Here is a 118,301-nt window from a genome sequence, read left to right as displayed (position 1 = left end):
GTCAGTCCAATTCCATATGTGTAGGAAGGTGAGGTAACAGAACAAATTGAGGTGGTGTTGGGGTGTTATATTAAGAATAGAATGGGAATCAGACAGTGGTGAGCTGTCTGCTGCCGCTGCAATAATTAATAAGCTCATTTAGAGAGGCAATCAATCTGGGCCCGAGACGTGCTGCCTGCCTCTCACACACACTTAGGATTCTTTATGGCCTGATTCACAGGTTTAGCTCCATGAATGCCCTAATGAATGACAATTGCAATGAGATAGATGAGATATAGAGTCTTATTAGAGAAATCAGAACTACACGAACAGTGATAGAGTTGCACCTAAAGAGAGAGAAGCCCGTTTTTAGAAAGTAACAGGAGTCAATATATGTGTTTCACACTTTATTCATAGAAAAGCACTGAGATTCCAACACAAATTATATAAAATGGTAGTAGCGTTACATAAATAGTAATAAATTGTTGTTTTATAGACATTAGCTCAAGAGGTTGCACAAACAAACAGTTGATAAACTATACTTCTGTGGCAACAAATACTGGTTAACTTTTTTTTTTATAAATCAGTAGCACAAAGAGGCAACAAACACTTTCCCTTAAATAAAAAAATAATCAAACAGTAGATGAACTAGTGAACAATCTACCAGCGATTATTATTACTTCCTTCTAAATACTAACGACAGGTCAAAACACTGGTACAGTTAACACATTGACACGGAGTATGGGAGAGAGAGAAATTAAAAGCCAGAGGAGTTTCCCCCCACTTTTTTTGAAATGCCGTAGAACCAACTACTTCAGCGACAGAAAATGCTTGTTTGACGTGTGTATATAACAGGCAGGTTTACATTAAACTGCAATCTTGTTTTGTCCACTCGTAACTCACAAATCTCAGATTCAAGTAGTGGTTAATATTTGTGGTAGCTAGTGAATGACAAAACAGAGGAGGCTGCCGTAGGTTGGTTGGGAAAGCAGGTGTTATGTTGTGGCGCATATGACACTGGCAAACGCAGTGCTGCAGTCTTACTGAATCCTGTGACTAACGATTGGGAGGAAGTAAATGCAATATTTTAAAAGACAGAAGGAATAAAGACCAGCGATGGAAGGAAGGATCAGAATAACAACTGCTCCATAGGGGTTTTAGAGAACAGTTAGGAGCATGGCCATGGTCGTTCAGGTGAAGAGAACTGAATAGGCTTAAAAGCATGAAGAAATACAAGGGAGGATGGTAGGAGGACAACACAGACTCCCCCATTCATATTCTCTGCCAGTTCCTTATTTAGCGTGGGGCATGCAGGGTTTTTATTTTCATTTCTTTTGGACCATTGTTCTCCTTAAACTCTCATTACCATGTCAGGCTCTGACAGAGGTACTTTGAGAAGACACTAAAGGCTTAAGTCCAAAGAGAGTAATTGTACATTAAAAATCGGTCAAAGGCAAAGTCTGTCCCAATTTGCAGCATGTGCAGGCTACTTACAAATACAAACATGCTGTGTCTTGCCTCGTCTGTTCTCTTTAGGATATTGGCTAGCCCCCCTCAGACATTCGTCTGGGTGACTCCAGAGAAGGGGACCAAACCACCAAGTGGTTTCTGCATAGTCGGGTTGCTTTCTGTTCATAATGGTATGCCTGCTTTCTAATTTCGAAATAAATTGCTTCCTCTTAGAAAACTTTGCAAAAACAAAACATACAAATAAAAAATTAACTCAAAACTCAGATAATGTACACAGGAGCACCTGAGAAATGTCTTGAAGTATTTTCCTCTAACTGCCCTCACATTCCCAGCCCACAACAAATTCAAGTATCCCACAAAAACATACAGTTATCATAAATAATTATAACTTTACAATTTTCTTAATTGACACTTTCATATTTACAATATCTTAAATGCTTATGCTACTACTTTTTTGTTTTTGTTTCTTGAAGTGATTCCCTGAGAACTGAGTTTAGCATCTCTTTTCTCTTTCGTCATTTTTTCTTTACTGTATTACTTCAAAACATACAGACAGTGTACATCTGTGGCCATAGGCCACCTGGAATGTGGAAGCTGACATGGAACGGTTTTCATAGCCTCAATTTGTCCTCAAACGTTCTTCTGTCTAATATTACTATTTTTTGTATGTTAAATATAATTATGCTGTCTGTATTCCTAGTATTCATTCACACACAGATTATTCTAATGGTCGATAAATAATTGCTCAAGCAGACAGAATGATGTTGAGTACATAAAATGTGTGAAGTGCTTGTATAACAATAGTACTACTGCTAATATAAAACTTTCCCACAGGGTCTGAGAGGTCGATAGACAGTTACAGTTAGGCTTGTATGTGGAATACTAACCCCACCGGCTACACCAAGGCATGTTGTCTAAAAGTACACGTTCATACACGTTTTGCTTTGAAAGATACAAGATGTTTTTCAGCAATGGTATTTCAACATGTTATAAAACCCAAATCCTGACAACACAAGCCACTCCTCACAGTCCAAAACCCACAGTGGCAGTATCACTCTCAGGCCAGTCAATCCATCTCTCCGTGATCTAATCCAAATATCAATCTGACGCAACATGTCTCGCTCTCTGTACATTTGTCTCTTTTTGAAAGGTACCTTCACTAGAAATAATACAAGATACCAGACAAATCGATCAGGCTACACTCAAGAAAGGAGGAGGAGAATATATGTGTGAGAGGCTTGGTCAAGTCAGAGGACTCTGTATGTACCTGATGAGTCTGGTGAATGTATTATTAGGTTCTGGACCTGTGGGACACACATCCAAGTTCAGCATTTCACCTCCTCCATACATGATGCCTTGAAACGAGTCCTTTTAACAGGAAAAGTTTAAAGCTGACCCTTGGAATACGATCGAGGTATGACAGTTATTTAACACTATGTGCGTCAGTGTTTTTGGAATGACAAGTTTTCTTTCCTTCAAAAACCCATAGTATCTCACCGCAGCAGACATCATTCCCTGGCTCAAAATACCCTATACATCATTTGGTTTTCATTATGTGCCACCTCAATGCTTTTTCATCATCATCAATCTTTTTCAACCGATTTTGTATTCAGATTTCCCCTCTCCGCAGTCTTTACCTAGCAGAGTAACATTGCAAACAAACATTGGTTGTCGCTCACAAGAAAAAAACCGGACAAAAAAAACCGGACAAACACAGAATTTGCCACGTAAATGACAAAAAATATGGAAATGAATGAAAACGTGAATAAATGATTAAGTAGAAATAAAAGTAGTTCCCTATATTGCCTGTCCTGTTGGGGGACCCCCGGGGGTCAGCCGAAGCGTTCCCGTACCAACATCATGAGTTTCTTCTTGCCCTTGTAGATCTGTTTGAGGTTGTCTATAAACTGGGCAAACTGGATGTGTCCGTCCTGGGCCAGTAAGAAGGTCTCTCTGGCCTTACTAAGGAACTCTATGAACTCTCCGTAGTGTCTGGGGCTGATGTGTGTGAGCCGGGAGTGGGTAGTGTTGATGTAGGCGCTGATGGTGGCGTCCAGCAGCTGCCGGAGTGGAGCCTTGTCCGTGGACATGAGCTTCCCAGAGTTCCGTCGCCCGGGGATACCGGCTAGGCCTGGGGCCGTCATGGTGCAGCGGCGCAGGATGTCCGAGAGCACGGTGGCGCAGTGCACGCTCTTCACCACCAGGGGGATGATGGCAGCCAGCTCGTTCTTGCCCAGTGAGTGGGACAGGGCGCAGGCCCAGAGCACGTCGTTAATGGCCGGGTGTGTGTCCTGGTTGTAGGCCAGGTTGAGGTGGGTCATGGCCAGCGAGGCCAGCTTGAAGGCTCGGAGCGGGTAGCCACGGTGCTCCATGTAGCGGGCGATGGTGAACAGCTGAGAGTAGGTCATGCCTGTTGATGCTGCATCAATGACGATCTGGTAGGCTGTCTCGAAGGCGATGTGGTCCTTCTCGCAGAGCGTGAGGGCGGAGAGGGCACAGTTCTGGGGGTCCTTCATGGCACACTGCAGGGCCAGGGTCCGGGCGCAGCTAGCCAGCTCCTCTCTCTGGGGATAGTCCAGGCTGAGGCGCAGGATGGTGTTGTGGGACATGACGGTGGCTGCTACGATGCTGGTGGCCTCGGTGGGGGTGAACAGGGTGTACCAGCTCTGGAGGATGCTCACCAGCGCTCGCAGACCCACCTCTGTGGCACAGGTGACCAGCCAGCGCACCATCTCCCTGCGTCTCCAATTCAGAGTGGACAGAGTCATCCTCATCACCTGCGGAGAGAGAGACATGTTGAAACATGTTAGGCAAGGCAGAATGCACAGCATTTCAACACCCACCTACCAGCCCATTTCATCAAACACATCCCCTCACACCCAATACATCGTCACAGTGCTTACTATCCACCTATCCCTCAGTACCTGCAGGCCCAGCTCCAGAGCTACATTGAGCAGGGTGATGTCTGGGGGGTTGTCAGCCGGAGTGGCTATCTTGAAAGCATCCTGGGCCAGTTTGAAGATGAGGGAGGAGGAGTGGATGTTTTTCTGGATGGCCTCCAGCACCGTCCGCAATCTCAGCATGTCTCCTGGAGGTACAAACAATACAGCATTAGATTGAAAAACAACATTTGTCATCCAACAGTTTATATGTGTACTGTTGTGTTCTGTAGTGGTGGACAAGGCCTAGGAGTGTTATCTGATAGTGTTTTGACAGATGGGCTGTGTGTGCATTGTTGTAAGTAGAGCTCAGCTGACCTTTGGCTGCGGTGAGCATGGTGGAGGCCAGCTCACACTGCTGAGACTCCAGGTGGCCCAGGGTAAACCAGCGCGGGTAGCGGCTGGGCACGATGCTGATGCCATGGTGGGGGTGACCCAAGTCTCCCGAGGGCCCAGTCGACTCTAACACAGGGAGCCTAGAGGACACACAGACAGAGAGACAGAGAGAGTGATGAGATTAGTTATTATGATAAGATAAAGTTTCCCATTCAAAATGAAACTGAAAAAGGTTTCCAAGCCTAATACAGCCTATGCATTCCTTATAGCATTATTACACTGGCTCATCCAATTTTAAGTCTGTATAGCTGCATTAGAGTTCTCTGCCCACCCCTGTCTACATATGCACGCATGTGTGTGTGTGCGTGTGTGTACATCCGAGCTTGCACGTGTGTGTGTGCAGTCCTAAGCCCTGTTATCGATTGTGTATTAGCCAGGTCCCTGAGGAGTCTCCGTAGGATAATCACGCTGCAGGACAGACGGGATTATGCAGTCATAGGGATTCATCATTCAGCCTCTCAATATATAGATACAAGTAGAGGGATGGAGCCTCTCCTCTGACCAGGCCCCCAGTGTCCGGTCTGGAGTGTGAAGTCATGAGCTCGGCTGGTCGGCTAATGCGTAGCAACCTTGCAGTGCCAAAAGCCCTGGTCTGCCCTAGAAAGCCTGTGTAAATTTTGACGGCAGTTTTGTGCTCTAAAATATATTATTATCAAGTTTGATCCCCACGGTGAATTCGCTACAAATCAAGATATTTAATTAAATAGTGATCCATTCTGACTACTACATTTGTCGTCACACAGGACCACGTGCTGACACAGACCAATCACGGGCCGACAGGCTACGAGGAGGCTCCCGGTTGACTCCGGCAGGATGAAAACGACTACATCGACCATGATCCTTTGCTAATTACGGTCCCTTTCACCTGATCCTTAGCAATTGTTGGTACCATTTAGCCCCATTCAGTAATATGGCACGCTTCAAATTCAAATAATTCCGGCTTCATGCGCCATCGGGATTTTTCCATAGGAATATGTGGATGACGTCAGCGCTATCACTATCTACTGATTTGAATGTCTATGACTGACACAGTGATGCAGCCAGATAGAAGCATCACATTATGTTGACAGAAAAACATGATATGATTCTAAGTGTTAATAGTAAATTGTAAAATGGTGTTTTCTTTTTGGAATAGATGCTAAATGGTTTTGAATGCCAGAGACACATACAGGTGCTTGAAACTGTGAATAGGGTTGGATATTAATGTAGGTTGGGGGATCTTACCTCATGGCCCGCAGTGCTAGTTTATAGGCCAGGTCTGCGTCATGGGGCAGCAGGGCTGAGAACAGGTACTTGGCAAAGGTGTGCATGGGAACGCTTTCCCTGTGGATGACTTCACCAAGGCCGCTGAACGGGCCTCCTGAACACACACAGACAGAGAGTTGTCACTGTTTGTTGTCACAAAGTATATCAGAATTGTCACTGTCATTCATATCTTGGAGTCCAGCCACACACACATACACAGGAACCGTCCATTTCTGATTTGGCTCTGTTTTTGGTGAATAGTCAAAGTATACCAGTATAAAAAGGCAATGGCTCAAAGTAGAGCAGTGAATAAAAGCAATATTATGTTATACCTCTCCCAACCCGATGGGGGCGACAGAGAGCAGACAGGAAACCATAGACTCACTGCCCATTGGGTATTAACCACATCTCTCCTCCCTAGCAGCGACAGATGTCTGCTCTAGGATTACACAGCTAACATTCCCCCTTATCCCCAGATAGGGGAGGGCTATAGCATAGCTAGCATGGGGACGCAGAAGGAAGGGGGTTAGACATAGTGTTAAAAGGCCAGAGTTGAGATCCATTTTCAGCTGGGTGTTGCGAGGCAGGATCATTGGAGGGCAGCCAGGTGGGAGAGAGGGATGGGATGGGACAGCTAAAGAGATAGGGTGACAGGAAAAGAGATGGAGGCAGGGAGAAACAGAGTGAGGCCGCAAGCAGGGCAGATCGAGAGAGGGATATGGAGGGTGAAAGAATAGAATGGGACATCAAGGGAGGATAACTGAGACAAAGAGTGAGGGAGATTGAAGGCAACAGAGAAGAGATAGACGATGAAAGGAGACAAGCAGAGGACAATAATAAAACTAAAACTGGCCTTCATACCTTCCAGTAGGAGGATAGCCTGTTTCCTCAGCGTCTGGACCAGAAGATCATCCAGCTCCATCTCCTGCAGCTTGGCCACGATCTGCTCCTCATTACGACACACCTTGTCCTGGGCGTAGAGGCCCTCCGGCATCACCCTCTGCTGCCCCATGCCCATCAGCGCCACCTCCAGGGCCAGCGCCAGGTAGGACTCCCCGCCATCCGGGCAACCCCACACGGGCACATGGTGGTACACTGGCGGCTTGGGCTCTCCAGAGTCTGAAGAAGAGACAAAGAGAGGTTTTTAGTTTACATGGATGGTCATGGAAGTGAGACTTCATTCTACTTTACTAAACCTTCATTCAAACTGTTTGGTCAATTAGAACCAATTCTCATTTGCAATGATTATGAAACATTGCTAGATGCTAACACTAATCCAAAATGGCTGCCAAGTTTTGAAAGAAAATCCCTGAAAGGTGCTGGGTGTGGAAGCAGCTGCCACAGACAGGAGCCTCTCGCTAGCTCCACATCTCCCACCCAGGCAGCTGTGGATGCCAGGCAGCACCAGAGAGAGAGGTGTCCCTGAGGTCCAAGAAAAACACTAACATCTGCTGACAGGGACTCAGATCCAACCCACGGGCGGCTTACGCTTAAACCCCCCTGGCAAATTATCCCTTCCTCCCTACGACAATCCTGTTTTTTACGGGGGGAGGGGGGATTTTCTCTTCATGCCGCTGGATCAAAACAACCTCTATTCTCCAATGTAGCGTCCAGGAGCTGTCTTTTCAATAACACGCCGCTTTGTTGTCATACCTCTAGAAATATTTGACCTCTCGTACATTTGACCTCTCTGACCCATTTACACTGTCTATGTACTGTACCCATCGAATATACTGTATGTATCTACTTCAAAAATATACAATATACAAACATGTTTTAGGCAACACTGGATAGATGCTATAGAATTTCTTTGTCTGTAGGTGTTGCTAACTACATGTGAAGGGGGTTTAATATGAGTGGACGTAAGCCTCGGGCTTCTAGGTTTTTTGCCATTTGTTGTGTGAGATCAGTGCCAAGGTGGATTTAACCATGTGGAATCCTGGGCGGCCCGGGTTAGTTCTCATACTGCAACCACAGTAGTTAGCCTCCATGTTTCCCTCCCTCCACTGTTATGGCTCTGGCTCTGCTAGCCAGCTGCTGCTGTTGGGTCTGATGTGTAAAGACTGTGGACAGCTGCTTCCTGATTGGTCCGAATTTCAAGTTAAGTCCTGCCCCCATACCAGATGTTTACAGCTACTCACCAGAACCAAACAAAGGACTGTGATGATGATGGCCCTATAAGTCATAAGCCACACACTCCATCGCTCCCTCTCTTGGTCTCTCTAACACACACACACCCTCTCTCTCTCTCTCTCTCTCTGTCCTTTGCTCACGCCCAAATCACCATACCACTTGCCAGTATTGTTCCAGCACACAATGCCTCCCTGTAGGTTTGTCACAATAGACTGTACCAAATCCCTGCTCTCCGTTTGGCTGGGCTAAAGAATGTATCGATGCAAATGTTGATTGATTTTCCACCACTGTGTGGGCTGGGACAGGATGACCTTTCTGTGGCACAGCCATTCATCTCAGGGCTGTTTACAAGAGGACCCTGAGGGGGTGGAGGGGTTGGATAGACGAGGACTGGATTGAATGGGTGAGTTTACCATCTGATGGTCTTGATTAGTTTTGGGACAACATGAGATAGTTGACTGATACATATATATATAGTCTGGTTTAAGTAGAGTGAAATGGTTGCTGGTTGCCTTTGCCTGGGCCAAATTGTATGGGACTGTACTGTATGGGTGATCAGTTATGGTTACTGGACTGACCCCATTTGCCTGGGCCTGTCCAGATGCGTACCTCCAGTGTCCATAGCGTTGTCATCCTCCACCCGGCAGGTCTCAGTGAGGGTGCAGAACAGACAGCCGATGGGATCCAGGGGGTGTCCTACCCAGCCCTCCAGGTTAGTAGTGCTGGTCACCCCCCTCTGGAGCAGCTCTGGCACACACAGGAACACCAGATCAGACACCGTCATACATACATCTTATCACATGAACAAACTTAGAAGAGTATTCAGGTTATGTAGGGATAGGATATTTTCCTGACCATATAAAAACGCAGGGCCCCAATTATAGGCTACACAACAAGGTTACAACAAGATCAGACACCAACATACCGTACATCGTATTATAAAATCAAATGCATTCATTCTGTTATGTAGGGCCCAGAGGCTCTACTAATGAGAACAGTGAACTGTCTCCAGGCAGACAGGGGGCGCTACCTTTCTTTTGGTGCTTGTAGATGTCCAGCTGGCGGTGCTGCTGCAGCCGGAGGGTGTTGATGATGGCCACGCCTAACCGCAGCGCCTCGCGGGGGTAACCATGGGAACGCAGGGCATCGACCCGCGCACACGCCGTGGGGACGTGATCTATGGCACAAATCACATGACACGGGCTCAGCACAAAGCAACACAACGTCCAGGCAGGCTGGCAGGCAGGATGCAGACTCAGCAGAAAGAAACCCACTACTCTGATACCCAGGCTTAAGTTGTAGAATGTGGACAAATCTTCCCCCAGAACCTGCTTACTCCAGCTCCAGGATTCAGTGGAACTGGAATTAAAGGAGGCTTATAACACTAAACATTGGTGGTGTTTAGAGAGGAAAATTCCATCCCCAAACCCAAGCACTGGGACTGGACAAACTGACCACTATCATGGCAGAGCTTAAACTGCCAGGAGCTGGGCCAGTGTGTGTGTGTATGTGCGTGTGTCTGTGTATATGGTTTAAATACATATACTGAGGTGGCCTTCCGATACCACCTTGAATTTATATAACATTTAACATCTAGCGCTAAGAGTGTGTACTGTGCAGACCAGATAAAATCTGGTTGTGTAATTCTCACCTAGCCATAGAGGCAGGCCCTGGGGGTTGAAGAGCAGACTCTCTCCTTCTCTCTGGTAGGCTGGGGACATGTAGTATTCACAGCTGATGATCCTCTGCAGGTGGCTGTCCTGCCAGTGGAGATTACAGGCCTCCATGGCCCGCTTGAACACTGTCCGTCTGGGCCGGGCCAGGGAGTCTGGAGGGGGGAACACAGGGAGGGAGACAGTTAGAAAAATACTGTCATCTAATTATGTTTATTACAGTCATATTTTGAGTACAGCACAAGCAGGTTGACTACTTTTACTAGAGACAACCAAATCTGAAGACAACAAAAACAGTGCATCAGAACCATGGTTTGGGATAGGTAAGGGATGTAGCTGTAACTCAAGTGGAAGTGTACAGGCCCAGTGTGTGTATGTGTGTGAGTACCCTATGTGTAGGTATACCAGTGTGTGTATGAGTACCCTATGTGTAGGTATGCCAGTGTGTGAGTACCCTATGTGTAGGTATACCAGTGTGTGTATGTGTGTGAGTACCCTATGTGTAGGTATACCAGTGTGTGAGTACCTTATGTGTAGGTATACCAGTGTGTGTATGTGTGTGAGTACCCTATGTGTAGGTATACCAGTGTGTGAGTACCTTATGTGTAGGTATACCAGTGTGTGTATGTGTGTGAGTACCTTATGTGTAGGTATACCAGTGTGTGTATGTGTGTGAGTACCCTATGTGTAGGTATACCAGTGTGTGAGTACCTTATGTGTAGGTATACCAGTGTGTGTATGTGTGTGAGTACCTTATGTGTAGGTATACCAGTGTGTGTATGTGTGTGAGTACCCTATGTGTAGGTATACCAGTGTGTTATAGCTACAGACTGTGACTGACCCTGGGCGAGGTTGCTCTGTGGTAGAGCGTTGGTAATGTTGGGCAACTCACTGCCGTAGTTGCCGTCCTCCAGGGGACAGATGTCCATGTCGCCCCACTTCTTCAGCTGCTTCAGCCAGCCGCTCTTCTCCTCGCTCTTACAGTGCGGGTTCAGCACGATGCACACCCACAGGGCACCTGGAGAAGGACAAAGGTCAGAGGGCAAAGGTCAATGGATGGAATAACCATTGTTTGAATATTTGGGTATGGAGGAGGATCCATAACAGCAGTTATAATATAATAAATAATAATAATATGCCATTTAGCAGACGCTTTTATCCAAAGCGACTTACAGTCATGCGTGCATACATTTTTGTGTATGGGTGGTCCCGGGGATCGAACCCACTACCTTGGCGTTACAAGCGCCGTGCTCTACCAGCTGAACTACAGAGGTCTCCTATGTTAATGTTAATTTGGGTATGGAGGAAGATCCATAACAGCAGTTAGTTCTCCTATGTTAATGTATATTTGGGTATGGAGGAGGATCCACAACAGCAGTTAGTTCTCCTATGTTAATGTATATTTGGGTATGGAGGAGGATCCACAACAGCAGTTAGTTCTCCTATGTTAATGTATATTTGGGTATGGAGGAGGATCCACAACAGCAGTTAGTTCTCCTATGTTAATGTATATTTGGGTATGGAGGAGTGAGGAGTCGAGGACCTATACAATACAGAAAGCATTTTTAATCCGGCATAGAGTCCTAAAGTAATTTGTAACCCAGGTTGGACTGTATTAAAGTCAAATTTTTTCAACAAAGGCACAGGGTATATTGGGAAATTTGGCAGGTCTTTAGTATAGCCTAAGGAATGTGAGGGTTAAACTAGTTCAGTTCCTTTCACTACCCTATCACCAGGTAATAAATGACCAGAATTCACCCCCTTCTGTTTGCTTCCTTTTAAACCCTTGTTTCAGAGCTCTGTTAGGGTGCTCACTCCTGATCACACCGACCGCTTCTGGCACTAACAGCCCATTAGAGTGCAGCACGGTTGCTTTAAACCCTCCAACAACACCACCTTTGATTGGGCACTTTGGTGATCATGCTGACAGCCTGTGGCAGTCCTAGCCAATCAGAGAGCCCTGTCCTGTCGCTCCCCAGTAACTAAACATAACCCCTGAGCCGGGGTTCATCCTGAGGTGGAGAGGCACAGCAAACCTCTCTCTGCTCTGCTGTTGCTCTCCAATTAACCTCCTCGGGTTGTGTAGTGTGCAGTCAGCGACCCCTTTAAATGCTCCAATCAATACCAGGGAGGTTGAAAACCCCATTGAGCCCTTTTTCATGCAATCCCAATCGAGGCGAGTGCTTGGCCATTATGTATGCACTGCTGGACTGCTGCACAGTCACCCACTGACTGACTGATCCACTGATATGGCCGTATGCATGGGGCTTTAACGGGCAGGTCACAGTGTACACACACACACAGCAGAGAGAGATACCTGACATTACGTGTATCACGGTGGCTTTCCAGATAGGTAATAGTTACATAGCTGTGCTGATCGATGTGGTGAGGCCACATTCCGTTTGGAATTGCTCTTTGAGCAGCAAGGATTTCCAGCTGTGTTTCAGTACCTGCTGTGAACCAACTGTGAACGAAACACAGCGCTTTGGACAAGGGTTTAAACTGAAGCAAATCAATAATATCCAAGCAGCAATGAGACAGTTGGTCAGTTACACTCCCTATGAATACCCTCTTCATAATGCATTATGTATGCCTGTATAGCCTTCTGCAATGCATTATAACGCACAACATAGGCACTAATAGCCGCTCATAATCATCTAGAACTGTGTTCTGTGTGAATTGGAGCTCTACACTGTACATTTAAGAAAGTGAGAGGGACTTACCCAATTCATCCCATAGCTGCCGGCACTTGTCTGTCATGCCAGTCCCCTGCTGCCTCCACAGAGAGAGGCGAGGGTCGGCCATGAACTGTTCCGTGATCAGGGTCAACATCCTGGCACCGTTAGAGTCGCGCATCCGCAGCATCTCCCGCACCTACAGAAAACATTCATTAATATACAGTAAGTCATCCGGGATTGATTTTGATACTGAATGTTCATGCAGACAGACAGACAGACAGACAGGCGTACCTTGGCGAACATGGAGTTGAGCTGCTTCCCGGAGCCGTAGTACCCTCCCTGAGACAGGAACAGTTTGACCTGCTCCCTGACCTGCTCCTCGTCCAGGTGCCAGCAGTTGTCGTCATCGATGCTGGCCCCTGCCGTGGGGTCCGGGGCCCCTGGGAACACAAACAGAAAGAGACAATGTCAGACCAAGGACTAATGAAACACATAATAACCAAAAGCTAGGCTCCAAAAGCATGCCTTATATCAATAATCACAAACTGTCAAACACATCTCAAAACTAACCCCATATAAGACATCAAAGCAGGAGTTTGTTCAATATTTTTCTAATTAAGCAAACACCTAAAGAACAGGAACAGAGTGTGACCCCTAGGTGCGTAGGCGTCCTATAGGTAGCCCCAACACCCATTTGATCTGCCTAGAACTACCAACTGAAGTCCTGCCAAGGCACTGTTGCATCCGAATGTTCACATTCCACAATGAAAGCCTCAACTCATAGCATTGTCAAGGGGGCTCCCACTTCAACTCACTGACTCCCCATAGCAACAAAACCTGTAGACTGGGAGATGGACTTCTTTGTTAAGAGGCTGGGGTGGGTAAATATTTAGAGAGTGATGTGGAGAGATAGCAGACTGCAGAGTTCCTCTGTTTTTCAGACTAGGGGGATAACAGGGGGTTTCATGCCGAGCTAGAGTAGTTAGGAATGTTAGAACGTTGGCTCGGTGTCTGACTGACTTTCTTCTTCGTTTGACTCTTTTTCAGACTTTCAGAAATGCAAAGCACCAGCAGGCTGGGAGACGGACATCAAACAGGCTGTTTGAAGCCTCTGAGTCCTCGTTGCTGCTTTGGTACTGCAAATCAGGGCTCTGTCAGACTGGGCACACCTTGCTGTTCAAGCCCACCAGAGGATGGTTGGGGTAGAAACTAAGGAGTGTAAGGGACTAGCAGAGGCTCTGGGTGAAGCACAATATGTGGCCATCTTGTGACTTGTAGGCCCTATAAGCTCTGAAACCCTGTTGTTCTAGGTCTAAACACCTGTGCTAAACGTGAACAAACTGTTCACCAAATTTGAACACAGCGACCTTATGTTATGTCCAACAACTGATGTCTTGGTGGTGTGTGTCTTTCTTACCATGGACCTGGTTGATCTCAGAGTTGGATGACAGGATCTCGTCGGCCAGTTTCTGGGCGGTGGGCAGCACCTCTGTGTGGTGGGCTGTGATGAGGTACTGCACCAGCTTCTGTAGCTGGTCTCTGTTCATCTGGAACAGGGTCTCTGAGATGGGCAGCCGCAGCTTGACCTGCTCCGGCTTCCTGATGCGGTACAGGGACAGCGCTACCACGTGGGCGCAGTAGAAGATGTCGCGGTTGCCACAGCCGCAGGTGACCGAGGTGATCTTGCAGCGGTCGAAGCTGATGGCCACCTTGTGGGTGACCTCAGGCTCCGACTGGGAGGCGGGCTCCATGACCGTGCCACTGAGGTGGAACCCTGGAGAGACAGAGAAGACTGGTGTCAGCAGACTTGATCAACATTTAAATGACTGCTGTGATTTCACATCTTCCCCTTTAGCTCAGATGAAAGATAGTTGTGACTCAGCACCCTAAAAGTCACATGAGCAATGAAGGGGTTATCAAACCTTTCTGGCAACGTACCCACAAACCCATAGAAAGAATCCTGCGTAGTAATATGTGATAGAGTTAACCTTTACAAAGCGAGCACCAACGAAAACAATTCATCTACCATAAAGCACTCTGGGATTGAGGTAGCAGTATAACAAACAGTTCAAGGGAAGGTAGAAGTTCAAGCCACGTAACACAATGGTCTTACAATAATAAAACAGTGAGGGCAGATTACAGTTCATAAAGGGACTCTAAAAGAAACGGTTTGTATTATCTTATCAGTTAACTTAACTAAAAAGGGAGTAGATAAGATAGTGAAGTTGAAAGCTGATACTAGTTAAATGCGTCTGGACCACATGAAAGATTTTCACAGGAAATGCTCCTGACTGCCTGCCTGCCTGCAAGATTGTGACATATTTGAGGCTTGAAGTCAGTCATTCGGTCAGTGAGGGGCAAAGGGAGGGAGAAAGGGAGCGCATGCAGCAGGGGGATGGGAAAGGGAAGTGTGTGTCCGATAGAAAGTCTGGCAACTCACTTTGACTGGTAAATTATTAATGACGGAGGGAGGTCCAGAGAGGGGGCTGGGAGAACAGAGATGGATCACTATAACACAGTATCACACCAAACCATAGCAACCAGGCCTGCTACAGTCACACATAACATACACAGAGGGAGAGAGAGAGGGAGGCAGGTGGAGAGAGACATTTACATAGATTTAGAATGTGAGAAGTGGAGAGAGAGAGAGAGAGAGAGAGAGAGAGAGAGAGAGAGAGAGAGAGAGAGAGAGAGAGAGAGAGAGAGAGAGAGAGAGAGAGAGAGAGAGAGAGAGAGAGAGAGAGAGAGAGAGAGAGAGAGAGAGAGAGAGAGAGAGAGAGAGAGAGAGAGAGAGAGAGAGAGAGAGAGAGAGAGAGAGAGAGAGAGAGAGAGAGAGAGAGAGAGAGAGAGAGAGAGAGAATCAGTACCACAGGTCACTTCCACAAAGCTGTGAACGATCTGAGAGACAAGGCAAGAAGGGCCTTCTATGCCATCAAAAGGAACATTAAATTCAACATACCAATTAGAATCTCGCAAAAAATACTTAAATCAGTTATAGAACCCATTGCCCTTTATGATTGTGGGGTCTGGGGTCCGCTCACCAACCAAGAATTCACAAAATGGGACAAACACCAAATTGAGACTCCGCATGCAGAATTCTGCAAAAATGTACAACGTAAAATGCCAAATAATGCATGCGGAGCAGAATTAGGCCGATACCCGCTAATGATAAAAATCCAGAAAAGAGCCGTGAAATTCTACAACCACCTAAAAGGAAGCGATTCCCAAACCTTCCATAACAAAGCCATCACCTACAGAGAAATGAACCTGGAGAAGAGCCCCCTAAGCAAGCTGGTCCTGAGGCTCTGTTCACAAACACAAACAGACCCCACAGAGCCCCAGGACAGCAACACAATTAGACCCAACCAAAATCATGAGAAAACTAAAAGATAATTACTTGACACATTGGAAAGAATTTACAAAAAAAACAGCAGTTGAATGCTATTTGGCCCTTAACAGAGAGTACACAGTGGCAGAATATCTGACCACTGTGACTGACCCAAAATTAAGGATATCTTTGACTATGTACAGACTCAGTGAGCATAGCCTTGCTATTGAGAAAGGCCGCCGAAGGCAGACCTGGCTCTCAAGAGAAGACAAGCTATGTGCACACTGCCCACAAAATGAGGTGGAAACTGTGCTGCACTTCCTAACTTCCTGCCAAATGTATGACCATATTAGAGACACATATTTCCCTCAGATTACGCAGACCCACAAAGAATTCGAAAACAAATCCAATTTTGATAAACTCCCATATCTATTTGGTGAAATACCAGTGTGCAATCACAGCAGCAAGATGTGTGACCTGTTGCCACAAGAAAACGGCAACCAGTGAAGAACAAACACCATTGTAAATACAACCTATATTTATGTTTATTTATTTTCCCTTTTTTACTTTAACTATTTGCACATCATTACAACACTGTAATGATAAATATGGCGCCCGGAGGGGATGGCTGCCATTTTATGGACTCTTAACCAACCGTGCTATTTTGTTAGTTTTTTCACGTTGTTTGTAACTTATTTTGTAGATAATGTTACTGCTATGACCGAAAAGAGCTTCTGGACATCAGAACAACGATTACTCACCTTGAACTGGACTAATCATTTTTCTTTAATGAGTCGGACGAGAGGGATTTGCTCTAGACACTCGACAGGGCCCTCATCCCAGTCATTCGCAGGATAAAGAGATGGAGATATCACGGAAGGAGATCGGGGTGCTTGATATGGAGGCGGCGACGAGTGGCTAATCTACCCTTGCCATCGGTACTATTGGCCAACGTACAATCGCTGGATAATAAAGTGGACGAACTAAAAGCACATATATCCTACCAACGGCACATTAAAAACTGTAATATTTTATGTTTCACCGAGTCGTGGCTGAACGACGACATGAATAACATACAGCTGGCGGGTTTTACACTGTATCGGCAGGATAGAACAGCAGCCACTGGTAAGACAAGGGGTGGCGGTCTATGTATATTTGTAAACAACAGCTGGTGCACGATATCTAAGGAAGTCTCAAGGTTTTGCTCGCCTGAGGTAGAGTATCTCATGATAAGCTGTAGACCACACTATCTACCAAGAGAGTTTTCATCTATATTCTTCGTAGCTGTCTATTTACCACCACAAACCGATGCTGGCACTAAGACCGCATTCAATGAGCTGTATTCGGCCATAAGCAAACAGGAAAACGCTAATCCAGAGGCGGTGCTCCTAGTGGCCGGGGACTTTTAATGCAGGGAAACTTTAATCTGTTTTACCTCATTTCTACCAGCATGTTAAATGTGCAACCAAAGGGAAAAAAACTCTAGACCACCTTTACTCCACACACAGAGACGTGTACAAAGCTCTCCCTCGCCCTCCATTTGGCAAATCTGACCATAATTCTATCTTCCTGATTCCTGCTTACAAGTAAAAACTAAAGCAGGAAGCACCAGTGACGCGGTCAATAAAAAAAAGTGGTCAGATGAAGCAGATGCTAAGCTACAGGAATGTTTTGCTAGCACAGACTGGAATATGTTCCGGGATTCTTCCGATGGCATTGAGGAGTACACCACAGTCACTGGCTTCATCAATAAGTGCATCGATGACGTCGTCCCCACAGTGACTGTACGTACATACCCCAACCAGAAGCCATGGATTACAGGCAACATCCGCACTGAGCTAAAGGGTAGAGCTGCTGCTTTCAAGGAGCGGGACTCTAACACGGAAGGTTATAAGAAATCCCACTATGCCCTCCGACGAACCATCAAACAGGCAAAGCGTCAATACAGGACTAAGATCGAATCGTACTACACCGGCTCCGACGCTCGTCGGATGTGGCAGGGCTTGCAAACTATTACAGACTACAAAGGGAAGCACAGCCGCGAGCTGCCCAGTGACACGAGCCTACCAGACGAGCTAAATTACTTCTATGCTCGCTTCGAGGCAAGTAACACTGAAACATGCATGAGAGCATCAGCTGTTCCGGACGACTGTGTGATCACGCTCTCCATAGCCGACGTGAGTAAGACCTTTAAACAGGTCAACATTCACAAGGCCGCAGGGCCAGACGGATTACCAGGATTTGTACTCCGAGCATGCGCTGACCAACTGGCAAGTGTCTTCACTGACATTTTCAACCTCACCCTGTCTGAGTCTGTAATACCAACATGTTTCAAGCAGACCACCATAGTCCCTGTGCCCAAGAACACTAAGGTAACCTGCCTAAATGACTACTAACCCGTAGCACTCACGTCTGTAGCCATGAAGTGCTTTGAAAGGCTTGTCATAGCTCACATCAACACCATTATCCCAGAAACCCTAGACCCACTCCAATTTGCATACCGCCCAAACATATCCACAGATGATGCAATTTCTAGTGCACTCCACACTGCCCTTTCACACCTGGACAAAAGGAACACCTACAGTATCTCACAAAAGTGAGTACACCCCTCACATGTTTGTAAATATTTGAGTATATCTTTTCATGTGACAACACTGAAGAAATGACACTTTGCTACAATGTAAAGTAGTGAGTGTACAGCTTGTATAACAGTGTAAATGTGCTGTCCCCTCAAAATAACTCAACACACAGCCATTCATGTCTAAACCGCTGGCAACAAAAGTGAGTACACCCCTAAGTGAAAATGTCCAAATTGGGCCCAATTAGCCATTTTCCCTCCCCGTGTCATGTGACTCGTTAGTGTTACAAGGTCTCAGGTGTGAATGGGGAGCAGGTGTGTTAAATTTGGTGTCATCGCTCTCACACAAAAAATAATTGTTGCTCTACATAAAGATGTCCTGGGCTTTAAGAAGATTGCCAAGACCCTGAAACTGAGCTGCAGCACGGTGGCCAAGACCATACAGTGGTTTAACAGGACAGGTTCCACTCAGAACAGGCCTCGCCATGGTCGACCGAAGAAGTTGAGTGCACGTGCTCAGCGTCATATCCAGAGGTTGTCTTTGGGAAATAGACGTATGAGTGCTGCCAGCATTGCTGCAGAGGTTAAAGGGGTGGGGGGGTCAGCCTGTCAGTGCTCAGACCATACGCCGCACACTGCATCAAATTGGTATGCATGGCTGTCGTCCCAGAAGGAAGCCTCTTCTAAAGATGATGCACAAGAAAGCCCGCAAACAGTTTGCTGATGACAAGCAGACTAAGGACATGGATTACTGGAACTATGTCCTGTGGTCTGATGAGACCAAGATAAACTTATTTGGTTCAGATGGTGTCAAGCGTGTGTGGCAGCAACCAGGTGAGGAGTACAAAGACAAGTGTGTCTTACCTACAGTCAAGCATGGTGGTGGGAGTGTCATGGTCTGGGGCTGCATGAGTGCTGCCGGCACTGGGGAGCTACAGTTCATTGAGGGAACCATGAATGCCAACAGGTACTGTGACATACTGAAGCAGAGCATGATCCCCTCCCTTCGGAGACTGGGCCACAGGGCAGTATTCCAACATGATAACGACCCCAAACACACCTCCAAGACGACCACTGCCTTGCTAAAGAAGCTGAGGGTAAAGGTGATGGACTGGCCAAGCATGTCTCCAGACCTAAACCCTATTGAGCATCTGTGGGGCATCCTCAAATGGAAGGTGGAGGAGTGCAAGGTCTCTAACATCCACCAGCTCCGTGATGGTGTGGAGGAGTGGAAGACGACTCCAGTGGCAACCTGTGAAGTTCTGGTGAACTCCATGCCCAAGAGAGTTAAGGCAGTGCTGGAAAATGATGGTGGCCACACAAAATATTGACACTTTGGGCCCAATTTGGACATTTTCACTTAGGGGTGTACTCACTTTTGTTGCCAGCGGTTTAGACATTAATGGCTGTGTGTTGTGTTATTTTGAGGGGACAGCAAATTTACACTGTTATACAAGCTGTACACTCACTACTTTACATTGTAGCAAAGTGTCATTTCTTCAGTGTTGTCACATGAAAAGATGTACTCAAATATTTACAAAAATATGAGGGGTGTACTCACTTTTGTGAGATACTGTATGTGAGAATGCTATTCATTGACTACAACTCAGCGTTCAACACCATAGTGCCCTCAAAGCTCATCACCAAGCTAAGGACCCTGGGACTAAACATCGCCCTCTGCAACTGGACCCTGGACTTCCTGACGGGCCGCCCCCAGGTGGTAAGGGTAGGTAACAACACATCCGCAACGCTGATCCTCAACACGGGGGCCCCTCAGGGGTGCGTGCGCAGTCCCCTCCTGTACTCGCTGTTCACTCATGACTGCATGGCCAGGCACGACTCCAACACCATCATTAAGTTTGCCGATGACACAACAGTGGTAGGCCTGATCACCGACAAAGATGAGACAGCCTATAGGGAGGAGGCCAGAGACCTGGCCGTGTGGTGCCAGGACAACAACCTCTCCCTCAATGTGATCAAGACAAAGGAGATGATCGTGGACTACAGGTTAAGAGCTTCAAGTTCCTTGGTGTCCACATCAACAACAAACTAACATGGTCCAAGCACACCAAGACAGTCATGAAGAGGGCACGACAAAACCTATTCCCCCTCAGGAGACTGAAAAGATTTGGCATGGGTCCTCAGATCCTCAAAAGGTTCTACAGCTGCACCATCTAGAGCATCCTGACTGGTTGCATCACTGCCTGATCTGGCAACTGCTCGGTCTCCGACCGCAAGGCACTACAGAGAGTAGTGCGTATGGCCCAGTACATCACTGGGGCCAAGCTTCCTGCCATCCAGGACCTCTATACCAGGCGGTGACAGAGGAAGGCCCTAAAAATTGTCAAAGACTCCAACCACCCTACTCATAGACTGTTCGCTCTGCTACCGCACGGCAAGCGGTACCGGAGTCTAGGTCCAAGAGGCTTCTAAACAGCTTCTACCCCAAAGCAATAAGACTCCTGAACATCTAATCAAATGGCTACCCAGACTATTAGCATTTTCTTTGGGGGGTATTCTTTCTTAAAACCGCATTCTTGGTTAAGGGCTTGTAAGTAAGCATTTCACTGTAAGGTCTAAACCTGTTGTATTCTGTGCATGTGACAAATACAATTTGATTTGATATAGACATAATGACACTTGAAATGTCTTTATTTAGGAACTTTTGTGAGTGTAATGTTTACTGTTAATTTTTTATTGTTTATTTCACTTTGCCAATAAAGCCCTTAAATTGAATTCGAGAGAGAGAGAGAGTTTCCTGACCTTAAACACACTCTACTCATTTCATTTCTATGCTCACTGGCTGCATGGCTATGGTAGCATACCTGGCTACCCATAGTACACACAGAACAGAGGGTACACTACACACACTAACACACCATAGATGATTATATTTAAAAAAAATAAAAACTTAGTGAGCTCAGCAAGCCGAGGCTAAGCTAATTATCACCAAATGGGGTCCTGTCTGTCTGGCGGCAGAAGAGCACTGCTACCATAGCAAGTGAACTGTAACAGACCTGGAATGCCTAACACACAAACACACACACACACACAAAATTCATTCTAGGGTTAGAGTAGTGAGACAGGGGTGCCTAATAAGCATGAGTAAAGCCTGTCGTCCTCTTACCAAATCCCACAAAAGGCTTTTCCAGACGAGTTCTTCTGAGAAACTAGCCCCCCTCTTACCCAGTTCTTTTTTTTCCTCTGGGGAAAGAAATCCAACGTCCAATTTACTGCCAAGCCCTTTCAGGCAGAGCCAAAACCACAGGCCCATCTGATTAAGGGGAGTTTATGGTGATGTCTGTTTTCATTTTGATAAAAGAAAAGGAAAGGGGCTACCCCTATGTGTTGCAAATTACTTGCAGCACAATGCAGAGTTCAATGTGAATTTGGTGAAAGACAACGATGCATGGAAACCTTGTGGTGGAGAAAATGGCGGACTTGTGTTTACTGCATACATTTTTCTTCGAGGCATCGGCAATCAAATATTGTACTGTACAAGTATGCTCTTGTCTATTTTCAAGGCAGTGTTGTAAAACTGGTGCTGTATATCAATGTGACAGAAACAAGGGAACAAAGTAGTGAACAAAGTAGTTAACTAGTAAGATGTGGGATACTATTCTTTCTGATAATCTGTGTTTTTCAGCAGATGAGCAGATTCAAATGGAGAATGATAGTTCTCATGTTGTTGTAAGGATTTGAGTTATTTCACAGCAAACCTACAGTACGTATGTATGTCATAACCTTAACCTACCTAATAATATTAGCAACCTATAATTAAACATTCCAACAATCCTAAGGAACCCACCAGAGACAATAAGGTAAAAACGAGTCATCTCTGTTACTAACAGAGTTGACATGTCACCCATTTTACATTTTAGTCATTTAGCAGACGCTCTTATCCAGAGCGACTTACAGTTAGTGAGTGCATACATTATTTTTTTATACTGGCCCCCTGTGGGAATCGAACCCACAACCCTGGCGTTGCAAACGCCATGCTCTACCAACTGAGCTACATCCCTCATGTCAACTCTGTTAATGCTCATCACCATGCTCTATGGCAGTTCAGTTTGATGTAACAGTGAGCCATCAGAGTGAACAACATCGGAGTAGATGACACAGACGAGCGAGAGGGGGTGACTAATGTGTTTTAACTCTCTACTGTTTTACAGCTCTGAAGAGATGGGATCTAGCCTCCAGAGAGCTGATGAGAGGAAAGAACTGCTGCACTGAAAGGTTTTGTTTACAGAACAAACGTGATCTTATGAATTGAAACGCGTACGTAGAATACGGCTGACGCCCATCATTGTCTTTGGCAGTTGCACAAGAAGAGACGTGCATGGGTTTACAATCATATCAAGATGTCTCTTTAACTAGAAAAAACAAGGCCTGACAACTATATGTAGAGTACCACTACAATGTGTCACCTATGCAGGTCTTCTACAGAGTCATTAGTTAGACCCAGGGGCCTCTCTCACCTCTGCGGTCAGTCAGTGTATGCCGAGTGGCTGCAGACTGCAGTAAGGGGCCTGTACTGGGGGTGATGACCAGGAGGCCCCATATCTGTGCTGCAGTGTGTGTCTGAATGTGACAGTTGCTGCAGTGCCACAGCCTGCTGCTGGGGTTATGAGGGGCAGGCAGGGTAGGGTGGCTCCTCATCTCCTTTCACAGTTCTCCCTTCAGTAGAGAGCCAGACATCTGCCGCTGATGGACGTGAAGGGTCCTCCTCGCCTTTCAGCCAGGGGCTCCCGTTTCCCCCTAGCCACCCCAACCCCCGCCCCCTCGGCCCGTCTTTTGTTGGCCGGCCGCGATGCTGAATGTGATCCTGCCGTCCCTTACCGCTGCTCTTTTCTTTTCGGTCTTTCTCTAGAAGCTGAGAGCAATGCAATCCCCCTCTTCTTTGAATCCTCCTTCGTTCTGCACTGTGTGTGTGTGTGTGTGTGTCCTTCCTGTACCTGGCCCAGACCCTGTAAACACTGATGCTCTTCTAGACGAGGTGTGTGTGTGTGTGTGTCCTGAGGAGGAGGGTCTGGGTGTCGTCAGCAAAAGGAGTGGAGGTGTCAGTTCAGTCACAAGGCAAGACGCTGCTGCATTGGTCAGTCGGTCAGTCAGTCAGTCAGGGAGTAGTAATCAACACACTGCCACTGCTAATATGGATCAGACTGTCACTCTGCACACTCTGTGACAACTCTCAATTGTCTCCTAGAAGAGTCCCAAGCAGGATGCCATGGCCAGCCAGGCATAGAGGAGGACAGCTGATTTTGGAGGTTGGGGAGGGATGAGGAGGAAGAAGGTGGAGGAGGAGGGACCATGTGGCATAATGTTTCATGTATACAAGCTTGTGCGGGCCGGACCAAAACAGCAGAGAAGTGGCTATAGAAAAACATGTGAGGCCTCCGTCAGAGACCGGGCCAGGGTCGCCCTAGTCACTGCAGCACTAACTACAGTAAGAGGTCCTTGGAAGCAGCTGAACCTCCCTTTTCTCTTCTCCAGAACAGTACTGGGACAGTGACATCACACCTTAGAGGTCCCTACCCTTCTCACCACACTGGCTTTGTTCATTATGACAGAGATATGCAAAACCATCACAGCAACACAATTCGATATAGAATTTTATTTTTCTTTGTTTTTTTCGGTACTGTTGTAATCGAGGGGCCGGGTGGGTAAAGCCCCTAAATAGATGAATTTCTAACAATGGTGAAATTAATGTATGGTTCTGGGAGCGCTGCCAGCCTCCACAAAGCTGATTTGATCCTCAGCAGAAGCACATGGCTGTATGCCCCTGGGGAAGAGCTGTGCTGTGGGGGAGGAGCTTGGATGGACGCAGCCTACATGGATGCTACATGAACAATATGACTGAGCCAGGGGAGGGAGGGGGTTCCTTTCATTCATCTTACTCTACACTTTATCCCATCCATCCATCTATCCATCCATCCATCCATCCATCCATCTATCCATCTATCCATCCATCTATCCATCCATCCATCCCAAGCCACTTGGTTTACACCTTTATAGGTAAAACGAGTCCTGATATGTCTGAGTAGGATCTAGGCGGAGTTAGGCAGTAAGACATTGAGACGTCTGGGATCAGCTCATTGATCCGTATGCTGCAGTGTCTAATAGTCATAATAATTAATCTGAGGGGGATGCTGCTAATGCAGCTCCCTCAGTCTGTAGCCTGGGCTAGCCTGGGCTTTTAGACTCATTTACTCTGCTGAGCCCACCAACCATCTGTCTACTGCAACGATGGCTGCTCGCTGGATGCAGTGGTGAGGTTGGGGTTAAACGCGTAGGCCTTCCATAGAAGGGAACGAGAGAGAGGAGGATAGAAGATGACAGGAGAGCGAGAGAACCCCCTCAGTTGTATTTGTATTTATTAAGGATCCCCATTACCTACTGCCAAGGCAACTCTTCCTGGGGTCCAAACAAATTAAGGCAAAAACAAAAATACAACAAAACCGTAGATATAACTTTACACCACTATCTAAAATACAACATTTGTAATACCACCATACATACGTGTGTGTAGAGTGTGTGTGCATATGTATGTCCTCCCTCCCCGCTCCACTCACTGGGTCTGCACCATCTGCCACTCTGCCGGCCCGCCCACGCGGGACCCGCCAACCAATCAGAGGGCAGTCCCTCCCTACTCTTAAACCATTAACCTCTAATCAGCCGTGGAGGCTGAGCTAGAGATCTGTATGGCAGGCAGGCAGGGAGATGGGGCAGGGCCAACACAGCACACACAGTACAGCCTAGGACCCCCCTCTCTCTACCCAGCCCAGTCTACCCCAGCCCATCTTCCATCTGTTCCAGCAGCAAGGAGGTTAACACAGCCACCCCTGCCCCCCACCCGTCTATCTCCACACAACATGCATGCATATGTACAGACACACACATTCAGCGTCACACAAGACCCCGGCCCCACTGATCAGATAAAGGCCTGATTGATTCATTTGTGATTTCCCAACAGCACCATCATGGCCCCAGCACTGGGAGCCATTTGTGGGGAATGCTCTAAGTGAAGATTGTGTTCGTTTTTTATGATCATGTTTTGTAATTTAAGTATTTGATTGTGTTTTGTATTGATGTGTGTGTTTGTATTGTGCAGGGCTCATTGAAAAAGACACTTGGTCTCAATATGACACCCTGATAAAAAAAAGGTTAATAATAACATTTGTCATGATCATATTCAATTTATTTCTGATTCACTTGAATTATACTGCATGGAATAAAGGAGGGGAGTTTAATCAACTTCCTTTCACTGGGCGTCCCTTAAACACTGGCATCTATGGAAATCTATGATAAGATGCCTCAGCCAATTTCCAATTACCTTGTGATGTGTACTGAGCTTGTAGACTAGTCGTTGGGTTGGTGGTGTGTGGGGGGAGCATTAGCTAACAACGCAGCACTTGGGAAGATCAAAACAATAATTTAGCACCTGATGCAAACCAGACCTGGCTGAAGTCTCTTTATTCTACTGCTGATCATTCATAGATACAGGCAGGAGAGAAGTCTTAGAGGAAGAGATAAATATGAGAGCAAGAGATAAATATGAGAGCAAGAGAGAAATGTGAGAGCAAGAGAGAAAGGAGAAGATGAATAGTAGCACGTTGGGATGGGCCGTAAGTACATACAGATGTCCTGCTCAAGAAAGTCAGCTCTTCAACGACGAGCCCAACAGAATGGGAGGGGGATATCCCCTCATTGTTATTTTGGTTCAAGGTCTTCATGGCTGCCATACTAAAAGCAGTGTTGAGAAAGCATATATTCAAACCCTTTCCCCAACCAAGTCAAGACGTTGTAGTGGGGCAACAACAGTGAAGGTTCCTTGTGTGTGGAGGGTAAATTGAATTCCCCTTGAATGGCGCTGTGCAATGTGCAGGCAGAGCGCAAACGGGGAAAAAATGCAGTATATCCAATGTTCCTTGCAAACAAACACCTGGGTTATTCCAATCAATACACAGTACAGCTCTTACGGGGCCTTGGTGGTGTGTACATAAACTGGCCAGCCTTCTCCTCCCTCCTCTGTGTGTGAGCAAACCTCTTACCCAAGGCCAAATAAATAAAGGATAGAGATCTGGTGTTTTGCAGCCTTTGTTTGCGTGCCTCACATTGTGCTTTGGCCTTGTGTGTGGAGGGAAGGAGCTGCGGTTAGCGGGTTAGCGGCTAGCTGAGGGGCCAGAAGAGAAGCTGACAGCTCCCAAAGGTCACAAAGCTGCATTTATCCCCCAATTACTGTTAGATCAGGCCAGCTCAGCCCCTCAACACTACCCTGCCACGATGCTCATATCAACCGCCTATAGTCTCTCCAGTCTCTACAGAATGGTCCCTAAAGCACCCATCTAACACTGGATCACTCATCTTTTAAGGCACGTTGGCCTTTTGTCATGTGTGCCCTTAAAATGTAAGGGTTCCTGTTTACTATACAAGCACGCACCAAACCATCTGCCACCGTCTTGTTGTGATTGACAAGGGGCAGTCAGGGCGGCACAATGCCTCTTTTGAGGCGTGTTTCTTCTTGAAGCACGGTCTTTCATATAACTACTCACAAAAGCAAAATGTTGCCCGTCACCAATGTGAAAATGTGCAAAGAATGGCAAGTGACTAAAGACAGAAACAGGCTCTGATGTTAACATTTGCTCTGTTGACAAAGCACAAAGTAAAACATTTGTGTGTACAAAACATTATGAACACCCCCCTTTTGCCCTCAGAACAGCCTCAAATCATCGGGGCATGGACTCTACAAGGTGTTAAAAGCGTTCCACAGGAATGCTGGCCCATGTTGACTCCAATGCTTCCCACACTTTAACCAGTTTCCTCCCCTTCATCTACACTGATTGAAGTGGATTTAACAGCTGACATCAATAAGGGATCAGTTTTCACCTGGTCAATCTTTGTCATGAAAAGAGCATTGTTCCTAATGTTTTGCACACTCAGTATATAATCACAATTTCTAGCATAACTTATTTACCTTCAGTTGTAAACCAGTCTCAGATGGAAACAAACAAAAACAAAGGAAACTTCAAGGAAGGACAAGAAACTTATAAGAAGCTTAGAAAGTCTAAAGATACTGTGAGCTTGTCGGGACTCAAACCTCATCCTCCCCCCACCCCACAAGTCAAACCATTTCTCTCGCACAATAACCGCCATAATGACGCGGCAGCTAAGAGCAAATGTACGGCTGAGGCGAGATGACATCTCCATTGGTCCAATAACAAGCTAGAAATAACCGATCTGCAATTGGGCTTCTGGTCGACTTCATAAAATGCTCATCAAGCCAAGCATAGCATATGGACCAGGACAAAACCAGAGGGCCTGACACAAAGGATGGGGCATGATATGAAGCTTTGTCTTGCATGCATTATGATGCTGCCTGGGACCCTGAAGGTGTGTTGTGTTCTGTAAAGACAGGCTTCAGATCAGCTGAAGCGAAGGCAATGTAATGGCGGCATCTCTAATTACCACTCCTCCCCTTCTCCCCCCTCCTCCCTTCCTCCTCCATTGTCTGCCCCCTTCTCTAGGCCGCCTTCTTTCACCCCTCCCTTTCTTTCAGGGGACTGCCTTGCCTTGTGAGCTGGCATGCACCCTGAAAAAAGCCCAATGATGCGCTCGCTCCCCGCTCCCCTCCACACGCACACAGTGCAGTCTTAATCTCACTATGACCTGCTTTATTCCCCCTGCACCGGCTGCCCACTGGGCCCAGGATTCACAGGGGCCCTTTGTTCTCGCCGGGTCTGTCTAGGCCTCAGGCAGGGGCCTGGCCTGCCATTGTTGCCCACAAAGCCTAAACAGCGGTTAGCAGGCGTCAGCTTGGAAGCAGGGCCTTGGAAACCACTGCTGCTTCCACTGAGATGCTGCATGGCAAAGAAAGAGAAGGAGGAGAACAGAAATAAGATAGGTGCCAAAAGGCATTGATGGCGCTCGGAACACAATCACCCACGGTTACCTAGCACTGCGGTGAAACATTCCAACAATTCAACAGTAATTCACCAGTCACTAAACCGACCTTGCATCTTTGCCGCCAGTTTCAGTAAGTGAAATATCAGTCTCTCTTCGGCAGAAAACAACATGTGGCGTCCATATTATAAAGATTATAACAGGGGATTTGTCTCTGTTGTCAGTTTATTTTAGAACACAAAAACAAGTGAACTCAATAACCTGGGGGATGTGATAAAACTGACACCAGCTCATTCAGGCGCGCACCAAACAATGTCAAGCGTTCACACATGCAGCCAGAATAAAAAGCAAGGCTCAGTAAACAATACCACACAATGCACTTTGGCTCTGCTGTGTTTACAAAGAAAAGGCTCTATCCCTAGACAGCCATGATTCATTCACATGGCCCTGACACTCTGCAAAGAGCAGCTCACCAGTGACAGCCCCTCTAAGGCAAGCGCTGAGGGACACATAAAGCCAGCCCACTCAATGGACCGGCCGGACCAACATTCTAAAGTACCAAATTCCCTCCACACAGAGGGACGGTCATTAGTAGAAACTAGCCTGCATGGAGACAGACAGAGGGACGGTCATTAGTAGAAACTAGCCTGCATGGAGACAGACAGAGGGACGGTCATTAGTAGAAACTAGCCTGCATGGAGACAGACAGAGGGACGGTCATTAGTAGAAACTAGCCTGCATGGAGACAGACAGAGAATTCTCCGTCTACCTTTGTGTCCATCTACAAAGTTCTGTTGAATCTTTCCCTCGATTTCCCTATTTTCATACTGACCCAACATTCAGAAAACATTGTGAACAAAAGTCCATGAGACATGGATGAGGAACCTCACAATACCCACAGAGCATGTGAGCCTGAGCCATGATACGAGTGTTGGGAGGTATGTTGCCTGGGAGGTATGTTCTACTTACTCTTTCCTTCTCTTCCCACATAGACGGCTCTACATTGTAGGCTATATCTATGGGTAAATAGAGGCTTTCCATGGCGCTCCATTCACGGCAGACAGAAGCCATGTCATCGGGGTGGCAGATCAGAGAGTCAGGGGGTGGTATGCATTCAGTGCCCATTAGGCTGCGATGCCTGTATTTATAGGCACACCCCAAAAACAACAGACCAGATAGACCAGTGGAGAAAGCCAACTTCAGACTAAACCAACAACGATGCAAGCTTTACAATTCTGGATGTGTAGACAATGGGTGCCAGTTAAAACAAGCATGGCCAGTGTGGAAATCCAAGAGCTGAGCAGTGTGTGTCATGCTGCAGTGTGGGAGGGAGGGAGGGAGGGAGGGAGAGATCCTGAAGCATCTATCATTAGACAAGCTAGAACTAGTGCTTTATAATTTGAGTAATTAAAATATGCACTTCACTACACACATCCAGCACCTACCGTTCTCTATTCTCTCCACCCATTCTCCAATGTACACAAAAGTATGTGGACACACCTGCAAATTAGTGGATTCGGCCATTTCAGCCACACCCATTGCTGACAGGTTAATAAAATTAAGCACACAGCCATGCAATCTCCATAGACAAATATTGGCAGTAGAATGGCCCGTACTGAAGAGCTCAGTGACTTTCAACGTGGCACTGTCATAGGATGCCACCTTTCCAACAAGTCAGTTCGTCAAATTTCTGCTCTGCTAGAGCTGCCCCGGTCAACTGTAAGTGCTGTTATTGTGAAGTGGAAACGTCTAGGAGCAACAACGGCTCAGCCGCAAAGTGGTAGGCCACACAAGCTCACAGAACGGGACCGCTGAGTGTTGAAGCCCCAAACTGCCTCTGGAAGCAACGTCAGCACAAGAACTGTTCGTTGGGAGCTTCATGAAATGGGTTTCCATGGCCGAGCAGCCGCACACAAGCCTAAGATCACCATGTGCAATGCCAAGTGTCGGCTGGAGTGGTGTAAAGCTGGACTCTGGAGCAGTGGAAACACGTTCTCAGGAGTGATGAATCACACTTCACCATCTTGCAGTCCGATGGACGAATCTGGGTTTGGCGGATGCCAGGAGAACGCTACCTGCCCCAATGCATAGTGCCAACTGTAAAGTTTGGTGGAGGAGGAATAATGGTCTGGGTCTGTTTTTCATGGTTCATGCTAGGCCCCTTAGTTCCAGTGAAGGGAAATCCTAACGCTACAGCATACAATGACATTCTAGGCCATTCTGTGCTTCCAACTTTGTGGCAACAGTTTGGGGAAGGCCCTTTCCTGTTTCAGCATGACAATGCCCCCGTGCACAAAGCGAGGTCCATACAGAAATGTTTTGTTGAGATCGGCGTGGAAGAACTTGACTGGCCTGCACAGAGCCCTGATCTCAACCCCATCGAACACCTTTGGGATGAATTGGAACGCTGACTGCGAGCCAGGCCTAATCACCCAACATCAATGCCCGACCTCACTAATGCTCTTGTGGCTGGATGGAAGCAAGTCCCAGCAGCAATGTTCCAACATCTAGTGGAAATGCTTTCCAGAAGAGTGGAGGCTGTTATAGCAGCAAAAGGGGAAGCAACTCCATATTAATGCCCATGATTTTGGCATGAGATGTTCGACGAGCAGGTGTCCACATACACTACATGACCAAAAGTATCTCATTTAAGCTGAAGAGAAGGGACATTGATACAAGTGCTTTAAAAATGGCCTTTGGCTTCATCCAGCGGGAGCATTTGAGTAGCTTTTGGACCAGCCGTAGCCTTCGCTCACAAAGAGAGCTTGATTAATAAGCATGGCTCCTTTTCCGGAGAGCAACAGAAAGGAAAAAGCCTTCTGAAAGGCACTTAGACAAATTATGTAGATTTAAACACTGCTTTGGTCACAAGGGATGCTGGGGTGAATATTCATAAAGCAGCACTCCAGACTGGTTAAAGTGCCTCACCTACCAGAGGACACCGCACAGAGAGACAGCCAACCAATCAACTCCTCTGAGTTGGCTTGAACCCGCCTCCTCTCCACTGAATAATGAAATAGTTCAACTTTTCTCCTGACATTCTGTCTCTTTAGCATGTAATAACCTTCTGTGCTTAAAGACCCATAGCAATCATACTGCAGTGGATGGAGACGTTTTCCAGCCAGTGTCACACAGACATAAGCTAACTCCAAAGGAAGTGGCATCACAAAGGCTGAGGACTTTCAGGTTATTGAAAGGTTAGGCTATTACTAGTGCTCATCCTCTTTTTTTTAAAATACTTAAGCTGGCTGAGGACTAGTAACTAGTAATAACCTTAACTAGCTTCTGACAGTGGCAAAGTGGTTTCCTTCCGGTGCCTTAAACCACAGTGGCTCATCTCATCAACACGGCTTAGTTACAATACAGGCTGTTCTGTTCACCTCCTCCCAGTCCCTGCTTCCCTCCTCACATCAAGGTCATTGCCATCACAAAAAGACAGTGAATGCTAACAACAAATGTGTGCCAGCTGGACCCGCCTGACTTGGCACACGTCACTGTCCGTCCATGATTGAGTTAGCTGTTAGCTGGGCAATACAGCAACAAATCTCCAGGTACAGAAAAGTTTTCAAGGGTCCTCACTCAAATAAACCTTTTCTTATTTTCCTTCCTTGTGAGAAGTGAGGATGTTTTTCATTATTCGTTTTTTAGGAGGAATAGGCAAAACAAAGGCTCTCGTTTGGGCTCTGGGCTGGCTAGCTGCCCCTTAGTTAAAAATGTACGTTTTTAAACCTCAGACCAGGACCTGGCAGGCTGTTAGACAAACACTGGCCACTCCAGTTACAACAAAACACAGCTAATAGTACTACAACACACTACCAGCACCAGGCAATGAAACACACCACACACACACACTGTGAGTAGAGGACTATGCTCACGAATGTCGTGAATGTAGATTGTGAAACCCCTTTATGCTGTGGGGTAACGAATGCCAGGAAGCTCCATCTTGAACAGATTTTCTGTCTGTTCAGACATATCACCTGGAGAGGAGAGCCAGGGTAGGGTTACTATGTGAAATGAGGGAGAAAAGGTTGATCCCACAACTAGATTAAAAGTCTGGTATTTCTCAAAAACATAATTGACTTATGGATTGTTGAAGAACATTTTGAATTTGTTTAAGGGGGAGGGATGAACTCCCACACCACATGGGGTATGGAGGAGCGTGGTAATGAAAGTGATTGTCCCCCCCCCACAGCCCTCCAGAATATAAAATGATGGGCATGGTCATAGCAGTGGCGGTAGCTGCCTATCAGTTTAGCCTGACTACAGACAGACAGACAGACAGACAGAACAAAAGAGAGGCTCCATTCCTTACTCAGCAGGAGCTGTCTGCAAGGGACCAGTGGAGTCAGGCAGGGGGAAGAGGGGATGCAGGGTGGTGGGACACCCCCCTACCCAGGGCCACGTGCCAAACACAATGACCCACAGAGCTGCCAGGGCACTGGTTGGGTGGGTGGTGGGTGGGTGTCTCCTGGGCTGGGGTGTGTGTGTGTGTGTGTGTGTGTGTGTGTGTGTGTGTGTGTGTGTGTGTGTGTGTGTGTGTGTGTGTGTGTGTGTGTGTGTGTGTGTGTGTGTGTGTGTGTGTGTAGGAATGTGCATGCTTGCATTCCAACGAGGCATGCTGCCTCCCTCGCCACAGCAGCAGCGAGAGGAGAGTTTGGACTTTGGACAGAGCAGGGAGGGAGACGTCAATGGATGAAACTGGGCACTGAGCCAAGATCTGGCATTACAATACAAAGAAGAAAAAGAAGAAAGAGAAATGTTAAGTAGAGAGGGAGGGAGAGAGAGACAAGAGGCAGTGTTCTAGTCTGTCATGTATCAGGGGGTGAGGGCAATTCAATCATCACTAGTCGGAGGTTAAGGAAGGTGAAGGGTTGCTCTCTAGTGGGCTATAGGAGACGGCTGGCAACACAACCCCTCTACACAGAGAACCAATAGGGCCATGACACTGACAGGCCATGACTGGGATAGGAATGAGAGAAACACACCGATACAGGAGGAAATACAACAGAATAACAACGTACAGTGTGCAGTGCACCATTCTAAACTACCTTGCAACACAACACAATGTTTTCAGTATTTTGACCCAAACTCCTTTGTGAAAACACAGTAAAGATAATCTCAGCTCAGCCAATCTCTCCACCAGGCACCATGGCAGACAGTCAGTTAGCCTCATGCTCCAGTAACAAGGTGTTGCTGTAGCTATTAATTGGCTGCTCTTTCCCCGTGCCAGGCATTGGGAGGCATGGAGCAGGCAGCGGTACCCAGACTGGGTTTCATTAGCCTCTGCAGTACCTGACACTTCAGATGTGCTGACATCAAAACCACACAGGGGCTTGCTACAGCTGCCTGCCAGACCTGGCCAGCAGCCCACAGCGCTAGATTAGAGGCAGGTGGGATAGTTGACTACGGAGTGGCTCTATCTGCTGCAATCAGGTCAACCCTGGCTCACACACTTAAGACACAGACCTACACACACGCACATTCTAGGAAACAAACCGAAATCATACCACAGGCCCAACTAAAACCAGTTTAGATGTCCTACACACCTTGTTATCCTACCTCTCCCCCTCTGAACAGACAGACGGACGGAGGGTGAGTAATGGTCAGACCACTGACTCTGACAAGCACTGACATATAGCTTTGGAGGAGGATTATCCTACCTACTGCTGAGCCCTTCAGCACCTCAGCCCATACAATGAGAATCTAAGTAGGCCTTCTTAGAACGGGCCAACGTCTAAGAATAAGCTTTAGCCCTAGAAGTGCAAATCACCCTCCAAAAATAGGTGACATTACACGTCTATTTGGGTTGCATAGTGTTAATTACATTATCAGTCCCCGGTATGTCTACTAGGTAGGCCTATTCTTTGAACTTGTGGCTAACCAGCCACAAGCAGAGACTGACGTACTCTATCCCAAAAGTATGCGTTGGAGCTGGCAAGCACAGAGAGCTAGTATCCAAGCCGTGCAAGGAGGATTGGACTTGGCCCAAAGAGTAAGCTTGTCTCCTCCCACACTCCTAAAGAAAGGAGGAGAGTTTGTGGCAGCACAGGTCCCATCTGGCCTGCACACATACACAGGAGATCCCTCCTTATCTCCTAACACTGGGACTGTGTTCCTGGCCTCATTTAGCAGCTACACACATACGCACGCAAGCCCAATGTCTCAACCATTGTCTGCGGGAGGGAGCTTCACTGTTACAGTGGGAGGAGGGAAGCGCCTCTCTTTACACTGGCTCCCAAATACTAAGACTAATCCTGTTATACACGTCCAAATAATAAGAAATTAATGAAAAGCCAGCTTCATCACAGAAGGGGAGGAGGCAGCGGTGGTGCTGGGCTGGGGCTCAGCTAAGTGGGCCCGGGGGTTTGGGGGGGGGGGTCATCTAGGCTAGTCAGCAACCCAGTATGCTCTAGGTCTACGTCTAATTTGTGCGGGAGTTGTTCCTTTAAAGTGGCCCCGGGGCCTTTGGGAAGGTTCTAATCAGCGTGTGAAGGCAGATCCATCAGATATGCTAATCAGAGATCTTACCTGATCAAATACCCTCAAGAGCAGTTTCATCCATTTTAATTGGTAGAGGGCTCATTAATAATGCAGGCTAGGCAGGCAGGGAGGGGAGGCTGAGGGGTGCTCTGCAGATATTAACAGAGGGATTTGATGAGAGGGGGATTTTTGTTTCTGTCCAATCGTGAAGGATAGAGCACAAATCAGACAACAAAATACAAATTCCTGGGCGCACTTCAGCGTGGCTGTGACCTAGCGGTCTATCTGTTTAAATAAATACTGCCAGTGTGGTTATTTCTGAATTCCACAATATTCATATCCAGAAACCAGAGTAGCCTAAGTCTACAAATGGATACTGGGGTTGAATGATCGTGGGGATGACTACTAGCTGATGGGGGGTGGAAAATAGCCTAGCAGCATCAAAAGGTCAGTTAGTAAATGGACGGCTGGGGTTGAACAGTCACTTAACAGTGCCTTCAGAAAGTTTTATTTTTAATGAAAAGTTGAAATCTCTTGAGTCAATAAGTATTCAACCCCTTTGTTATGGTAAGCCTAAATAAGTTCAGGAGTAAAAATTTGCTTAACAACTCACATAATAAGTTGAATGCACCAATTTGTAAGTCGCTCTGGATAAGAGCGTCTGCTAAATGACTTAAATGTAAATGTAATAAGTTGCATGGACTCGGTGTGCAATAATAGTGTTTAACATGATTTTTGAATTACTACCTCATCTCTGTACCGCACACATACAATTATCTGTAAGGTCCCTCAGTCGAGCAGTGAATTTCAAACATAGATTAAACCACAAAGATCAGGGAGGTTTTCCAATGCCTCGCAAAGAAGGGCACCTATTGGTAGATGGGTCAACAACAACAAAAAGCAGACATTGAATATCCCTTTGAGCATGGTGAAGTTATTAATAACACTTTGGATGGCGTATCAATACACCCAGTCACAACAAAGATACAGGCGTCCTTCCTAACTCAGTTGGCGTAGAGGAAGGAAACCGCTCAGCGATTTCACCATGAGGCCAATGGTGACTTTAAAACAGTTACAGAGTTTAAATGGCTGTGGTAGGAGAAAACTGAGGATGGATCAACAACATTGTAGTTACTCCACAATACTAACCTAATTGACAGAGTGAAAAGAAGGATGCCTTTACAGAATACTTATTTTTACTTTTATTTTTTACTTTTACTGAGTTACAGTTTATATAAGGAAAATCTGTCAATTGAAATAAATTAATTAGGCCCTAATCTATGGAATTCACACGACTGGGAATAAAGATATGCATCTGATGGTCACAGATACCTTAAAAACAAGGTGGGGGCGTGGATCAGAAAACCAGTCAGTATCTGGTGTGACCACCATTTGCCCCATGCAGCGCAACATCTCCTACGCAGAGTCCTCTTCAATGGCTGTGCGAAGTTGCTGGATATTGGCGGAACTGGAACATACGGTCATACACGTCGATCCAGAGCATCCCAAACACGCTCAATGGGTGACATGTCTGGTGAGTATGCAGGCCATGGAAGAACTGGGACATGTTCAGCGTCCAGGAATTGTGTACAGATCCTTGCAACATGGGGCCGTGCATTAGCATGTTGAAACATGAGGTGATGGCGGCGGATAAATGACACAACAATGGACCTCAGGATCTCATCAGGATTGCCATCGATAAAATGCAACTGTGTTTGTTGTCCGTAGCTTATGCCTGCCCAAACCATAACCCCACCGCCACCATGGGGCACTCTGTTCACAATGTTGATATCAGCAAACCGCTTGCCCACACAACGCCATACACTTGGTCTGCGGTTGTGAGGCCTTTTGGATGTACTTCCAAATTCTCTAAAACGATGTTGGAGGCGGCTTATGGTAGAGAAATTATCATAAAATTCTCTGGCAACAGCTCTGGTTGAGACATCTGTGGCATTGTGTTGTGTGACAAAACAGCACACTTTAGAGCGGCCTTTTATTGTCCCCAGCACAAGGTGCACCTGTGTAATGATCATGCTGTTTAAATCAGCTTCTAGATATGCCACACCTGTCAGGTGGATGGATTATCTTGGCAAAGGAGAAATGCTCACTAACAGGGATGTAAACAAATTTGAGCAAAAAAAATTGAGAGAAAAAAGCTGATCAACAACCAATCTGACAGAGCTTGAAGAATTTTGAAAATAATAAAAAATTGGCAAATGTTGCACAATCCAGGTCTGAAAAGCTCTTAGAGACTTACCCAGAAAGACTCACAGCTGTAATCACTACCAAAGGTGCTTCTACAAAGTATTCACTCAGGGGTGTGAATACTTATGTAAAGGAGATCCTTTAGTATTTCATTTGCAATAAATTTGCAAAAACATGTATTCACTTTGTCATTATGGGGTATTGTGTGTAGATGGGTGAGAAACAAAACAATGTAATCCATTTTGAATTCAGGCTGTAACACAACAAAATGTGAAATAAGTCAAGGGGTATGAATACTTTCTGAAGGCACTGTATGTTATAAACCATTGACATTACTGTAATAGGAACCCAGTCTTCCATAACTGGAGTGAAACTATATACTTTGAATTTGGGGTTGGGGTTGGCACAAAGGCTGCATGAAAAAAAAAAGAGGTTTCTCGGTTTTCAAACTGGGGTAAATTGAGAGGCAGGCAACCATTGTAGGAGCTCAATTGACTTCAATGCTCGGGGAGTGTTTATGACACATGTGCGCCATTTGAGGCGGGTTAAACCTCTATGGGAAGTGAGGACCCGAGGGAGAGCAGGGAGACAGGCAGGGAAAACCCCTTTTCCCCAGGCAGACATGATCTGGAAGACTACTAGGAATACGAGAGAGGTTGAGAGATTAACTCACGCATTAGCTTTGTCTTACTTCTATCTCAGATATAGCCTCCTGGACTAATGTCCACCGTCAGACAGTGGTACTGAATGGAGATATGAGCTGGTTGTAGTCGATGTCAAATGCATTCTTCAAGGCTTGAATCACATAGTCAAGGCTAGCAGTAGCAGGACAGCTCTCTTTTCACTAGTAGTGGCCTAGCAAAGGCACCTAGCAACAGACAAAGACTATTATATTTCACTAGGCAGTTTCCAGTAGCTATAACTACATTTGTTCAAGAAAAGGCAAGGTTAGTACCACAATTAGCTATGTGTTTGGCTGGCTGGCCCAATTATGTTGGACTTGACAGAAAGGCAGGGAGGGAGGGAGGAAGGGGCGGGACTGGACAATTGAGCAGGTCAGATGATAGTTCAAGGTTTCCCACAAAGCTTCACTATTGACCCCAGACTGCAGACTGAGTTCCCTGGGGGAGTTCCCAGCATGACTGCTTTTGTTCCAGGAGTGGATAGCATGGCACAACTTAACTTTCAAAGCCTCAGTCATCACAGCTATTTCAGCTGCAATACTGGACCAGCCTAGAGGCACTAGCTTAGTGGTTAAGAGCGTTGTGCCAGTAACCGAAAGGTCGCTGGTTCTAATCCCCGAGCCGACTAGGTGAAAAATCTGTCGATGTGCCCTTGAGCAAGGCACTTAACCCTAATTGCTCCTGTAAGTCGCTCTGGATAAGAGCGTCTGCTAAATGACTAAAATGTAAATGTAACTAGTGCACATCAGTTGCCATGGGAGGATGACTATTCTGACACACAAAAGGACACCACACTAAAATAGGACTGGACCAGCCATAATTAGATGAACAGACGTGTTGTTGTTTTGCTTGTTGTTGAGCGTGTTAATGCAATTTGAATATAATGTAATGAGGAGATAAACAACTCAAAATGGAGCATAAATCGCCTGTTTCCTCAAGTGTATGGGTTTATGTGACAAACAGGACAGAAGTAGACTGGAAACAGATTACGTAAGCACCAGGTGAGACACAGCCACAGAGGAAGTCACACTTCAATATGCATGGCTTCTGTTAATATGGTCAAAATGCCGTTCACAGAAGACAAATCGGAAACCGTTAATTCTGAAAGCAGGAAAGAACTGAAAACAAACCCTAATCAACTCTAACTGCAACCATTCTGCCCAAGGTGAGCTTTATCATCAGCATGCATCCGGAAGTGTATTCCTGCTAACTCTGTCAGAGCTCAGTCGTGATGGACATAATACTGTGGTGACGAGCGGAGGAGAGGACAAAGGGGCTAGGGCAGCGGTGTGTAGGAGAGAGAGAGAGGGCCATTTAGGCATGGGCCTTCCTTCTCATCTCGCTGTTGGGCAGGGCCAGTAATGAGAGCCTGAGTCTCCAATCAAACGGAATTATCCAGGAAAGGCCTCTTGAAAATCACCCACTGATTTACTTGCTGAGGTTTGTTTTTTCCCCTCTTTCTCCTCCTTTCTTTTCACAGCTCCCAGAATCAAGAGATGAAAAATGATGAAAGGTAGCGGTCATGAATATTAGCTAAAAAATATATATATATCCTTCAGTGTGAAAACTCCTCTCCCCAGCCCCATGCAGCCACGATCGGTCGGAGAGGAACATCTGTTTTCAGCCAGGTTTAGTTGTGTGTGTGATGAGCAAGGCCACAGCCATAGCCTTTCATTAGCCAGCCTTTGTGTGGCTCTAGGGTAATCCGCCATTTACTGTTTATGAAAACAAAATGTGTATGGGCTGCTTCAATGCATACCCAGATGGATCACCTCAATGTACTGAATGTACTGCCATGGAAATCTATCATTCTGAAATGTTCTCTGTATAGGTTTCCATGAGGACTAATATCACATTTGATTCAAAGTAATGATTTTTCACTTGGACATAAAGGTAAGAGATTGCAGAACAATTCTAAAACACACACACACGCAAGCACAGTCGCACACACACACACTAGCCCTTCACATTGAAAGTTCTGATCTGGCCTTCACAGCATCAGAGAAACTCAGAGAAAGGGTAAATGATTGGTTCAGACTTAGTGTGTGAATTGACATTTGTGTATTCTCTTGATCACTGCATTACTATTGTATGAAATATGTTCCAGAGCTCAAAACCTGCACGTGTTTTACCTGTCAGAAACTCTCCCCGCTACCGCTCAAGAGGATGTGGAACACCTTATAAGAAGAGGGGGAACTTCAGATCAGAGGTAATCTTATCAGATAATGTTTAATTGCTTCTTTCATCTGTTGTGCTTTAATCCCATTGTTGAAGCAGGCAGTTTCATCCAAGATAACGCACAACACTTTCAACACTGATTTACATTTTCCAGACGCACACTGGCTGCTTCTTTCTGCTGCCACAGCACAAAAAGTGCTTAGCGCGCCACTCCCCCTCTTTTCTGAGGCAAAATTAAACTAGGTAAAAATTTGAATTTAAAATCAAGTGGTGGTGGAGGGATAGAGTTTGGGACTGTATGGGGACTGCATGGAAATAGATGGGGGAGGGGGAAGTCAGATAGGATGCCAAAGAGAAGATATTGCTTCTCTTCTACCCTCAAACCCACCACAGCAACAGTGTCATCAGAACAAATTGGACCACTGTTTTTAGCTAGCTACTTACACGCCCCGAAACATAAACAGGCCGCTCAGTGCTCACATGGCACCATCGATTCAAACGGCCTGCGTAACCTCATTGTTCAAATGTTTCTACAGCCTGATCCTGTTACACCATGACATCTACCAGGATCCCTCCATTCAACCACATACTCACCCGGGTGGGTCGCCCCCCTTCCCCTTCACCTCTGGCCGTCAGCAGCGCTGGGCAGGCATGCCGGGGCTTTTCAAGGTTGTCTACCCCCTTACTCCACATACATGACTTCTGTACAGCGCAGAAACTCTGGAAATGCAGTGTAAAATGTAGGACAGGAAACTAGACACATTGGGAGTTCTCAAGTACCGGTTCGGTATAAATGACAGGGGAATACCAGTACCATTTATAAATGTCCAGAGGAGTCACTACACTTCCTGAGCTCAATTTATACAGCCAACCTTGTGGTTTGGTTTCACAGTATTTGTGGGGGAACAAGAGGTGTACTTAATCTGAAGTGGCTGAACTGAGCCAAGCCGATGGCTGTTTCTGAAATTGCACCCTATTCCCTATTAAAATGCACTACTTTTGACCAGAGCCATAAAGGTCCTGGTCAAAAGTAGTGTATTATGTAGGGAATAGGGTGCCATTTAGACGCATCCAGTGAGTTCCACCTCCGTCTCCTTCCAGTGCAGGGCAGCCAGGCTGCAGTCAGTCAGAGGCCATGTTGGATTCCATTTCCAGACTGCGTCTTCAGCGGCACCACCTTTGTTAGTGAGCCGAGCGACTGGGGAAAGCCGGGAAGTTGGAGGTGCAGCTTGGGGTTAGGGGGCTGTGAAAGAGAGCGTGGGGGCTAGGAGTTTAGACGCAGCCCACAGCCCCGCGGCTGTTGCCCACATTAATCATGTTGCAGGGTGGGGCAGGAGACGGACTGGCTGTTCTGTCCATGTCCCCTCTCTCTCTCTCTGCATGTCTGTCTGCCGCTGCCTCGCTCTCTCGGTCAGGTCTGGGGGAGACTAATGAGGTGTCTCTGATGCCAGCTTCCTTCGCCGGGGCGCCGTAGCTTTTATGTCACCGCTGGTTTAGGAGGTGACAGGTTGCTTATTTACTCTGCCTTTCATATTTACCTTTTAGTTCTTTTTTCCTCCCCCCCTCTCTCCCCACTCCTCCTCTACCGTCCACCCCTTTTTCCTGCAGTCATCTGTTCATTCAGCTGCCTGGCTGTGAGAACCAAGTGCCTAATGGGCCGTATCAGCAGAACCACTGCAGGGAAACGCAGGCCTGTCATTAGCCCATATTGAAAAAGAGAGCCGGTAGGCAGAAGGAGAGAGAGAGAGAGCGCGAGATAGACCAGAGCAATTGGTATTTATATTGTGTTCATTTAATAGACAAGCCTGAGTAATGAGTAGCAGCCCCACAATACAATTATGCACCATTTCTACTTGGCCAGGCTTTAGCTTGAGGAGGCTATCAATATTTAACAGGGAGTACAATTTTTCAATGCAAAAACAGGGACTGGCTTTAACTGCTTTGAATAACTTAGACCTAGATTTTCACTCCCCCGTCTCTGGCGTAGGCCTAATAACTGACAATTGAGCGATGCTGGCGTAGAGTTACTGCGTGTTTTTGTGCGTTCATGGACAGGTGTAGGCATGTTGTGGTGTGTATCGGGTGTTGTGGTTGTGTTGTTATATTGTGTTGCTTCTGTTTCTTTGTGTTTATAAATCGAGTTGCTAGCAGACCCTAATGCTCTGACAATAATAAGCTGTTTTCATCTGTGAAAACACCTCACTTACATGGACACCTATAAACTCAGAGACGACACAGTCGGCTTGGACAAATTACCATTAAACACAAGACGACAGAGGTGAAATCCATAGTGCACATGGTCATTTTATTTCCTCCTCTCGCTTAACTATCAGCAATTGTCATACTGAAGGACCTAATAGACATTTTCTATGACAACTGGAAATGGCTTTACAGAACGTCATGCTAATGTGGTCCTCTGTAGCTCAATTGGTAGAGCATGGCGCTTGTAACGCCAGGGTAGTGGGTTCGATCCCCGGGACCACCCATACGTAAAAATCTATGCACACATGACTGTAAGTCGCTTTGGATAAAAGCGTCTGCTAAATGGCATATTATTATATTATGTACTCCACAATGAGGAGCTATGGGCTGCAGTTTCTGTCTTGTTTATAGTAATAGCATCCCATTGTCAAGGCCTCCAGTGCACCACGTGACCATTGCAATAGTAACTGCCCGTTTTTTTATAAAATGTGAAAGGGAAACTGACTTTCTGACCAAAATCTGTTGAAATTACTACAAATAGCATTACCCATTGGCTTTCAGGTCTGGGGGGAAATAGTTTCATTTCTATGGAAAGGTTGAAGAGTTAGCACTGTAACGGCCTGTGACATTGACATTTGCTGTTCCACACAGAAACACAGAACAAACAATGGTGACCAAACACAGCTCTAATGGACAGAGTTAAAAGGCCAAATCTAATTGGCTCAAAAAATCCTTGATGCTCATCTTGCAATCTCTACCTCATCCCAGGCTGCGCCCCAAATGGCACCCTATTCCCTACATAGTGCACTATGGTCAAAAGTAGTAAACTATAGAGTATAGGGTGCCATTTGGGACGCAGCCTCAGTCTCTAGAGCAGTCAAAGTACAGAGAGGGCGATAGTTTAACATTTATATGGACAGCCATTACACAAGATATCCCAGACAGAAAAATGGGCATCAAGTGGATTCGGAAAAAAACGTGTGCAACTGCGACCTCCACTTTGTGGCCATACCAAGCATGTTATCGCAGAGACGTGCTGTGGTTGAATCGTTTAGTTTAGATCGATATTCAGAGATGTTAAAACAGATGTAGCCCATTCATTCAATGAAACACTGGCAAATATTGGCTGAAGATATTTCTTTATTTTTGTCAATCAAATTAAGAAAGGATCTTAAAGTGCACTGCACCAAAATGATCCCTTGGTAATCAATGCCAGACTGGTCACTTGACCAGCAAGCAAAAAGAAGAGCATGTACCGTATAAGAGAGGATTTTCACATAACTGAAACATCTTAACAACAATCTCTGTCTCCCCATTAGAAATGTGCATATTGTTTCACACATAGCTGACTGCCACAGAGGCCACTCTCTCATTCTCTTTCTCCCTTTGTCCTGTCTTCTACCCTCTGGCAGGATATTTGACCCCTTCAACACATTATCCTTTCCTGCAGTCCAGATGGAGAAAATTAAGTTTCCATGTGAACTGGCCACAAAACTCCCAGCTCACAAAAACTCAGCTGGATAAAAGGCTTGTATGGGAGAGGCTGGTTGCTCTGTGGCTGCACTTCCTCCTCTCACAGTTTTATGTTACATTCCCAGTGCCAATGCCACTCTCTCTAAATTTGAAGACTGGGACAGAAGGGGAGTCAGAGGACTTTTTGCTTGCCTACGCACAATCCTTTAGCAGCCCAGGATATGGGTTGATTGATCTCTCCCTACTCTCTATTCAATTTGTGTATCCCAACCACTTTTTCCATTCCTTTGGCTGATTTGCCTTCCATTTCCATGGCCTTTTTGTTACCCCTGGTGATCTTTTGCATTTCAAATCAAATTAAATTGTATTCGCCACATGCTTGGTAAACAACAGGTGTAGACTAACAGTGAAACGCTTATGGGCCCTTCCCAACCACGCAAAGAGAAAGAAAATAGAGAACTAATATAAAATAAAATGAGTAAGGATAACTTATATACAAGGGGTACCAGTACCGAGTTAATGTGCAGAGGTTTGAGGTAATTGAGGTAGATGTGTACATATAGCTAGGAATAAAGGGACAGCATGATGAGTCAAAAGAAGTTAGTACATGTAAATGCAGATAGTTAAATAGTGAACAAAATAGATACTTGGACTAACTATTTAGCAGTCTTATGGCTTGGGGGTAGAAGCTGTTCAGGGTCCTGTTGGTTCCAGACTTGGTGCATCGGTACCGCTTGACGTGTGGTAGCAGAAATAACAGTCTATGACTTGGGTGGCTGGAGTCTGACAATTTTTAGGGCTTTCCTCTGTCACCGCCTGGTATAGAGGTCCTGGATGGCAGGGAGCTCGGCCCCAGTGATGTACTGGGCCGTTTGCATTACCCTCTGTAGCGCCTTGCGGTCGGATGCCAAGCAGTTGCCATACCAAGAGGTGATGCAGCCAGTCAAAATGCTCTCAATGGTGCGGCTGTATACATTTTCGAGGATCTGAGGGCCCATGACAAATCTCTTCAGAGTCATTCCACCCCGAAAAGCACAAGAAAGATGATTTCGATCCCCACCATCTCAGATTGTTCTGAAATTGTTTCTGTGGTTAGAAACAGATAAGATTAGCATTCCTGCAACATTATTTTGTTGAAATATAATTAGATCTCTTAGAAATTAAGTTAATTGATTGCACCCAAATTGGTCATTTTAATTTATAGGATTCATATAATATTTCTATAAATATAGTACCTAACATCCTATTTGGTCCAAACATTTTTCTAACAATGAGTAAGACACGAAGGAATCCAAAGAAATGGTAAAAGGCCACCCACAGACCTCCCACACCCCACGCCAATCCCACCCCAGCAACCAGTATACAGTATCAGCTCCCTATGTCTGACAAGTAGTATGGAGCTGCGGCTCGGAGTATTGTGTCTTCATCCTATGTAATGTAATCTCAGTGAATTTCCCCCCCGTTCAGAGAAATTAGTAATTTAGTAGTTAGGTTTATGTCCATCCTACATCCTGATATTACCAGGATCTGACCACTAGATGGTGCTGTTCCTGCTGTTAGTTGATTTTCTATTATCTCCCCCCACCCCCACCGTTAAAAAGGGATAGTTCACCCAAATTACAAAATTACATATCAGTTTCCGTTCCCTGTAAGCAGTTTATGGATAAGGTACTGTATGACAGCAACCCATGCTTCAAATACTAATTTCTCTGAACAGGGGAAATAAACATGACCAAATTCACTGAGAATACATTACATAAGATGAAGAAACCATACTCTGAGCTGCAGCGCCATACTACTTGTCAGACATAGAGAGCTGATACTGTATACTTGTTGGTGGGGTGGGATTGGTGTGGGGACGTCTGTGGGTGACTTTTGACAATTTCTTTGGATTCCTCATGTCTTACTCATTATTAAATAAAAGTTTGGTCCAAATCGGATGTTAGGTAATATTTGTATTGAATATTATATTAATCCTATAAATTAAAATGGCCAATTTGAGTGCAATCAATTAGCTTAATTTCTTAGAGATTAAATTATATTCAAACAAAATAATGCTGCAGGAATGCTAATCTTATCTGTTTCTAACTACAGAAATGATTCCAGAACAATCTGAGATGTTTGGTGTCATGGCTTGCTGAAATGACATGGATCGACCCTCCAGTGGGGGAAGAGGTGTTGTCGTGCCCTCTTCACGACTGTGTTGGTGTATTTGGACCATGTTAGATCCTTAGTGATGGGGACACAGAGGAACTTGAAGCTCTCGACCCGCTCCATTACAACCCCATTAATGTGAATGGGGGCGTGCACATCCCCTCCGTTTCTTAAAGTCCACAATCAGATCCTTTGTCTTGCTGGCGTTGAGGGAGAGGTTGTTGTCCTGGCACCACACTGCCAGGTCTCTGACCTCCTTCCTATTGGCTGTCTCATCGTCGATCAGGCCTACCACCTCTGCAAACTTAATGATGGCGTTGGAGTTGTGCACAGCCACGTAGTCGTGATTGAACAGGGAGTACAGGAGGGGATTAAGCACGCACCCCTGAGTGGCCCCTATGTTGAGGATCAGCATGGTGGATGTGTTGTTGCCTATCCTCACCACCTGGGGGCGTCCCATCGGGAAGTCCAGGATGCAGTTGTAGAGGGAGGTGTTCAGCCCCAGGGTCCTTAGCTTGGTGATGAGCTTGGAGGACACTATGGTGTTGAACACTGAGCTGTAGTCAATGAACAGCCTTCTCATGTAGGTGTTCCTTTTGTCCATGTGGGAAAGGGCAGTGTGGAGTGCAATAGAGATTGCGTCATCTGTGTATCTGTTGGAGTGATATGTGAATTGGAGTGGTTCCAGGGTGTCTGGGATGATGGCATTGATGTGAGCCAGGACCAGCCCTTCAAAGCATTTCATGGCTACAGATGTGAGTGCTATGGGGCACTAGTCATTTAGACAGGTTACCTTGGCGTTTTTGTGCACAGGGAGTATGGTGGTCTGCTTGAAATGTGTAGGTATTACAGACTGGGTCAAGGAGAGGTTGAAAATGTCAGTGAAGATACTTGCCGGCTGGTCAGCGCATGCTCTGAGAACGCGTCCTGGTAATCCGTCTGGCCCTGTGGCCTTGTGAATGTTAACCTGTTTAAAAGGTCTTACTCCGATCAGCTACGGAGAGCGCGATCACACAGTCGTCCAGAACATCTGGTGCTCTCACGCATGGTTCAGTGTTGCTTGCCACAGAAGCAAGCATAGCATGTTAGGCAATTACAACCAAATGAGGCCATAATAGGCCTGTCTGGGGGCCTTCTCTTTCAAGTAGCGCAGCTTTCCTCGCTCTGCTCTCTGCTCATCTTACAATGACATATAGATGGGCCGCAGCCAGACGTACAAAACTCCACCTAGAACATTACACATTTGTCTCTGGTCCAGGAACAGATAGAAAGCATATTGGCTCCATATAGATATAGTAAACATGCCCAGCGATTGAGGTTACATGTTGTCCAATAATAATCTCCAAGCTGGTCACAATGAGTCGCATTGCAGCAGCAGCCACCTTGTGATAACAACTGTATAATATATACCTGCTGGTGTGAGGACTAACAGGATAACTCACCACTGAGGCATGATGACTTCAATAGGAACTAACTTTTGCAGTTATTTCCTTGACCCTGTGTTATGTGTTTGAGCAGGGAACAGTGTATGTGTGTGCTACAGCAAGCTGTTAGCTCCAATAAAACACAGATAAAAGGCGGCATGTTTAGTGACTGACGCACATGACACACCAGTAGGTATGTGCATGGGGCCCTCCGCGCCAGCCAGGGAATGGAGAGGAGGAGGAACCTAAACATTGCCCCTGGGCCCAGCCTATCAATGTGGTGGAAGCTAGAGATCAGTGATAGACAGTGGAATGAATAAACCCATTACTCCCTGTAGAACAAGCAGCATATTCTACCACACAAGTCAGTTCTGTAAAGACGTGGGATTTGGGCTGAGCAGTGTGTATTACTGATAAAGTCAATCAGATGGTATTACTGGGCAGGCGGCGGGCATCAAATGCAAAGGGGGCAAAGTCACTTATTGATTTTCAATATTTGAGAATGTACCGAACCCACGGTAAATCATTGTTATGAAACCGCTACAGACAACACATGGTATACGAGAGGGGTGGAATGTGAACGGTGCTGTAGCTGGTTATCATCTTGTTCCAGTGTAAACATGAAAACAAGCAGCAGTAACTGGGGACTGAATCAGAATACATGTGGCACATGAGAGGAAGAAGCATGGCTATACAGTCAGTCAGTCAGCATGGCTGTCCTCAGTGTCAGTCACTAAAGCTTGCATAACACATTCCCACAACTTCACAGCAACATTGTGTAGGCCTAGAAACTATAGAGCCTGTGTGTGTGCGCGTGTTGTGTCTGTGTGTGTGTTCACCTTGCTCTATCAGAAGGAGCATTTTGTACTCTCCCCTGATGAAGGCTTTTGCATTCTTAAGCACCCCCATCCCCACTAACCTCCCCTGACCAAATTAATTTCCCTCCTTTGATAGAGACAGAAAAGGCTTTTAATGGCTGTGCCCTTCAAACCTGAGAGTTCTAATAAGTGTGAAGAGAAGATTTGTTTTACTGATTTTCTTTAAGGCTTGCAGGCATGGAATTAATTGTCTTGATTAAATATTGTCTGTCTGGGCGATGAGAGAGAGCAGAATTAGTGGTCCCTTGTTAAACTTGTATAGGTTCTCAGTAAGATTTGACCCAGAATACAAAGACCATAATGAGAGTTACTACTCTAAAGACAAAGAGCTTCAGAAATATCCACCTAATTTTCGAACGCTTTTATAAACATGTAAGCCAAACAGGGAAACTATGCAACAACTTCCTCCGTGCTCTCCCATTGTCATAATTCATATGCGTGCCACTATAAATCCCTGCATTAGCATGTTCCTGTTAGCCGATAGATCCTGACAAAATAAACCACATTACCGGCCTGCTAATGTGACTGGACCTTGTAGACTAAATTGACTATAAAAAGACCCATAACTGATCCAAATGGTTGTCCAATCAGGCAGGCTAGACGCAGTTATTTCGAAATTAATATGCATTCAAAACGCGGGGCTTTTGAGCGGTTATTCACTGTGATTTACAGCCTAGACTAGAATTTTCTACTCCCTTGAAAACAATAACATTCTTCATTACATTGTGTTGTTGTAGCCTAGGTAGGATACATTTATTGTCCCTAAAAAAGGGAATCAATAGGGTAGCTTTTCGAGCTGCGTGCCCCGGGACTGGGAGCGCACATAGGCTACTTATGATTTCATTATCTGATCACTTTTTTTTTTGACTGGATATATTCTGTTTATAAATTATGGGTTAATATCCATACGCTTCTAACTTAGGTTATACGTCTCAAGCCTGTCTGTCTTCATTGTTCTGTTGCGCAAATACGCACCTGGCCTCTCTGCTGCCTAGGCTATTCCTCTTAAATATTTTGGTCCCAGGAAAAGCCAGACTACAAAAGCTTGTTGGACACTTATTTCGATATATTTTATTTACTGATAGTCTATTGGAGGAGAGATGCACGCTTGCTCTTGCTTGCTGAATGTAAAATAGGCTACAGCATTAAGAACCGGCTGGGTGTTGGAAAGGATAAGGCCATATATTCCTATAGTAGGCTGCCTATCTTAACACTGATAGGCTACATCCTGACAAAATACACCATGAGTGGGCTGCTAATGTACCTTTCTGGACTTTCTAAACGGTCGAGAATAGACCCAAACTGATCCAAATAGTTGCATAATCAGGCCTAGGCTGTAGGCTTTGCAGTTATTTGGGAATGAAACAAAACAGGATGTTTGAGCGGTTATTCAAATTAGCCTACATCACTGCAGTTTACTAGTCTTGCTAACAACAGCCTCACTGTGTAGTCACGTGGGTTGCGAGTCAGCCAGGCTAGCAGTTTACAGCCTATAGACATTAATTGTGTACTCACTTCACAACAATAATAAATTCCTCATTGCACTCTGTTGTTGTAGCCCAGGTAGAAATAATCATTTTCTTGTCTAAAAATGTAGGCCTAGGGCTAATCAATAGTGGACAGAGCCAGCGCCAGAACAAATCAGTTGGATGGGCATTGCAGGCCCGTTTCTTTCACAGGACCACGCTTGCGCGTGCACGAATTATGTTAATGGTGTGCTATAATAAAGACCATAGGCAGCTCGTAAGTTTCAAGTTTGGGGACACTTACAATTTATCCTACCACTTCTACCTATCTGCGTGCCAGTTATGATTATTGTTCTATGCGCATTTTCATTAAACAGTTTCATTTCAATAAGAACTTTTTGTTTCTCAAAATTATTGTCACGTGGTTAATCATACAAATCTTAATTAAAATGATAAAAATCCAAGAGCACCAGCCTTTGCCATATGGACACATTGATACACCGTGATCTATTGGCGGCTAAGTACATTAATGCATAGATGCAGCAGTAGGCCTATAACTTCCATCTTCAACTAAGTAAAATACATAGGCCTAAAACCGACAAATAAAAATGGTAGAAAATATCCTGATGAAAATGCAGGTTCTTTCAATCGCATTAAATATCTCTACTCCGCCTGTGTGCCTCCCTTTCGATCGGTCTTGACAGACGCTCATTGCTCACATCGAACACAAAACAAAAGACAAAATTGACAAAACTCCTAAATGGTGGTTATGAAATAAACCTAAACTTGTTTCTCACAAGTGTAGCAGGTTGTGAACTCTGCAAACAACGTTTCCACTCCGAGAATGAGAACGGCAAATGACTGTAATGCATGCATTAACAGTAATGAATTTAACCAAATGACGGGGATTAACGATACATTTACTAGGCCTACTAGTTACATATGTAATGGGGAATTGATAAAAAATAAACAATCAAAGGGCAAACAATTCACCAAATGAAACAATGAATGTGCAAGAATTGGCGGGAGACAGCGGAGCACATTCTGGAGAGCTGATTGCATGCATTCTGGAGAAAGAAGCCGATTTCTTCACCACACAACCCTCCCCTTCTTCTTGTCTCAACATTTTAAATTATACGCAAGACACATTATTTTCACATATTTTAGATGCTTTCGCTGACAGCCGCAACTCAATAATCAGCTAGGCCTAATACCACGCACGCTGCCCAAATTGCTGGCTTGACAAATAGGCATAGGCCTATGCACTTGTGATTTGAAACAATCCATAGCTATTTAAAAAAAAAAAAATCTGCTAATGGTCCTCTGTGGCCAAGTCAAGCTCTGTGGTAAAGTATTTTGATTTATTTTATTTAGACAGAAGTAATTTATTTAGACAGTAGTAAATTATATAATTTTGGCAAAACATCAATTTACTTTAGGGGAAGCCAGCATCCGAACACTGCAAGGGGAAGCCAGCATCCGAACAGTGCACCCGCCAACTTTCCTTTGTAATTCGCAAGTGGCTGAAACCAGAGATCTATATATAATGACGAGATGATCATGTCTCCGCCCTAACAATGTGAGTCTGCAGGCGACAAGCTTAGGTCTGCATATTATGCCCATAGAAACGCATTGGGCTTATTCAGGACAGACTTTGGCGAGAGTGGGCTCTCTTCGCCTCTTCCTCTCTGCTGAAACTGGAGAGCAAAACAGCGCCCCTCTGTCTGTCTTCCTATATGTAGCCCATGTATCTGATTCTGTCTGGCCAGAAATAGTATGACATGCCATACTCCTTTTGTCCAGACAGCATCAGATACAATACATGGTCTACACCAGTGGAGGCTGAGGAGGGGTGGACAGCTCATAATAATGGCTGGAACAGAGCGAATGGAATGGCATCAATTGTTACCATTCCACTTATACCACTCCAACCATTTCCACGAGCCGGTGCTCCCCAATTAAGGTGCCACCAACCTCCTGTGGTCTACACATACTGAGACAGAAGGGCACTGTTTCGCTCGCTCGGATGCTTTATCTGAGATTGATGAGTCTTTGTCGGCGTGCGTCTCGGTAAAATAAATGATCAACATTTCAATATTTTATTTGGACGGGCAAGGAGGTACAGTAGGGCGGGCCAGGCCCCGTAGGGCCCGTCCATAATGCTGGCCCCGATAGTGGAGCTTTGCGTGCTCTGGGACCACAAAGCGCAGCTGGAGGAACGAACAGATCTGCCATTTCTTAATCTGTAAAAAAGAATGTATTGCACTTTGACAGGCCTAAATATTTAGCCTATAGCCCTAATATTTAGCTAATGAATGGCCTAATATTTCGCTTCTTACTTGGGTTACACATCACTAGCCTCTCTGTTCCTGTGCGCAATAGGCTATAGGCTACAAAAGCTATAGGACATTTCTTTATATTAGGCCTAATAGCCTCGTCAGGGAAAGAAGCAGACTTGCTCTTGCTGATTGCTGCATGTAAAACAGGCCTACAGCAAATTAACTGTCAGGGAAAATTCAGGATTCAGCCAAGAAACAACCTCCAAACTCACTTTGGGAAAACATACAGTAAGGGCACAAAAATAAATAGAAGGGGTCTGCATCAAAAACAAATAATTGATAGCTTAAGTAATAAGTCCATTAGTACATGCACAGATTTACTAACTTTTTATAATGTAGACTATGGGTTAGTCATGAGTAAATGGGTCGTTTTAATTTTGTAGTAGGGAAGTAGAAGAGGCAACATGTAACAGAATGGGAGGAGAGAAACAGACAATTAAACAGCTGTCTACCCGCAGCATTAACATGGCATCAGCTAGTTTAAACACTACTTATTTTGTCATGTGTCATTTCTAAAGAAACCACAAAACACCCAAAAATGCCTTCCACAATGCAGGCATTACAAATGAGATGCCAAGATGGAAAAACTAAAAAGGCATGATCGTACTAGGCCGCACCCTGCCACACAAAAATCCAAGAGGTGGGTGACTCCTGTACGGCTGAGGTGAATCATCGATGACTAGGAATGAACCTGGCTAAGCTCAACCACTTCCTTTTTACATTTGAGTCATTTAGTGACTTTAGTGACAGTAGCAATTAGGGTTACGTGCCTTACTCAAGGGCACAGACAGATTTTTTCACCTAGTCGGCTCGGGGATTCGAACCCAACAGGCCCAACAGTCTATCTACCACCCTTAAACCCTCTCTTCAGAGCAGAAGCCACACATGACTAGAAACCCCCCCAAACATTGTCGCAGGAATCTCAAGAGCTAAATTGTTGAAGCATAATCCAGCATAAACGTTGCTTCGTCTCTAGTGGAAGTCAGTGAAGCTTCAAAGAGGGGGACCTATTACGGCTTTATGAAACAACGTGGTGAGGTTCACCCCCCACCACACACACAGACCCTCCTCCTCCCCCTTCTGTGAACAAGGGCTTTTTCTACAGCTGGGTAACAAAGCATGACCCAATAATCCTGAAGCCTGACTCAAAGCTGGAACCTCCTCTCTGAGGACTTGATAAGATTCTGCCTGGCGTGGGGGGCTGCTAGGCATGTGTGGGGGATGGGGGGATTACACACACACAACTACAACTAGCTTTGATTATTCTAATTATGACTAAAGCCCTGATTATGAGCACAGGCCAATATGTGCAATATGATGAGCTCACGTGCAATAAGGGACTTTACCGTTAAGCATACCAGACAAAGGCATGTATCTGGATCAAACTGGTATTCTTGTCATCAACTGATTACACACCTATACTAATTAATTTCAAAAATCCAAAACACTGGTAATTTATTTATGAGCCACTGCATGCAAACTGTCCTGACTGCAGATGAGTTTGCACCCATTGACACAAATAAAAAGCGCTGAGTAAGGACTTTTGTGCTTACTGTTGCAGCATGTGAATTACAATTCTGGTGAAAATAAGTGGTGGGCCCATCCAGACATGAGGCAACGGAGAGAGAGCTAGCAACAGGTCTGCTCCTGTCCTGTTCTGACAGTTGGCTAAACGTCTCAAGGCAGGTAACAAGGTTTTGGATGACTAGGAGTGGCATGTTCTGTCTGAACTATCAAACAAGCAAGGAAGAAGTCAGAAGAAGTGCCAGTCGTCAAATCTAGACTCACCGAGGATACCAAAAGGTAGAACAGAAATGGGCTGCATTCCCAAAGATGACATGTTTCTGGGTTTCTCCACAGCTTCATATAAGCGGTTAGTTTATAAACATCCCATCTGCTTCGCAGGCTGAGGCTGGCCTGGAGCACCAGGCAGAACCCTCTAAATAAAAAAAATCACATGCCACGAGTCCCACAGCATGGTTAGGATACAGGGAGCTGGTTGGTTCTGGCAGTCACAGAGAGTAAGTAGAAAACTATCCTAAATATTGAAGGCACAAGCAACCCTCATCTGTAGCTGGTTTATACCATGGGAATGCATGCACATTGTAGAAAGAATTGGTAGTGTAAACAAAGTTAATGTACCCCAAATCGTTGGGGTATTAGTTGTTAGACAAGTATATCATGTCGAAGAGACAAGATGCACCAAAAAACAAGGACAGCAAACTTTCATTTCTACTTTATAGAAATCTCAGGGACCCATCGGTGAACATTTACCTGCTTTCTATTTTGCTCATAAAAAGGTAAACACAGGCCTGTATTGACCCGGAGGTTTTATATGGCTAACTTTGGTAAGCATCTCTTTTGAGGCACATTATAGCCTATTTCAAGGGACAACTCAGACTCCACTGTGCTGATGTTGGTTGTTTTTTCATACTCAGCCACACATTTCCATAGCGAAATCACTTGAGTTCACAATTTGACTGTCTCTTGTTGGACATACATCTGCATAATTTATGTGGATTTTATATTTCTACAGGCTCATATTTCCTTATGCCTTAATTAACATTATGATTTATTATGTTTTAGAATGGAAATATGAATATGGTGTGCTTTTTATTATTTTCAAGTAATATTGTAGAGAAACAATATGAAATCAAAGCATTTCCAAATAGGCCAATAGCCCAATATTTGCTGTAACCTATAAAAACGTGTTCTAGGCCTATTCCGTTTCCAGTTGTTGTGATGCGTAAACCCACGTTGATATGGCTCCTAGGCCTAGCCCCTAACAAAAGTTTAAATCAAACCCTCCATTGGTTTAGATAATAATGAGGATTTGATAAGTCTAACATTTTATGGAGGCAGATGCATGAATAAAACAATATTTCGTTGGAGAGAGGGGCCTCTGAAGTGTCCCTTTGTCTAAAATCACCCTCAGTGGTGGCTATTTTGCAGTGATCGCCTTGGAAATGCGAGACGGATATTGATAATCTCAACTGGAAAGCTATTGTGTAGCAGAGGGGCTACCCTGAGATACATTTTCCCAGCACTAATATGATTTTGTAAAATTTAAAGCATCAGGATCTATTTTAATACTTCCAAACTTGCGTCCGATGCTTGGTTTAAATTGCAAAAACATTTCCATACTAGATTTGATACGAGTCCTTTGTCTTGTCCAACTACCAAATAAACAAAATATATAGGATTTGGATCAAAGCGGCTTATGTTGGCTTGATTATAGTAAGATACTTAATAACCGCCTTTGTCTAACACATAAACTACCCTTTATCAAAAATACATAGAATCGAGTTGTAACAGAATAAAATGTAAAACGGACTAATGGTGATCTATTTTATCCGCGTATGTTAGATCCCCTCCGTGGCCAGCCCCGCGCACGGAAAGGGTAGCCTTCCATACAATAGCCCTCGACGACGAAAAAAGTGCTGAATGTTGCCAACACATAGCTGGGTCGGCTCAATCGACTCAACAACGTAATGTGAAGTGAGTCAGTGCTATATCGAGGCTACGGAAATGATACTTTGTCTCAATTCGTGTGAATAAAACCACATGAATCGTCACAATTTAACGAGCAGGTACAATAAAGGCTCCTCAACTGACAGCCCTTTCATTTATTAACAGCTAAACTGATACAGATCAACGTATCCTGCTTCCCACTGAAACAGAGTAGCCTAGCCAGACATCTGAATTTGCAAATAGAATGTAGATCATTCTGCTCACTTAATTCGATCCGAACCAAATTAATATCGGTTTATGCTAAAATTGCTTCAACATAGACCAGGTTTTCAATACTTTTGTTCGTATGGAAAAACTTATGTAATTCCTAGAAGCCACCCTACCCTTCCTTGATCGAGTTAGCTGGAACATTTTAATATGAAAAGCCGTGTAAGCGGAGAAGAGGGACAAGGGCAAAGTGCTGCGTTTGTTCCACTTACCGACTTGTAAGACATTTTCCACACAACCAGTCTCCAAAAGTCGGATACCCCGGCGGAAAGGCAGTCCATCTCCAGTGCCCGCTGCCCCGGCGGCGCCCGTAGTACTGGTAATCCCTCCAGGGACAGACCCGGATCCAGCGGGAGCCACCGTGCCCACCGCCGGAACCTCTTCGCCGGCGACGCGGCACTGAAACGACGAATACATACATATTTCCCTTTCGTTCCTCGGAAAGGACCAGTACACTATACGGCGCTGTACTGGCTCTGGGATCCGCTCGAAGCGCTCCTCCACCCTCTCAAAGGCCCATTTCTCTGCTACAGCCTTCGCGGCACAGTCTAACAGAGATTCCGGGCAGCGAAACCGAGAGTTCGGAAAACCTGGACCAGGCCCCGGACCAGGCCCTCGGGGAGCCGGGCGCAAGCACGGTCGCTTGCTGGCCGGGGGTAAAGATAGATGAAGCGGCGGCTGAGGCGGTAGCTCTCCACGTCCCTCCGCCATGACGTCCAGATAAACACTGAGAACAGACGACCAGCTTCAGAATTGCACAAATGAGCCACTGCACACCGGGAGAGGAGGGAGTGGGGTTGAGGGGGTTTATACGTCACCATCAATAACAAACACTCCCCAATTGCAATACTGCACTGACAACGCATCACCGCTACCGACCTCTTAGTGTGTGTGTGTGTGTGTGTGTGCGTGTGTGTGTAGTGGTGATAAAGTTTAGCTGTTTTAAAGCTAATTTCATGCATTTCATTCTACACATTTTGCCATGACTTATGCCATGTTCATATGATATCTGTGTGAGAGTGACTAACAAAATCAATGGGGGCCCCCTGGAGGTCAGGGCCCCTGAGCACATGTGAACCCCGGTCGGTAATTTGGTAATGATTAGGCCTACTACAAGATTTAGATAGCTGGCTAGACTACCTTACCTAGCAATCTAAAATAATTAGCTGACACGGGCTAATTGAGTGACTAACATAACAAGTGGACAACTGCTGATGCACTAGCAAATTTCGAAATTGCACCCTGTGTATTTATACTTTTCTAACTCTCAAGAGTAAACTGAGACGCTGACTGAGTTCATAAACCAGACGCAGCGCGTAGTCTGCGGTTGGTTGGGTCGGTGTATAGGAAGAGGCGGCACTGTGTGTGTGTGGTCTGCAACAAGACAGACATATCATGCTCACCTCAACTTCAACCTTAGCCTATATATTGAAATTATGAATGACAACCAAAATAACCACATTAGTGTCCAATAAATCATAAAGAATGTTCTGAAATAAACATTACATTATGGAAATAAAATGAACACATCTAAGTAGTGAAAACTCTTCCCTCCAGTAATCCCTGCCAATGCTGTATAGGCCTATTTTACTAATAGGGATCTTTGACTGAGATGAATTACAAGTACTGACTTGCAAATTAAATTTACACCATTTACCATTTACATGTCAATGTTTCTAATGCAACAAATACATATCCTCAGAATACTCATTCAGTGTCAGATCTGGTGAGTTGACAGACCATATTCACAAACATTTACAGATATGCCAGGACTGAGTACAGGACATATATTCAAACATTTGAGTTTATTAAATAATATCAATAATAATATTCACCAAGATACAGTGCATTCGGAAAGTATTCAGACCCCTTGACTTTTTTCACATTTTGTTACGTTACAGCCTTATTCTAAAATTGATTGAATAGTTTTTCCCCCCTCATCAATCTACACACAATGCCCCATAATGACAAAGCAAAAACAGCTTATAAAAAATGAATAAACGGATATATAAGTATTCAGACCCTTTACTCAGTCCTTTGTTGAGCACCTTTGGCAGTGATTACAGCCTCAAGTCTTCTCGGGTATGACGCTACAAGCTTGGCACACATGTATTTGGGGAGTTTCTCCCATTCTTCTCTGCAGATCCTCTCAAGCACTGCACAGCTATTTTCAGGTCTCTCCAGAGATGTTCGATCGGGTTCAAGTCCAGGCTCTGGCTGGGCCACTCAAGGACATTCAGAGACTTGTCCCGAAGCCACTCCTGCGTTGTCTTGGCTGTGTGCTTAGGGTCGTTGTCCTGTTGGAAGGTGAACCTTCGCTCCAGTCTGAGGTCCTGAGTGCTCTGGAGCAGGTTTTCATCAAGGATCGCTCTGTACTTTGCTCCGTTCATCTTTCCCTCGATCCTGACTAGTGTTCCCAGTCCCTGCCGCTGAAAAACATCCCCACAACATGATGCTGCCACCACAATGCATCACCGTAGGGATGGTGCCAGGTTTCCTCCAGACGTGATGCTTGGCATTCAGGCCAAAGAGTTCAATCTTGGTTTCATCAGACCAGAGAATCTTGTTTCTCATGATCTGAGAGTCCTTTAGAGTCCTTTTGGCAAACTCCCAAGCGGGCTGTCATGTGCCTTTTACTGAGGAGTGGCTTCCGTCTGGCCACTCTACCATAAAGGCCAGATTGGTGGAGTGCTGCAGAGAAGGTTGTCCTTCTCGAAGGTTCTCCCATCTCCACAGAGGAACTCTGGAGCTCTGTCAGAGTGACCATTGTGTTCTTGATCACCTCCCTGACCAAAGCCCTTCTCCCCCGATTGCTCAGTTTGGCCTTGCGGCCAGCTCTAGGAAGAGTCTTGGTGGTTCCAAACTTCTTCCATTTAAGAATGACGCAGGCCAACGTGTTCTTGGGGACCTTCAATGCTGCAGAATTGTTTTGGTACCCTTCCCCAGATCTGTGCCTTGACACAATCCTGTCTCGGAGCTCTATGGACAATTCCTTCGACCTCATGGCTTGATTTTTGCTCTGGCATGCACTGTCAACTGTGGGACCTTATATAGACAGGTGTGTGCCTTTCCAAATCATGTCCAATCAATTGAATTTACCACAGGTGGACTCCAATCAAGTTGTAGAAACATCTCAAGGATTATCAATGGAAACAGGATGCACCTGAGCTCAATTTGAGGTCTCATAGCAAAGCGTCTGAATACTTATGTATAAGGTATTTCTGTTTTTATTTTTTGTATACATTTGCACAAAATAAAACTGTTTTCGCTTTGTCATTATGGGGTATTGTGTGTAGATTGATGAGGGAAAACATTTTTTAAAATCAATTTTAGAAAAAGGCTGTAACATAACAAAATGTGGAAAAAAGTGAAGGGGTACTTTCCGAATACACTGTATGTAAAATACTCATTTTGTATATACAACTGGCACATTATAGTCAATACCGTGTGTGGCGTGAGTAACTACCAATGTAAAAAATAACCTAACTAATACATGGATCATTTAGGACTACCTCTTGTGCACTAATTTCTTTGAGAACTGGTATATAATTAGAAGCCCTGAATAAGCACACACATTATCTCCAGTATTGAAGTTTAAATCAGCCAGTGTCTCTGATCAATAGAGACAGTGACAAACATTGTCAATGCTCGATTACACCCAGACTGACTGACTGAGTGGTATTTGCTCCAATTAACATTGTTATGAATAATTAATACGAGGGGAATTCACAAACTGTACACACAAAATGAGGCAGTGTGTGTTTGAGAGATTCATAAGCTTGGCTTGTCACAATGATATACTTTTTTCTTTACAGTCGTCATTTTAGTCACCCAGGACTAACTAGGTGAATAGGGAATAGGGAATCATGAATTTACAGTTGGTTTATGTTTGATCAACCACCTATTTTGTCATTCTGTGTACCTGAAAAATAGTCACTCTAATACTATTCTGGATTTTCACCCATAAAAATGTTCTGCCAGCCTTTCCCATAAATATTTTACATAAAACTGTGAAAGTCGAGTTATTATTCTTCATCAATGTCAGTGATGAAAAGCATAGATGTCCTTGGGATCCTTTCCAGACCTTGAAAAATATAAATAAGGGTGAGAGGGATCAGAATCAGACAGGCCTCTCTGTGAAGAGAGAGGTTAGACTTTTACAACAGCAACAAAAAAATAGGAGATTGGCATTAGGAGGACTCTGTTAGCTAGCAACTCAATGTCTGTCGTCAGGCGATAGCAGCTCCTCTCCTCCCCCTGACTGGTTGTGATGAAATATAATAACGTTTCTGAAACGTTTTCACTAGTTCACAATGTCACACACACACAAAAGGCAGAAGATGCAATTGTGTGTGTGTGTGTTTTGAGGCCCCGGCCCCTCACCTTATTCCCCTGCAGGGACAGGGACACTCCTGGAGGCTGCTGTTGTCCCTTCTCTCTCTTTTCTCTCTCCCTTTTCTCTCTCCTCTCTTTTCTTTGAGGAGGTTGTGTCTCTTTGAGGCTCCCAGCCAAGGAGCTGTTTTGTCAGTCAGTGGAGATGAGATTGCCTGGCCTCATTGTCCTTCAAAGCTCACAGGGATCTATAAAAGCCTTTCTATCTTAAAGACTGCCAGTTCTGGAGTCCAGCTGAGAGCTGTGTGAAGGGTGTGAAAAGGGAATCAGAAAGCTTCTCCCATCATGGGTGGCCCCCAGCAGTCCTTCCAGCCTGCTGCAACTCTCACCAGCTCGCTGACTGGCGCACTGGTGTTGCTCCTTGCTTGTTTCACAAGGGCAAACACCCACAGATACTACATATGGGGCATCCTTGTATAGGGAAGATAATGTTTTAGCACAGGCTTACCTGGATGGATCGTGATAGTTCATGAGGGAGATCAGATATTTTGTGGCGTTTGAATGGGGAAAACGATGACAGCTCTTTCCACAGCAATGATAATTGAGGTGACAGTGATACAGGAGGATGTTTTGGGTAAACACAGTGTAGCTCAGTTGGTAGAGCATGGCACTTGCAACGCCAGGGTTGTGGGTTCGTTTCCCACGGGGGGCCAGTATGAAAATGTATGCACTCACTAACTGTAAGTCGCTCTGGATAAGAGCGTCTACTAAATGACTAAAATGTAAATGTGTGTTTGTTGGTGTGCTCTTAGACAGAGCAAACAGCAGGTATGAGACTAAGTAATGACAGGACTCCCAGCATGCCTGTGGTCCAGTCGAGTGCATAGAGGGAACGATGACAGGATGACAGCCCACCACAGAGACAGGACACCAGCCATCTAATGCTCTGTTTGTGTGTGTGTGTGCCCGCTTGCACAGCTCTTCCATAATCCTCCCTTCATCTTTGTTCTGTCAGGACACTATTCCTTGCAGTGTTCGATTGTGATATTGATACAATTGAATGACAAAAAAACAGATGTTTTGTCCGTGTACTCCATTTCTACCTAAACATTGTTAGAACAAGTACTTGGAACCTCCTCAGCCTCTATCGCCCTCCACCACATCCCTGCTCTCTTTGTATACTTCTGTGTCCCCTGTCTCGAAGAATCCCCTTTTGGCGCATAATTACATAGAACAATGGACCAAACCCAATGGTGGATGCAACCAGTTACCAAGGCAACGATTATGATACATTTAGGGGAGACAAGACAAGTAATTGGAAAAAGATTGATAGGGGACAAGGAAGTGGAAAAAGCCTATCAAAGGATATCTCAGAGAGAATTACAATTGCATAATGATGGGGCTTCTCTTCTTCCAAGCCGATAGGCCCTCGTTCGTCTGCCACAAGATAAAGGCCAGAACTGCTCTCTTTGTCATCCTCCTGATATATTGACATCCACAGATATAGGCTTAGTGTTGTTTGATGACTCAATGGCAAACAAGGAATATTCAAATCATGGTTTGAGATACAAGTGATCTCTCAGGCAGGTGGATGTGTTATTATGGTGTGGTTAGTGTGTAATGCACTAACCACAGCATTGTGTTGTATTCTACAGATGTATCGACAATACATGACATCTGTATTGATGTATAGTCTTATTCAATCCCCTTTTTTGTAATTCCATTCTTTTTTTCAGACCACTATTTCCTCTTTCATACTTGCAAGATAAAGAGAGAGAGAGAAATGCAGATATAGTTTCCTCCTCCTCTTGGTAGGTTCAGTTTAGATTTGGCCTCCTGATTCACACAGTCCCCTCTGAACAGTTGATGTTGAGATGTGTCTGTGACTTGAACTCTGTGAAGCATTTATTTGGGCTGCATTTTCTGAGGCTGGTAACTCTAATGAACTTATCCTCTGCAGCAGAGGTGACTCTGGGTCTTCCATTCCTGTGGCGGTCCTCATGAGAGCCAGTTTCATCATAGCGCTTGATGGTTTTTGCGACTGCACTTGAAGAAACTTTCAAAGTTCTTGAAATGTTCCGTATTGACTGACCTTCATGTCTTGAGGTAATGATGGACTGTCATTTCTCTTTGCTTATTTGAGCTGTTCTTGCCATAATATGGCCTAGCAAAGGGTGGCTATTTCAAGAATCTCAAATATATTTTGATTTGTTTAACACTTTTTTGGTTACTACATTTACATTTTAGTCATTTAGCAGACGCTCTTATCCAGAGCGACTTACAGTTAGTGAATACATATTTTTTTATACTGGCCCCCCGTGGGAATCGAACCCACAACCCTGGCGTTGCAAACGCCATGCTATATCAACTGAGCTACATCCCTGCCGGCCATTCCCTCCCCTAACCTGGACAAATTGTGCGCCGCCCATGAGTCTCCCGGTCGCGGCCGGCTGCGACAGAGCCTGGATTCGAACCAGGATCTCTAGTGGCACAGTTAGCACTGCGATGCAGTGCCTTAGACCACTGCGCCACTCAGGAGCCCGTCTGTAATATATAACTAGAATCCATTCTATTTCTATGGTCTGTACCCTCAGCAAAACCAGGCACAGTAGCTACACCATTTAACTCTAAAATCATCCTAATATTACTACATGATTCCATATGTGTTATTTCAGAGTTTTGATGTCTTCACTATTATTCTACAATGTAAAAAAATGTAAAAATAAAGAAAAACCCTTGAATGAATAGGTGTTTCCAAACTTTTGACTGGTAGTGTATATGGAAAGAAACATCAGAGAATTCCCCTGGGACGTTGGGGTGGAGGACGGTGGGGGCCATACGTATCCCATCTTGATAGCCCCTCGGCCTCTGCCCGGTGACGTCAGCAGTTTGTGGGCAGGTTGTGGCTTTGCACAGCGGCGGTTGGTGTACAGCAAACAATGGCTGTGTTGATAGAGGACCCAGCACTACCTGTAGGGCCTGATTTTTATCCAAAGGCAGCAGAGAGAGGCCCTCCTCAACCCCATCCTCAGGGCCAGAGCTGTCAGCAACCTATCAGGAAGGCCCAGACAGCCATCAATACGACCATGTGAGTCAGAGTTAAGTGGACACTGAGGGGCACAACACAACTACTCACCCGGTGTGAATAGGGAATTACCCATACAACCTTTTGTTTCACAATGCCTCGACTAGAAGGGAAGGTAGCTCTGGAATGGGCTAGTGTTGCCATAAAATATGTTTGTCTATGGGAAGGAACATGTCTTTTTCGTCCTCTACTGTTTATATAAGACATGTTTATTTGATCTGTGTCCGGGTGAGCTCTGGCCCCAGACTAAGCATTTGTTGGCCTGACAGTGTGATGATTAAAGCTGAGGTGTCAATTAGGTGTTTGCGTATTGGCAAGACACAGCCCCATAAAGGCACAAGACATGGAGGTGATTTTTACAACAGATAGCTCTTCTCAAGTGTGCCTCGCTCACCTTGGAGGACTTCCTCCCTTTGCCCCCCCCCAACTAGCCATACTTCCCTAGTCCTGGTTGGTTGATGAGAAGTTAATTAGTGGAAGTAGAAAATAGACTACCCCCTCCTCCATGGCAGTGTGCCCCTCATGTCCCCCTTAACACCAAAGCGGGTAGAAGCTCTTAGCAGCCCTTCAAGAGTCTCCGTCCCCCTGGTCTGCACCCTTACTACTGCAAGCAATGGCTCTGTCCACTTCACTGCAGTGGCTTTGTCCATTTCACTGCAATGGCTCTGTCCACTTCACTGCAATGGCTCTGTCCATTTCACTGCAATGGATCTGTCCACTTCACTGCAGTGGCTCTCCCCTGTCCACTTTTTACTCTGTATTGTACTCTTCCTCTCTCCTAATCCCCACCCCTCAGTCTCTTCTCTGTCCCTCTCTTTTCTCTCTCCCTTTCATTCTCTCTCCTCTCTTTTCTTGAGGCCCTTCTCTATTGTTGCGTCCCAGAGGGTATTTCCAGCAGGACGATGAGAGAGGCCTAAACACAAACACAGGGAGTGATCGGCCACTGATCTGGCTTGAGTGATGGGTGTTATCTAAAGGACACTGGCTTTTATTTTGGGATTCCAGTAAGATGACCGAGAGGCTCTATGGTTACGGCAGCAGAATCCTCAGCAGCAATTTAAGAAAAAGGGGGAAATGTGTACAAATTGAGGCCATTTACTTGAATTCTCTCTCCAGTAATATCTTTCCCTGCAATCCATCTGTTATGAGATGCTCTCAATGTGTCTCTCTGTTCTCTCTCCCTCTCCCTCTGCTCTGAACTGAAGAAGCAGGAAATGACCAGTCCCCCCTCTGTTCTTGTCTAAAATGCAGCATTCCACATCGCATCGGCTGAATTGGACTAAAATTACGTGTTGAAATGGCTGTTGTCTGTCTCAGGCTGATTGGTGGGATGTCTCTAAAGGTGTTAGGAGGTGATTTCACACCCAGCAGGCCTCCGGGCCCCATCAGCTTCCATGCTGGCAAAGTGGCCTATGTGAATAGTGCTGATGTTGGGATGTGGAAAGGGGGGGGGGGAGCCCCCCTTTATGGTGATAGGCAAGATGTGTGTATTTGATCAAGGCTGATGCCCAGATCAAATATTTGCATGTCCAAACAAGATTAAGTATATTGAAATCAACTGAAATAAATACCACCCTTTAAAGTAGACAAATAGACGAGATTAGCAATGTAGATAAGGCATCATCTTGGAGAACATTGCATTGCAATTTAGACTGGTTTCCCCTCCATATTTGGCAGTGCAATGACAGAGAAATAATAGAATGTGTGGCATGTAGCTTAGTGGTTAAGAGCGTTGTGCCAGTAACCGAAAGGTCGCTGGTTCTAATCCCCAAGCTGACTAGGTGAAAAATCTGTCGATGTGCCCTTGAGCAAGGCACTTAACCCTAATTGCTAATGTAAGTCGCTCTGGATAAGAGCGTCTGCTAAATGACTAAAATGTAAAAGGTTTATTTGACCCTTCACCCTCCCATAGGTACTGTGTTTTCACAATTTGACATGATTGCAACCAGTTTGCTTTTATTGCTCATTTTAGTATAATGCTCAGTATTGCTGATGTACTTGCTCCAGTGTTTGCAACGTGTTTGTCCCTCAGTAACCATGCAATAGCCATTGATATGCGTAGACATTACACAAGCAGACTGCAGCCGACCACGGCCCTGGCCACTGTTACCATGTGATGACTAATACACAGGTCATGTTCCATGCCAACTACATTGTAGACGTGGCGTGCATATGCAATGTACTCGGTCTGGAACGTGGCCACAAGTTAGCTTTCTGAGGCCCTTGGTTTATCCTGATGGTGGAGGTGCTGATATGGGAGGCGTGACTGATATGGGTCCACCCACTGGTTAGGGATAGGAAGGACAAGGAGGGTTGGGTTTAAGAGCGCCCCCAAGAGGAGAATGTTTGCTGCAGGGAGACGATTCCCGAAATATGCCTGTTTGACTTGTTCCCACCCACAGCATGACACATCTGTTTGGTGTAGGCAATGCTTTCTATAGTGTTCTATTCGGAATCTTTTTTTTTATAGCATCTGAAAGCGAAAGGCTATTCTTTATCAGATGAATAGGCAACATTTTGAATGTGTACCATAACTTAAATAGGCCCACAGGATTCTGTGTCCTTTTGCTTTTGGTGGCAGTTGCTTTCGAAGTGAATAGCCCTAATTAACCTCCAGAGTCATTAACATTGAACATTAAAAGACATTGATGTTGGTACGAAGTCTCAAAAAACTGTTTTGAAGGAACAAATTTCATGCTCTAGTCTACTGTTTTTTGAGCTCTGTTTAAAGACAATCAAATTAGAAAATAACTTTCACGGAAACCCCCAACAGGTCGGTCAACAGGTAGCTGCAAAGTTCTGTTGGGCAAAACAATTGGATTTCTCCCAGGTATGTATGTGATAACATTTGGACATTTACATGAACTAAATGCAGTTACCATCCTGATGTGGCATTGAAAGTAACCCTCAGTTTACCGTCAAAAGGGTCCCAGAGATAATGGAAAATAAATTGTTAAAAGTGATAAATATACTGTATAGGCCTATGATGCAGACAATGCATGTTTTCGCTTTATCATTATGGGGTATTGTGTTTAGATTGCTGAGGATTTTTATTTATTTAATCCATTTTAAAATAAGGCTGTAATGTAACAAAATGTGGAAAAAGGGGTCTGAATACTTTCCGAAGGCAAGTATATATAAGGTCCCACAGTTGACAGTGCATGTCCGAGCAAAATCCAAGCCATGAGGTTGAAGGAATTGTAACCCATAATGTCAAAGTGGAATTATGTTTTTTGAAATAAATAAAAATTACCCCACACATGAGTTTACTCATCCAGAGCTAAGGTTTAGCAATGTTGCTAGTTATCCATAGGATATAGTGTAATTGTCATTTTAGGGAACTATCGCTGTAACAAATGTGTGATGAACATGAATTAATATACGTATTTGATGATGTGATTAGAAAGTTAGGGTAAACTCTTTATTTAATCATTAAATGTCTGTACATTTTTATTGAAATTGTAATAATTGTAACATTCTGTGTTACAGGAGGGGGTCCTCCGACAACCTTAGGCACCTCCTCACTCACATTCTGAACTAATCATTATCCTATTGGTGTCACCTGTGTCTACCTGTTCACCTGTGTATTTATGCCCTCACTTCCTTGTGTTCCCTTGCTCAGTTTTCTCTGCTAGTTTCTCTATGCCCAGCAGTACTACTCAGTGTCTGATCGGAGACCTATGTACAGGTACTTGAGAAGTGTTCTCCCTGTTTCTTTATTTGTTTCAGTCGTAGGTAGTATTTCGTATTTTGTCTGTCAGCCTGTTTTTTGAGACTTATTTGCTCCGCCTTTCTTTTATTGTGATAAGTCCATTATTTTGTATCCTGGCTTCAGGACCACCAGTAAAGATCCTTGTTTCACCATCTCTGCCTACTGCCTACTGTATATCCTGCACCGCACCTGGGTCACACCTCACACCAACCCTTACAATTCTGTGCCAGATAGAACTTTCTAGCTGCGATTGCACCACCATAACAAAAATTATTTACAAATGTCTTAAGATTTTGATACTCTGCACTTTAGGTACCTTTAAGATGAGGACCTTAATGTGTTATGAAAGAAGAATTCACTACAAAACAGTTCTGAGATCTGGGATGTGAAAACTTTAATGATCAATATCTCAGAACTATGTTTTGCACAGATTTAACCTTACAGTCTCAAGGTCTTGATACTGTATATCATTGATTTAACTTAATAGTCCAGTATACTGTATGATCTTGAGAATTGCTCACTTTCACATTGAAGCACACGTATAATTTTCTCGTGTTGAACAAAAGCTCATGAACAAAAGCTCATTTATCAGATCAAATTGTATTTGTTACATGCGTCGAATACAACAGGTGTAAACCTTCCAGTGAAATGCTTACTTACAAGCCCTTAACCAATAATGCAGTTTATGAAAAATAGGTGTTAAGTAAAATTATAGATAGATACAAATAAAAATAATAATAATTAGAGAGCAGCAGTAAAGTAATAGTAACGAGGCTATATACAGGGGGTACCGGTACAGAGTCAATGTGCGGAGGCACAGGTTAGTCGAGGTTATTCAGGTAATATGAACATGTAGGTAGAGATAAAGTGACTATGCATAGATAATAAACAGAGAGTGGCAGCAGCGTAAAAGAGGTGGTGGGGGGGGACGATGACAATGCAAATTGTCCGGGTAGCCATTTGATTAGCTATTCAGGAGTCTTATGGCTTGGGGGTAGAAGCTGTTAAGAAGCGTTTTGGACCTAAACTTGGTGCTCTGGTACCACTTGCCGTGCGGTAGCAGAGAGAACAGTCTATGACTAGGGTGGCTGGAGTCTTTGACCATTTTTAGGGCCTTTCTCTGACACCGCCTGGTATAGAGGTCCTGGATGGCAGGAAGCTTGGCCCCAGTGATGTACTGGGCCGTACGCACTACCCTCTGTAGTGCCTTGCGGTCGGAGGCTGAGCAGTTGCCATACTAGGCAGTGATGCAACCAGTCAGGATGCTCTCAATGGTGCAGCTGTATAACTTTTTGAGGTTCTGAGGACCCATGCCAAATCTTTTCAGTCTCCTGAGGGGAAATAGGCTTTGTCGTGCCCTCTTCACGACTGTCTTGGTGTGTTTGGAGCATGATAGTTTGTTGGTGATGTGGACACCAAGGAACTTGAAGCTCTCAACCTGATCCACTACAGCCCCGTCAATGAGAATGGGGGCGTGCTCGGTCCTCCTTTTCCTGTAGTCCACAATCATCTCCTTTGTCTTGATCATGTTGAGGAAGAGGTTGTTACTGCCATTTCTGACAATACAAATTATTTCTGGAAATACTGACATGTGAAACCTGTCCTGTTTGGCCCCGTGGAGCTGGTTGGCGGCCATTCTGGAAAACTGATTTTAATAGGGGACAGATCAAAATGTACTGGGGGAGAGGGGTGGTCCAAAATGCTTTGGGGACGGTTGTGTGTTTTTTTGGGGGGGGCACAGGGGAGGGTAGTGCGTTTTTTCCCTGCTTTACATTTGCTCTTCTGCTCGTATTTTCCCTATAAACAATGGCTTGACTTACTTTTGATATTACCCTAATACAGTTTAGAAAGGTTTGTGAAGGTTTGTTATGGTGTGGCTTTTACTAAGCTTTAGCTACTGCAGGCCTATGATATGAAGGCAAATATGCCCCGGCGCTCCCACTAACTCCGACAGTTGAACTTGAGGTGAGGAAGACTGTTTCACACCTACTCATTCAAGTGTTTTTCTTTATTTTTACCATTTCTTACATTGTATAATAATAGTGAAGACATCAAAACTATTTCATAACAAATATGGAATCATGTGGTAACCAAAAAAGTGTTAAACAAATCAAAATATATTTTATATTTGAGATTCTTCAAATAGCCACCCTTTGCCTTGATGACAGCTTTTCACACTCTTGGCATTCTCTCAACCAGCTTCACCTGGAATTCTTTTCCAACAGTCTATTTGGGCTGCAATTTCTGAGGCTGGTAACTTTAATGAACTTATCCTCTGCAGCAGAGGTAACTGTAAGGGATCGGGGGTTGGCTGGGTCTAGACAGAGTCTGACACTTCCCCGATCTACTGAGAGGGGGAGTCATCAGACTCGATCTGGTTCACCTGAGTTCTGAGCACACCTGTCAGTAATTAGTGTAGGATATAAGGTGTGCTCAGAAGCTCAGTCGGTGCGAGGTATTGTTCCATTGTGACTTGCTAAGCGTTTTGTTCCGAGAGAGAGAGAGAGTTTGTTGTTTTTGATTACCCGTGTACCCGACCTGTGCCTTGTTGTTTGACTCCCCGTATTGCTTAATCCTCTGCTTGTTTATCCCAGTGATTACCGTACTCTGACCCTGTGCCTGTGCCCTCGACTACGACTACGCCCGCTCCCTTGGTACCTCTGCCTGTCTCTGCCTGGCCCGGTTTTGACCACAGCCCGCCCGACTACGATTAAGCTATTCCCTTGTCTGTACTCTACTCTAATAAAGCATCGCAACTCTGCGATTGGATCTTACCACTCTGTCCGAGTATTCATTACAGAATACCTCGCCATTACCATGGATCCAGCGGAATTACAGAGGCGATGGGAGATACAGGAGAAACGGATGGATGAACTCCTGCAACTACTCAACGCTGGTGCGGCTGAAGGCACCACCCCGAGCACGGTCAGTCCTCGTCATGCACCTCCGATTTCTCTACCGACAAGGTACGACGGGGAACCTGGCAAATGTCAGGGGTTTCTACTGCAGACGTCCCTGTATATGTCGTATAATCGTACTATGTTTCCCGATGACCGTAGCAGGGTGGATTTAATGATTTCTCTGCTAACGGGAAGAGCACTGGATTGGGCTACTGCGCTTTGGGCAGTTGAGGTCCCCGAGTTGAATGCGGAAGTTCAGTTCAAAAGACTGTTCCAAGAGGTGTTCGACCACCCAGTATCTGGGCGTAGTGTGGGAGACCAACTATGCGAACTTCAGCAGGGCCGTCGCACAGTAGCCTACGCTTTGGAGTTCCGTACTATAGCAGCCGGTAGCGGATGGAGCGAGACTGCTTTGCTCACCGTTTTCCGAAGAGGGCTGCGCAAAGACGTACAGACTGAGTTGGCTTGTCGAGGAGATATCACTGTGCTACATGAGTTTATCAAAATAGCCATCTCTATTGATAATCTGATAGTGCAACATAAGGTATCCACCGTCCGGGAGCCCTCGGTCACTGGTCTTACGCAATCGACAGAGCGGAGGAGAGAATCTGAGGAGGAACCTATGCAACTGGGATGGTCACCCCTACAAGATTCGGTGAGACAACAACGTCGGCAAGACGGACTATGCCTGTATTGTGGTCAGTCGGGTCATTTCGTTCGTCAATGTCCGGTACGCCCAAACCGTAACCCAGGATATCGCCTCGGAACTGCCAAACCGGTTAGTGAGACTCAAGTGTTCAACATTACATTTAAACAAATGTATGTGCCAGTTACCCTTTCTGTCGGAGAGAAAGTGCGCAGATTGGAGGGTCTTATTGATTCCGGAGCGGCTGCCAGTTTTCTGGATATGGGTCTCGCTGAGGAATTGGGAGTTCAACTTATCCCAATTCAACCTCCCCTGCGAGTCAACGCGCGAGACGGTGAGCCCATGGGCACTGGGTTCATTACGCACCGTACAGAGGTAATCAAGTTACAAGTGGGCTCCATACACCATGAGGACATCATTTTGTTCGTCATCTCCGCTCCACGGGAGCCGCTAGTTCTCGGCCACCCCTGGCTCGTCACCCATGATCCGGTCATCTCCTGGAAATCTGCCGATATCACTGCTTGGAGTGAGGTATGTAGGGCAGAGTGCCTCAATTTACCTTGCAAAACGTCTACTGTGGAGGATGCGCAGGGTGCGGTGTCTACTGTTGTTCCAACAGAATACCAGGATTACGCGCAGGTGTTCTCCAAGGAGAGGGCTACCGTATTACCACCTCATCGGGCCTGGGACTGTGCGATTGATCTGCTATCCGGGGCTACACCTCCTCGTGGAAGAATCTACCCGTTGTCACAGCCAGAACGAGAATCGATGAGCAAGTATATTGATGAGGCGCTACAGCAAGGGGCCATTCGCCCATCTACGTCTCCTGCCGCATCCAGTTTTTTCTTCGTGAAGAAAAAGGATGGCGGACTGCGTCCTTGTATAGACTATCGAGGTTTGAACGATATCACCATAAAAAATCGTTACCCTCTTCCTTTGATCCCAGCAGCCCTCGAGCAGGTGGGGCAGGCCTCTATCTACAGTAAACTGGACCTCAGGAGTGCGTACAATCTGGTGCGCATTAGAGAAGGGGATGAATGGAAGACCGCCTTCATCACACATCGAGGACACTATGAATATTGTGTCATGCCCTATGGACTTACCAACGCGCCCTCAGTATTCCAGGCATTCATGAATGACATTTTCAGGGACATGATTGATCGCTTTGTGATAGTGTACATTGATGACATCCTCATCTATTCTAACTCTCTGAGTGAACATGTGTCCCATGTACGACAGGTTCTGGATCGGCTCCTACACCACTCTCTGTTCGTGAAGGCAGAAAAGAGTGAATTCCATGTCACCACGATTTCCTTCCTTGGGGCCATACTCACTCCCGACGGGGTTAAACTGGATGAATCCAAGGTACAAGCGGTACAAGACTGGCCTCAACCCCAGACGGTGAAAGAGCTCCAGAGATTCTTGGGGTTCGCCAATTACTATAGACGGTTCGTGCGTAATTTCAGCACCACCGCAGCTCCCCTGTCGGCGATGACCAGCTACAAGGGTCGCGGTCTGAACTGGACGGAGGGGGCAGTGCGTGCGTTTGAGACGTTGAAGCAACGCTTTACCACCGCTCCTATTTTATGTCAGCCGGACCCTACCTTGCCGTTTATCGTGGAAGTGGACGCCTCGGAGGTTGGAGTGGGAGCCGTGTTATCCCAACGCCAAGGTGAGCCGCCTAAATCACGACCCTGTGCTTTCTTTTCAAGGAAACTGAATTCGGCCGAGCAGAACTACGACGTGGGTAATCGTGAACTACTGGCGGTGAAATTAGCACTGGAGGAGTGGAGACATTGGTTGGAGGGAGCAGAGCATCCGTTCCAAGTGCTCACGGAGTATCTTCACAGTGCTAAACGACTGAACTCCCGACAGGCAAGGTGGTCTTTATTCTTCAACCGTTTCCGATTCACTGTCTCTTATATCCCCGGGTCCAAGAATGGTAAGGCGGACGCGCTTTCCCGACGGTTCGAGCGCGCGGAAAGACCCGTGGAACCAGAACCTATCCTTCCCAGGAGTTGCCGTGCTGGTCCTGTGAGGTGGGCTATCGATGACACTATTCAGGAGAGCCTACAATCGGAACCAGCCCCTCCAGAAACCCCGGAGTCAAAGGTGTTTGTACCAGCTCCGCTTCGACCTCAACTGATGGAATGGTGCCACACGTCGCTAGGATCTGGTCATCCCGGAATCACTCGAACTACACGACTCATCAGTCGAAAATACTGGTGGGATTCCCTCACAGATGACGTCCGAGACTACGTATTATCCTGCCCAGTATGTGCTCAGTCCAAGGCGCCTCGAGCACTACCGGAGGGTAAGCTGATGCCATTGCCAACTCCTCAACGACCCTGGTCGCACATTGCTATGGACTTTGTTACCGACCTACCAGAGTCAGAGGGCCATACTGTAATTCTCGTGGTCATCGATCGATTTTCCAAGATGTGCCGGTTAGTACCCATGACCCGTTTACCTAACGCCACTCAGATGGCTGAGACTATGTTCAACCAGGTGTTCCGGCAGTTTGGTGTTCCGGAGGATATTGTTTCCGACCGGGGACCCCAGTTCGTATCCCGGGTATGGAAGGCCTTCTGCGAACGCTTGGGCATCTCGGTGAGCCTCACCTCCGGATATCATCCCCAGGCCAATGGGCAGACAGAACGGCTCAACCAGGAAATTGGGAAGTATCTACGGCAACAATGTTCGCGGCAGCCGCAAGAGTGGAGCCGATTCCTTCCTTGGGTAGAGTATGCTCAGAACTCACTCATTCACACCTCCCTACGTCTAACGCCCTTCCAGTGTGTTCTAGGGTATCAACCACCCCTGTTCCCGTGGGATACCGCACCCGGGATGGTACCGGCGGTGGACGAGTGGTTCCGTCGGAGTGCGCAGGTCTGGGAGACGGCCCATCAACATCTCAGTCAGGCCTCACAACAGCAAAAGACCTACGCCGACCGACGCCGGAGACCTACTCCCACTTATCAACCCGGGCAACGAGTGTGGCTGTCTCACCCGAGACCTGCGGTTCGGACGGAGCTGCAAGAAGCTCCAACCCAGGTACATCGGGCCGTTCAAGGTACTGAGACGTATTAACCCTGTCACCTACCGTCTGTTACTCCCTCGACACTACAGGATAAACCCTACGTTCCACGTCTCCCTGTTGAAAGCTGTCCACTATAGCCCAATGTACCCCCCAATTGCTCAACAACCTACTACACCACCTTTGGAGGATGAACAGGACACCACCTATACAGTCCACGAGATACTGGAGTCAAGACGGAGACGAGGGGGCATCGAATATCTCGTGGACTGGGAGGGATATGGACCTGAGGAACGGTCCTGGATCCCTGCTAAGGACATACTGGACCCCGCTCTCAAGGCCACCTTCCACGCTGAACACCCAGATCATCCAGGACCCCGACCCAGAGGAAGACCACCCGGTAGAGGTAGAAGGCCGTCAGGAGCCGGCCCTGGGGAGGGGATACTGTAAGGGATCGGGGGTTGGCTGGGTCTAGACAGAGTCTGACACTTCCCGATCTACTGAGAGGGGGAGTCATCAGACTCGATCTGGTTCACCTGAGTTCTGAGCACACCTGTCAGTAATTAGTGTAGGATATAAGGTGTGCTCAGAAGCTCAGTCGGTGCGAGGTATTGTTCCATTGTGACTTGCTAAGCGTTTTGTTCCGAGAGAGAGAGAGAGTTTGTTGTTTTTGATTACCCGTGTACCCGACCTGTGCCTTGTTGTTTGACTCCCCGTATTGCTTAATCCTCTGCTTGTTTATCCCAGTGATTACCGTACTCTGACCCTGTGCCTGTGCCATCGACTACGACTATGCCCGCTCCCTTGGTACCTCTGCCTGTCTCTGCCTGGCCCGGTTTTGACCACAGCCCGCCCGACTACGATTAAGCTATTCCCTTGTCTGTACTCTAATAAAGCATCGCAATTCTGCGATTGGATCTTACCACTCTGTCCGAGTATTCATTACAGTAACTCTGTGTCTTCCATTCCTGTGGCGGTCCTCATGAGAGCCAGTTTCATCATAGCACTTGATGGTTTTTGCGACTGCACTTTAAAAAACTTGATCTTGAAATGTTCGGTATTGACTGACCTTCATGTCTTAAAGTAATGATGGACTGTCATTTCTCTTTGCTTCTTTGAGCTGTTCTTGCCATAATATGGACTTGGTCTTTTACCAAATAGGCCTTCTTCTGTATACCCCACCCCCTACCTTGTCACAACACAACTGATTGGCTCAAACGCATTAAGAAGGAAATACATTCCACAAATTAACCTTTAAGAAGGCACACCTGTTAATTGAAATGCATTCCAGGAGACTACCTCATGAAGCTGGTTGAGAGAATGCCAAGAGTGTGCAAAGCTGTGATGATGGCTATTTAAAGAATCTCAAATATAAAAAATATTTTGATCCCTTAGTTCCAGTGAAGGGAAATCTTAACGCTACAGCATACAATGACATTCTAGATGATTCTGTGCTTCCAACTTTGTGGCAACAGTTTGGGGAAGGCCCTTTCCTGTTTCAGCATGACAATGCCCCCATGCACAAAGCCAGGTCCATACAGAATTGGTTTGTCAAGATCGGTGTGGAAGAACTTGACTGGCCTGCACAGAGCCCTGACCTCAACCCCATCGAATACCTTTAGGATTAATTGGTACGCCGACTGCGAGCCAGGCCTGATCAACCAACAACAGTGCCCGACCTCACTAATGCTCTTGTGGCTGAATGGAAGCAAGTCCCCGCAGCAATGCTCCAACATCTAGTGGAAAGACTTCCCAGAAGAGTGGAGGCTGTTATAGCAGCAAAGAGGGGACCAACTCCCTATTAATGCCCATAAGAATTTCGACGAGCAGGTGTCCACATGCTTTTGGTCATGTAGTGTATGTTAGGAGAAGTACAATATTATCATAAAGAGACATATACTTGGAATACGGAGGAGGAATGGAGGGGGAAAGAGAGCCAGAGGTCGAATAGAGGGAGGAAGAGGGTGAGCTTGAGTCAGTAAAAATGGCGGGAAAAAAGGAGATGGTTCGTCGAAGAAGAATGGTAGAAAGTGTAAGTGAAATGGAAGTGAATCAGGGCAAATTATCGGAGGTGGCATGTGTGGTGAAGTCCTCAGAGCCCGAGGCTGGCACTGATGGTCAGGATAAAGATGAATCTGACAGTAGGAGTGACATTTTTGGAGAAAGTGGACCCCTTCCTTTTGGCTGATCCATTTGTGGTTTCAGGGTGGATGAAAAAGGAGTTGGGTGCTGTGGAATCAGTGAAGGTGAGCCAAAGTGGTCTTGTGATAATTCTTTGTGTTTCTGCTGGTCAGAGGGAGCGGATGCTTCGCACCAAATGAATGGGGACAAGAGATGTGACTTGTTTTGCTCAGACCTGGTGGTGTGAGTGGTGAAACAGAAGAATCATTGTCTGTTTGAGTTTTGATGTTGAGTCTCTGCCCGACAAAGTGATGTTAAGATATTTCAGTTATCCAGTACGAGCTTATGTGCCGAATACATTACGTTGTTACAGGTGTCAAGCTTATGGCCATGTGGCACCAGTGTGTAGGAGGGAGATTCCTAGTTGTGAGAAGAAGTGTGCAGAAGGGCATGATACAAAGGAATGTGTAGCATTGGGGAAAGAAGCGGTATGCGTTAACTGTAGGGGTGCCCATAGGGCTGGGGATCAGAAATGTCCTGTGCTAACAGGTTGAGGTTAGAGTAGAGCAGAGGGTGTCGTATACTGAGGCAGTGAAAAAAGTAGAAGAAGATGGGTCAAGAGGGAGGGATCCTGAGAGGATTCGTTTGCGTAGTAGATCTGTATCAGTACAGAGGGATAGGCCAACGAGTGATATATGCATCAGTAAGATTGGCTTTTTAGCATTCATAGCAATGGTTATCAACTGTGCTGCAGGGATGGAACGTAAGTCGCAGAAAATAGAGGTTGTGGTGGCAGCTGCAGAGAAGTATTTAGGTGTACGAGATTCGACGTCAGAAGAGTTACAGGGTGTGTTGAGTGGTGGCGTCCCGTCCTTTCAGGCTGTTGGCCTGAGGTAGGACTAGATAGGTTTAAATAGTGGAGTAGGATGGTGGGTTTTTAATGATTGTAGGGTTAGATGGTAGGGTATTTGTTGATTAATTTTTTCCTAGCAATGTATAAGGGAGTTATACTCCAGTCTAGTAGGTGGCGGTAATGCAACATTTATTGGATAAGAAGAAGCCCTATTGGATAAGAAGAAGCCTTGAAGCCATGGGTTCTGAAATGGAAAGTGTCCATCCAGAGTCTATTTCCTCTGGGGTTCTATCAACCAAGAGAGGCCGCCGCCTATCAAAAGAATGCCCTCCTGATTCATACATGAGGCCTTTTCGCAAGACAAAGGGCCAGTAGAGGTACTCTGTGATATCTGCTCTGAGAGCAAAGCTGCAATTATCTGTTGTTTCAAAATACCTGCACTGCAGAGACACATTCTGGTGGATGTGACTGGAAACCTGGAGCAGCTCAAAGGACCTTACTTGAGATAAAGAAAGCTAAAATACATGGGGGTTTTCTTTATTGGGGAATGTAGCTACAGTACACCAAGCAGGCAAAATTTGGCACATTATATTTTAATTACGTTTTAATGTCATCATTATACTGTATAACAACATTACAACCAATGATGTATACAAACCCTGGATTGCTGATATAGGCACTCCCCAGTAGGAGCAGTCCTCCATAGGAATTAATGGAATTCTACAGTATTTCAATGTTTCAAGGACAAAATTACATATATTTAAGTATTTTTTGTCGTCGTGGGGAAAGTAACATTAGTCATCTCAAAAAATTATGCTTTAATGAAAATATTTTTATATATATATTTTTTTGTGTTTAGCTCACATAATATAATTAAAAAGTATACATTAAGGCACCATTATACAACCATTATGCAACCTGACCATGACCTCAATAAATACATCATAGCATGCTCGTTAAAGAGTTCAAAAGCAGTTGATGTACCTTGATAAAATCATTTTGGTGGTATGTTCAGCAAAATAAAATACAAAATGTTTTCAAATAAGTGATTAATTCCGACTTTTTTCTCCCTCAAGAGTTTTGATGAAGATCAACACACAACGCTGACCTCAGATGATGGTAGGTGTATGTGCTAACATGGGATAAACTGACTCTAACAAGAGGAGTTAAATAAGATAATACATTTTTTAGATGATGTTTGTTTTCCTATAATTGCTTCTATGAAAATACATATTTCTGTTTGTAATTGTAGTGTCCCTAAAGTCATTTTTTCTTCACCAGTGCTAACTGCTGACATCCAGATCCTGTCTGTGACATCAAACTCTGTGTTTCTGAGCTGGAGTCCTCCTCAGGGGCTGACAGGACCACAGAAGTTCAGAATGACCTGGGAATGTGATGTGTGTATGAATTCAACGTGGGCACAGAGGGAGATGATGGCAACCAAAGCAGACCGGTCTAAGCATGCACAAGTGTGTGTGTTTGGTTTAGTCATGTTTTACTTACTTACCTACTTAGTTGTGGTTTAGAACAGATATTGTTATGGACTCATCTGTCAAAATGAACATCTTAAAACAAATCTAGATTTTTTGTTGCAGTGGTCCCACTCAGAGACTTAAAGATGTATAATTTGGAAAATACCTCCTTCAATCTCAACTGATCCAAGGCTCAAGGAATGGAGACATTCTACTGAGGTCTGACACAAAAAATGCACTGGCTTGAAACCTGGTCCTGAGTACACTGTAAGTCTCTCACCTTTGCTGAACAATGGGGAACAGAGTAAACCTGTCTCTTAAACCATCTGTACAGGTAAGAGATCTCACTCACCTTATGGCAACACATCTCTTTACCGGTGTGACTTCTGTTATGTTCTAGCTTATTTCTTCCCATATCAAAAGCAATTGGAAATAAATGTTAAGCCATGGCTTTATTATACCTTTCCTAATACTGGAGTTAAACTGCAGCACTGACAATAATGTATTTTCCCTTAGTAATCCCTGCACCAGACAAGCTAAATGTTGACTTGGTGGACACCACATCAGCTACTGCGAGCTGGAGCCAGCCAGATGGAATCAAAGAAACTGAACAACATTACCAGATCTCCTACCCCTGTCCAGGGACCGAACCACTGGACAACATCACTACCACATTCTCAAATAGCATCACTCTTTCTGATCTAGAGCCTGCCTCTGAGTACTGTATGACTGTCTGGACTGTGCTGTAAAATGGGTAGAGAAGTCAACCTGTGTCAACAACCTTCAACACAAGTAAGGAAGAACCCTACTATGACTGGTGTCAAGTGTCATTGAACGTGTAGGCCTCCTTGTTTCTTAAACAATTCAATTCATTCTTATTGGCAGACTAAATAGCCTTGGTTTCTCAAATGACTGCCTCGCCTGGTTCACTAACTACTTCTCAGATAGAGTTCAGTGTGTCAAATCGGAGGGCCTGTTGTCTGGACCTATGGCAGTCTCTATGGGGGTGCCACAGGGTTCAATTCTTGGGCCGACACTTTTCTCAGTGTATATCAATGATGTCGCTCTTGCTGCTGGTGACTCTCAGATCCACCTCTACGCAGACGACACCATTTTGTATACATCTGGCCCTTCATTGGACACTGTGTTAACAAACCTCCAAACGAGCTTCAATGCCATACAACAATCCTTCAGTAGCCTCCAACTGCTCTTAAACACTAGTAAAACTAAATGCATGCTTTTCAATCGAACGCTGCTGGCACCCGCCCACCCGACTAGAATCACCACTCTCGATGGGTCTGACCTAGAGTATGTGGACAACTACAAATACCTAGGTGTCTGGTTAGACTGTAAACTCAACTTCCAGACTCACATAAAGAATCTCCAATCCAAAGTTAAATCTAGAATCGGCTTCCTATTTCGCAACAAAGCCTCCTTCACTCATGCTGCCAAACATGCCCTCGTAAAACTGACTATCCTACCGATCCTTGACTTCGGCGATGTCATTTACAAAATAGCCTCCAACACTCTACTCAGCAAATTGGATGTAGTCTATCACAGTGCCATCCGTTTTGTCTCCAAAGCCCCATACACTACCCACCACTGTGACCTGTACGCTCTTGTTGGCTGGTCCTCACTACATGTTCGTCGTCAAACCCACTGGCTCCAGGCCATCTATAAATCACTGCTAGGCAAATCCCCGCCTTATCTTAGCTCATTGGTCACCATAGCAGCACCCACCCGTAGTCTGCGCTCCAGCAGGTATATCTCACTGGTCATTCCCAAAGCCAACACCTCCTTTGGCCGCCATTCCTTCCAGTTCTCTGCTGCCAATGACTGGAACGAATTGCAAAAATCTCTGAAGCTGGAGACTCTTATCTCCCTCAATAACTTTAAGCATCAGTTGTCAAAGCACCTTACCGATCACTGCACCTGTACACAGCCCATCTGAAATTAGCCCACCCAACTACCTCATCCCTATATTGTTATTTATTTTGCTCTTTTTGCACCCCAGTATCTCTATTTGCACATAATCTCTTGCACATCTAGCATTCCAGTGTTAATACTATTGTAATTATTCTGCACTATAGCCTATTTATTGCCTTACCTCCATAACTTGCTACATTTGCACACACTGTATATATATTTTCTGTTGTATTTCTGACTTTATGTTTTTTACCCCATATGTAACTCTGTGTTGTTTTTATTGCACTACTTTGCTTTATCTTGGCCAGGTCGCAGTTGTAAATGAGAACCTGTTCTCAACTGGCTTACCTGGTTAAATAAAGGTGAAATAAAATAAAAAATAAAAATTGATTCATAAAGTCATTGTTAGTTTTCACAGTTTATATTCTACAGACCATAAATGCTAGTCATTGCTGTCAAGAAGCAGTGTGAAACTGAAAATGCATCTTAGTGTATTGCTACGAATGCTGGCACAAGCAAGGGAACCTCTGCCACAACGTTTCAGTTTAATAGTCTTCATTCCACAAAATGAAAGAATGGGCAACACCACTAGCATCAACCACAACAGAACTCTCAGCACTCAAGGATTATCAAGTTCTTACATGGGTAATGGCACCCATTGATCCATTCACTTTGTGGAGGAAAAACTATTTTACTGAAAAGTGCTGTTTGTCAAATGTGCTAAGAGGAATAATGTCAAGGTTATACTTATGTCAAAGGTAACAACAGTGCCCTTGTAATCCAACATAACTCAATGAAAAGGTCCAGATTGTGCTGGTTGGGACAGTTGGAGTTGGGAAGAGTGCAGCAGGAAACTTCATCCTGGGGAGATAAGCTTTTGAGTCGAATGATTTCTCTGAGTTTCAGACATCAGACTGTAGAAATGCAAAAGGGGTAGTGGATGGGCAAAAGGACTTAGTTGTTTAAACTCCAGGTGTGTTTGACTCCAAGCACACCAAAGAGGTACTGGCAGAGATCAAGCAGTGCTTGATCTCCTGGCCCCCATGTGTTCCTGATTGTCATTCCGTTGGGTAGATGCACACAGGAGAAGGAAACAGTGAAGATCCTTAAGACAATTTTAGGTGAACAGGCAAAAAAGTATGCAATTGTGCTCTTTACCTATGGACATCTACTGGGGGAGAAATCAATTGAAGACTATGTGAACGGGGACTTATATCTTCAGAAAATCATGGGATATCATGTCTTCAACAACGATAATCGCTCCCAGGTGATTGAGCTACTTAGGAAGATAGCAAGATGATCATGAAGAATGGAGGAAGCTACTACACCATTAGGATGTTTGAAGAGGCTGAGAGAGAAGGGGGAAAAGGGTGCTGTATACAATGAATATTACTCTACTGCCCGCATGGAAATCTGTGTTTTAATCTGAGTTTTTTTATGAAATTCAATGTATGATGACGCCCATTAGCCTTTGCAGTGGACGGGGACTGAGCTAGAGCGGTGTTTGTGAGGATCCCGAAAATGGTTCTTCAAAAACATAAAAAGCTGAGGCTCTCACGAATATGCATGTTCTTTTTTGCCATGTGTTATTCAATGTGTTTCTATGGGCAAATAGCAGTAAATTAAATGTTTAATCAAATAATTGTAATATTTTTTAAAATACCTACAGGGGTCCTAAAATACAAAATCAAATAGCTAGATGGTCCATTTTATTACTATCTTAAAACAATCCCATATGTTAGGTTAGTAGAGATCATAAAAAACAGCTTAGACCTTTAGTATTCAGAGGGGTTGGAAGACACATTTCAGTTGAATGCATTCAGTTGTACAACTGACTAGGTATCCCCCTTTTCTATTCAGGGCCTTGAGAAATAGATTAATATCTCAATGAGACTCACCTGAATAGATAAAGGATACAAACACATCTAATGAATTATACACTGAGTGTACAAATCATTAGGAACACCTGCTCTTTCCATGACAGACTGAACAGGTGAATCCAGGTGAAAGCTAGGATCCCTTATTGATTTCACTTGTTAAATCCACTTCAATCAGTGTAGATAAAGGGGAGGAAACAGGTTTTAAAAAATGATTTTTAAGCCTTGAGACAATTAAGATATGGATTGTGCAAGTGTGTCATTCAGAGGGTGAATGGACAAGACAAAATATTGAAGTGCCTTTGAATTGGGTATGGTAGTAGGTGCCAGGTGCACCGGTTTGAGTGTGTCAAGAACTTTGAGTGTTTTTCAAGAATGGTCCACCACCCAAAGGACATCCAGCCAACTTGACACAACTGTGGGAAGCATTGGAGTCAACATGGGCCAGCATCCCTGTGGAACGCTTCAGAGAGTCCATGGCCCAACGAATTGAGGCTGTTCTGAGGGCAAAAGGGGGGACAACGCAATATTAGGAAGGTGTTCCTAATGTTTTGTACACTCAGTGTATGTTCTGTGTCCCAGACTCCAATCAAATTACTTTGAACAATAAATGTTTACTTTTTTACTTTTTGTGGAACTACTTTATGGGGAGGTAGTGCTTGGGCTGCATTTACAATAAACAACTGTTAAATATACAATCAATTGTTTTAAAGTATTCTATTGTTTATTGTGTTATTTCTATCAACATTATTGTTTATCATGTATTAATATATAATAATAATATATGCCATTTAGCAGATGCTTTTATCCAAAGCGACTTACAGTCATGCGTGCATACATTTTTACGTATGGGTGGTCCCGGGGATCGAACCCACTACCCTGGCGTTACAAGCGCTCTACCAATTGAGCTACAGAGGACCACATTTATATTATAATCATTGTACCATCTAAATCGCTGTGAAATATATTTTCAATAACAAACAAAAAAGTTTTTACAGCTGTTTGAAGCTGGTGCACCAAAGCTGAAAGTAAAAGGCTCAAACACCCAGTGTCTGCCATGTTATGGGGAAATGGGATGTGGAAATGGGATGCGGAGGAGGGGGTAGTGTATGTGTTTTGATTGCAGCCTGGTGCTGTTGTAATTCACCTAGCTTCCACATAGGGGAGAAATTCTGAGAAATTATTTACAAAACCCCATCATGCTTATTTTAATCTCTTTGATTTTATATGTAATTTTGGAACTCACAAGAGCTGGAATATATTTTTGCTTCTAAGGTATAACTAACATATATTTGATATTTACTCACCAGTTGTTAATCTACTCATTAACCCTAACCCTAACAAAACATATTGCATGGAATTTCTAAACCTGTGATACATTTAAGGGATAGTTAAGTGATTTTACGTATTTCGATTTTACATTCTGCAAACAATTAGCAACATTAGCATTTTGGAATCAGTTCCCCATGTAAGTCAATCTCCATCATTTAGTATGTACAGTATCAACTGTCATGCCAAAATCATCTCTGAAAGTGATTGTGTTACTGATGAATTGGTTGAAAGATGGACAATAAAGTTTGTGGTGTATTGTATCGTACTGTATTGTATGCAGAAATCATCTGCATCCTCTATGACACACACAGGTTAGTAAGGTAGCCTTTGCTTGCTCATAGTTGTCACATGATGCACACCAGTGTTAATTTTGCCAGCTATTTTAGATTTGGTTTTAGTCTTAAAATACCTTTTCATGTTAGTCACATTTTAGTAATTTCATCCGTTAGTTTTAGTTATCAGTCGAATAAAGCTCTGGACAATGTTGGTCTAGATTTAGTCACAGTCATTTTAGTCACATAATAGTCTGTGCATTTTTTTCTATTAAATAATGAATGTTTACCTCCAACTTCCATCATGGGCACATTCAGATAGCCTTGTCCAACTCAGCGTTCTATCCCCTCATATACCTTAGCTGGCAGCATTGCTATTGTGGCAGATTGTAACCAATGCCAGCCATAGTTACCATATAGGCTATAAAGCCTTGGCTACAGGTTAAACAATTTACTGCTTTGATTTTCTACTCATCATAACCGTCAGAGGGAGGTAAATAATACTGACTTCCTTCAAAAGGGAGATAACCTGAGCTTTCCAACAATGCCAGAAGTTTTACTGTACTCTTAATATTCAGCAAATATAATACGTTTTTCCAATCTAAAAAAAAGCAACCACAACTTACATTTGCAGACCGTGAGAGGGGAAAGACAGATGAATAACAGCGCACATGGCTTCTGATGTGATCATGCAAAAATGGCCTGCCTATATGAAAGCAAAGATTATCAAATGCATAGTTGTTTCTAATTCAGGTAAATTACAATTGAAGTGTCCTGGCTGCGTGTCAGTTCAGAAAAGAGACGAGTGACCTCCTGGGAGCTTTGTGTGTGGGCCAGCCGATTTTGCTTAAGCAGCAGACACAACTGTAAGAAGTTATAGGCCAATGAGAGGATTGCATTAAATATTCTTCTAAGCCATGCATGCTTATGATTAGACAAAACAGATGAAAAGGAACTTCATGTCAAATTGAATGTCCATTAGTCTCACATGGAATTCTTAAAGGGCGAAGTGCACCTTTAATAATAGCTTTCCAATATACACTACCGTTCAAAAGTCTGGGGTCACTTGTTTTCTAAAGAAAAGCAATTTCTTTGTCCATTAAAATAACATCAAATTGGTCAGAAATACAGTGTAGATATTGTTAATGTTGTAAATTGCTATTGTAGGTGGAAACAGCAGATTTTTTATGGAATATCTACATAGGCGTACAGAGGCCCATTATCAGCAACCATCAGTCCTGTGTTCCAATGGCACGATGTGTTTGCTAATCCAAGTTTATCATTTTAAAAGGCTAATTGATCATTAGAAAACCCTTTTGCAATTATGTTAGCACAGCTGAAAACTGTTGTAATGATTAAAGAAGCAGTAAAATTGGCCTTCTTGAGACTAGTTGAGTATCTGGAGCATCAGCAATTGTGGGTTCGATTACAGGCTCAAAACGGCCAGAAACAAAGAACTTTCTTCTGAAACTCGTCAGTCTATTCTTGTTCTGAGAAATGAAGGCTATTCCATGCGAGAAATTGCCAAGAAACTGAAGATCTCGTGCAATGCTGTGTACTACTCCATTCACAGAACAGCGCAAACTGTCTCTAACCAGAATAGAAAGAGGAGTGGGAGGCCCCGGTGCACAACTGAGCAAGAGGAAAAATACATTATAGTGTCTAGTTTGAGAAACAGACGCCTCACAGGGCCTCAACTGGCAGCTTCATTAAATAGTACCCGCAAAATACCAGTCTCAATGTCAACTATGAAGAGGCGACTCCGGGATGCTGACTTTCTAGGCAGAGTTGCAAAGAAAAAGCCATATCTCAGACTGCCCATCTTAATCTTTTCTTTTTATTGGCCAGACTGAGATATGGCTTTTTCTTTGCAACTCTGCCTAGAAGGTCAGCATCTCGGAGTCGCCTATTTAATGAAGCTGGCAGTTGAGGACCTGTGAGGCGGCTGTTTCTCAAACTAGACACTATAATGTATTTTTCCTCTGTCTAGTTTGAGAAAAAGACGCCTCACAGGTCCTCAACTGGCAGCTTCATTAAGTAGGCGACTCTGAGATGCTGACCTTCTAGGCAGAGTTGCAAAGAAAAAGCCATATCTCAGTCTGGCCAATAAAAATAAAAGATTGAGACGGGCAGTTTATTTTTATTTTACTGAGTTACATTAATGAAATAAATTAATTAGGCCCTAATCTATGGATTTCACATACCTGGAAATACAGATATGCAACTGTTGATCACAGATATCTTAAGAAAAAGTAGGGGCGTGGATCAGAAAACCAGTCAGTATCTGGTGTGACCACCATTTGCCTCATGCAGTGCAACACATCTCTTTCGCATAGAGTTGATCAGGCTGTTGATTGTGGCCTGTGGAATGTTGTCCCACTCCTCTTCAATGGCTGTGCGAAGTTGCACTGTCATACACGTCGATCCAGAACATCCCAAACATGCTCAATGGGTGACATGTCTGGTGAGTATGCAGGCCATGGAAGAACTGGAACATTTGAAGCTTTATCATGCTGAAACATGAGGTGATGGCGGCAGATGAATGGCACGACAACAGGCCTCAGGATCTCGTCACGGTATCTCAGTGCATTCAAATTGCCATTGATAAAATGCAATTGTATTCATTGTCAGTAGCTTAGGCCTGGCCATACCATAACCCCAACGCCACCATGGGGCACTCTGTTCACAACATTGACATCAGCAAACCGCTCGCCCACACAACGCCATACACACTGTCTACCATCTGCCCGGTACAGTTGAAACTGAGATTCATCCGTGAAGAGCACACTTCTCCAGCGTGCCAGTGGCTATTGTAGGTGAGCATTTGCCCACTGAAGTCGGTTACCATGCTGAACTGCAGTCAGGTCAAGACCCTGGTGAGGACGACATGCACGCAGATTACCTTCCCTGAGACGGTTTCTGACAGTTTGTGCAGAAATTCTTCGGTTTGCAAACCCACAGTTTCATCAGCTGTCCGGGTAGCCGGTCTCAGATGATCCCGCAGGTGAAGAAGCCGGATTTGAAGGTCCTGGGCTGGCGTGGTTACACGTGGTCTGCGGTTGTGAGGCCGGTTGGACATACTGCCAAATTCTCTAAAATGAAGTTGGAGGCGGCTTACGGTAGAGAAATTAACGTTAAATTATTTGGCAACAGCTCTGGTGGACATTCCTGCAGTCAGCATGCCAATTGCATGCTCCCTCAAAACTCAAAAAATCTGTGGCATTGTGTCCTGTGACATAACTGCACATTTTAGAGTGGTCTTTTATTGTCCCAAGCACAAGGTGCACCTGTGTAATCATCATGCTGTTTAATCAGCTTCTTGATATGCCACACCTGCCAGGTGGATGGATTATCTTGGCAAAGGAGAAATGCTCACTAACAGGGATGTAAACACATTTGAGCACAACATTTGATAGAAATAAGCTTTTTGTGCGTATGGAAAGTTTCTGGGATCTTTTATTTCAGCTCATGAAACATGGGACGAAAACTTTACATGTTGAGTTTATATTTTTGTTCAGTATAGTTAAAGTGTTGCAACAGGCATGGAAGCTGATTGGCAGTTAGAAGCAGCTGGTGCTTGTTGAGTTAGTAGGGAGCTGCGTTCAAGGCAACTAGTTAAGTGTTGCATTCAAGTCTGGTCCTCTCTCCTGAATATTTGTTAATTCTTAACACCATATATTAAATCCTAAGAGCAAACCAATCTTGGTAGGGGCTCTGTATAGACCTCCAGGCCAGAGTGACTTTTATGAAATCCTTGAAAATGTGTGTTCTGCCTACTGTGACTTTCTAAACTCTGAAGTGTTTCTACTGGGTGATGTAAATATTGATGTACTGAACATGAGCTGCCCCCTGTATAAGGGCTTGTCTAGCTTTTGCAAAACCTTATGTTTGAATCAGTTGATAAATGAGCTCACATGAATCTGTGACACCAGTCAGACTGCCATTGATCTCATTAGGGTATTAGATAATCACAAGATATCCCACAGTTTTGTAATTGCATAGGGAATTAGTGACCATTTCTTAATAAACTGCACTAGGAAAGTGAGAAAAAAAACAGGTAAATTGTCACAATACCATCAGATCCCTCAAAAACTATAACAAAGACCAATTTAATGAACTGTTAGGACAGGTAGACTGGTCTGATGTAATGGAAAGTGAGGATGTTGATAAAGTAAACATTGGACAAGCTGGCACCCCTAAAATTGATAAGGATCAAACAAAGGACAGAACCCTGGATCAGTTGGGAAATCCTTAATTCCATCACCATGAGAAACAATGCTCTAAAAGACTTTGAGGTCAAAATTGCCAGATTCATTCAATCAATAAAAACATCAAATTAATAGTTCAAAGGCTAGTTGATGAAGTGAAATGGTCCTTCTATAACAACCTAGTCTCAGAGCATTTCATATTATTCTGTACGAGACACTCAATTTAGTATGATATGTTACGTTTCGTATGGTATGTATTAATCTTTGGATGTCCATCACCCATTTCGTATGATATGTTACAATGCCTGTGTATAGTATATAGTTCACCACCATAACAGTGTAGGACTATGCTTTCTTTCCATTCAAAGAAAGCATAGTCCTACAAAATAAACGTAATGAAGCCTCTGTAAAGAAAAGCACAACAAACAAGAAAACACTTAGTCAGCACTGTGAAATTGCATTTCCAAGCAAATACAAGCTGAAGGGTATTCCTGACTGGTGTGGTGTAACTGCCACAGCCAGACAGGGCATTAGGGGTGAGGGGCAACACACGGCATGCTGGCATGGCCCCTCCTGCCGCCTACCGTCCTTGCCTTTACCATGGAGGACGAGGCTGGGGGCTGGGTGCTGGAGGCCTGGAGGCTGGGGGCTGGAGGGCCCAGATTCACAAAACGTTCTTAAGATGAAATGTCTTCTTAACTGCCATTTCTTCCTTAACTATAGACTTATGAAGAAAGTTAAGCAAAGTTGCTATCCCACAAAAAGGTTATTTGAAATGTTCTTGCACTATTTCTTATGTTTCTCCTTAAGCAAAAAGTTAAGAAGAAATTTGTTTTTAATTCCAAGATAGCTAAACCCTTGTCTTACACTCTTGGCAGTGAGAGAATAAGCTCATGAAAGCAATTGAACATGTTTAATTCACTCACAAACTTAATCTGAAAGTTTCAGTATTGATTATTTTAAACCCAAGAACATGTTTTAGAACAGTAATCTCAGAATTAAATATGCTAACATGATTCATTGCTAGCTAGATAACTAGCTAAATTGGTTGCCTAGCAACAAACATCTTAAGAAGATTCGTAAGAAGATATTTGAGAAGTTCGTAAGAAAATCATTAAATCTTAAGAAATTGTTGAGGAATTACGAACTATCATATCAACTTCTTATTTTTTTTCTTAAGAAGCTTCTTAAGTTTTTACGTAAGAAGTGTTTTGTGAATCTGGGCTCTGGAGGCTGGGCTTGAGAGGTGGTGATAGCTAAAGGGAGGAGAAGTCATAGCCTACGTCAGGTCTCTCCGGCGATCTATTGACCCTCTGAGCTACACCAGGGACACTTAACATCATGCACTTGGAAGTGCAGTAAATTAATTATCATAAATCATACACAATTCATGAGAGGCTCACTAGTATGTCCTGCCCCATACCTCATTCCTACATCTCCCCTCTCTCCCCTCCCCCTCCCGTGTTAATGGAGAGTAACAGTAGCATGGTCCTGGAGGGGGCTGGAGGGGCTAGAGTTGCCTGGTCCTGTCAATGACCAGTGGTGGGGGGTTACTGACTGAACACAGTGTTCTGGACCACTGCACCCAGTGAAGGTACTCCCCCTCAGACCCCCTCAGCCGTTTCATATGAGACCATTGTTTGTTGAATACACCACCAGATGGTTTGCACCAGATCGGCAGAGGTATCAATTTGACACTAAGGCAACCTATGTGGGAGGTAGCGTAGGCCCAGCTAGCAGAATGCAACTGGAGAGTAGTAACACATCCAGAGAAACAGGATAGTAGTGCTGTATTCTATCATTGTTGATTTCAGTATTGGGGATTATTCTCTGAGCGCCCTTATTTAGCCATGCATCCACCCCAGATATGGGGTGTAATATTAGCGGGTGAGAAGGAGAAAATGAGATGTGTATCGGGAGAGAGGCAATCCACTGTAGCACAGGGTCACAACCTCTCATAATCTGCTGCACTCTCACTAATGACTGATAACACAAGTCGACCAAGGTGTGTCAGCCTTCATCACTCTTTTTAATTAGAGATTGCGTACACTCATTATCTTTCCCTTGGGCCTGCCTTATTTTTTTCTCTCCACCCTGCTACACACACCCCGAGTCAGCCAATCACTCAGCAGCATCACTCAGCCTGCTATTCAGCTCGACGAGGACCCTCCCCCCTCTCCTCTCATATGTCATGGAGAACACACACACATACACACACACACACACACACACACGCACGCACAAATACAGTTTATATGTAACTTATACAACCTGAGCTATTAGATCTGTGTTCTCAATCCCAGCAGCAGGGCCTCTGTATGGCTCATCCATAGCCCAGGTTGGAACATATGGGATAGGCAACATGAAAGCTTTAGCTGGTAGATAAAAACAGACACATTAAGGTAGTGGTCTCAGCTCTTACTATTTTCTTTCACAGGCCCACCAGTTCCTGAACTCTATTACCTCTGACCTACAAACCAGATGACCTGTCACTGTGTATCCAAATCACTGATTAGGCCTACATTGCATGTGTGTCGGCTACAGCACTACAGCCAAGGCCTCACTACTGCTTACATTCACTGACACACACACAGTCTCTTACACACAGTCTCACACACACACGGATAATTCATGGCTGATATGGAAGTATTTCCTTTAAGCTAGTCCCTAGTGGCATAACATAGGGAATCAGAATATATGGGAGGGGGTAGTGCATCATTGGGTCAAAACCCAAGTCAACCAGTGGCAGGGGTAGTGCCAGGTCTTAAAGTGAGCCTGTATAATGTAGTGTTTCTAGTGATGTGTAACTATTGTCATAAACAAAACCAGATAACCTGACATTGAAACCTGGCATCCTTTTCTGTGGGTAGTATCTTGAAAAAATAAATCACTCTGATTGAGACAGAGAGAGAGAGAGAGAGAGAGAGAGAGAGAGAGAGAGAGAGAGGAAGGCCAGGAGGGCACAGTTATGCAGTTCTGTGGGTTGATAATATTGATACAAACCACAATCCCACCACCATAACAGGCTGAGCGAGACAGAGAGACAGAGACCAGAGAGACAGAGGACTGGCTTTGGCCAGCTGTCTCATGGCACGGTCTTCACGACCTGCTCTCTGTTGAGATTCCTCTGGTAACAAACGTAAACCAAGTGCCTGGCTGAAAAATGTTGCTGGGCTTGAACAATAAACAGCCACCTCGGCTGGGAGAGAGGGAGAGAGGTCCACATCCATCAGCTGTGATGAAACAAAGTATTCTGGCACGGCAGTCAGAGGACTGTGAATAGGGCTGTGGTGATAAACATGATCACCTCTGACCTGCTGAAATATCAATGTTACTGAGACATTTGGCATTTGTCTGGAGAGGGGAGAGACTAGTATGTGTTTCCATGATAGTTTTGTCTATGGAGTAATGTAGCTTTGACATTATTTGTGCAAGGCCTTTAGTTAGCTGGTGGGGATGGAAGAGTTGGAAAGTTCAAATTAGTTGGAATTTCAACTTAGTAGCAATCATCACTCCTCGAACCTCTGCACTTCTACTGTGCAGCATGTGAAACTCACTTTAGAATGATTTAATTAAGTATAACCCATTGCTGTGTAAATAGACTCAATCCATTTTGGGAAGATACGACCAACGGTTTGCTGAAAATCATAGGCCTGCTACATGGAATGAGAGCTGACATTCTCCACATACCTCATCAAATTGTGTTGTGTAGACGGTGGGTAATTTCATGGTACTCAAGATATTAAAGTCGAAATTGTTTTGTTTACAAAACAGAGGATGAAAATGATCATGGCCGCAGTGCCCAATCATAGATAATTATGAAAGCCTTTGCTCTTCCATAGTCCATATTAAAACGAGTGGAGAGCCTTTTTCCACAGAGATTCAGAAGAGGGCTTTTTTTAGCGAGGCAAATTTGGATTTCTCCCCTTAATGTCTTTCACAGTTTGTTTGTTAGTTGGCCAGCCATGCGGAATGCTCAGTAATGACACCACTGTGAGTGGAGACTGCAGGGATGATTAGCTAACTGGAGCACCAGCGACACCACACTCTGCATGGACCGCTGTGGCATATACAACACACAGAAAGACACACAAAGTCACGCACTCGCAGACGCACACACGCATGCACGTAGATCACCCATGTAACCCTGCTCAAATAAACTTTACAAAGAAGTTCCTCTGAAGTCACAGGCACGGCTTCCTCTCTCCCTTTCTACACAACTTCCCAAAAGCTAACATGTCACCATCCTTTACCTCTCCATCCATTGAGTTCTGCAATGGGGGAAGTGCTTGTCTACATGGAGAGTGTAATCGAGCAAATTATTCAGGCACATTTGCAAGGGGGTAATTATTTCTGTGCTTGTCAATGGACAGAGAATTATTTGCACACAAAGCGGCCTCTCTCTCTCTCTCTCTCTCTCTGACAGCGCTGGTACGCACACTGCACTCCCTGCACTCAATGCCATCTCTGCTACCCACACTGCACTCCCTGCACCCTCTACACCAGTGGTATTCAAAACCCATTTTTTTCGGCAGAATTTCTGGGGACCTCATTTTTTTTATTAGTCTTAAAAACGGTAATTCAACAAATAACCTTAAATTCATTACATTTAATCTCTTATCAAAATGAAAAGAAACCAATAAATACATTTACTCAATAAAATTGTATTTTTAAAATGATCTTTCTCAAAAACATTTGCATATTGTCCCATACAATAATCTGTTCTCTTAATTTTTGGACCCCACTGCAGTTCCCCCTCGACCCCAGTAGGAGTTGTGACCCCTACTTTGAATACCACTGCTCTAGACTATGCCATATCTGCTACACATACTGCAGTGAACTCCCTGCACTGCCTCCCATCTCCAATGGAGATGAGGGGGAGGTTGTTTACCCTTCAATTTGGGGTAGGAAGAGAGAGCCTTCTTTGCTGTGGTGGGTGACATGTTCAGAGTCTCGTTGACATGTTCAGAGTTTGCTGTGCCAAGTGCCCTGTTACTTTGTCTCTAAGACAGCACGTAACACAATGATGTCACCTAACAGATGTACAATAAATTGGCAGGAGGCCATAGCAGGTGCCATTGGGACAAGCTGTCACTGTAGAGGACACAGGACAAGAAAAATTGGATGCTATTTGCCAAATAAAGCGACATCAATTCATATGCTGCTAGCCCAATAGCAACGACAATGGTTTGTTACAGAGGCACTGTATTATGTAAAAGTATTCTTTGTATTTGGAGTATTATTCACGGACCTCTCTCTCGCACAAGCACACTGCTTTGGCTTTCAACAACAGCCATGCATAAAGGAGGATAGGTGCTTACAGTCTAAAATGGCTTTCGACAGGCCCATGTGGGAGACAAAGTAGACGGTAGATGGGGAGAGAATTTCAGTGGGTTCCTCCTAACAATGCTCCAATGGAGTGAGTGCTCTTGGTGCAGACGGCTATTTGAAAGGATGCTCCGTGTAAATCTGGCCATCAAAGGATGACTCAAACTACAACACAAGCCCTGGATAACAAGTACTGAGACATTCACCGCTCGATGGGCAGAATAATTGCGTTCCCTTTCAAAGTAAGAGTTGTATCTACTTACCTATACCTCCTGAGTTTGATGGTAGTTTATCAGCTGCTCCCAATTCTCTTTGTAACCCTTTACATGTCTTGTCATTTAGCAGAGACTCTTATCCAGAGCAACTTACAGTAGTGCATAATTTTTTTTACTTCTTCATACTGGTCCCCAGTGGGAATTGAACCCACAACCCTGGCGTTGCAAGCGCCATTCTTTACCAACTGAGCCACACGGGACCCAACCTAGTACCACTGCATTGCTTATACCTATCCAGAATCTTCAGATCTGCAAACATCGAAGGGTTAGGGCCAAGGCAGAGGCGCAAGGAGCGAATTGGAACTAACTCTATCGCCTGTGCAGAGTGGAGTGTTGGTAGGAGCTGCCAGGTTGTGATCTACGAGCCTGTGTTGTATTCAGATTGTAGTGCTGTTATCTAGGAGCTGCCAGGTTGTGATCTACAAGGCTGTATTGTATTCAGATTGTAGTGCTGTTATCTAGGAGCTGCCAGGTTGTGATCTACAAGGCTGTATTGTATTCAGATTGTAGTGCTGTTAGCTAGGAGCTGCCAGGTTGTGATCTACGAGGCTGTGTTGTATTCAGATTGTAGTGCTGTTAGCTAGGAGCTGCCAGGTTGTGATCTACGAGGCTGTGTTGTATTCAGATTGTAGTGCTGTTAGCTAGGAGCTGCCAGGTTGTGATCTACGAGGCTGTGTTGTATTCAGATTGTAGTGCTGTTAGCTAGGAGCTGCCAGGTTGTGATCTACGAGGCTGTGTTGTATTCAGATTGTAGTGCTGTTAGCTAGGAGCTGCCAGGTTGTGATCTACGAGGCTGTGTTGTATTCAGATTGTAGTGCTGTTAGCTAGGAGCTGCCAGGTTGTGATCTACGAGGCTGTGTTGTATTCAGATTGTAGTGCTGTTAGCTAGGAGCTGCCACATTACAATCCATGGGGTTGTTTTCAGACTTTAGTGTTTAGGAGCTGCCACATTGTGATCATATAGGGCTGTATTCAGACTGTAGTGTTAACTAGGAGCTCCCAGGTTGTGATCCATGGTGTTGTGGGCAGGGGAGCTGAGTCCTGCTGACAGATGTTACTCACGGATCACAGATCTGTTAGCCTGGCTCTGGGCTCGTCCCTCCACACTAGCTTGATTAAGCAGGGACTGCTAATATTCCCTTCCTCTCCTCTTCAATTCGATTCTCAGTAGCAGCAATCAGCTCCTATCAATGTCCATGCTCATTCTTAGGCAAACCACAATTACTTTCCTGCTGATTTCACTTCTTCTCTTAACTCTTTCTTTTAACTCTAGATGATACATTGGTTTATATTACTGCATAGATGTATTTTAGATGTTGTGCTAGCAGCTATAGACATGCCCATGGGATGTTGTTGGTGGGGCAGGTAACATGCAGAAACTGCATGATCTCTTCTACTCATCCTCTATCAGGGTAGAGCACTCTCTCGCTCTACTATTTCTCTCTCTCTCTCTCTGTTCTGCCACTCTCTCTTTTAGCTCTGGGGCCTTTCATGTACTCTTCACCTTTCTGCTCTTCACCTCTGATCGCATCAAAGGGCTGCTCTCCTCTGATTCTCTCTGAGCCTGACCATCACCTGACATCACCTCGTTCAGCCCAGCACAGCCCTCAGCCCTGAGCACACAGTTCCCCATACCTCACAGCCTCTACCCATGACTACACTGGCTCTCTCTCTCTTTATCTCAAGTCTCTCTCTCTCGTTCTCTTGTTCTCATTCTTTCATTCTCGGTCCATCTGATCTCTCTCTCTCTGTTCTCTTCCAGAGACCAACCTCCCTCTCTTATTCTCTCTCTCTCTCCAGCCTCTCACCTTCTGTAGCCTTCTGAAGCCATGATCACCTGCCTCCTTTCATGTTCCCTTCTCTCAAGTCTCCTGTTATATAAACCCTCAACCTTCTTCGTCGTCTTGTTCTTGTTCTTGTTCTTCTTGTTGTTGTTGTTCTTCTTCTCCAACATTCCACCTTGTCCCTCCCTCCTAACACACAACTCTCATCTCCAATCCCCTCTCTCTCTCCCACTGCCTGGCTTCGATCCCCTCTCCGTAGCCCTCTACCCCACATTCTCTCCTGCTGTTGCTCCAGATATTAAAACAAATCAGCCGTGAAATAAGCTCCTTCCTCCATCCTTAGTCTAGCTGTCGAAGCTCATTCCTGTCCACATCAGAAACATTTACCCACCCACCTCTCTGGATCAGCCTGGTCCCATCTCCCCCTCCCTCCCTGGGCTAACTTTCCCTAACAGTCTATCCTCCAACAGAGCCCAGTATTTGTGTGCGCTGCAGTGCCTTGTCAAAGCCTTACCTTTTTCATTATCTGGAATCATCACTGTGCGTTAGGTACTGTATGTTATTTGTACATCTAACTATACTGCACATACAGTTTAGCTAGACGTTCACTTCACAATCACACAGCTATGAACTAAACATACTTGAACAGAACATCTTGTCCCACCTGGGCTTAAATCCCTAAGAACACGTCAATAATTCTAATTAGGAACCTGTCCATCATCAGACTTGGTATTTAGTAGAAACGAGAGGTGCAGATATAAATCCTGTGTGTTGTGGGCGAGTGTGGAGGGAAAAAGAGGGAGAGAAGAGAGTGTGGTCCTGGAGAGGGATGTATTTTCCGTTGACGGTTGGTTGGATCTGTGTGCACTGGTTAGTACATCCTGGTGTGAATGATTTGTGATGCCAGCAGCGGGTAAATGTCATATTTTGGAGCACGTCCTTGAGATTTGTTACAGCTCAGTGTCCCTCGGGGGATGTACTCCTACACCAAATTTTCATTAAACAAATCCTGTGTGGGGACATCATGGCCTAGCCTGAAGTGTCTGCTCCAATTCTTTTGGATGGGGGAACAACAGCGGCCAGGGGGCTCTGTCTCAGATTGTCCTTTTCCTCTCAGGATATGGAAAAATACATTGTGTACTATCAGGTTTTATGTACCTGATTATCTGATGTTATCTTTCTTTACTGTGGATTTAATGTGGACAGTCAAATGTTACACGCTATGATATTATTGTATGTTTTTTCCCCTATTTTTTACAGCTTTAAGCCAAATATACAATTTTACGTACAACATCAATTGTTGTGTCTTCAAATTGCAACAATAACATTTCACTTCTACCATTGACCTTTCTTTCTGTCTTTCTGTCTTTTAAACATAAGTCTTGAAAGGTCCATCCTTCCATCCATATATGCCCGCACCTCACTCCAATCCAGATGCATTGACCCTTTATGTAATAGTCTAATCCTGGATGCCAAACTGCATGTCTTTCAATCGTCTCCTTAGGCGCGTAACAACCACCTTCAAGCACCTCTGTCCAAAGCCATTGTCTGAAACTGCCATATTTAATGAGGGCTTGAGCCATATCACTGCTCTGCTCTCAATAGGTATGCCTGGGGGCGGAATTTTGAAACCATGGTGTAGGAAAATGGGTTTGTTAGCCTCGCAAGCCGCCTGATCTCGTGAGCTTACGTGAATGTTCGCTACCACGGAATCAGTCTGGTAATTATGAGGCTATGGCACTGTGTCCCTCCCCATGAACTTTGCCTTCCAGGGGACCCATGGCTGCTCTGGGAATGTGAGGCATGACAGGGGAACAAAGGACTCCACTGTCCATCAGGAGGAGGCTGGTCACTGGGCCAGAGTTACCAGCCAGCCTCTGGCCCTGGTCAACTGTCCCACTGGGCATATTTATGAGAGTGGACTACAACAAGAGAGCTAAGTGGGGAGCTGTGAGCGAGCGAGCGGATGGCCCATGGCCCTGGATACGAGATGCCCGGCTGCTCAGAGGAGGAGGGGTCAAAGGACTCCAGGCAAGACGTCAGATTGGTAATAATAGAGAAAGCCTGGGTCTTACGGAGAAAGCATGGCCAGCTGTGGTGGGGTTGCGGGTAGAAGGGGTCAAACGATAAAAAATAGGAAATTTGGAGGACAAAAATGTTAAGAGAGAATGCTAGAAACAAGATTTGTCTCTCTTGTCTTTTCTAAATGTACTTCTAGTGTCCAGCCAGGAACGAGTGGCACCTCCATTCCAGCCTTGAAGAAACAGAGATCACAGATGGAATGAGACTACTGGTGAGAAGCAAGAGTGGTGGTTATTGTTGTTCGGTTGAGGTGGAAAGAGTATAGTATAGTATAGTATAGTATAGTATAGTATGAAAGAGATGGAAGAGAACATTCCTACAGCAGCCTGTGGCCAATACCTGACATAGGTTGGTTCCAAGAAAAACATTCTAAAATGTACGTATGTCACCTTGCTTACTCGTCATTTCACCATCTACCTCCAGCTACTGTCATTCCTATGGCTCCCATTCTGAACAACCTGCCTTGCGTTCCCCCGCACCTCAGGGCTGCAAGGCAGGCAGGTAATGATAATTTGCATAATATCTTTATTAATCCGAAAATTCCTCCTGCCTCCCCACATTAAACATCCTGGCATTGAGACAGAGCAGGGGGAGGGAACCTGCCTGGGAGATGAGCGCTCAGACCCGATCGATATGACATCTCATGGCACAACTGTGTCACTCAACCTGGCAATAGCATGAGGCAGAGGAAACTGGTATTGCTGGTAGTTTTAAACAAAGAACCAAGCTATAATACATCTGGATAAAGAATAGTACTTAAAGGTAAATTCAGCCACTTTTCAACCTCATATTCATTATCTCCAGCACCATACCAGTGTCTACATAATGTGAAAATGGCTCATTTCTATGATCTGTGGATAAAAAGATAAGAAGAAAGGTCCTAAAAAATGGTCTCTGTGACATCACAGGGTAGGATTAAAAGTAAGAAAAACTGTGGTTTTCAAAACCTGCAACGAGTTTCTAGCCAGAGGGAGGGTATTTTCTTGCTCCCCACATCCCTGTGAACCTCATAGTGTTTGGAAATCACTGTTTTTAAAGTGTTTTTACTTTTGATGATGTCATGCAGTAGAACTTTTTAACTTTACATTTCTTTCTACAAAACATAGAAATGTGCAGTTTTCACTAACGTAGACACTTGTATTGTGCTGGAGATAATGAAAATGAGTTTGAAAAGTGGTGGAATTGCCCTTTAAGTTAAAATGCCTCATAATCCTTACAACTGCCATACCAAAGGGCCAGAGTATGGAAGCACGCTTTTGACTGCACCTACAGTATTGCTTATGTACTGCAGTTTAACTGAATCACGGCCGAGAAAGACAATTCCCATTGACGGCCCCATAGAGAAGTCAATTTGAGCACAAAACATCCATTGAATTATTCAAATTATTATTGCTGAGGACGATTTTATTTTCATCATCACTTACACTAACATTTTATATTCATGCTCTGAGGTCATGATGCCAGCTAGCCAGGGAAGTGCTGGTTGGCTTGTTTAGCTGTCCTCATGCTCTGACAGAGTTCCCAGAGCATGTTCTCATGATACTGCTATCCGTCAGTGCGCACTGAGTTCTAGTGCACAGGTGGAGTAATCCCAGTAAGAAGGATGGCAGCAACCACGAAACGGTGTATGCGGATGTGAGTAGATTACGTTGAAAACAAAGGTCGGCTATCTTGGAGGCAGTCTAGTTCTTATTATACCTCAGTAGCCACACCAGGCCTACTACCACTACTACTACTACCTCTACTAATGCTACCACCAACACCACCACTACTAGGACTACTAGTAGTAGTACCACTACCACCTCTGTTACCTCTCCTTGAAATGTGAAGAAAAAAATATCCCAAAGGAAATTAAGAGATTAAAAACACTCCCATCGTTGCATACATTTATTTTTATTTTTAGAGAAGCCATTTTGGAAAATAAAGGGTTTTGCCCTGTGGGAGGACACCTTTCATGTAGGCAGATTGAATGCCATGCCGGTACTATACATGATTTCCATAGCCTATACAAGTCTTATCTGTGGATTATTATGTTGTGGATATTTCCTCCAACAGCAGAATGATTTAGCCATGCACGATTGTAATCACAATTTGGAGCCTGTAGTTCATGGTAATTTGGAACTGTCTCTTTTGGGAGCATAGATAGACACACTTGCTCATCAGAGAGACTGGGGCATAACAACCTCTGTCTGACATTGTCATCACGGACGCCTATTGTTATCATGGTCACCTACTGTAGCCTTGTGTGAGACTACAAAATTATCTGTCTGTCTGTCATCACTGGTGGATCTATAGTGGCTGAGGCAGATGATACAGGGCTGCTGGAAAATGGAACCATTTTGGACAGACAAACACAGACTGGGTGTATTTGGATGTCACTCTTCCTCTACTGATGTCAAGCTGCCAAGATGGAGGAGCAGAGAGCCAATCACGACAGCAGAATAATGCAGTCAATCGGGTTTGCTTGTCTGCAAAGACAATTGGAGATTGCAGGCATATATCAGCACTCACTGTACACTACAGTCTGCCTTCCCAAATGGCACAGCTGCTTGCTATTTGACAGCCTAATTTCCCAAGCGTAAAATGATTTGATTGCGTTGATGTAGCTATTGGGAAGTTAACCTTCCCATTAAACTTCAAAACAATATCCACCTTGGAGAGGGCTGCAGTCAGAGAAAATGTGTCCATGTTTTGTCTCCGGGATCATCTTGATCAGTCGGAAGAGCTTTTTTTCCAAGGCCTCCCCCACTGCAGTTTTGGTCTGGCAAATTGATTCTTATGATGTTTACCTTTACCCATCTTATTAATTAACCATAAATTAGGGATTGCTTGCTTTTAAGTTCATTTGAGGTGCTGTGGAAATGAGCTGGTTAATTAACTTATTGTTTCTTAGGCTGGAAGCCATGGATTAAGGAGATATTGCTGCAGAGGCTGAGAGAAGACAAATGGCTGGTTTGTCTGACTTGTGACCAGTGGTCTCACAGGTATTTATTCTAGCAGCGACGAAAGGGATTGATTTCTGATCAACCCGGCTATTGGCGAGCCGGTGATTCACAGAGGTGCTTTGAAGGTTTTGCTGCATTGGGATGGACAGACATAAACGTGAGGGAAAGGAAGAGAAAGAGAGAGTGGCAAGGCAGGGAAGGTGAGAGTGAATTCTATACTATACTACACACTTTCAAAACACATTATCTTGCTCTGTATCTCTCTCTATTTATCTTTGTTGCCCAACAGCAAAACACATTCAAAAGGTTTTGATGGAGTGTTCCTCGAGGGGTGCATGGCTGAGAGAATTACCGTGATTAATTGAGCAGAGCTGCAGAGTATGATGATAATTACAGTGTCACGACTTCCTCCGAAGCTGCCTTCTTGTTCGGGCAGGCTTCGGCGTTCGTCGTCACCGGTCTTCTAGCTTACTGCCGCTCCTTATCTCATCATTCCATTTGTTTGTCCTGTTTATTACACACACCTGGTCAGTACCTGTATAAGTGTTCCCTCTGCCCCCTTGTCTTTGTGTGTGATTGTTTATTGTGGAGGTTAGTTTAGCACGGTGGAGCTCTTGTATTTTGTATCGCCGGGATATTCACCCGTGTGCCTTGTTGTTTCCAGTGCGCTGTATATTTCCGCACTGGAGTGTTTGACACATTGCTGCGTACCGCTGTGTCAATGGAATAAACCTGTTATTCTGTGATTTACCCTCCTGCGCCTGACTCTTTCAAATCACATCACCACATACAGGCTCAACAGAGAGAGAGAAGTCTGGGGGGGTCAGGAGGGGGACAGGAGGGGGACAGGGGAGTAGGTAGCTGACTAGTGGTGGCTATTCAGCAGCCTGATGGTCTGGGGGTAGAAGCTTTTTGCCAGTCCACAGTTTTTGCCACAATGCTCCTATACTGCCCGCGTCTGAGTGATGGAAACGGGGAGAACAGGCCATGGCTCGGGTGGCTGGGGTCCCTGATTATCTTCTTGGCTGTCCTGCGTAGGTGTCCTGGAGGGAAGGCAGTGCGCAACCAATGGTGCGTTCTTCTGAGCGTACCACCCTCTGTAGTGCCTTGCAGTCCGCAGTGGTGGAGTTTCTGTACCAGGCTGTGATGCAGCCCGACAGTATGCTCTTGATGGTGCTCCTGTAGAACACTGTGTGGGCGTGCCCAGGCTGGTTCCTCCTGAAGTCCACAATCAGCTCTTTTGTTTTTCTGACGTTGAGGGAGAGGTTGTTTACCTGGCACCACACAGTCAAAGGGCCTACCTTGTGGTCCTCTGTAGCTCAGCTGGTAGAGCACGGCGCTTGTAACGCCAAGGTAGTGGGTTCGATCCCCGGGACCACCCATACACAAAAAAAATGTATGCACGCATGACTCTAAGTCGCTTTGGATAAAAGCGTCTGCTAAATGGCATTTCTTCTTCTTTCTTTCTTTCTTTCTACCTCCCCCCTGTAGGCCGTCTCGTCGTTGTTGGTAATCAGGCCTACTACTGTCGTGTCATCAGCGAACTTGATGAGGGAGTTGGATATGTGTGAGGCCACGCAGTCATGGGTATACAGGGAGTATAGGAGGGGACTGAGGACTCACCCTTGTCGGGCCCCCGTGTTGACGATCAGTGTCGAGGAGGTAATGTTGCCTACCTTCACCACCTGGGGGTGGCCCGCCAGGAAGTCCAGGACCCAGTTGCATGGGAAGGAGTTCAGTCCCAGGGCTGTGAGCTTTGTGGTTGTCACGCCCTGGCTCTGGGGACTCTTGTATGTTGAGCCAGGGTGTTAGTTTCTTTGTGTAGTGTCTATGTTTCGTTTTCTATGTTCTGTTCTAGGTTATGTGTTTCTATGTTGGCCGGGGTGGTTCTCAATCAGAGGCAACGAGAATCAGCTGTTGCTTGTTGTCTCTGATTGGGAACCATACCTAGGCAGCCTGTTGTGCACTTGTGTTTTGTGGGATCTTGTTCCGTGTAGGTTTGTGTTATTGACCGAGGACTTCACGTATCGTTTTGTTGTTTTGTGTTGTAATTAAAAGTACCTATTAAAGTATGTACTCATATCACGCTGCGCCTTGGTCCGCTCATTATGACGATCGAGACAGAAGATCCCACCAATACAGGACCAAGCAGCGTGTCCAGGAGCAAACGCCGGAGGTAACGTTAGTGGATGTCCTCCTCGGTTGGGGGCAGATCACGGAGGAGGAGGCCGTCCGTTACCGGAGGGCGATGAAGGGGGAGACCCAGGCAGGAGAGGAGAAGCGGCGCCAACCGGGACGTCGTCGGACAGGCGAGAGGCAGCCCCAATAAAAAATTTTGGGGGGGCACACGGCATGGACGACGGGGCTGTTGGAGGCAGATAAAGGGCGAGTTTGTGGACGAGGAGAGAAGGCCACCAGGTTACGGGGGCCATTGGTCAGTAGAGGGAAGGAGAGTGTAGAGGCACGGCGAGAGGTACTGAGGTGTGTTACCAGTCCGGTCCGGCCCGTTCCTGATCCCCACACAAGGCCAGTGGTGTGTGTTCCCAGTACGGCCCGGCCTGTTCCTGTCCCTCGCACCAAGCCAATGGTGCGCGTCGCCAGCCCGGCCCGGCCTGTTCCTGCCCCTCGCACCAAGCCAATGGTGCGCGTCGCCAGCCCGGCCCGGCCTGTTCCTGCCCCTCGCACCAAGCCAATGGTGCGCGTCGCCAGCCCGGCCCGGCCTGTTCCTGCCCCTCGCACCAAGCCAATGGTGCGCGTCGCCAGCCCGGCCCGGCCTGTTCCTGCTCCCCGCACCAAGCCTGTGGTGCGCGTCGCCAGCCCGGCCCGGCCTGTTCCTGCCCCTCGCACCAAGCCAATGGTGCGCGTCGTCAGCCCGGTCCGGCCTGTTCCTGCTCCCCGCACCAAGCCAGTGGTGCGCTTCGTCAGCCCGGTCCGGCCCGTCCCTGCTCCCCGCACCAAGCCAATGGTGCGCGTCGCCAGCCCGGCCCGGCCTGTTCCTGCCTCTCGCACCAAGCCAATGGTGTGCGTCGTCAGCCTGGTCCGGCCTGTTCCTGCTCCTCGCACCAAGCCAGTGGTGCGCTCGTCAACCCGGTCCGGCCCGTCCCTGCTCCCCGCACCAAGCCAATGGTGCGTGTCGCCAGCCCGGCCCGGTCTGTTCCTGCTCCCCGCACCAAGCCTATGGTGCGCGTCGCCAGCCCGGCCCGGCCCGTTCCTGCTCCCCGCACCAAGCCAGTGGTGCGCTTCGTCAGCCCGGTCCGGCCCATTCCTGCTCCCCGCACCAAGCCTGTGGTGCGCGTCATCAGTCCGGCACAGCCCGTGCCTGTTTCACCGGTGCCTGGTCAGGTACCGGTCAGCTGCTCCACACCGGAGCCTAAGCAATCCGCTCCACCGATGTCCAGTCCAGCTCCAGCCAGCGGGATCAGACCAGGGGCACTACGGGGGGGTTGTTAGAGGGTGGTGGTCACGCCCGGATCCGGATCCGCCTCCGAGGAGGAATGCCCACCCGGCCCCTCCCCTGTTGGGTTTATGTTGGCGCGGTCACAGTCCGCGCCTTTGGGGGGAGGTACTGTCACGCCCTGGCTCTGGGGACTCTTGTATGTTGAGCCAGGGTGTTAGTTTCTTTGTGTAGTGTCTATGTTTCGTTTTCTATGTTCTGTTCTAGGTTATGTGTTTCTATGTTGGCCGGGGTGGTTCTCAATCAGAGGCAACGAGAATCAGCTGTTGCTTGTTGTCTCTGATTGGGAACCATACTTAGGCAGCCTGTTGTGCACTTGTGTTTTGTGGGATCTTGTTCCGTGTAGGTTTGTGTTATTGACCGAGGACTTCACGTATCGTTTTGTTGTTTTGTGTTGTAATTAAAAGTACCTATTAAAGTATGTACTCATATCACGCTGCGCCTTGGTCCGCTCATTATGACGATCGTGACAGTGGTGAGCTTAGAGGGCACTATGGTATGGAAAGCCGAGCTGTAGTCAATGAAGAGCATCCTCACATATGCATTATTTTTGTCCAGGTGGGTGAGGGCAGTGTGCAATGGCGATTGTGTCATCCGTGGATCTGTCAGTGTCTGGGAGGGAGGAGGTGATGTGGTCTTTGACTAGCCTCTCAAAGCACTTCATGACGACGGAAGTGAATGCTACAGGTCAGTTATCATTCAGTTCAGTTGCTTTCCCTTTCTTGGGCACGGGGATGATAGTGGACATCTTGAAGCAGGTGGGGATAGCGACCTGAGCTAGAGAAAGATGGGTCTGCACATGCTCTGAGGGCATGGCTAGGGATGCCGTCTGGGCCGGCAGCCTTGCGAGGGTTAACAGGTTTGAATGACTTACACACGTCCTCCGTGGGGTCTGTTAGTATGTTGTCCTCAGGGGCTCTCCTCGGCCTATCAGAGTCGTCGTTGTGTGAGAAAAATATGTTTAGCTCGTCCGGTAGGGCGGCGTTGGTGGCTGGCTTTCTTTTTGTAATCCGTAATCGTTACGAGCCCCTGCCACATACGCCTCTTGTCCGACCCGGTGAATTGCTCCTCCACTTTGTCCCTATACTTGTGTTTCACCATCTTGATCGATCTGCGTAGGTCGTATTTGTACTGTTTAACCATACTATTGTCCCCGGTCACCTTGCTGTGTTTGTAAGCAGCATCTCTCTCCTTCAGTTTCTCTACAAGTCTGCCAACAATCCACGGTTTTTGATTCGGGTAAGTTTTGAAAGACACTATAGGTATCACATCATCTATGCATTACTTTATGAATCCGGTGACTGAGTCGGCGTATTCATTGATGTTATCCCCAGGGGCGACACAGAACATATTCCAGTCCTCGTGATAAAAAGAGTCTTGGAGCATGGATTCTGATTGGTCGGACCAGCATTGTACAGACCTGACCACCGGAACTGCCCTCTTGAGTCTTTGTTTGTAAGCGGGGAGAAGCAAAATGGAGTGGTGGTCAGATTTGCTGAAAGGAGTCTCTCGCGCCAGACGGCTTCAATCTCGCACGTGAGACTAGATCTGCTCTATCAGGCACAGATGGCGCTAAAGTCAAAAGCAAATTGTAATGAACTTGTAAATAAATAATCATAGCAGTCATGGGAGCCTGGTACCTGATAAACCGGACAACTCCATCCAACAAGAGTCGAATGACAGAGGGATACACTAGCTAGAACCTTCTCATCGCCTATCTGGTAGGACAAAAAAGCATGGCCAATTTTATTGTTTCCCCCAGTGTTCATCATGTTCTACTGTAGGTGACAGGGCGACATGTTGTGTGGACTAAAACAGCATAAAACCAGGTGTATCACAAAGCATGATCAAATTAACCAGTTATCTACCTTTGATAAGTTAGCTGGTAGCTTGCTAGCTAGTTAGCTCCCATGCCAATTTTAAGTATTTCTAAACTAATATCTGACTAACTCGGAAATATGAAGTTATTTTGGAATGAAAGTTAACTTGCTAGTGCATCATGCTTTGACATTATGTTAGATAGCTATCTCCAGTTAGATAATGTGTTTTCACTTATTGCATCTGCATGCTTGTTGCGTTGGGCAGACCGCACCACACTCTGGAGAGCCTTGCAGTTTTTTAAGTTTTTTAAAAATATTTTTGTCATAATTTTATTTATTTTTGTATATATATATATTTTTTTGTCATTTAGCAGACGCTCTTATCCAGAGCGACTTACAGGAGCAATTAGGGTTAAGTGCCTTGCTCAAGGGCACATTGACAGATTTTTCACCTAGTCGGCTCGGGGATTAGAACCAGCGACCTTTCGGTTACTGGCACTATGCTCTTAACCACTAAGCTACCTGCCGTCCTCAGTTGCGGGCAGTGCAGTTGCCATACCAGGCGGTAATACAGCCCGACAGGATGCTCTCAATTGTACATCTGTAAAAGTTTGTGAGAGTTTTAGGTGCCTAGCCAAATTTCTTTAGCCTCCTAAGGTTGAAGAGGCGCTGTTGCGCCTTCTTCACCACACTGTCTGTGTGGACCATTTCAGTTTGTCAGTGATGTGTACGCCGAGGAACTTGAAGCTTTCTACCTTCTCCACTTCTCCCCGTTGATGTGGATTGGGGGGTGTTCCCTCTGCTGTTTCCTGAAGTCCACGATCATCTCCTTTGTTTTGTTGACGTTGAGTGAGAGGTTTTTTCCTGGCACCACACTCCCAGAGCCCTCACCTCCTCCCTGTAGGCTGTCTCGTCATTGTTGGTAATCAAGCCTACTACTGTTGTGTCGTCTGCACTTGATGAATGAGTTGGAGGCGTGCTTGGCCACGCAGTCATAGGTGAACAGACTGTACAGGAGGGGGCTCTGGGAGTGTGGTGCCAGGAAAATAACCTCTCACTCAACGTCAGGAGATTTTTTGGGGGTTTGTATCATTTGATTTACACAACATGCCTACCACTTTGAAGATGCAAAATATTTTTTATTGTGAAACAAACAAGAAATAAGACAAAAAAAACAGAACTTAAGCGTGCATAACTATTCACCCCCCCAAAGTCAATACTTTGTAGAGCCACCTTTGCAGCAATTACAGCTGCAAGTCTCTTGGGGTATGTCTCTATAAGCTTGGCACATCTAGCCACTGGGATTTTTGCCCATTCTTCAAGGCAAAACTGCTCCAGCTCCTTCAAGTTGGATAGGTTCTGCTGGTGTACAGCAATCTTTAAGTCATACCACAGATTCTCAATTAGATTGAGGTCTGGGCTTTGACTAGGCCATTCCAAGACATTTAAATGTTTCCCCTTAAACCACTCGAGTGTTGCTTTAGCAGTATGCTTAGGGTCATTGTCCTGCTGGAAGGTGAACCTCCGTCCCAGTCTCAGATCTCTGAAAGACTGAAACAGGTTTCCCTCAAGAATTTCCCTGTATTTAACGCCATCCATCATTCCTTCAATTCTGACCAGTTTCCGTGCCGATTAAAAACATCCCCACAGCATGACGCTGCCACCACCATGCTTCACTGTGGGGATGGTGTTCTTGGGTGATGAGAGGTGTTGGGTTTGCGCCAGACGTAGTGTTTTCCTTGATTGCCATAAAGCTCAATTTTTGTCTCATCTGACCAGAGTACCTTCTTCCATATGTTTGGGGAGTTTCCCACATGCCTTTTGGTGAACACCAAACGTGTTAGCTTATTTTTTTCTTTAAGCAATGGCTTTTTTCTGGCTACTCTTCCGTAAAGCCCAGCTCTGTGGAGTGTACGGCTTAAAGTGGTCCTATGGACAGATACTTCGCTGTGGAGTTTGCAGCTCCTTCAGGGTTATCTTTGGTCTCTTTGTTGCCTCTCTGATTAATGCCCTCCTTGCCTGGGCTGTGAGGTTTGGTGGGCAGCCCTCTCTTGGCAGGTTTGTTGTGGTGCCATATTCTTTCCATTTTATTATAATGGATTTAATGGTGCTCCGTTGGATGTTCAAAGTTTCTGATATTTTTTTATAACCCAACCCTGATCTGTACTTCTCCACAACTTTGTCCCTGACCTGTTTGGAGAGCTCCTTGGTCTTCATGGTGCCGCTTGCTTGGTGGTGCCCCTTGCTTAGTGGTGTTGCAGACTCTGGGGCCTTTCAGACCAGGTGTATATATACTGAGATCATGTGACACTTAGATTGCACACAGGTGGACTTTATTTAACAAATTATGTGACTTCTGAAAGTAATTGGTTGCACCAGATCTTATTTAGGGGCTTCATAGCATAGGGGGTGAATACATATGCATGCACCACTTTTCCATTATTTATTTTTTAGAATTTTTGGAAAAAAGTTATTTTTTTTCATTTCACTTCACAATTTGGACTATTTTATGTATGTCCATTACATGAAATCCTAATAAAAATCCATTGAAATTACAGGTTGTAATGCAACAAAATAGGAAAAACGCCAAGGGGGATGAATACTTTTGCAAGGCACTGTACGTCGATATTATTCTCTGAAGCTACCCGGAACACATCCCAGTCTGCGTGATCAAAACATTCTGGAAGTGTGGATTCCGATTGGTCAGACCAGCGTTGAATAGTCCTTAGCATGGGTACTTCCTATTTGAGTTTCTGCCTTTAGGAAGGGAGGAGCAAAATGGAGTCGTGGTCAGATTTGCCGAAAGGAGGGCAGGGGAGGGCCTTGTATGCATCCCGGAAGTTGGAGTAGCAGTGGTCGAGTGTTTTAGCAGCACGAGTACTACAGTCGATGTGCTGATAGAACTTCGGCAACCTTTTCCTCAAATTTGCTTTGTTTAAATCCCCCGCTACATTAAATGCATTCTCAGGATATGTCGTTTCCATTTTGCATAGAGTCCAGTGAAGTTCTTTGAGGGCCATCGTGGTATCGGCTTGAGGGGGGATATACACGGCCGCGACTATAACCGAAGAAAATTATCTTGGGAGATAATACAGTCGGCATTTGATTGTGAGGTATTCTAGGTCGGGTCAACAAAAGGACTTGAGTTCCTGTATGTTGTCACAATTACACCATGATTCGTTAATCATAAAACATACACCTCCGCCCTTCTGCTTTCCAGAGAGATATTTATTCCTGCTGCTCTGATATCCAATAGTTCTTCCCGACTGTATATAATAACACAAACTATTTTCTGGACTAATAATGTAAGAAATAATACATAAAAAAAACAAAATACTGCAAAGTTTCCCAAGAGCTAGAAGCAAGGCAGCCCTCTCTGTCGGCGCCATTTTAGAAGATGCAGAGATAGACATGTAATGTATAGGTAGCTTTAAGAAAAACTGCAATTTGAAAAACACTGTAGTTGCAGTTGCACTGAGAAACATGATGGGGTGACTCCCAGAGGGCACTCTATTCACTATGGGGGTAATTCCGACCCAAGTTAAGCGTACGTAAATGGAACATAATTCCCTTTTTATGCACTTTTATCTCTATGCGTATTCTGACCTTGAATTTAAGCATGAGGATAGCATGCTATTCATCCGCTATTCGTTTGGGGTAGAGATCAAATAAATCGATGGCGGAGGAGTGTCTACAGATACGCCATATTCTGACCGTGACTTAATTCCCTCATAATTCCACCACCTTTACGCGCAATGAAATTATGAATAAGGTTAAGCAACCTGTCAGTTCCAAGTGGAACAACATCTACTTTATTTTTTCCGATAGATATAACACCATTCTCCATGCACTGTAATTTACAAATTGATAAGAGCTATTGATAAGAGCTAGGTAAATGAGTAAGTCATTTAGACAAAGGGATTATAAATATAAATTACAATCATTTAAAATCTATTTTAGGCCTACCTTATGATTGCTGGAGACAAATGTGAAACCAGTCATATGGCAGCAAACTGAAGCATATCAACCTTTTTCATAGTGAAGTTTATGAAATGCTGGCCTTATAACATGCAGGGGTGAAATTTAGAGACCCAAGCAATAGGCTTCTGTAGCCATACGCAAATGACAGTATAACGCCAAACCTACCAAGTTGATTTATGATTTCTAGAAGGTATTAATTATATGCCCAGACTTTGTACCGTACAATTTGTACCGTGTTAAATATTAGCCACTATCAGTAGCCACCATCAGTTATACCCACATACATTTAGAACTTGTCACTTTAGTGTTAGTTTCCTTACATTTTGGATCATTCCATTCCATTGTTAGTTTACCTTTCTTTCCTCTGCGTCCGTGTGGTTGTTCCTGAGGATCGCTAGCAACAGTGGATCATATTAAGCTAATGTATTACAAGTTGTGCATTAATTTGTGATATGTAGCCTATTTGAATAATTATGGAACGCAGAACACACATAGCAGTTTAACCTGGAGCCTGGTGCACGGTTCACGACAACTGGACCGTTGTCATCACAGTTCCATGATTAGTGAGGAATACTAGTGTAGATTTATAGGACTACTGTTCAACCCCCATTGTACACTTTTCTCACCTTCCAATATTTCATGGATTGAACAATTGAATATGGCAACTTTCAGGATGACATTTTTGATTCACCAATATATTTTGTGTGTTAAGGCTCTCCAAACCTGTTTTTTATTTGTCATAAATACTTTCCTAAACCTAAATAATATACAAGATCAGAGTATTTCTTTATCTACCAATTGGTGCTGAAAAGGAGACGAATATGCTGCATGTATTTAGAGGGCTTTCTTTCATTGAGCCCTAATATTCTGAACCGTTTTCTCCATAGTGAGTCTGTCGAGAAATTAGAATTAAAGGTATACCATATTTAAAGGGATGGCTTTAGATGAATGTACTGAAACCCTATTAAATGAAAATTCCACAAGAAAATATGTTAGCCAGAAAGTGGGAAAGTTTAAATCTGTTGAATTACATTTATTCAGCGCATGCAAGGGAACAGTAAGTATGAATACCAACTACTGAGAAGTGCTTAGATAAAAATGCATAAAAAAGGAATAGATTTCCTAAGTCTGAATCGGGCCCTGTGTGTGTGACTTTTGACCAGAGCCCTGTGGGGAGTAGGATTCCATTTGGGATGAAGACATGGTGGTAGGGGCAGCAGTGAGACACAGAAGGAGGCCTGTGCTGTGAAGCTGCATTATTGTATTTTTCCACTGTTATTAATGGCTCAGGCCAGACCTCCATCCCTCCTCCTCCCCCATGAAGAAGCCTGGTGGTTCCTGATGGCTCGACTGGTGTCTAGTGGTGAAAGGTCAGGATGTGGAGTAGACTAATGGTCAATGCAGCAGAGCAGTACTACCCCACAGTGAGGACAAATGAGGAGACTGGTCCTGGTCCATTCTATTTTTTTTATTTGTATATTTTATTATTTGTTATTGTTGTCACATTATCGAGATGGAACCTGCAAGTAAGCATTTTTTTCGACGGTGCATACCATGTGTATCCTGTACATAAGACAAATAAACTTGAACTTGAACAAAACACATGGTAGGTTCTCTCTTCTCCTGTCTTGTCTTGAGTGGGTGGAGGGGATGGTGGTTGGATCCATCATCTAATCAGCTTGTTACCCGGCCACATTCCCTTTCCCCATTAAGCCTCTCATGTGGAAAAGAAGGGGTAGAGATTCTTAAGACAGATATATACTTTTTTCATTTTGCGAGCGCATCATAAAAAGGGATTTGCCGGAGAAATTAACAAGAGCCCTTGATATGCAGATCTGTGCCCATTAATCAAAGAAATTAGATTAGGATTCCAAATGAGATGAAGAAAGGCTTCATTATCTTGGTTGAGTGTCATGTTTAATAACGTGGAACGGCTGTGTAATTCACTGGAGGAGCTGAGGAGAAGACGTAGCGGGTCCTTGACGCAGTTATTTTAAGCGCTAGGTGACCCAGGGAGCAGTAGAACAGGGGGCTGGGGCGAGGAGGGAACTGGGGGAAACCACTCAGCAGACAGTGGAGGGAGAGGGGGAAGAGAATCAAAAGAACACGCTCCTACGGGAGCCAGGCGACCATGTGTGCCGCCTTTGATGTTAAAGTGTCTTGGCGTATTGCGGGGAGCGGGGTCTCCACAATGCATGAATAATGGTTTGTATAAATGTTGCCACTGCAATGCACTGTGACTGCACTCATGCACCAGCAGACTCTGCTGCCATCTCTCTGTGTTGTTTTGGTCCGGGTAAGGACCTGGTAATACACACAAACAAAGATAAACATAAACACCCAGGCAAATGTTATAGAACAGACTTGAGCTTCATATTAAATAGCCCCCCCATATATTAACAAAAGTGCATCTGTGATATGTAACTGTAAATACTGTGCTGTTGCTGGGGCATCTCAGAATTGATTTTGACAAACTCCTTACCTTTAGGAAAAAATACTGAAATCACTGATGACTACAAGGCTGTACACTCCCGCTCCTTGGGACTCGGGAGCCTGCGAAATTATGCCGGCATTAATATTTAATATTATGAGGGAATGGGGAGAAACACGTGCGGGTCCTTTGTCTTTGTGTCAAGTAAAATATGGTTGGAAAATCATTTGAAATGGAAGACATTGGAAATACAGCTCTGTACCTTGGTGTTGTGGCTCTGAATAATGCAGAGAAGGCCAATCGGACCCGGGCGGTGGGGTGGTCAGTAGGTAGGCAAAGAGGGCCAGTTTAACATAGACAATCTGCCCTACAACCACAGAGGCCAACTGAACACTCACTGTTTATTCATGATGAAATATGCAACAACCTTTGGCATGGGTTGACATGACTGATCATCAAGGGCAAATTTGCAAAAGGTAAGTGCAAGTAGGAACTTACAGCCAGTTTCTCTGTCCATTAATGAAATCCTTATATCTATTCTTAGTATTACTTTATTCACATTACCAAGTAATCAACCGATAAGTTGATGGTTAGATGGTTACTGGATAGTGGAAATATAAGTGCTTATTTCAGAGGTCCAATCAAAACTAATGTTTTCTCAGATCTATCACACATAAGAGGGACAGCGACCCCAACTAACTGACTCTGTGTGATCCCACTGAAAATGAAGTGAAGGTCACTGGGACCAGGCACGGCCCTTACACACAAACACACACACACACACACACACACACACACACACACACACACACACACACACACACACACACACACACACACACACACACACACACACACACACTTAGTGCTCTAGAGATGTCATGTGAGGCTATCAAACCTTTGGACTGACCTTGTAAGGAAGGACACAGAGAATATGTTGTAAAATAAGAATTTTTATGTACAATCACAATGTTATGGGTGAGTTTATAGGACTAGTTTATAAGCAGGTATAGACCACTAGACCAATTCAAATGAGCTTGGTATGGCCTCTGATCTCACTAGAGGGCAGTAACGAGATGCATTTGAAGAATATTTGAACCAAATGAAGTGTTTATATCAAATAGGGCCCACTGTGTCTGTGGTGTGAGGCTCTGCATCACAGTTGGTGTGACAATAAACCACAAAGTAGCTGTGTCCATCTTACGGTGATTCACTAAGACTACAGGGTACATAAGGGACCCCTTTAAAACAATGAGTGTGTGTGTGTGTGTGCGTTTGTGTGTGCGTGTTTGCTATGTCTGTGTGTGTGAGTCTGTATATGTGTGGGAGTGTATGTGACAGGTGGGCTGTCTGCACATTGGAATTGAACCTGACAGCACAGCTGCTGATTACAATTTGAACACAGAGGGAGGCCAGGCGGTGTGGTGCATTAGAGCACTACTGATAAAGGTCAATTCATCTCTATATGAGACCAGAGAGCTAGAGAACATCAGTCACAGACAAACCATCCATTCAGTGCAGGCTAGATTCCTGTTCAAACCAGATATTAGGCCGCTGGAGACTGATGGTGGCTGAAGGTTATTAGTCTCACTCTTCTATGAGGGTTTTACAAGGGGTAAACAAGATGCTAGACCAGGAGCCTTTGTAGCCCTTTGGCAGCCATTTTGTATTGTTCATCAGACACCCATAAAAGGTACAGCCTGGCAGCTACAGAGTGTATTAACACAAATGTTGATACAGTTTTCATGTTTCCTGATGAAAGTGTCCATTCTTACCAGATGATTTATTCTGCACTCTTAGAAAAAAAGGTGCTATCTAGAACCTAAAAGGGTTCTTCGGCTGTCCCATAGGATAACTATTTGAAGAACCATTTTTGGTTCCCGGTAGAACCCTTTTGAGTTCCATGTAGAACCCTTTCCACAGAGGGTCCTACATGGAACCCCAAATGGTTCTACTTGGAAACAAAAACTGGGGACATTTTGTTGGTCCCCACAAGGTCAAATGCTATTTCTAGGGGGTTTAGGGTTGAGAGGTAGAATTAGAGTTAGGGTTAGGGTTAAGGTTAGGTTTTGGGGTTAGGGTTAGGGTAAGGGTTAGGTTTAGGGTTAGGGAAAATAGGATTTTGAATGGTTATAAATTGAGTGTCCCCACAAGGTTAGTTAAACAAGACTGTTTGTGTGTGTGGTGTGTGTGTGTGTGTGTGTGTGTGTGTGTGTGTGTGTGTGTGTGTGTGTGTGTGTGTGTGTGTGTGTGTGTGTGTGTGTGTGTGTGTGTGTGTGTGTGTGTGTGTGTGTGTGTGCGCGTGTGTAGGGATATCCACACACATTAGGCCGCTTCCATTAGGAACCAAATGATAAACTCTTGTTTCAACAAAACAGTTTCCCATCCTTTCCTTCCATGTCTGCATGAACTCTTCAGAACTCTCATACATACCTTATGCCCTGTACTGACCCCTTTACGAGTTGACTGGCTGAAACAAGAGGCTGAAATGAAAGCACTAGCTGAGATTGCTCTCCCTCTTGTTAACCCTCTTTGTCTGAAACCAGTCGCTCACCTCAAGCACCATCATCAGCCGCTCGTTCTCCAGCCCCTCTCACTGACTCTGTGATTACTGGCTGGCCCGGCTACGGAGGGCTCACCCCCACTTTAAGTGATTACAAATTACAGTGTGCTACTTGGTGTTACTGGGGAGACTACCAAACTAACTTACAAGTGCCTCTACATCATCATTTTATCTTGCTATCAGTGGTTGTTTTCCCCATCGCTGCCACATGGTGATCCTTTGTTGATCTGTGAGTCATTTTTAGAAGAGAATGTTGCCATGTCTAGATGTGAGAGAGACTTGTGAACATGAGTTCTCATCTTGATTAGAGTTGAAGCTTTTAGACTGTACAACTAACAGATCCTTTTTCATGTGGAAGTGTGGATGTGGGTGTTTTACAGTATACCTAGAACAGCATAGAGTAGCTGAGGACAGGACACAAGTCATTCAAATGACCCCTTGCTCAATCCCAAACCATTTGGCACCATCCACTGAAGGTAAGATGGATCCCTTAATATCAGCCACAACCACGACATTCTAAACTAAAGAAATTGAGAAATAGGGTAAGGAAGAAACAGAGGGGAGTTAGGGGAGAGATTCTCATTCCCTCCAACCTCTCTCTCACCACAAATTAATGTGCTTTCATCCGCTTTCAATTCCCCTTATCAAACGGCAGCAGCAGAGGAAGCCTCCGATACTTAAAGTGACAGTGGCATTAAAGGATGCCTTCATCTCCTGTCTCACGGGGAAAGTGACATTTAACTGCACACCCAGGAACCTGTCACTTGTTTATTGCACAAGACAGTCAGTGGATGAACGTTGAGGATGGGAGGCCTCTGCTGTAAATCACTGTGGCTGTAGACCACTGCATTCTCCCAGACGAGTCACATTAAAAGACAAGTTCCAAGAGGATATCTTGTCAGATATTATGTGACAGGCTTAGAGCGCCAAGGAGGAGTGTCAGCTGTGTCAAACTTTGATTAAAATGAGAGTGGTGGAAAATACTGGCTATCATTTATTTATCTGGCATTTGTGTGAACACAATGTACAGACAGACAATGTGCTCTTAGGTGTAAGGAGACTCAAGGGTTTGTTTTCAGACACATCAGCACAGCCATGCGCATGTGGTGTTGGATGGCTGGGATTGAAGACAGACAGCAATATATCGCTCCTCTCAGAAATCGTTGCGAGAGGACACATTCCCCCAGAGCAATACTGCAGGCTAATTCCAGTGACAAATGTGTCCAAATGTGCATCTGGCAATAAGCTGTAGGGTATGAGATGTGACACTCATACTTGCGGGGAAAACAGCGGTCATCCCGCCAGCAGGATATGGTCTGTAACTCTACACAGCTGTATCTACACTATTAGAAAAAAGGGTTCCAAAAGGGTTCTTTGGCTGTCCCTATAGGATAAACCTTTTTGGTTCCAAGTAGAACCCTTTTGGTTCCAGGTAGTACCCCCTAGTGTTGCATGTAGAACCCTCTGTGGAAAGGGTTCTACATGGAACACAAAAAGGATTCTACATGGAACCCAAAAGGGTTCTACCTGGAACAAAAAAGGGTTCTTCAAAGGGTTCTCATATGGGGACAGCCGAATAACCTTTTAGGTTCTAGATAGCACCTTTTTTCTGAGAGTGTACCAGAGACATTTCAAACTGGCTACTTTACATGGGGCCACAAAGCCCTACTGTCCTTGGTTGTGACACGTGTGACAAAGACGTCACAGTGCCTGTACGATTGACCTCTTAGTGATTGTTGTTGAACAGCTTTTTTTAAAGACAGCTGGCATGCAATTCAACACAACAGACTGAGCACATGCACTGCAAGACAAGCTACGTCGTTTTCCAGAACCCATGAATAGCGAGAGTTACACACCCAGGATGGAAAACTAGAACAGTCAGTGACTGGTGACACTATACGAACAGACACTACTTGTCACTCGACTTTCATAGAAAACAGGCTTATCAGTTTCAGTAATGAAAACAGGCTTTACTGTTCACAAGTCATAAAGTAGTGACATAAGATGGAAACCCCCTCAGAGTTATCCTCACTTGAATGGTTCAAATAGACATTGGAAACAGGAACAGCTAAAGGCATCCGCAGGCTGTTCTAAAGACATTTTGTGACGTTTTTGTTCGTTTTGGTCTTCGGCAAGGGCCAACAGTAGGGATTCTTCAAGTGTTTGTTGTCATTCACAACGACAGACGACAGGTTTTCATGAAGAAAAAAAATCACTTGAGAAATATTGCACCAAACATCTTAGCGACTAAGATATCTTTGACGAAAACTTCAAAATTAATCACAGATTTCTTGAGTTATCTTAGATTAATTCTGACTATTTTGAGGAAGTGTATACTGGCTACAGTGTCTCAAGATGGACAAACAGTACTATTGCCGCTATTTCTTGTTTTTCAAGCTAAAATCTTCTAAGGGAGTATGCGAGCACACTCGTTTGGTTCACCTAGCTGAGTTACTGGGACTCCTCACAGAACAGAGGCAGGGAGGGAGGGAGTAGGAGGGGCTCAGGGTGCGGTTTTAGACTGCCAGCTGACTTGCGATTGGCTAACCTCCCAGCCAATGACTCCTAAGACAAATGAAGTGTCACGGAGAGAGATAAATAAGTGGAGTGAAGAGAAGGAGGCCTGCTCAGGTTTATTTCAATTTGGCAGAGTCGTCAGAGCGTAGCTGGGACTTCATCCCTAATGACCTAAGGGGGGATGGGAGGGAATAGGAGAGGGTTCGCTCTCTCTGAGTGTCTACGTGTCTGTATGTGTGTGTGTTACCCTAATGGTTAGAGGGGAGGCTGGAACAGAAACAAACAGAGGCTTATGTCCAGCGGATAGAGACCTGCTTTACTTAAATGTGATGGGTCAATAAATAGGTCAATAAATATTTAAAAAACATACATTATCAATTACATAAAATAAGTAACAATTGCCTCTACATCCATGTCTCATGTCTGTTTGTTCTTCTTGGTGAGGTAGCTCTGGTAGTAGAAGTTTCTGAAGAGCGTGATGAGGCTGAGGGAGTAGGCAAACACCACAGCGTTCATGGAGTCTGGGAAGTCGCAGTCAGTGAACAGGTTGTAGGTGGTGTGGATGGTCACAATGAAGAACTGGAGCTGGGGTCACAGACAGAGAGGGTCAACATAACCAGTGTCAATAAGAAGAAAGCTCAGTTGTCGGCTTCTAGTGTGACCACATTGAAAATACACAGTTGTAGAGCCCATAAAAAGAGTTAACGTATTCAGCACTGATGCAGCTTCATACAGTACATACAGTATGATCCTATTGTCTTCACACAACAGTTATTAACTGGGGTCTTCCAGTAAGGCTTCAGGGTTAGTAGGGTTAGTGATGATCTAATGTTCATTATGTCCCAGACCTAACCATGTTAACAAGGCTTCCATTGACCACTCAGATCAACCACAAGTTAATGAGCTTGCATCCTGACATGACACTGAAGGTTAAAGGTAGAATCCTTAGTTGCTACATCCATTTTTTGACTTAAATTAATTATATATACCCATTGATTCTTGAAGAATATAACTTATACATGCCCCATGTGTCACGACTTCGGCCGAGGCTGCCTCCCCTCCTTGTTCGGGCAGGCTTCGGCGTTCGTCGTCACCGGAGTACTAACCACTGCCGCCCCAATCATCATCACAATTGTCTTGTCTCGTTATCACACACACCTGGTTCTAATCCCCTAATTAGTCTGTGTATAAGTGTTCCCTCTGCCCAATACACTATACACTACACGTCGTAGTCAACGTTCTTTTGGGCCGGGAGGCGGCAGGCAGGGCACTCACGCATCACCCTAGGTATCGAACACCCACACTTGTTCAGAGCCCTCTGCTGCGCACTGTACCCTACCTATCCACTTACCTGATCTCATGGTAGTTCCCCAATGTAAGGCGCTAGTCGATTAAGGCGCAGCTGGGAACTTTATGGACAGGGCATTCGCACGCCGTCAAGGCATAACATTGGTTCCCCTATCCATTCCACTCCCCATCAGAGCACTCGATAGTCGACCAATAGGGTCTGGGTTTGTTACGGAAGTCACGATACCAGTCTACATGATCACCCAGGAGACTCATTTTGAGCAGGTTATTTTTTTGATTATTGAATCTCCTGCTTTCCCTGTGGTATTAGGTATCCCTTGGCTAGCACTCCACAACCCCACCTTCTCATGGCCGCAGAGGGCTCTCACGGGGTGGTCGCGAGAGTGTCAGGGTAGGTATCTAGATGTTTCCGTTGGTGCAACCACGGTGGAAAGTCCAGACAGTACTCCCACCGTGCGCATTCCCCCTGACTACCTCGATCTGGCGCAAGCGTTCTCTAAA

General features: G+C 45.1%; 2 protein-coding genes and 1 long non-coding RNA gene across 5 annotated transcripts in view; all 3 read right to left on the bottom strand.

Annotated features, from left to right (window-relative positions):
* Window positions 1-371: 371 nt before the first annotated feature.
* On the bottom strand, window positions 372-56,318 carry LOC121535232 (zinc finger SWIM domain-containing protein 5). Of its 2 annotated transcripts, none has more exons than XM_041842093.2 (13): window positions 55,752-56,318; window positions 13,931-14,287; window positions 12,805-12,953; window positions 12,559-12,709; window positions 10,728-10,853; window positions 9,814-9,990; window positions 9,193-9,339; window positions 8,772-8,909; window positions 6,891-7,148; window positions 6,009-6,144; window positions 4,707-4,864; window positions 4,374-4,537; window positions 372-4,226 (listed from the first exon to the last, which is right to left on the bottom strand). In XM_041842093.2, the coding sequence occupies exons 1-13, from the start codon at window positions 56,248-56,250 to the stop codon at window positions 3,282-3,284; spliced, it is 3,405 nt and encodes a 1,134-aa protein (XP_041698027.1). In that variant the 5' UTR covers window positions 56,251-56,318; the 3' UTR covers window positions 372-3,281. The 2 variants fall into 2 exon arrangements, with proteins under 2 accessions (XP_041698027.1, XP_041698026.1); XM_041842092.2 differs by having other exon boundaries at window positions 10,677-10,853; window positions 55,752-56,317.
* Window positions 56,319-110,518: 54,200 nt separating this feature from the next.
* Window positions 110,519-111,731, bottom strand: LOC121534624. Its single transcript, XR_005994653.1, has 3 exons — window positions 111,675-111,731; window positions 111,464-111,534; window positions 110,519-111,285 (listed from the first exon to the last, which is right to left on the bottom strand). It is a non-coding gene; the product is annotated as an uncharacterized LOC121534624 (long non-coding RNA).
* A 4,843-nt stretch (window positions 111,732-116,574) lies between these two features.
* Window positions 116,575-118,301, bottom strand: part of elovl8a (ELOVL fatty acid elongase 8a) — a 10,752-nt gene continuing 9,025 nt past the window's right edge. For both annotated transcript variants that reach the window (XM_041842089.2, XM_041842087.2), the window contains exon 8: window positions 116,575-117,077. In XM_041842089.2, coding sequence (XP_041698023.1) covers window positions 116,910-117,077 — 168 coding nt within the window. In that variant the 3' untranslated portion in view covers window positions 116,575-116,909. The remainder of the gene's footprint in view (window positions 117,078-118,301) is intronic.

Source organism: Coregonus clupeaformis, chromosome 21 (genome assembly GCF_020615455.1).
Source record: "Coregonus clupeaformis isolate EN_2021a chromosome 21, ASM2061545v1, whole genome shotgun sequence".
Classification (NCBI taxonomy): Eukaryota; Metazoa; Chordata; class Actinopteri; order Salmoniformes; family Salmonidae; genus Coregonus; species Coregonus clupeaformis.
Note: the sequence above shows the minus strand (reverse complement) of the source record. Positions and strands in the feature narration are given on the sequence as shown.

Bases quoted from the DNA above. Each gene is read 5' to 3' on its own strand.
- LOC121535232 (XM_041842092.2), bottom strand. From the start codon at position 56,250: ATGGCGGAGGGACGTGGAGAGCTACCGCCTCAGCCGCCGCTTCATCTA. The intron at 9,991-10,676 runs GTCAGTCACAGT...TCCCCCCTCCAG, and splicing joins ACAGAGCAACCTCGCCCAGG to ACTCCCTGGCCCGGCCCAGA. The intron at 4,865-6,008 runs GTAAGATCCCCC...TGTGTCCTCTAG, and splicing joins CTAGCACTGCGGGCCATGAG to GCTCCCTGTGTTAGAGTCGA.